Raw genomic sequence first — 144179 nt, 5'->3', positions numbered from 1 at the left:
ACATTTGTATACTTGTCTGTTTGAACTAATGTCTTCCCCAATATCACGTGAGAAAATTGAAAGAGGACAAACATAGTGGAACATCAAACCACACCAGCTGAACTTTCTAAGCCCATGTTAGCAGCACAGTTGCAAAATGATCACCAGGGCTTCAGTTTAGATGATTTCAGGAGAAAAACATCTGACCAAAAACTCTTATATCCCTTGTGCTATCCTATGACCCCACCCTTACATTGACGTGTTCTCCCTACCATGACAAAGGTGGATAAAGGTGAAGAGGATTTCATGTAATCCATGGACACCAGTGAAGATCACAAATCATTGAAGAAAAAAGGTTCAGCGCACTGTCTAGTGGGTCTAGATGACCCCACTCCCAATGTTAAAGTGCCTAGGATAGCACAAGGGTTACATGCACATTACGCTATCATTGGCCTCATTATGGAAAACAGCAGAATCGTCTGATCTGCCTCCAATCATCTTTTGAATAACTACAAAAGCATTCCCAGTGTTTTTTTTTTTTACTAAGATTATCCTGTTTTTAGTCTAAATTCAAAAATCTGTCTCGGACAAAGTTTCTGCAGAGCAGCAGGAGTTTATTGGAAGCGACCCTGCCTCCCCTTCCCATTCCTGTCACTGAAAGCTCTCTTACTTGCTCTCCTTCTAGCTTACCGCCCCTCAAACCCCCGACCAAACCTAACCTAACCTAACCTAACCTAACCTAACCTAACCTAACCTAACCGGTGCAACAAAAACGGGGAGCAAACACCATTGGAGCTATCCAGACATGAGCCTTTTTCAAGTTTCAAGACTTCAATTTGGCTTATTTTGTCTTTTTTTTGGCAAATGCTTTTATCTCTTCCTGTCCTTTCTAACAGGTTACTCTTTCTATTTCTATTCTACATGTAAAAGGTTTGTGAAACCTTGAACGAATGCACCTCTCTGTTTTGAAGTATTGTATTATGTTTGTTTATATGACAATTGTGTTTACGTTCGTGGGTGAATTTGTCCATCAGTCCTCCGGGAAATATGTACATATAAATACATAGTTAAATGCATTTGCCTAGAAAGCGCATGTGCAGTTTAAGTTTATTGGTTCAATTTCTGGTCAAATGAACTCACTTCACTTCATAAAAGGCACAAAAACACAACATGTAGAGCCGCACTGACTTCTTTTTAGAAAATGAACCTCAAATTTAACAAATTTCCACTTGGAATAAGCCAAGCATATAGCCTAAAAGTGAGATACTTAAATAGGTAAAGTGTTTCTTGTGAAGTCATCCTTTCAACTGTAATCAGTACATACTAGTTTTTGACTGGTTTCACCTGTAATTTCACTAAAAGTTGTCTGTTTTTTTCTGTGTGCCTATGTGGGTTACCCAAATTCCAGGTAGGAACAAGTAAACCCTCCACTGAAAGATGGGATCTGACCCAGCTGTGAACTGTACCCGATAATCCCACCCACCTCTCCAGCCTGTCAGGAGGGATTTTGCCGATTCAAAAAACTGGATTAGGAGACATGTTCCACTTGAGATCATGTTCGTACAGAGCTCAAATCTGCTCACATGATAAAAAAAAGGAAAACAAAAATAAGTCTCCAGCATGAAAAAAAACCTACTTTCTCCATTAGAAGAATCCTTAAAGCAGAAACCGTCATAATAGTGCACAAAAACAAGAGCTTGGACCAGCACGTTGCTGCCCTACGCCAGCATAGGCAAGCACGTAGCATCCATAGATAATCTATGGAAGCTTCGTATCACTTTCAGATCAACTCATCTAAACAAAAAAATATTTGGCCGATAAAATCAACACAACAGGCTGCAGGTAGATGTCAACATTGAAGCATCCGATGGGGGATTTAGGTTCAGTGCTGTGAGGAAAAACAGGTCTGTGCTGCATAACCACGCATATGTTTTTGAGAATGGCTTTAAAAACAAAAAAAAAAGGAGCAGTGAGATGTTCAGAATTGTGTGTTTATTAATAATATCCCAACAAATAACATGAAAGGTAAGCAGCTTTTTATTGATGTGGAACCAAAACACCCCAGAATAGAGATGCATCATTTTGAAACAAACAATCTTTGAAGCTCAGCTTTCAAAAGCAAAGATAACCTGTTGGCACAACATGTGAAAAGATGGAGAAATCATTTTTAAGTTAAACTCATATAGAAATCTCAGCAGGAAACCAAATTTTTACTTACTGTTCAAAACATTAAAAATAAATAAATGATCGGGGCCAAATTTGATTGAGTAACCACTATACAGGTTGCTGGTTACGTAGTTGGAAAAAAAAGTAAAATTACAGTCTGGTACTGGTATGTTTCAGTTTTTTATTTTATTTTTCTGAGTCTAAGATTAGATTTAGTATCCATGAAACTGCACAGAAAGGAATTATTTTTCTAAAACATCACTGATTTTTTGACAAATTAGAGCCAAAATCTCCCTAACATGGAGGTGTGATCTGTTAAACGGCAGCTTTATTTCTGCCTAACAGGGCATGTTCCAAAGACTTTCATGTGTTTGTCCCCTGAATGTGCTCAGGGTTAAAAAGCTCCAGTGTTGACGCTCTTTGAATAACCGTAACCCTTCAACCGTTTGAGTGATTAAGGTTAAATCACTTTCTGAGAGTTGCAATTATACAAAGAACGCATGTTTTTTCCTTTCACTGGTAACATCTCCAACATCTTAAGGTCTCCCCACTAACGTAAGTCCTCCAAAAGCTTTGCTATAAGCACTGTTAAGCCTTGGTCACATGACCCTTAGGGGTGCTAAAGGTTTTTGGGTTTTCCAGGCCCGTGGGGGGTCCAGGCCCATGGGAGAAGGGGCGGCATCTTAAGGAGAGTGCAGGTGTGTCTTGGAGTGTCCTTAAGGCTCGTAGGGCCACCTCAAGGGCCATCATGAAAATGGAACGTACCATTCTTGTGCAAGTGGCCTGTGTATCGTGAAGTATTTGTAAGGATAATGTAAGGTACACGTACTTATACCATGGTCTGGGTGAATACTCGATTCTGATTGGCTGCTGGTTGTGCATTAAAAAGTGATATACCACAGGATAACTGCACCGTGAAAAAAGAAGATCCGGTCACCTAGCTTAGATGTTTTGTATCACTGCACAGGGGTTTTTTAAAACAACCTTTTGCTTCATCATTTGGACAAAAACAAGTGGTAAGATGTGAACTTTCTCTCTGAATGATGCTTTATTCAACCCATCAGAAAGATCAGCATAAATATATCACTTTATATCGTCGAATCTTGACTGCAGCGGTGGTGCGGCACGATGTGGACTATTTTTTACGTCGTGCGGCGCGACACATAACAAATAGTTTGCTTTTTGTTAGAAAAGCAATCAAAATTGGAAAAAAACAAAAATTAAGGACTAAAAACTGGTTAATTTTTATTTCTTTTGTAAGTGGCCATGGTATAAGCGGGTTAATGGCCATCGAAGTATGCATTATCACTTTTTAACGCTTCGCGTCGGACGGTTCAGGCTTCCACGGCGTGGAAAAAAAAAAAAAAAAAAAAAAAAAGTGATAATGCATACTTCGTCGGCCATAAACCCTTACTTATAAGGTACAGTTGAAGCTGTCATATGGTACATTCGTAAGTGCCCGTAGGATGTCATCACAAACGAAGCTCTGAATGTCTACTTTGCTATTTTTTTTTTTTTTTTTTTTTTTTTAACTTGTCCTGTCCAACAGCTAGGCAAACAGATGAGAGCTGAGGGCCTCTTGTGTTGGACATATTTTATTCTAACAAGAGGGGTTATTCATCTTCAGACAAACCAAAGGTATGTCTGAATAAACCCCTTTTGTAATTGAGGCCAAACTTTATTAATTTCAATCATGTTTGAAAATCTTTGGTGTTGGACCGGACGGAAAAGGAAAGAGGGGAACAAGAGAGAGGGACGTTAGAGAGAGGGGGGGGTAGGAGGGTGATAATAGGAGGGGAAGGGGGGTAAGACCATGAAGCAGCATAGAGCAGGCAGGTTTACTGGTTGTTTATCGTTACGGTACGGTTCAAATGTAGTACAAAAAGGGCGGGGCCTGTTCACACACACTCAAATATTATCAACACACCTGCTAGCCGCAGAAATGTCCACATGTCAACATGCACACAAAACAGATAGTGTTCACGAACGCATACTTATGCCTTTAAACCAACTAGTGTGAAATCTTTCATTCATTCAATCATGCAAACTATTAGTGCAAAGGTGAGCTAACACCTGTGCTCAGGTGAGTGTTTATGTTCTTCTAAAATGGATGGTGGAATGTGAAAAGAAGGAGGAGGAGCGCCCAGCCACCCCCACACCCATACCCCCGCCGCAGCAGCAGCGGCAGCCGGAATTCCCCCAGCGCCACACGGGAACAGGCAGGGAACAACCGCCCCCCGGGCGACCAAGACCGCCACCCAGGCCAGGGCCAGCAGGACCGCCGCGAGGCCCCCAGAGCCAGAGAGCAGGGAGGCGCAGAGGGAAAGAGAGCGCCGCCCCAGCCCAGCCAGGAAAGCAGCCCCCCGCCGCGCCGGAAGAGCCCAACGCAGGGCCCCACCGGAGAGGGACGCCCACAGCCCCAGACGAGCACCCCACCACCACCCAGGAGTTCCGGGCATCCCCCCGCCCCGACCCCAGGTACGAGCCAGGACCCCCCAAGGGAGACCCGCTCCGCACTCCAGGCAGCCACCCACCCGGCCCACGGTTGGTCCAGGTAGGAGCAAGGCAGGGGCCCGCCGCCCCCGCCCAGGAGGGGGGAACCCCGGGGAAAAAAGGGCGGCCCATAAGGGATGTTATAAATATGGCCCGACCAGGCTCGGCCATGTTGGAAGTTTGGCGGGGCCCAGCGCCCAGGGGCAAGGACCAGGACCCACCCCCCAGGGACACGAACACCCCCGGCTCAGGTGTAATATGAACCCCCCCACCGTGCGGAGAGAGCACCGCCGGGCCCAGGGAGCCGGCACCCAAGGGACACGGCCGCCATCGCCAAGGGGCCCGCACCCCCCACCAGGGACGGGGTAGGGGACAGATGGACCCAGGTCCCACCTTCCTTGTAAAATGTGTGTGCGTGTATGGGTGTTTGAGAGGGTGTTTGTGTGCATGTGTGTGTGTTTATGTTTGAATGTATATATTGAAGGGGGAGGGGTGTGTGTACTAAGGGGGGTGCAGTTAAAATTGGCGAGTAGGGCACTAAGGGGACATCTCCTGATTACTCACAGTGATGTCCCCTCACCCTCCACACCAAGGGGCCCTAAATGTCTAAGGTGCGGTTAAAATTGGCGGGTAGGGTGCCAGGAGGACATCTGCTGCTTGCTGGCAGTGATGTCCAAGCACCCCCCCTACCAAGGACCCTACGTGTCTAAGGTGCAAATAAAACCGAAAGAGGGGGGGCCCACTCCATACGGCAACCATAGGAGGGGGGCCACTCCCAAGTAGCCCCCCCCCAAGGCGCATCGCAGGCTAAACCCCCCACCCCCTCACCCTAATATGAGGTTATATAAGGAAGGGGGTAAGTTGGGGACAGCTGGTAGACTGTCCCCCGGTGGTCAAACAGCCGTCCCCCAGCCCACCCCCAGCAAAGGGGCCAGGGCCACCCAGCCCAGGGGCCCACCCCCGGAGGCGCCGACACCCCAGGCCCGGCACCACCCACCCCACACAGAGAGAGAGGAGCCAGAAAGCGTCGCCCCCCCCCGGAGCAAGCCCAGGCCCCCACCCCCAGACGCCGGCCCTAGAAGAGCTCTGGTCAGGCCTCGACGGGACCGAGGAGGCCAACCGGCTGAGGCAACCACTGATTGCCTCAGCGGAGACCCCGACCCGCTAGCCCCCCCGACCCGTACTAATAATGGGCCCCCCCCTCCCCCCCAGAACGCCCCCCCCACAGGACAGGGCCGACAAGCCCCCCACCCCACCCCACCCCAGACCCCGCAGCCGAAGCGGGTGACACCCAGAGCGACCGGGGGCCCCGAGAGGGTTGTCCCGTCCCGTCCCAGAGCCAGGGAAGGGCCGATCCCAGCCCCAGGTGCAGATGGGCAGCCCATCCGGCGCCGCTGGGCCCCCCCCACCCGAGCAGGGCCCCCCGCCAACCCCCCCCAGCACAGGCAAAGGGACCACCCCCCCAAGCCAAGCCAGACCACCACCCCACCCCCCCACCACGCACCCCCACACCCAAGCCCAGAGGACCACGCAGCGCCCCAGCCCGCCCCACCCAGGCACCGGACCCGACCCCCCGACCAACGGAGCCCCCCACCGCCCCCGCCAGGCACCGGAAGCCCCGACCCCCACCCCAAACCACGGCAGAAGGGCAAGGAGCAGCGACGACCAAGCCCTCCACCCCCTAAGTCATGGAGTCAACCACAGGAGACCAGAGAGACTGAATTCTTTCAAAGTTACTTGAGCTTTGGGCTGACATTTTTTCCAAGCTGATATGATCAAACAGCAGATTTCTGTGTTGACTTATGTTTATATTTTTCTTGTTTTTCCAATTTATTAAAATAGTTTTTTTGGCAATACAAAGAGTTATGAAAATGATAGATGCTAATCCTTCTTCTATATCGATGGCACTCATGTCACCAAGCACACAAAGTGACGGTGAGGCAGTGATTGAAACCTTAAGCCAGACTGATAAATCGGCACATACCTGCTGCCAGACTTTGCTATATTCTGAAGCTACTTTCACACTACCTTTGCAACGCGCTTTCGAGCAACCACTTTCAATAAAAGTAAATATGCATATTTGCATGTTTTGTGCTTCCACATTCAAAACTCTTGCGTTGACACGTCGCTACGCAAGTTTTTTTCTGGGCTCTACTTACAAAACATGTGGTCATTGCACGTGTTGAAGTCAAACCAGGTCAACTTTGACCAGTCAGGGACTCGGATTTGGAAGTGACGCATGGATGTCGTCCGTTTCAATTCACGAAAGTGCCGACCGTTTGAGCATTGGTTTTGAAGGAGAAATGAATAATTGCTGTTTGTGCCCGACCGGAACCTATGACACAGAGTCTGTCAGGACAGAGCAACCTGGAGCCAGATTCCAGAGATTTGCACCGCTTCAGCATTTCCCACCATGCCTCTTCCAACTGTTGGTGGCGGACATGCGGTGGTATCGGGTGGTGACTGGTGTGAACGCCATTTTGAAAGTGTGTCACATGCCTGGGGTAAATGAAGTTTGACAGTCAGGCTACACAGGAAGGATCACGCACTTATCGTGTAAAAACCTTTAACAGGCTCCTTCTGCAATGCGCAAGATTTGGTGAGGTAGAAAAAAAAAAAAAATCTGTAAGATGCACTCGAATCTCCCCCAGTTTAGGTTTACTTACCCCTGCGTGTTGTATAAATGCTCGCTGCGACATGTCGCTCACTACACGCCTGTGGTCAGACTTGTAGAATTTCTTGAGGATATTCTCCTAAAATCTGACCAAAAGTGACTTGTTTAGCTTTTATGAGTTTACCCTCATTTCACCAGAAATGAGTTTCTCAAACGGTCTGTAACCTTGACATTTCGTGCGGGCTATTTGCACACCCTATACCAATTTTTCTGCCCATTTCCACCCACAAGGATTGTTGAGACCAAGGCCTTGTATGTGCGTTTAACATTATACAAATAAATACGTTTATTTACTTTTGTGCTTTACGACTTTTTGTGTTTTATTTTTTGGCAATTCATTTATCCATGTGCCTTTTATGTGAGTCTTTTAACTGATAGTAAACTTAGTATACATCACATTTTTCTCGTTTTACCTTCTTGCTTTCTATTGATAGAATGCAGCGAATTCAAGCAGCACGCATGTAGAAGTTGAGGCGAGGGGAAGGTGTTTGCTGGCGGACTCCCTCCAGCGTGATTGATTCAGACGCTCACAACGCCCAGTTGGGCTGTCATTGTATGGTGACAAATAAAGGATTATGTTGTCTCATAGTAACATCCGTCACCCCACCCCGTGTGCTGTCATCTTTGTTCGTCCAACTTCAAAGCACAAAGGCGACACATTACCATTTTTAATCAGAGGCGAGGCTGGACGCTGAGCAGGCACCCTGCAACGCCGTTCGCTTTAATGTCTGGGCGCTCCTTTTTTTCTCTCTCTCTGTGATCTTATTCAAAAGTCTTGTTTCGCACATGCAGTCGCGGCTTGCACATTCAGGCCAACACCAGAACCATTCCTCGAGTTAACAGTGTGACCTGGTGGTGGAAAATTAACAAGATCCATCTGCAATCAGACTTCAATTACCATTTGAGAGTTTACCCTCATTTCACCAGACAAAGGTCCGTAGGTCTTTTTTTACCCCTGAGCCCAGAAAACGAGGGCCACCAGAAGGGCCTGATGCCTTTGTCCCCTGCCTTGTGTACTGGCCTCGCTTGGAACGTGCAGATGGATAATTAGGGGTTCTCTCCAGGAGTGGGGACAAAGATGATGCTAATTCAATTCAAGAAGGGGTCTTCCGCCAATTACACACAGCGTTGCTCTCTGTGCTGCGTGAGCAATTGCCCAGCTATGTGGTTAAGGTGAAAGGGAGCAGCAGTAATATTTGGAATTAGATGAGATAAGCTCTGTCATTCAGCCCTTGCAGGAATAAATTAGCCAATAAAGTATCTCTAGCTCACTCTAGTTTGGGAATGATCCTCAAAGGGAGCAAGAGATGAAAATACAGTATAGGGTCATCCAAAAAGTTATGTTTATTATGATTTTTTTTAAAGCAAAGTAATGTTTTAAGCAGCTGACTTTTGAACCTTGTCTTGAAACGTTCCGATTAACCCTTTAACATTGGACATGTCACTGGTGAAACCTAAAACACATTGTAGACGATGAATGGGTTTTTTTACACATATATCTGTGTATTGTCTTTACTTTTGTTTTTAACATTTGATTATGATTTTTTATGAAAAGCACTTTGAGTAGTACGAGTTGGAAAAGTGCTATACAAATAAATTGATTTGATTTGAAACATGTCAAACTTTGGATGTGGGGGCCAGCAGGCACTGCATGCTTTAATTGAGGCGTCTCATCTGATTGGTCAGTTTATAACTTGAGTAACTTGCATTGCAGAAACAATATCATGAAAATGAGGATTAGAAAGAATGTGTTAAAAAAGTTAGGGGTTGCAAGCCAGTAACTTCTGTGCCGGTCCCAAGCCCGGATAAATAGAGAGGGTTGCGTCAGGAAGGGCATCCGGCGTAAAAATTGCCAAAATAACCATGCGAATCATCCACAACACTTTAGACATACCGGATCGGTCGAGGCCCGGGTTAACAACGACCGCCACCGATGCTGTTAACCTACAGGGTGTCGGTGGAAATTTGACTACTGTTGGTCGAAGAAAGAGGGGAGGCAGAAGGGTCCGTTGCCAGAGAGAGAAGGGAAAAGGCAGGAACATAGGTTTGAGAATAGGGACTCTTAACGTTGGCACAATGACAGGGAAAGGCAGAGAGCTTGCAGACATGATGGAGAGAAGGAAGGTAGATGTACTGTGTGTGCAGGAGACAAGGTGGAAGGGCAGCAAGGCACGTAGTATTGGAGGAGGATACAAACTTTTCTATCATGGTGTTGATAGGAAGAGAAACGGGGTAGGAGTGATTCTGAAGGGGGAGTTTGTAAACAGTGTTCTAGAGGTGAAAAGAGTCTCAGACAGGATGATGAGCCTAAAGTTAGAAATTGAAGGGGTGATGGTGAATGTAGTCAGTGGGTATGCGCCACAGGTTGGCTGTGAGTTAGAAGTGAAGGAGAGATTCTGGAATGAGTTGGATGAGGTCATAGAGAGTTTTCCCAGAGGAGAGAGAGTTGTTATTGGAGCAGACTTTAATGGGCATGTTGGTGAGGGCAACAGAGGTGATGAGGAGGTGATGGGCAGGTTTGGTGTGAAGGAAAGGAATCTGGAGGGACAGATGGTGGTGGACTTTGCGAAGAGGATGGAAATGGCTGTAGTCAACACTTACTTCCAGAAGAGAGAGGAACATAGAGTGACATACAGAAGTGGAGGTAGGAGTACTCAGGTGGACTACATCCTATGTAGACGAGGTCATTTGAGAGAGGTTAATGACTGCAAAGTGGTGGTAGGAGAGAGTGTAGCCAGACAGCACCGCATGGTGGTGTGTAAGATGACTCTGGAGGTCAGGAAGAAGAAGATAGGGAAAACAGAAAAGAAGACCAAGTGGTGGAAGCTACAGAATGAAGAAACTTGTGAGGAATTTAGGCAGAAGTTGTGGCAGGTCCTGGGTGGTCAGGATGAACTTCCAGATGACTGGGAAACTACAGCAGAAACTATCAGGGAAACAGGTAGGAAGGTGTTAGGTGTGTCATCTGGAAAGAGGAAAGACGGTAAAGAGACTTGGTGGTGGAATGAGGAAGTACAGGAATGCGTCCAGAGGAAGAGGTTGGCTAAAAGGAAGTGGGATGTAGAAAGGACTGAGGAAGGTAGACAGGAGTACAAGGAAGCGCAGCGTAGAGTGAAGAGAGAGGTGGCAAAGGCCAAACAGAAAGCTTACGATGAGCTTTATGACAGGTTAGACACAAAGGAAGGAGAGAAGGACTTGTACAGGCTAGCCAGACAGAGAGACAGAGATGGGAAGGACGTGCAACAGATAAGGGTGATTAAGGACAGAGATGGAAAGGTGCTAACAACCCAAGAGAGTGTACAGAAAAGATGGAAGGAGTATTTTGAGGAGCTGATGAACGAGGAAAATGACAGGGAAAGAAGGGAGGAAGATGTGGTTGTTGTGGAGCAGGAAGTAGCAGAGATTGGAAAGGATGAGGTTAGGAAGGCTCTGAAAAGGATGAAGAGCGGAAAGGCCGTTGGTCCTGATGACGTACCTGTGGAGGTATGGAAGTGCTTAGGAGAGACAGCAGTGGAATTTCTAACAAGGTTGTTCAATAGGATTTTAGAGAGTGAGAAGATGCCCGAGGAATGGAGGAGAAGCGTTCTGGTCCCAATCTTTAAAAACAAGGGTGACATGCAGAACTGCAGCAACTATAGAGGAATAAAGTTGATGAGCCACACAATGAAGCTGTGGGAAAGAGTAGTGGAAGCCAGGCTTAGGAAGAAGGTGGAGATTTGTGAGCAGCAGTATGGTTTCATGCCCCGTAAGAGCACCACTGATGCCATTTTTGCTTTGAGAATGTTGATGGAAAAGTACAGAGAAGGTCAGAAGGAGCTGCATTGTGTGTTCGTAGATTTAGAGAAGGCGTATGACAGGGTGCCGAGGGAGGAGCTGTGGTACTGTATGAGGTCGTCTGGAGTGGCAGAGAAGTATGTCAGAGTAGTTCAGGACATGTATGAGAGAAGTATGACGGTGGTGAGATGTGCTGTAGGTCAGACAGAGGAGTTCAAGGTGGAGGTGGGACTACACCAAGGATCAGCTTTGAGTCCTTTTTTGTTTGCTATGCTGATGGACAGGCTGACAGACGAGGTAAGACAGGAATCTCCCTGGACAATGATGTTTGCGGATGACATTGTAATTTGCAGTGAGAGTAGAGAGCAGGTGGAGGAACAGCTAGAGAGGTGGAGGTTTGCTCTGGAAAGAAGAGGTATGAAGGTCAGTCGTAGTAAGACAGAATACATGTGTCTGAACGAGAGGGATCAAGGTAGAAGCGTTAGGTTACAGGGGACTGAGGTGAAGAAGGTGCAGGAGTTTAAGTACTTGGGGTCAACAGTTCAGTGTGATGGGGATTGTGGAAAAGAGGTGAAGAGGCGAGTGCAGGCAGGTTGGAGCGGTTGGAGGAAAGTGTCAGGAGTGTTGTGTGACAGAAGAGTGCCAGCAAGACTCAAAGGAAAGGTGTACAAGACAGTGGTAAGACCAGCTCTGCTCTATGGGTTAGAGACGGTAGCAGTGAGACAGAGACAAGAGGCTGAGATGGAGGTAGCGGAGATGAAGATGTTGAGGTTCTCCTTAGGAGTGACCAGGTTAGACAGGATAAGGAACGAGTACATCAGAGGGACGGCTCACGTTGCCTGTGTTAGCGACAAAGTCAGAGAAGCCAGACTGAGATGGTTTGGACATGTTCAGAGGAGGGATAGTGGATATATTGGTAGAAGGATGTTGGAGATGGAGCTGCCTGGCAGGAGGGCAAGAGGACGGCCAAAGAGGAGATATATGGATGTCTTAACAGAGGACATGAAGTTTGCTAACGTTAGGGTAGAAGATGTTCATGATAGAGTGAGGTGGAAAAGGATGATTCGCTGTGGCGACCCCTGATGGGAAAAGCCGAAAGAGAAAGAAGAAGAGTGTTAAAAAAGTTAGCAGTGCAAAACATTTTGGAGTTTTGTCTTCTTGGTACCACTCAGTCCAGGTCTCATATACAGTCAATGTCCAGAACCAAAGGTTGCATGCAAGTGTGCAATGGGAGGATGGAGGAGAGTGGGTCTTGACTCTTTAGAGCTTGCATCAGGTCTAAATATTGATTTGTTATTGAGGCTTGTTGAACATCTAAGAACATCTTGTTGCGTTTCTTTATTCCCCTCTACTCTGCAGAGAAGCCAAACGCGGGGTGCCAAAGATGTCTTTGTTGCACCGCAGACGGGTCAGATCAAAAACTTTGACATTGATCAGATTTGTTAATGTGCTGAAATGTTCTTTTCTTCGTCTTTGCTCAAATTCAGCCAGATACCCAAATGTGTAGTCGGTTGGTTGTTGTTTAATGTATTTCCTGATTTTGTTTTTAGTGTGCTTAGTTTTGAAACTTCTAATCAGGCTGTCTTCAAAAATCCACAGCTTGCAGAAAGTTCTGAAGCTGTGGTTAAAGGGCTTTACTTCTGTATCTTTAAGCTGAATGTGAACATCCGAGCTGCCCTGAAGTAAAGGAATTGTGCCTTTAGAGAAAAGGAAATCATAACTTTGAGAGCAGAACTTTAACTTTGATGAACAAGCTTCAAGGAAATAGCCAGAGGTGAAAACTGACCTCCAACAGGTCGGTGATCTGCCGAGTTTGAACGTTTCATCTAAAAATAATTTTGCCTGTAATTCTTTTTAAACTAAGGAAATTCAGAATCTCAAGATAAAATAAAACTCAGTGTGAAACAAGTTAGAGGAAAAATGCTATAAATTAAAAACTGTCAAAGAAAAATCTGTGCTGAAGAGAAAGGTCTGAATTCCTTTGAAAAAATGTCCAGCATCAAAGGACCCCTGAGGTGTTCAGACGAGGGGTTCTCCAGACATGGAGTGGCTGCCTCCAAAGCCTCATCATCTACTGTTTTTCCAGTTTGTGTTTGCCCTGACAGCAAGAGTTTGCAGCGAGAAGTTCAGTACGATCTTGGTCAGCACGTAGAGAATAATGGGTGTGAAGTTCATCGTCTGAGGTGGATTCAGAGCCAGTGAAAGTGTGTATAGGATGTGAGGAATGTGATCGTGTTTCCAAATCCTCATCAAGATCATGATAGCATGTGTGTGTGTGTGTGTGTGTGTGTGTGTGTGTGTGTATGCATGAATGTATGTATGTTGTTCACCTTTTGGCACATACGGTCAGGGGTCGTTACAGCAAACGACCCCTGCGCACAGAACAGATAGTGGAATTTACTTGGTTGCTAAAATGTGACAATACTGAACTTTGAGGAATGAGGGACTCAGATTTGGTGGTGAAATGTGGATATCGTCCTTTTCAAAGGACAGAAGTACAGACCGTTGTAAACAGGATCAGGAAGGAAAAATTAAAAATATCACTTTTTTTGCGCTACAGGAATCATACGACACCAAGACTTTTATAAATCGGAATAAAGCAAAATTTGTGGGATTTGCACCGCTTCAACATGTGACATCAAGCCTCAACGTACTGTAGGTGGCGGACATGCGCTAGTAAGACAGTAAAAACAACAAAAGAAGAAGCTCCCTCTCTACCACTACCTGCTAGTCCGGTGTGTGTGATCACCACCGGCTGAATGTGCGTTCACGCGGCCAGTGTGTCGGTACCCTGAGACTGTTGCAGAAAGACAGAGGAATGGGCGGAGCTTGGTGGAAAATGTGGAGATGTGATTAAGATAATTTTTAACAGTGAGCCCATAGGAGAAAATATGAATGAACATCATCACTCTACCGGCTCACCAAGCGGTCCACGACCTTGATATTTTGTGTGGCCAACTGTGTGTAAAGGTTTACCCATTTTGTGCCCGTATCCCCCTGTGAGGGGGGCAGTGGTAACTAGGGCCATCCTTGCCAAACCAGAACATGGCAAGGATTCATCAGCAGCTGCATCAAACAGTCTTAATGTGCGCGATCATCACTGAGGCTCAGTGATCACAAACAGAAAAGGCTGAATAACAGAACACAATGTGGCTGCCGCTGTCTCTTGTTCTGATGCGACGAGGCAGACAATGTGCCGTGCAGTTTAACTTAAATGACTCGCACTCATTGACAGTACCGAAGCACATTTGCCCTATCACCCACCGCACATGACTCGCTTTAGGAAGAAGAGGGGGGGGGGGGGGGGGGGGGGGGGGGGGTTGCAGGATGAGAGGAAGCTGTCACAGCGAGAGACAATGTGATCTGTACTAAAATTAGATCAGATTTCTGGAGGGAGGATGAACCGGAGCGAGCAAAGTGAGGAGAAGGTTGTCTCACCCCAACCGCAACTGGTAAGATGACTTTGAAAAAGTGACTATGATGTTCTCTAAAATGAAAGAGACACAAATCCAGGAGGGAGCAAATGGCTGCTGATGGCAACGATGGGAAAGAAAGACAGACAGGCGAGGGGAAGGGAAGAAAGCAAACTCCAGTCATGGTTACACTTTGATGTGTCAGCCTGGAACACATTGTGCTTCCATCATTTATCACTTTTAGGGAGCCAGCGACGGCATTTATCAACGGGGGAAGGGATGCTCATTTGGCCAAAAAAGGGAGAGAATAACATGAAATATGAACCCAAAAATATCTAAGGTGCTTTCAAGTCCAAATATCCTTCAGTAGTGCTTTATCTTCACACAACAACCTGCATTTATGGCACTGAAAGGAAAAGGCCCAGTTGAGGCTTCAAAGCGCTGCAGGTCTGCGAGTTTAATTCCAGATCAAGCCTAATAAAGGTTATCAGTATGACCACTAGTGAAACAAAGGCGAGCGAAGGCATGAAAGCGGCGTTAGCATGTTTCACATCACACCCTCTTTCTACTTTTTCTCCTCTTTCCATCTTCAATGGTAGACGTTTTTTGTTTTGTTTTTTTTTTGCTGTGTTTTAAGTTTTGCATCAAAGTGACTGGAAACAATACGTGACCTGCCCGACTCCGACTCTCTCCTTGCTCTGCCGCAGTCATCGTTTGGAATCATAGCAGGTTGGTGGTGCTTGTTTGATAGCTTGATAGTCATTTGCTTTGATCCACGACGCCTTTGTCTCTGTTTGGGTCTGAAACAACAAGAGATTAAAACCCTAGACCGAGGGTGCAAGCGCAGTGAAGGAACAAATGCTGTCTTTGTTGTTGCCATTTCAAGTTTCGTTCTTTTCCACCACAAATCTTGCAAAAAAATCTATTGCCTCAGAGTCACTTGCTGTGCTCTCACAGTCCTCATGAAAGAAACAGAGAAAGCACTCTTCGAGCAATGTTTTGAGCCTGGGCAGTAATGATTTTGAGCTGTTGCACAAGCCAAAAAAAAAAAAAAAAATGGCCTAGTGTACTTCCTGACACACAGACAAAATAAGTTCCTGTGGTACAGTGATGCTATTCAGATTATGATAGCATGAACACACGGATGCACCACGTGAGCATGACGGACCGAAGAGAGGCCATGGAAAGGATCACATCAAAAACCCTTTAAAATGTATTTTTCTTTTTTCAGAAACAGTCTTCCAGCAGGGGTTTGGACTGAAGATAAAAGCTTTGATGAAATGAAAGCAGCTCGTCACTCATTATATCTTAGTGGGAATCTTCAATCCCCGTTCAGCACAGTTATGGGGTTGGATACCACAGTGGGTGGACCAATGATTCAAGGTGAAGGTCAAACCTTATTACAGTCTAAAAAAAAAAGAAACTACAGCCAGTACATTTGAAATAGGCTCAGGTTTGAATCCGGGCTGAGTCTTTCTTTGGTGTGGAGTTAACATTTTCTGCCCGTGAATGTGTGTGGATTTTTTCAGGACGGTCAGGCTTCCTCCTAAAGTCCAAAAGCATGTTTCATCAGTGAATCTAAATTGTGGTTTCGATGTGAATGTGTGTGGTTCTGCGGTGAACAGGCGTACAGTCCAGGGCGTACCCTACCTTTTCCCTAAAATAGTTCAAATGGGCTCCAGTAACCCTGTGGTCCTGCACAGCACATATAGAGGAATCACAAGAGTTAACTGCTGCCGTTGTTTTGATCAGTCATCCTCCACAATAATCCATCCATTTTCCAAACTTACCGTACCGTTCCTTTTTGGGTCACCGGGATGCTGGAGCCTATCCCAGCTACTGTTGGGTTCACCCTGGATGTTTCATTCATCCAGCGCAGGGCAACTCAAAGACAAATAAGAAAACAAACTCATATTTACACCTACTGACAATTTAGAGTCGTTGATTGACCTACAATTCATATATGTTGACTGTCGTAGCAAGCTGGAGAACATCCACAAGGAGAATAAACAAAAACCTCACAGAGAAATCCCTGAAAGAATCTTCTAAGGTAAGAATGCTAACCATAACCATAACCCCTGTTGTAACAGTAAAATATGTGTAACAAAAGACACTTTCAGCTCTCATGGTTGCTCAGCTGTTGGATAGGACAAGTTAAAAATAAATAAATAAATAGAAAGAATGCTAACCACTACACGGATGTGCAGAACATAGGCCTAATCCCATTAATATTCAAGTCAAAACTTTATTTAAAACAAACAAGCAGACAAAAACAATTAATCAACATTGATTCAATCTTTAATTTAAAAAATGCTCAAATCATCAAGTTCATGACTTGATTTTATTTTATTGAAAATGTGCTTTTCAAAAAAGGGCTTGTTCTTTTTTTCAGCAAAATAATTTTGTTATGACATTTTCACCTTTTGCTCAGTTTAATTGCTTTCTGTGTGAAACAGGTTTTTCATGTCCAAACAAAACTGATCTTGAATACACAAAAGAAAAAGGTAAATTGATTTAAAAAATAAATTAAATTTTGTAATTAGTTTTGACCTCATAATGTGAATCAAATGTTAAACAATTCTTAGCAAATTAAATCAATTCAATTTGTGTGGTTTCACAGCAGATTATTAAATATTATTGTTTGTTGGTTGCAGTTTTCGGTTTCTGCTCTCTATTGTTTTTTCCATGGGATGCCATTTCATCTGGCTGCATCTCCAGTAAAGAGTCTCTCAACTGCCTGACGGTGTTCTTGGTTTATTGTCCACGATTTGATGTTCTTCATGCAGCAATTCTACGGCTGGAAGGGAATTACAGTTTAGTAATTGCCCATTTTAATGTACAAATAATGGTAAATGGCGTATACTTATATAGCACTTTTCTACCTACTTCGACGGCCCAAAGCGCTTTACAGTCACAGTCACATTCGCACATTCACAAACTGGTGGCGGCTCCGCTGACGAACACTGGCTCCAACCTTCCACCAGAGCCAAGGTGGGGTTCAGTGTCTTGCCCAAGGACACTTTGACACATGGGCGGGCAAGGCGGGAATCGAACCCGCAATATTCCGATCGACCCTGCCACTGCACTCCGGCCGCCCCTAATAATGTCTGTATTGGATACATGATTTACAAGATGATGCATGATTGGATACATGATAGTCTTAGATAGACTAAGTCCACTTAACTGTTTTTTTTTTTACCTTCTACCCTGACTGAATCAACCTGGATGAATGAGAATCTACAGACATGCAGCAACAAAAATACTTCTGTTTATGTGTTACTGAGTATTTCAGACTTGCAAACTGTTTCATCAGCAACCCCTCGCTGGTAAACTGATGACTGTTGAGTTAGCTAACCTGCCAATGGAGCCATGAAGCTTAATTAGCCCACTATTCAAGTCAGGTTCTTCCAGGAAGTTTTGGATGAAAGGTTCCACAGTTAAAAATCTAAACAGGAAACAATTTACTTAGGAAATGAAATTATTTCTAACTGGTAAATTAATCTGTCAATGGGTAATATAGAGAAAATACAATGGTTATTGTCTCTTCATTCTGTCTGGACAATGTTTCACCAGTCTTGTTTTTTTTTTTTTGGAACATGGCCTTATTCCAGCAAAGATTACCAAACCTTTCCCTTATTTTCTTCTTTAAAATACATCTTTTCAGGGTAAAATTGGATCATTGACGTGCATAGTCATTGAACTTGAAGTCATCAACAAATTTTGCTCAGGAATGGTAGGAATCTGCTCAGGAATCTGCACATAAATGATGGATCTGTTTAGCCTTGTTTCCACTCAGTGGTTTGGTACAGTCTGCTCTGGTATTTTGAGCGTTTCCATTATAAAATGGACCTATTAAGTCGGACTGAATCATCCAGTTTTTGGGCACCCGTCGGTTGTAGGTCCATGGAAAATGGGACAGACCGGTTAGGGCATAGGTAACACAATGAAACCCGTTGAATACCCGAAGATCGTTACCATAAAAGAAAGTGCTAAACCACTGCCAATGTTCCTCTTGATGCCTTGACCATCTCAAACCGGACTGGACCGGACGGTACCCTTCAGTGGAAACGAGGCTTATGTGTCTTCAGCATGATTGTAATGGGGCTAAAAGTGATCACAAGTACATACAGTGGCCTAAATAGATGTATGTATAGAAAAACAAAGGGGCTCCAATGCTGCACTCCGGGGTATCCCTACATAGACACAATAAAAAGATGAGTTTCTGTTTTATTTACAAATAAATTTTTGGGAAATATTTTCTTCTTCCGACTATGACAGTGTGTTACTAGAGGTATAGTAGTCTAAGGCACATGGGTCAAACTCAAGGCCCGGGGGCCAAATGTGCCCCGCCATGTCATTTTATGTGGCCCGCGCGAGCATGCAAGTTTTTAATTTCTTAAAATAAAAGTTTTCTTTTATTTATTTGTAGTTTTTGGGTGGCAAGTGGCTCAAGCGGTAGAGCAGGTCGTACACAGGGTTGGCAGTTCGATCCCCGCTCTGCCAAGCCGGCAGCCGTCTCCTGAGCGCGGCTCGTCTGCAGCTCACCGCTCCCCAAGGGGATGGGTCAAATGCGGAGAACAATTTCCCCATTGTGGGATAAATAAAGTATAAATTATTATTATTAGTTGCTGTAATTATTCAATGTTTGCAGATCTTATGTGAGTATGCAGACAAAATGTTACACGTGTAATACATGCCCTGTCTAGCTCAGTTTTACATTGTTTTTCTTTATTCATTTGGACAATTTCATCCTTCATTAATGGAGTTATGTGGGTTTTAATAAGCGGACAAAATTTTAAAGGATTTATGCTAGGGTAACAAGTAAACATGTTTTCTATGCAACTGTAATTGTCACTTTAACCCTTGTGCTATCCTATGGGGTCAAGATGACCATTGATGTGTTCTCCCTACCATGACAAAGGTGGTTAAAGGTGAAGAGGATTTCATGTAATCCATGGACACCAGTAAACATCACAAACCATTGAAGAAAAAAGGGTCAGCGCACTGTCTAGTGGGTCTAGATGACCCCACTCCCAATGTTAAAGTGCTTAGGATAGCACAAGGGTCAAAACGTTATATAGTAATGAGTTATTTAACATTAATGAGTAGTTACATTTATTTTTCATTGCATTTTGTTACATGTATAAGTTAGATTTGGCCCTTTGAGGACAGCCACTATGCTGATGTGGCCCGCGGTGAAAATGAGTTTGACACCCCTGGTCTAAGGGAACAGAGAGCACGATGAGTCCTTGCATGTGTCAGCAATTCCAAACGTCACATGTAGACGTTCAAATGAACGTTTTGCGGGATTTTGCTAATTTTCTTTCGCAAGCATGCATAGTGGTGTGCAAAAGTGACTACAATTGACTACGGCGGGGAAGCCGAATGAGGATGTTCCATCATCCGAAGGGGAAGGGACCCAAATATTTACGTTGTGAAGATAAGGCTGGATCGAAAGACAGGTGGAGGGAAGTAGGCAGGAAGGTCAGAGCTTTTATTAAGCAGAAGACACATCTGATAAGGATGCGACTCCACATTAACTCCACAGCAATGTGAGGCTGGTCCTGGACAGTCATCCACCCTCCCTCATTTCCTCCCACCATCGCCCCCTCCAAACCCTCACGTCTCCTCCCATCCCTCTGTTGTTTCGTTTTATCTCTTTGAAAAATAATGAAAGAAAGCACAAGCAACTGTGGCTCTATTGATGTTCGAATACACAACCAGCAGATTCAAAAACACATTCTGGGATCAAAGTGAAGAAAGGGGAGGGGTGAGGGCTGGGGGAGGAGGAGGAGGAGGCGTGGGAGGGGTGGGGGGGGGGGTGGGGTTCTACTTTCCAGTGAAATTATAAGTGCAGAGGAGTCTGGGGTGCAGAGCTCATTTGCTAAGACTGTGAGGCAAATAGTCGTTAAAGAATGGCCCATAAGTAGGCATTAAATGGAAATGCCTGCGATTTCTGGGGATTAGCATAAGAACCTTTTCTTGCCCGGCCAGCTAATAATATTCATTTAAAATAAATACACGAGAATAGGAATCTGTTTGAAAAGCACGGCGACTGCACATATTTACTGAGGGGGGGGGGGGGGGGTTGAAATGAAAGAAAGGAGATTCACGGAGCGCTCGCAGGGATGTGGACTTGGGAGCCCTTGCTTCTTTGAAGTCCTGGAGTCGGGAAAATTAGAGTCTTTACAGAGAAATTAAAGGTGGAGAGAGGCTTTATGCATCGCAGGGACCCATGCTGAAGATTTGAAGCTCAACAGCTGCTTTAAAAGAAATGAATTTCTTAATCTTTTGTCATAATGGTGGCACCGCGCAGATGGAAGCGTTTGATCTTTTTACCTGTAGCAGCGCCGAATTTCTGTCGAACCAAGTTTGTCCGTCCGATTCGGCGTGATTCACCACTAACAAGAGATGCCGAAGCATCGTTTGGTGAGCCTTAAATCTGGGAGTTAAAAAAGCAACTTCCTGCCAGTCCAAACACATCAGGTCTCTGTTGCTCATGGGTCCTTTGATGCACATAAATTCGCAGGCTGAGCCAATTAAAATGACCCCCTTCCCCCCAGAAAACAAAACAAACACTGACTTTTTCGGAGTCTTGTTTATACGCGGTGTCAGCAAATGCATGGATGTCTGTCCGGCGTGCGGCAGCCTCTAATGATACCGGCCCATCACGATCGCCCAGCCAGACGCTGACAGCTGAACGCCAAAGTGGAGAAACTCCAGCCGCTTCCACGGCTGCTGCAGAGTTCAAAGGCAGCCGTCTTTTTCTAAGTATAACAAGAAAAGAAAGAAGCCATCACAGAGCGAGAGACCAAAGACGACCTCCGGGGTTACACGGCAAACCAAGCTCCTCTCCACCCACAGGCCCCGCGGCCCTCACCTCCCGGTGTGAAGGTAATGTCCGAAAGGTGTGTGGCTAGACTGTTTTGAGCTTCGGACGAGGTCAACGGAGCAGGTAAAGACTCTGCTATCAGTGTTATATTAGCCAACTTTCTTAAAGTCAAGACTTTGAAGTGACACCAAAGTCTGTTGCAAGTAGCTCTCATCTCACGTCCCTTTTTTCTAAAGCGCTGCAGTGTCGACATTTCAAGCATCATTCACCGTTTAATGTTGGGCCTTTGATTTTTTTTTTTAAGACACTAATTTTAACATCTTCAAGGGAGAAGTGAAGTCTCTGCATTTGGGTTCTTTTGTCTGCTGTCTCCTGCCCTTTCTCTCTCTGTATGATGTGAAAAGATTGTAAAAGAAAACTTGTTAAAAGACGCGTCTCCATCAAAAGTAATGCAGAATGTGCTTTCTGGTGACATTTTTGCTTTTTGGCCATTTTAACATGATGCCTGTCATCTAAGGGCTCCTGTGTTTTTTTTTTTTTTTTTTTTGGTTTGCTCCTCAAAAAGAAGTATTTTCAAAGCGTGCAAACAGAAAAGACTGCATTTCAAGAGGAAAACAAACTTAGACTGGAAACCTTTGATATGCTATCAGACAAAGTTGAACAGCAGCTAATGCAGACAAAGGCTGTAAGGGTTCAAATGTGCTGCGGAAATTGGAATGTTGACAAATCTGCTGCATCCGGTCAAAAAACCTGCTTTAAAAATCAGAAAACTGATTTTGTTAGAAGTATTACTGCAAAAAAAACAAATCTTAAAAAGACACTTGTTTCAACAAAAAATGTCATATTTTCCTTCTTGTAACAAAAACGATATTATTAAAAGAGTTTTTTAATAGCAAAATAATCTTAGTAAGAACCCATGGTGGCATAAACTTTAGAATTACTCTATAGAACTAAAAGTATTCGCTCACCCATCAGAATGATCAGAATCAGGTGTCCTAATCACGTGGCCTGGCCACAGGGGCATAAAATCAACCACTGAGGCATGCAGACTGTTTTCACAAACATTTCTGAAAGAATGGGTCGCTCTCAGGAGCTCAGTGAATTCCAGTTGTGGAACTGTCATAGGACGCCACCTGTGCAACAAGTCCAGTGGTGAAGTTTCCTCGCTCGACTGTCAGCTCTATCATAACAAAATGGAAGAGTTTGTGTCATGGTTTGAGTTCGTTGTGTCTTATTTTTCGTTTCAGTTCTTGTTCTGTCTTGTTTGCTTATGTTTCCTGTTTTATTTTGAAAGGTTTCCTGTCTTGTCATGTTTCTTGAGTTTTACTTCCTTTGGTCCCCATCTGCCCTAAGTCTTGTCTCTGCCTTCCTCCTGTGCTGGTCCATTAACTTCTGGTCGTGTGTTTTACGTCATTCCTGTCTAGCGTCCTCGTTTCATGTCCCTCGCCACGCCACAGTGAGTTTTTGTTTTGTTTTTGTCATCCTGCTCTGCAGAGCCTTTTGTTTGTCGGACATTAAACCCTCTAGTCCTGAACCCGTTGGCCTCCCGTCTCTGCGTCTGGGTCCTACCGGCTCTCGAGCCTCCCCCGCACATGACAGTTTGGGACCAACAGCAATTCAGCCACCTAGGGGTTGGCAACATGAACTGAAGGGGAGGGGTCAGCGGATGCTGAGGCGAATTGTGCAAAGAGGTCCCAGACTTTCTGCACAGTCAGTTGCTACAGAGCTCCAAACTTCCTGTGACCTTTAGATTATCCCAAGCACAGCACCCAAAGAGCTTCATGGAATGGGTTTCCATGGCACATCATCAAGTGCCATGCATAACGGTGGATGCAGTGTAGAGGCCTTCTCTGGAGTGATGAATCATGCTTTTCCATTTGGCAATCTGATGGACGAGTCTGGGTTTGGAGGTTGCCAAGAAAACGGTACATTTTTGAAATGCATTGTGCCGAGTGGGAAATTTGGTGGAGGAGAAATAATGGACATAGACCACTATTCCCCTTAGTTCCAGTGAAGGGAAATCTGAATGCTTCAGGATACCACAATTTATCATAGTCATTTATTTATCATTTCTCATAATTTTTTATCATCATTTTGGAGAATTCCATGCTCCCAGCCTTGTGGGAACAGTTTGGTGCGAACCCCTTCCTCTTCCAACATGACTGTTCACAAAGCAAGCTCCATAAAGACATAAAGAAGCTCCATAAAGACATGGAGGACAGAGTCTGGTGTGAATGAACTTGGCTGACCTGCACAGAGTCCTGACCTGAACCCGACAGAACACCTTTGGGATGAATTAGAGTGGAGACTGAGAGCCAGGCCAACATCAGCGTGTGACCTCACTAAGGCGCCTTTGGAGGAATGGTCAAAAATTCCAAAAAGACACTAATCAACCTTGTGGACAAAAATAAATGTGGATAGTAATGGACATTTTTACAAATGCATATAGTGGCGTGTTAAATACTCTTTTTTTTTGTTTTTTGTTTTTTACTTTTTTCCACCACTTCTGGGTTTGAAACAGTCTACGGGGGACATTGTTTACATGTATGATCAGCTGTAGTCACGTAGTAACAACAAAACACTGAAGCGACTGGAGACCACTGTTGTCTATTATACTATGGTCCAGGTGAAAACTCAACTCTGATTGGCTGCAGGGTGTCCATTAATTAATGATAATGGGCAGCTATGACAGAAGTTCTGGTCAAACGATAGAAACATGGAAAATTTCTTGAGAAAAACGATTTAAACATGAAAAAATTGCTGTCTCATTGTTGCTCGGTTATTCTGTTCACATCCCATAATGCCTGGTGGCCGTTTTTGGTCCAAGTCCTTTTTGCCAGCAAAGTTAGAATCAAAACCGTCTATTTGGGCAGGAAATCGGCCATTTTGGGAACACTGGTGAAGAAAAAGTAGACATAAAGTATAATTGAAGGTAGATTCCCAGTAAATTCACAGTTTCAGGCCGTTCTAAACACTGTGATATAACAGATAATAGAAAACCAAAGCAGCACAGATTTTTTTTTCCAAGCGCAGAGCCTGCACCCCCTTTGAATTGCCGCCCTGAGCAGCTTCCCGTACTACCCTTACCTAAAAACACCAAACTAGAACGCACAATCCTCACCAAATCGTTGTGAATTAGGAGCAGACAAAACAAATACAGTTTAAAAAAAAATTTAATTGTGATGTAGAAAACAAAACGCTGGACAGGCCACAAGCTTCCTGCTCCAAACTGTCAGCAACGGGAAGAGGAATGGGGGCGGGGTTGCTCTGCGCTTACGGTCCCGCCCAGTTCAGAGGTGAATTTCTAATAAACTCCTGCCACTCTGCAGAAACTATGTCCTAGAAAATGACACAGTTTCTTTGATTTTGGCCACAAATGGCAAAATGGTTATAAAAAGACCACTAGGAACGCTTTGACAGTAGATCAAAAGATGATCGGAGTGGAACTTTAAGAAAGTTACGGCTGGAAATGACCCTCATCTTTAAAGAGCAAATATCTAATGCTTTGTGTGTGTCAGGTGTGGCGCGGTAACGTCAGTGCCGATGTCTTCCCAGACTCCCCCTCTCTGCTCCTTTTTCCGCCAAGGCCACTCGCTTGTATCTCTGTATGGAGTCATCAAACAAAAGTGAGCTTCACATCACATCAGATAAAGAAGGCATGCCTGGGCACTTCTATCAGCCTCCAAAAGACGCCCGTTTCAAGTCCTCACAAGAAGAGCTGCCTCTCACTGAAGTTCAAATGGATCGCTCTTGGGCACAAGCTTTAGAGTAAAAAGGGAGTGCCCCCCCCCCCGTACCAAACTCACATATCCTACCAGCGAGCTGTGTGAAGGAAAGGAATTTTAAAAGCTGATGGGCAAAGAAGCTGATTCTCTATTTTCTGTCTTTCAAGTAGCCCCCCTCCCATCTCCTTTTTATCACCCTGCTGCCCCCCCCCCCTCCATCCCCTTGAGCCACTATTGCAGTGTCAACAAAACAGAGTCTGGGAATGTGTCCGAATGATGAAAATCAGCTCTGCTAAATGAGATCCACATATAAAAAGAGCAGCGCAACGGCTCAGATCGCACTGTCATTAGGAGCCTCATCCTCGCTGAAGCCCAGCTAATCACCCGGTTATGGGTGCCTTGTTATCCAGAGGATTCTCCAGCTGAATGCTCTTTTGCCATGAGGACCCGCCATTGAATAAAGACAATTAAAGTACAAAGGGCTCGATTACAACTCCACCACTTTGATGAGGGCGCAGTAATTCCACCAATACCAGTCCTTATGAGCTCCTCGGGGTTAAACATTTGGGGGAAACAGCGTTAAGCTGTATCAAATTAAGTCAGAAGGGGACGTTCATTTAATAAGTTGGAACTCCAGATCTCACACTAAATATCCTCTCCCATGAGCCTCTGCCTGCCGTGCCCCTCCTCCTCCCCTACAGTGGGGCCTAATTTTCCTGTTTTCTCCGAGAAGATTTCACGGTTCAGAAGATCAAAAGCTTGCATAAGCTCCGTGTTTGTTTACATCAGCCTACACGCTGGCAAATAAAGCGATGCTGAATATCCTCCTGGTTCACTTTCCTGGCTCGCACTTGCGCGCTGTCACTCATGACCTTCTCGCTCCGTTCGCAAGCACTCTGATTCATTTAGTGTTTTTTTTTCCCCCAAAGTGGGAGGTTTGATCAGCAAACTGAATGTCTCACCTTTTTTCAAAGCGATTCCAACCCAGGCTAAACCTGGATCTTTTGAAAACTTCCTCTCGGATTCCAGCACCGCCCCAAAAAAGGCCATTTTTGACATTTAAAAAGAAAAAAAAACAGAACCGTGACGACTGTCAAATCAACACATAAATAAATCATCTCTTCGCCTTTTTAAGTGTCCCGTTTTGACAAATGATTGGCCGTCCTCATGAAAAGCGTGATTTACTCGACACTAAACTGTTTTGAATGAACGCGTCTCTTTGATGTTCCACTTTAGACGCTGCCTTTCTAATTTTGCTTCTGAAAACAGTCATTTTTCCCAGTGATTTAAATCAGAGAGCATCCTGGAAACCTCGACAGATAATGCAGCAGCGTCACCTACGTCCCTAACATGCAGTGATATCAACACCGCGCAAAATGTTCAACAGGAAAATCTGCCAAATGAAGTTGTACTTTAAGTGTAAAAAGGTAACTGACATTTGTTTGCCTGGTTTATTTTAATCAATTAAAAAAGAGGCGAAAGTGTATCGAATTATACTGAAAAACTGTCCTCCAAAAGCATAACAGTCTCATCATGAGCTTCATGCAGAGGCGGACTTACCACTAGGCAAAGGTGGGCGCGTGCCTGGGGCCCCCAACATTTTGGATTCTCCGAGCTGGACACATTACATGAACATGAAAATAATTTCCACACCCGTTTTCTTTCCAAGTTCTTCAATAGACGGTAAGGATTTTTATTTAAATGATTAATACAACCATTGCAGAAGGCCCCATTATTTTATATACCTGGGGCCCCAAACGGCCTCATTGAATGTTTTTGGATGAAAACCAAATAGCAGACGTCGGTGCATTGATAAAGATTTTAGCCATCACTTTTGCAGCCTCAATTTGACTGCTAAACTAGAAGATTTGAGATCAATGGAGGTGATCCATCAACAACAGGTTTCATCTTTGACCAGCAGGACTGCAAATTTATCTGACTGATGACTTTTGGCTTCTAATAATGCCTTTCCTCTCTCCTCACCCAAATCTTTGTCCTCTTTGGGACAGCGCTGGCCAGATTTTCCAATTCTTCTTACACAAAAATTATGTTTTTCTTTTTAATGGGACATGTGGACAGAAAAAGATTCATGTTTCCACTCGCGCCTGCAGTCTTCCACAAAAGGTTTTGCATCCCTCTTAATGTGTCCAACAATCGGCTGTTTGGGTGGGGCCACGCCCACCAGACTGGGCCAGATGTCAAACACCTGTTTGATAATGAGAAAATTCCCAACCTAAGTAAAATGTCTGGTAAGGTCACATAAAGGTGGCATTGTCTCGAAGTTAAATAATGGCATTGTCACAAGAACAGGCAGACGGCTGGTTCCAAATCCAGCAGGTTTAGTAGCTAAGCTAAAAGTCCACAATGCATGGGAGCATCAGAGAGGAAACTAAAGTAGTCAGGATCCAGACGAGATTCAGGGCAGGCAAACGGAGTCATAGACAAAACAGTCAGGAAACAGAAGATCAGGGGCCTCATTTATAAATGTTGCATACGCACAAAAGAAGGCGTACGCCACTCTCTACGCAATAATTGAGATTTATAAAAAGCAAACTTGACGGGAAAATGTGCGGTCCTTCATGCAAGCTCTGACCCAGGCGTACGCACAAAAACGGGTGAAATGAAAAACGGCGACACCGTCGGCAGATGGAAGAAACACGTGAAAGTGAAAATGACAATACTGCCTCTCAGAAATAACATGAAGACTTCACAAAGCAAGTCTTACAATTAACAGCTACACCAACACCCGTTTGATCGATCAGCAATGAAACAAACAAAAAAAAATCTAACGAAAATTACAACAGAAATTCAAATAAACACATATTTGCAAAATGAAAAGTTAAATATGTTCTGCAATATTGGCATGTTGTGCAATTCATCCTCATAAATAATATAGTTAACAGAACAAAATAATGTACAGAACTGATATTCTCGTTAATGTGTCCGTCTGGCGGAGCAGATATAGGTGCGGGCGTGCGGACGGACGGACAGACGTACTAATTGTCCACTGGGCAAAGTTTTTTTCATAGTAAAACATTTCTTCATAAGCTACGGAATTATGGTATTCATGCATATGCCTTTAGTTTGTTTTATTTTTGATAAAACAATGTATGGCGTATTTCTCAACCATTCACAAAGCAACAAGAAATTACATTTGCGCTTATCAATTTCCCATTTCCACGTGGATTATTACCGACATCTGTAGCTTGTCAGATGTAATTAAATGGAGGGAAATAAAATGCCCCATCACAATGCGTAATGACACACAATGGCTGATCTTGCGCTCTTAGAAGATATGGCAAATGGAAGAATTTGGAGTGAACGCATCTTTAGACAGCAAGTGGCTTATGAGCCGGTTCCGACTTCTTCGAGCCGTCCTGTTGGACCTCTGCGGGCTTTTGGGCCCGGCGTTACAGAGGAGCACTCGGAGGAACCACGCGTGTCACCATGTGCATCTGGCGCTCCGGTGCCCCCCCGTGGCAGACACACTCTGGCGATGGAGCGCTAGACGTTTTTGATGCCTCGACTTTGATGTCCGACCATGTCTTTTTTATTTCGGCCACGCTCCGAGGTTGTGAGGCTACAGCATTAACGGCGTCTGTTTGCCGCTCACGTGCCTTTTTGGCATTAGTAATGCCCACACTGTGCCCTCCAAACAACATTTTTCTCCTCTTTTCCACCTCGTCAACGATAACTTCTACTTCACATAGACGCGTGGCGTGCCTCTCTGCGAATACAACTATCTTCAAATTACTTAAAAGGTTGATTTTCAAAAAAGAGAGCTGACCATGCCCCCGAAGAAACCCCAGGAATATGAAGACCTCAAGAAGACTCTTGACATTATTCAAGAAACGCTGAAAAGTTTTATGGAACAAGTGTCGGCTAAGCTAACCCCACTTTGGGATATGATGGAAGAGTTCCGAAGATTTCGGACTCAAAACGAGCAGCGAGAAAACCAGGTCGAGATTCTGGACGATGTGGAACAGCAAGTAAGGATGAATAATGTCATTCTCACTGGAGTACCAATCAAGCCTCGAGCTAGCACTGCTAATGCTAGCGCTAGCGTAGCTAGCAGTGCCAATACGGAGATGGGTGCAGTGTCTTTGGAACAGCAAATACATTCATTTCTCACATCTAAAGGGATTTCCCTGGATCTCAATACCATCGAGACCTGCCACCTGCTCCCCAGGAGAAAGGAGACGGATAAACCAGCGATCCTCATCAGGTTTGTGAATCACAAACACAAGCTAGCTTTGATGACCCAAAGGAAACACCTGAAAGGTTCGGCTGCTTAACTGAACGACCATCTGACCAGAAGGAATGCTGAAATCTCAAAACATGCAAGGCCTCTCAGGAAGCGTAAGCAGATTGAGAACACTTGGGTTAAAGGCTGCAGGATTTATGTCAAACCGCTCGGTCCAGAGGACCGGTCAAAGGTTGTGGTTGTGAACACCATGAAAGACTTTGAAAAGTGTTTGATCACGGTCGTCTGAAACAACATGGAGTAATAAACCGAAGAGCCAAATAATTTCAAGAAATATGACACGTGGATTCATCACTTTACGTAACCTGAATAACAGCAGAGTTCTGACCTGCAGACAACTTAACCTCAACTTTCACCGTCGCTGATATCAGCTGAAGAAGGATATGGACCTGAATCTAATGTCTGCAGACATAACATGGAAGAGAACTATAAACTCTGTTTTGAACCCAGGAGATCAGCTGTTATCAGTAAAAGAAGAAATACCAACCTTGGACAATCGACAGTTATGGACCCTTTTTATTTTTCCCCTACAGCATTACTTTATTATAAAAAAAATAAAAAAATAAAAATAAAAATATTAAAAAAGTAAAACAAATGATTAATCACTTATTGAAAATTGTTAAATTGATTGACTTTTAATGATATTACTTCACTTTCTCCAAAACTTGATAAATTGATTCAAAAATCTTTCCTAATGTAGCATAATTTTGCACATGTTTTTAACTTTTGATACTTGATGAAATTTTTGCTATGAAAATTCCTGAAACAGTGTTGTGTCTATTTTACTTATGTAGTATTATGTTTTATTCATATGAATGGCTTTTATAAGTAACATAATCTGCATATTGTTCAGATGACTGATATGCATTTGCCATGTTGATTTCTAAAATAGTTATTTTTGACGTAATACTTAAGTAATTCATCTTTGTCATGTGCTTTATCGATATCTTATGATTTTTAATTCTGTCTGATAAAAACTGGGAACCGGATATTGATAAATCATGTAATAAAATGGTTACAGTATAATCGGGGTGGGATTATATAAGTTCGCTTCCTCCCACTCCCTTTCAAGCAATATTTATTAATATGTCTAATTATCCTAAGTTTGATTAGTTACTGTATGAATGTATAACTGATTTTTATATTGCTGTTGTGTATTATTTCTACTTAATTGCTTGAAATAAACCATTTCAAATCAAATTCAAATCAAATCAAAACATTGAGTGAAGTTAGGTTTTTTTAAATTCCTCTCTGCGTTTGCCATGATTTTGCAATCAATGAATGTTAGCTTGTGGGCGTTTCACGGACTATTTATGGGCAACTATGGGCGTGTCATGAAGCCGCAAAAGCTGCGCTACATTTAGAATTGGTTGTGATTTATTAAGGGAAAGATGCGTAGGATGTGCGTGCGCACGGTTTTATAATTCCGAATATTTCTGTGTGTACGCACGTCCTATGTTTCATCCGTACGCCACTTCTGATGCAAATCCTACGCAAAGTTTTATAAATGAGGCCCCAGGTCTGGATATAATGCTCGGTAAAGCAGCCAGAGTGGCGCAGACAATACTTTGCACTGAGTGAGGCTCAATGATTGGTTTGTGTTTTTGCTTTTATGTTTCTCGTTTGTCGCTCAATCCACATTGTTTTTATTGTCCTCTGCTGACAAAATGTCTTAAATTAAACACAATTTTGTTTGTGATTTCACTTTTTGCTCAGAAACAGAGTATTTTCTGCACATTTATTAAGAAATGTAAATGTTTTCTCGTCTGTGGTTTGTTTTGATTGTTTAATATGTTTCATCTCTCAATTTTGATGTTTCTGCGACTGATCAATAATCCTTATGGGCCTAAATGTAAAGGAACACAGAAGAAAATACCTCTGTATTTGACTTTATATAAAGCTGCATAGATTTGAAAAGTATGTCTGACATTTTAAGATGAGGAAGTAATTGTTTGGAAATGACAATAAGCTTTTTATCTTCAGATATTTCAGTTTCCTTTGTTCTTTTTACTTCCAAATATCAAGTTTTCTTTTCACCTTAACTTTTTTTTCCAGTCCACCTTCCTTTCAGTCACCTTACATCAGCTCTCAGTGAAGCATAAGAGCAATCTGTCCATAAACAGCTGTTAGTTTTCTGGTTCTTCCTGCATTTAGTGAACATAGACTGAGGCCTTATGGCTGAAGATCAGCTGTTTACCGCGGTTCTTTTGACTCATTACAACATCAATCCTAAAGGAAGAGGAACAATACTCCAAACGCTGATGATTAATGGCTCAACTGAGAAAAAAACATTCAAAAGTATATAAAAATCCCCAAATGATTCTGAACAAAATCCACATTTAAATAATGTTGACTGGAAGCTACACATAACAAAATGTGCTCGACAGTTTGCTCTTTCAAAAACTTTTTTAGAGATAAATAATAAGATAAATGATATAAATTCATATTGTATGAACTGAAATTCCATCTTTAACAAACTGTTTTTTTAGAATAAGTGCAGCTTTTTTTAGTGTTTAGTTTCCAAAAGCATTTCCTGTTTTGTTGTTTATTGGCTTTTGGCAAAGGGATCCGCCTAATTCTCCTTCTCCAAAGGGGGGGGTATCTCTGTTAATAAAGTCTTTGTTTTGTTTGGAACATGACAAAAATCCGCCAAATAATTTCCGTCCAATAAAAATGAGATGTACTGACACAATTCTGGTCATTAAAATTATGAGTTGTCGGTCCCTCACAGTCTGTTATGTAACATTTTAATTGTTTTCGTGTTTAAGAATTATTGCAGTGCGACACATTGACTAATAAAGATCTATAGCATTGCCACTAAGGAATTTTTTCATGAGGACAGCTAAGTTCCTCAATGCTCAATAATCTTTCCAGACTCATGAAAAAGACAGTAAATCACAGCCTTTTCTTCTTTTTCCACCAAGTAAAACCTTAAATAATTCATTTAAAGGGTGGAGTTTGGTGTGAAATGATGGCTTAAAAGCCACTACACTGCAAACTTTGATACTTAGATCTAATCAGATTTAAAAACAGAGATTCCAAACCTTGTTTTTAGACACATAATATATTTCACGGTTTTCAAACTACAAACTACAATTAACTCAACTCAACTCAACTCAATTTTATTTATATAGCACTTTCATACAACAGTAGTTGAGACAAAGTGCTGAACACAACAGTAAAAAACATTAAAAAACAATTAAGTTCATAACTGAAAATACAAACAATTTGCTTAGAACTAACCAGTGAATCCTTATCATTGGGCTGTATGACATTCTGTCAGGTTTTGAATAAGCTGGACCCAAAAGCAGACGGGGATTAGGTTGAATGTTGTGCAAATTATCGAACGTAGAAATGTGGACGGCTGATCCAGTGAAGAGGCAACCGGCTGGTGGGCAGTGGGGTTCTTCCTGGGGGAGGTTGAGGGCAACAGCAGAGAACGGTGTATATAGTTATTTTCCTCAGTTCTTTTCTAAACCGGAAGTAAGACGCCTCGATCTCTGATTCACCGGTTTTCACTCTGTATGGGCGCCGCCCATTTCATGGCAGCGTGTCTGCGTTTCACCCATGAAAACAAGCAACATCCGAACTTTTGCAAAGATGGATGTGCATATTGTCCATAAAAAAACAAAAGAAAACAAAATCACTTCTAGCTCCACAGAGGAGGTGGGTGTGTGTGTGTGTTAGCCTGGGGGCGGTGCTGGCTGCTCTGACTCTTCTTGGAAGGGGCTGTTCTCACTTTCACATGCACAAATGTGAAAACCCGCCCGTTTTAGTGGATTGGGAGGGGCGGGTGCCCAGAGTGCACATTTTTAGAGGAATACTCAGAAATGCCTGAAAGAATATCAAATACCACTTTGAGGTTACTTATAGTGAGGAATGAACATTATAATACACTTAAAAGCACGCACAAAAAAGATTTTGCATGGTCCAGGCCCTTTAAAGTTGTGCAAATGAGAATGGAAGCCACTGTACCATCTTTGCCTGATGGGTAAGAGAGAAATGAGGAAGAGGGAGACAGAGCACCTGCCCCTTCTTCTAATGAAGGCTTTGAAATGAGGAGGCCAGTGCCAGCTGAGGGGCTCAAGGCGAGAGGAACAGTGTAATCCAAAGAGCCTGAGCCTGAGCAAGAGAGAACCACAGCTCAGGACTCGAAACCAGGAGAATGTTTCCTGTTCATCTGCAAACATGTTTGTTTCATTAAACTGTTCCATGTACAGTCTGTCTGCTCCCCATAAAAAGATGGAGACTCCACCAAAGAAAGTTCTCTTCGTATCAAAACAGATCATGTATTTTGTGTAGCCATCGGGAGAATACGTGCTTCCAATAAAAAGCTAAACCAGAGCCTGCAGAAGAGTCGAGTCAGATGATGATTGCCGCTCACTGTAGGAAACAAACAGTCCGGCTCTGAATTTAATTCCACAAACAACAACCAGATGCCTGTCTTTCTTTCTTTCTTCTCCCGGCATCCTCTTCCATCACCCTCGTTTCCATGAGAAACACACAAATACCAAGATCCAGAAACACATGTGGTTAGTCATAAAACTGGAAATGCAAGCCCCCCCATCTACCCCGCCACCCCGCTCCCTTCTGTCTTTTCTGCCCCCAGCCTCGACCTCCTCACCCAAGAAGCAAAGCCACAAGAACGGAGGGAGGAGAAGAGCTTAGGAAGAGGGAAAACAGCAAACAGGAAGAACAAAGGCCGTCAGTGGGGATCGCAGCGTTGGGAAACTGATTGTAATTGCTTCTGAGTGGAAAAAGCCAGAAGAGGGACAAGCTGGCGACAGCGAACAGAAGAAAAAGAGACGTTTTCTCGCCTTGTTAGATTTTCATGAGCTTTTTAAAACACATTTCCTGCAAATCGCCATTTTGCGCCCGCAACTTTCTACCCTCTAAGTTCCCATCATCAGCGGCGTTTAGCTTAATGGCGTGTCTTCTGGGGTAGTTATCTTCTTGGGTGTTGGATGAAAATGGCTTGCAGCTGGATTATGTGGGGCTCCATTTCTAACAGGTGCTCTGCTCTGTGGGTAAAAAGCAAACAACGGCAGCTAAGCCCCGAGCTTTGCCAGCAGAGCGAGTGCGATGGGAAACGGTCTGGCTCCAAGGCTCCCATCCCAGGTGCTTCTTTGAGCCAAAGTCGCCCAGAAAGGGCAGTGTAAACAGTGACAACTGACTGACAAGCAAACTCTACAAGGTCAATAAATGCAACCAAAACATCATCATTTAAGAAATCTTCTCCTCTTCTTCTTCCTCAAGGCTCCTGGTCTGCAGGAGTCACATGATGGCGTCACATGACGACGGCAAGTTTTATCCCTGCGGTTCCAGGGAAGCATCCAAAGCCGGAGTGGCCTCACCACATTTCCCACAGCTGTCTGGGGAATGGACTGCAGACCTGAATGTGTGTGTGCAAGGCGCAGCTCTGAAGCGCCGTGCTTGTCTTTGGATAAAAGCACGGTAAAAATTCCCCACGTTTCTAAAAACAAGCTCAGTTCAATGCTGTCTGTGACTGCCACACCCAAGCGAGGCAGCGTGTACGGACAGCAGCGCCCGGACGCCGCTGCAGCCTCTTTGTCAGAGACGGGGGAACATAAACGGCCTTCTCAAAAGGCTGGTTCCGTTGTGTTTTTTTTCCCTCTGCTATTCATCAGCACAGTTTTCAGTGGTGCAGACTGAAAGGAAGACTGAGTTAGAGTGTGGAGGCCTCGCTGCTGGAGCCATTTCATCCTGCAGCTACTGTCAGAAAAGCAGCTGGACACTTTTCCACAACTGAAGAATGGGCAAGTCCATGATTTGGCTGACTTTTACTTCGCAAATGTTTATCAGGAAATCTTAAAAAGAAAAAAATAGGGAAAGTTTCAGTTTCTGCATATACAAAACTCCACATCTCATATACTCAATATTGAATATCTCAATATTCAATATTATCTCAATATTGGCCACAAGCTCCATTCTGATGCATCCACTTTTAGATAAATAGATTCACGTACGTCTTTGTTTTCCTTGTCTGAGCTGGAATATTGCTGCTATTTTTGTTGTGATCTTAGGTTGTGGTTTTGAGGACATGAGCTGCTTAAGTCCACACAGACACTGGTCCAATCAAACAAATCTGCTCTCTTCATCTTTCTTTCTCACACAATGGAATGTTTTTATAATTTATGTAAATGAATCAAACTGGCCTAATGCCATTTACATTTGCACATCCGTCTTAGTTATGTAAGACAATTGTTGCCAATAACCTGTGGTTGCATGACAGAGGAAGGTAAATAGACAAATGGAGATGGGTATTTGTTGTGAAGGCTGTAAAAGGTAGAAGCTGTTTGCTGATATTAAAAACAGTTGTGTTATATGTTGATAGTGCCTTAAATGTATATCTTTTATACCCCCACCCCCTTTTAGGATCATCCTACAGGTTCATAACTGGACTAATAAACCATAATAAACCAATGCAACGCCTTTGTCACATACATCCGTGTGGGTTTTGACCAGAACAGGTGTTACAGGTTTCTGTGGGGGGTCCTAGAGAGGAGGGGCCCCATCTTAAAAGGAGCGCAGGTGTGTCTTTCAGTTTCCTTGAGGCTCGCGTGTTCGCCTCAAAGGAACGTCATGAAAATGGAACGTACCAATGTTGTGAAGAATTTTTTAGGGCTAATGTAAGTTGCACGCACATATGACATGCAGACGATGCTGTTGTACGGTGTCTTTACACCACACTCTAAGGGACTAGTGAGGAACAAGTACTGACCTCTTACTGGCTGCATGTGAATGCTGCACGCACAGGTAGTGTGGGTGATACGTCGGTGCCCAAAAGACGCCTCTAGGATGCTCACGCAAACTTCGCTCTAATTGAGTTTTTTCCTCATTTCTAACTGCAGCCACAGAGCACCCAGATGGCGTGCAATTACCACTTGAACTTGATTGAAGGGGGGGGGGCGCCGTACTCGCCATCCTACTTGACGTCCCGTCTCAGTTCCAGAGGTGGTCCTGGACCCACCCTGGTCCGAGTCACCGGTTCCAGTCTCCTGTTCCGACCCAGCGGTCCCTGCTCCCAGGAGGGTGCCTGACGCACCTCGACCCGTCCTTTCTCCCAGGACGGTTCAGACAGGGGGGTGCCAGACAGGGGGGTGACGGACACACCCCATCCCGTCCCTGCTCCAAGGAGGGTCCCGGACGCACCTTGTTCCGCGCCACCTGCCCCAGACTCTGAGGTTGACCTACCAGCCATTTGCTGGCCAGACCCGCCTCACCGGACGGCGCGACCTCCCGGCCATGGGTTTGGTTTGTAGTTTTTTTAGTTATTAAAGCCTGTTCTCCTGGAACCTTCTGCCTCCTCCTCCTCTCTGCGCCTGGGTGCTTCCCTCATTCGCCCTCGTGACAGTATCTACCCATAGCGGCAGTTATGACTAAGGCAAACAACGCTCTTTACGTACCGTAATTCTTCAACTTTTACGCAAATAATGTGAATCAGCTGAGTCTGACAAGGAGGAAAGTGGCTCTTCATATCAGCTTCGCACAGGTATGCCACTCATTACTAAGGTGAAATGTTGCACAACTAAGCAAAGCTGCTTTTCTGTGCTTCAGAAGCTGCTGGAGTTCCATTGAGTAGACAGAGTAAGTTATGGTCGTTGAAAGAAGGTCAACACAGGAGCTGAGGTTCTGTGTTAAAGGATTAAACACAAATGTTTATTTTCCATCCTGTAAGTTAAAAAAAAAATGTCGACTTAGGTTGACTTTATGATCTTGTTTTTCTAAAAGTTTTCTAATTTCATCTGTGGCTTCACATTATGTAAAATCAAAAGGACATTTTTTATTTGTTTTCTATACCTGGGGGTTAAATTAGAAATGAGTCTCCTCCTTTGTCCCTCATTTCATGACAGACTTTAAAACTCATTCTGACCCCAACTGTACACATTCACATTAGCATATCAGGCGAGCCACTATGCGATGCGGACCAGCGCGCTAACACGTGTCGAAGCGGTCGTATCTTCACAAATTAGCATCCTTTCCTTGTGCACAATGGCCCAAAGATAGGAGGGAGTCAGGCATTCATTCCACAGTGCACCACACTGTATTTTTAGAATATTCAGGATTGTCCGAGAAAAGGCAAAATTCAAAAGAACACCACACACCCTCTGGGCCGAGGCCACAGGCGAAGCCTTTCGAGGAACTGCATTCCAAGCTGGTCGCCCAGGAATGTGCGCAGCTATCCGTGCCACGGCGACCTGCGTTATCAGATCATCGCACCGATCCAAACTTTTAAACAATGGTGGTCCGAGCCATGGCCAGATCCGACCGCGCTCAGACCACACTGCATACTTGTACCCCTGTTCCTCCTTTGTGATCTGAGAAAGTCACCGACCTGTGGTGTTTACTGACGAACGAACACTGCTAAATGGAGCTGTGGTTCACCAATCTGTAAACATGGCCATCGCCAGCCAAACTGTTCCCCTTGTTGACGGTGGTTTGGGCCCACAGTTGTGCACAGCCCAAAGAACACAGCCTTCTCTTGGGGGTGGTTTGAAACCCAACAGGGGGGTAGTTACACAAAATAGACAATGCTTATCCACAGCTGACACTCAGTTGGCAGAAGTTGAGAGAAAGGGGAGAAGACGGATGGATGCACCCAAAATAAATGAACAAATGTCCGGAAAGAATGCTTTTAAATCAGAGCTTAGAGAGCCAGAAAGCTGCTTCGCGTTCTTCTGACTGTGATTTCTGGAGGTGTAAACCATCTATTTGTGAAACGAACAATGTCATCGCCCGTTTCTTAAGTTGTCTCCTTCCTAACCGAGATGCTAAAAGTGTTTCTGCTCCCAAAGAAAGCAGCCGATCCAAAGTAATTCTAACTATCTCCTGAAACCCGTCGACAGTAGATCTTGGATCCTGTTGGAATGGAACACTCGACAGCTACAACTTATCATTAAGCTGGTCTCTGCCATTGTATTCTTTTCTCATATAACCCAGTATGAATCAACAGCCCAGATGCAGAATTTTCTGGGATTTGTGGGGCCGCATTTTCTCAGAAATTAAAGTTCATCCCAGATACCAACTCCATCTCCAAGTTGTTTATATTCATGGATTACGGCAAAGATGCAAGTTTTTATAGCAAAAAAAAAAAAATTTAATCAGCAGTGAAAAAGAAACTCCTTTCTGTTTTTTTAGCTCACACCACCAACTTGTACAAATCTGTTTTTGTTTTTTTTAAGTAGAGAAAAAGAAAAAAGTGCACGTCCATCTCTTCTGCTCGTCAAGATTATGCAAATTCCAGATATTCCTTCTTTTGAAGAAAGAATTGGAAGGAAGAAGAAAGACGCCCAGATTAGCTATCGGGGATCACTTTGAGCTTTTTCAGGAGATCTTTGTAACCCTTGTGCTATCCTAGGTACTTTAACATTGGGAGTTGGGTCATCTAGACCCACTAGACAGTGCGTTGAACCTTTTTTCTTCAATGATTTGTGATCTTCACTAGTGTCCATGGATTACTTTCCACCTTTGTCATGGTAAGAATAACACCTCAATGTAAGCGTGAGGTCATCTAAGATAGCACAAGGGTTAATCAAGACAACATCAAGTATGGAGGAATTTTCATTTTATCTCTTTGTTGAGTTTTGTTTTCATTTATCTTATCAATGATCATTTTATTATAATAATGATAATTTAATTGATTCCTAAATAGATGATTTAACTACTTACTTACCTTCAAGAAGTGGGAGTTCATCAAGTCCAGGGTCTACTTTATTTCCCTTTTTCTGCTGAGCTACAGAACTTTCCATGCAGAAGAACCATATTAACCAAAACATCTCAGCCATACCAGCTAAAGTTAAACATAACGAAAGAAAACTGTGCAAAAAGGTGGGTGATCTGACACAGACAAGACAGAAGGAAACTGAGGGTTTTAGACTGAGAGACTCAGCTGTGGTTAATTAACAGATCCAACCTTGTGTGACTGGGTCTGAGGAAAAACACTAACAAACAAAAAAGGACCATGAAGCCAAGAAAGGCTCAACTAAACTATTAGGAAACTAAACTTAAGCTTTAAGTTTAATTTGAAATACATTTTAATAAAAAATCCAGCTTTGGACGCAGTTAAAATGCGTGACGGCAGCACAGCAATGTGCCGTCATCTCGTCTCCCACATCTGAGCTGATGTGATCTGGACGGGCCAAATCATGGAGCTTGTGCAAAACGCATGCACTCCAGGGCCGTTGTGACATCACAGCGGCTCATAAACTCAAACCAAGCGTCTTCACCACCGTTTGATTGACAGCAATTTAAAAGGAAAAATACTCAGGATTTTTTCTTACATTTGTTCTATTTCATAAGAGAAATGCCACATGTGCATGACAAACACTCAAAAGACAACAATTGCTATTGGAGGGGGACTTTAAAGATCCACTTCAATCATCTTAATCGATTGTAAAATTATTTTTTTAAATAAAATTAAGATTATGCCGTTTTTAGCCCAAATAAAAAAGTCTTTCTAAGTCATAGTTTCTGTAGCAGCAGGAGTTCGTCAGAAATTCACCTCTGAGTTGGCAGGGAGTAAGTAAGTCTACGCTCATTTCCCATCATTCCTTTGTGACGACTCTCTCCCGCTAGCTTAGCTCCTCACAACCCCAACCTAACATAAGCAACAGAGACGGTGAGCAATATTGGAGCAAATCAGTTGTACGGTTCTCAGCCAGATTAAGATGAGATGAGGAAGAGGAAGTTGTGAATGGATCTACGTATTTGTCTGCAAGTGGAAGCATCAGACTGGAGCAGAGCAGGGAGTTTATGGTGTGTTGTTTGCAGCATATATGTTGCTGCTTCCGGCATTTTCAAATGGCATTTTTTTTGGCAGCTCCTGATTCAAATGAATAGAAAGAAATGCCAAGTAATGCAGTTTAAAGTTGACATTTCTTGATATATGTGCTTTATATTTGGAAAATGACACAAAAACATGTTACAAACTGCAAAAACATTTTATTGGAGTGGGTCTTTAAAGTTTTTACTTCTTTTTAAGTCTAAATCACCAAAAGTTATACCCCTACCTGTAATCAGATCCACTATACTGGTAACATAAAAGCAGAGCCGTGCAGTGACACTTTTTAACCCTTGTGCTATCCCAGATGACCCCACCCTTACATTGACGTGTTCTCCCTACCATGACAAAGGAGGATAAAGGTGGAAAGATTTCATGTAATCCATGGACACCAGTGAAGATCACAAGTCATTGATGAAAAAAGGTTCAGAGCACTGTCTAGTGGGTCTAGATGACCCAACTCCCAATGTTAAAGTGCCTAGGATGGCACAAGGGTTACAAGGGAAATGTTCACTTTTCCCCTCTGGAATGCATCAGAACCTTTTCTTTTTGTCCTGTTTTCACGCTCTATGAGCCCTCAGAGTTTAATTACATTCATTTTGGGGTTTTTAAAGCTGAGAGTTTAGGCTGTAAAGGCCTCCTGATCACCTCCCATCACACACCATTTGACCCACATCTGACCGTAACTCACCGTTTGGTCATTTAAGGAAATGAAAGCAAGCAATCTAGCAGCTTTTCCGAGTCTTCCTTTCTCCAGTGTTTATGCATTTACTCTGATGGCTGGTGGGATTGTCAGAGTAAAAAGGAGGGTTTATTTTTTTCTCCTTCTGTCGCTTTTTTTTCTTCCTTTTTTTTTCCTGTGCAATCTTTTGCCTTCAGAAACCATTAATGCCCATTCAACATCAACATCAAGGCTGGGCTTTGATGTCTGTTCTGGCAACAGACTCCTTTCTTTCTCTGCTGCCTGCTGCTCTCCCTCTCTGTCTCCTTCCCTCTGTCCCCCTTTATCCCTTCCACTTCCCCGCGCTCACGCTTTACGCTTACTGTACAATCAAATAATTAAACGGATTGTCCACAAAATGATTTTACCTGGCAATTAAATATGCAAAAGAGGGGGGGGGGGGCAGGAAGAGTAAGAAAAAGGCGATTAAAATGGGGGCCCTCTGCAAATCGACAAAGGCTCCTAAAGCACAATAGGCAGCTGTCCTGGCCCGCTATGAACATTGGTGTAGTCTGGAGGGGGACTGGTAAATCTCTCTCACTCAGCCATGTTTACAATGGACCCAAGCATGCAATGCCAATTACAAGAATCGCAAAAGAAAGAATGGATGAAGGCATCAGAGGGATGAGATGAAACACGTCCAGTGAAATAGAAGTTGCTTCACAGAAAAAATCCCACCGATCATGGAAAAAGAAAAGAAAAGAAAACTCCTTCTTTGCTCCAAATCCAAATGGAAACGGGTCAAGAAGCATTACATGGAAATCAAGTTCCTGTGAAAGCAGGAACTTCAAGACCGGCATGAAACCTGCACTGCAGCGCAACAAAGCACCTTTTGGGGCTGGAATGTCGATGAAAAGACTGCGGGGTGAGGTGATGGTGGTGGTGGTGGTCGGGGGGGGGTACGGGACAGTCAGTGTCCGTCTATCATCGCTTCAGTGGGGAAAAATGCAAGCAATTTACCTGGATAGGTTTCCCTTCAAAGCCGGAGCCCCAAGAGGCTGTAAAAATAGAGTTAGGGGAAGTCAGGGAGGGGTGGAAGGGTGGAAGGGGCGGGGGGCTACACCTGCCTCATTCCAGACAGCTCAACAGAAGGTATCTGCCTCGGCCTGATTAAAGCCACCTCATTGTCAGGTTAAGTCCGTGGAGGAGCTGATTCTGGGCTCTGTGGGGTTTGTAAAGCACTGACTATGAACAGGAATCTGCTCCCTCTCAGCTTTTTTTTTCTTCAAATACAAACTGTTAAGTCAAAAAGAAAATGTATTTTTCCCCCCCTTTTCACTAAAACCATCAAAGGAAACTTAAAAGTCTCGTTTGACTTTTTTATTATACCCACCTTTGCATTTTCAGGGAGTCCTCCATGGACGCTGCAGCATCCACTCCCCGCCGCTGAACCACTTTCTGCCGTTAAACGCTCTTCCCAACATAAAGCCGTGTAATTGCAGCAAGCCCGGCCAGGGCCTCTGACAGGGGAAGCAGGGGGGGTTCATTAATGTTTGTGTTGACTTTCAGAGAGCAACGCTGGTCCTCGCTGCGCTTTAATAACACCAATTAGCCCATGGCCTCATTTCCATGCCTAATGTCTCTCGTTTAAGTGCTGAATGGAGAAACCGCCCGTTTGGTCGCTGAGGGGCGCCCAGTGATTTCGGTTTACATTCAGATTCACGAACGCAAGTTTTCCCCTTTTTTTCTGCGGTTGCTGGTTTGCCACCCGCCTGTGACTCCTGCCTTTTTATTCTTATCATTTTAGATCAAACTGCCACCATAACACAACAGCCACAGTGACTTGTATTGAGATTGTTTGGCCCGTGGGCCAAATGCAGCCCACAGGCCTGCAGGCTCCTTTTCTACAGTCAATACTATGCGGCCCTCAGCACTTTCTGACTAAATGTTCAGTGTGGACCATTTCTTGAATGTGGTTAGCTAAACTGGGTTTTTAGCCGTTGTAAACCTGTGGGAACGGTCGTACGACCCTTCCGTGACCTTTACTAACTCATTTCTAAGATGTTCGCCGTCAATAAAACCAGTAAGGTTGACAGTGAGGGCCGCCACGTTCAGGAAAAGTGGAATTGGCAGGTTTTCTCAGTGAAAGGGGAAACAACTGTGTCTGCCTAATACTGTATGCCAAGAGACTGTGACTGTTTTCAATGGGTTCATGCTAACTACCACAAGAAAACTGCATGGAAACACTGATGGTATTTTTACACACCGTCTTTCTTTATAAATGAGCTTATTTTTCAATAACTAATACGATTTCTGATACGTGACCTGAAGGGACAGAAGACACGACTTTTTTCAGGTTTACCTTCACTTTGAGAGATTGGGGATTATTAATGTCTGTATATGACTCAGACAAATAGCATATGTTCATGTCAGCCATGGATATGAGGTCACCAAACCATGACCTTTTGACGAAGGGGAAAATGTCAGAGAACTGAGTCTGGCAGTGGTTAAACCCGCCCCATAAGGCTGGTTCAGAGGTCAAGGCTTCAGCCGTTACCCGTCTTATCTTTTGATTCTGGTTGTTTTGGGCGCCTTTTTATATCTCAAATATAAAACAATAAGGTGCATACGATGTTCCCACAGTCCAGGTACAGATTACATTTCAGTCCATGGACAGGCTGCATGTTTATTCCTGTTGTTATGGGGGTACACTTTACATGAAAGTGAGTGGGGGTTTATTTTTTCATGAACTTTTACAGCCTTTGATGATGCTGTGTCACACAGCCACTATAGGTCAGATGTGACCATTTGTGAAAAAGTAAGAAAAGTTGTGGTTTTCAACCCTTGTGCTATCCTAGGCACTTTAACATTGGGAGTTGGGTCATCTAGACCCACTACACAGTGCTCTGAACCTTTTTTCTTCAATGATTTGTGATCTTCACTGGTGTCCATGGATTACATGAAATCTTTCCACCTTTACCCACCTTAGTCATGGTAGGGAGAACACGTCAATGTAAGGGTGGGGTCATCTAAGATAGCACAAGGGTTAAATGAAATTTTTATAGATGTAAAAGAAGAGTCTTTCTACATCTTTAAGAGTCAGTTTATATAGAAAAACATGGGGGCCTGAGTGTGGGTTCCCCTGTGCCGGTCCCCAGCCAGGATAGAGTTCAGGCTTGTGTCGGGAAGGTGTGAAAATCTCTGCCAAACCACACGTGTGACTCAGTGAAACCTAATTCGCTGTGACGAACCCCTGAAGGGTTATACCGAAAGGTGAACAACAGCGAAGAAAAGAGAAAGTTACTGGAACCAGACGCAGTACATCAAGTCACCACAGGGGGTCTTTGTAATGAAGGTAGGTTATTCCCCCGTTTGTAAAATGAAAGAAGCGATACTTCCTGCCTGGCCCAACACTTTTAATGATACTGTCATTGAATTCACTGAACTGAAATCTGTAAATTTACTCCCTTTTTGACATTAGAAACGTTATGGTTAAGGCCTGTTAACGTGTGGTTATTAAATTCCAAATTCCAGAGCAGCCCCTTTAAAAATATGTTCCAACAAATATATCTAGGTTGTTGGTTCAATGTTTTTACTTTTGCAAAGGCAGGAATCTGTGATGTTCTGCCTAAACAAAGCTGACTGTTTATCTGCAAAACTGGCTTTAATTTGATCAACCTATGGGTCACATGACCTTTCACAGTCAGTAGTTGGTCAACATAAAAGTCCACAAACCCGATCTTTCATTTGAAAAATATAAAACTTTAATAAAGGCTACATCTCTCAATAATTACAATAATTATAGGTCCATGTAAATCTTTAAATGAAACTCTGTATATAATGTATAATTTACAGCTTACATAGAATAAACAAAAAAAAAGGGCAATGGTGTAAAAACAAGACATGATTACAGGACATTATTAAAAGCATAAAAATATCTTTTCAACATAAAACCCTTCTGAAAACCAAGGGATATATATTAAAACCCTGAAACAGGGTAGCACATGGTATGGCATCCATGTAGGCACAGGTGCTGTACTCAAAAACCCAGCAGTTGCGTGTTTTTTGTGTTTACGGTGTGCATCATACTTCAGAATGCATCATTAAAAAGTCTGCACAAACTCTGCTAGAAACGGTCTTAATGCAACAACATTCAAACTATTCTGGAGCCATAGTTCTTCACTGTTCACGTTTTTGCTTGTCCCCCCTCCCCATCGAAGTCGTGTCCTCCCCCGAACTTGATTTGCGTTCCTTCTTTTGGTGTGTGGGCTGTAAACACTGCCGTCGTTAGGTCTCGCCCGTATATGTAACTTGCCCCGCCCCCTTCTGTCCCCACGCGCTGCCTGCTGTACAAACCAAGGCACGGCGAGAAAAGATTGAGCTCCGTTTGCCGTAGAGCAGAGGGGGAGAAGGGGAGCGCTGGCGGACGCCGCAAACGTAAAACTATCAGCAGCATAGAAGACCGGGACTGCACCCCACCAGGAAGTACAACCCGCACAAGGTATGGGGGGGGGGGGGGGGGGGGGGGTCAGACGGGGCAACAAGGCGATGGGAGTTAAGTCAGTGTGACAACATCTGTGGAGCAAACATGAAACAGCATCGCGACAGGTTTCTCCCAACATTCACAGCAGCTTGCCCATTGGCTGGAAAAACAGGAAGGGGGCGGGATCACAGGTTTGACTTGGAAAAGAGGGGGAAGGTGTTTTTGTGTCAATAAATACTTTTTAAAAAAAACTCAAGATAATACATGTATATATACATATATGTATGTATATGCACACGTATGGACGACACTGCTGCAGCAGGTTGGCGTCCGCAGCACCTGCCAGTCCATCACACTTCAACGCAGCATGGGTCACCCCCCCCACGCCCTTCAGTGGTTATTATCAGGAGGCCGGGTCTCCCCCCCCGCTTGCCTCCGATCGTCCTTAAAATCAGCGTAGGTTCTTAAGGCTGCTTGGTGGAGAGTCAGGGAGGGGCGGCGCCTCCTCTGAGTTGGGCATACTTCATTGGCTCGTCTTCCTTCAATCGCTCCTCTTGTGCTGGATATATTAACTCTGTTTAGCTTAATATTACAGGAAAAAAAATAAAGAGAGTTGTTTTTCTTAGAGTCTGTCGCTCGTTTTTTTCAGGGAAGCTTTAGCTTTAGGTGGGGGGCAGGGAGGGGCTCCGGCTGCCTTCAGTCCATCCTCTCCACCTTGCCCAGGACCTTGCCCTCGTACATGGGCAGCACGGCGGCGTCCTCCCACACCTCCTCGAACACTGCTCCGCACTCAAACTCGTCACTGGCCTTCTTAAAGTAGTACCTGCAGGACAAACGCAGAGAGGCTCCAGATTAGAAGGTGATTTTCGGGAGTTTGTACTTAAAGACTTGGATCGTCTTTTGAGCCATTTTCAACGTCTTTTGATTATGATTATGCTGTTTTTGAACAGCTCTGAAACGCATTTTTTCATCTGCTCCTTTTAAGGATTTGAATAAAGGAACACTCAAAAATGCATCTTTGAGCTTCATTTTCTTTATACATGTCCTTCACCTTCAGAAAAATGACACAAGTACATGTGAAAAACACCATTTTTAAAAACACACATGCAGGACTGTGCCTCCATTTTCATAATCCTCAAAAAACCGTTCCCAGACTCCAAACTTATCTGCACTTGTTTAGTTCAAATCAAGCAAAGATGCTCAGTGGGAGCAGATAGAATAAGTTTTTTTTTAAAACAGCTTAGTCATCAACTTTATCACCACCTCTGCACACTTCAAAGTTAGAGCTGGACTCCACAGAGCGCCGCTGTGCAAACAGAGCTCAACCATTGGTGGAAACTCCCGCTCATCCGCTGGTCCACTTCTTCCACAACATGTTAAGACCGAAGGGTTAATTGAAGGCTGTCCTAAGTCACTCCTGCTTCCCTTTTCTGCTCAGTAACACCCACCTCCCCACTGTCTGGGTGTGCATAGCTTTTAATTGGGCTGGCTGTCAAGCGAAGGGCCTGTCAGAAGCACAGGTTGACATTTTAGGTGCCTGGAAGTCTGCCGGTGACTGCCAGGCCGCGCTCCGAACCGTGCTGGTCTCTCCGGCGTGGCGGCTGTCACTCGTGCTCTGATCGGCCTTCTGATCATCAGCGGCGAGCACAAAAGAGAGCAGCGACATTTTGGATGCAGGCCAAGCTGGAACAGGCAGGAGTGAGGAGGTGGCGGCTGCTCGGCTTCCATGAGGTCACAGATCACATCGCCAGTCCAATCCCCCCCTCCTCTCCCCCCACAAAGACAACTCCCAGGTTTTTTTTTTTTTTTGTCTTGGTGACTGAAGTCTCCCAGAGCGCCTAATGATTCTACTCTCTACTTTAAACCCAGCGAAAGATCAGCAGGAGGGGATTTAATGATAAGCTTTGTAATGGAAAACTGCCTCATACTGCCCATGTGTTCAAAATATAAAACGGAAGAAAACTAAGGGTGGGGGGGTCCGTGTTTTATGAGGTAAGCTTAGAATCATTCAAACTACACATGCAGAGGGGCGTAAACGTACACAACAGCCGAATGTCCCGCAGTGATTACAAAGTTTGTTTTATCGCAGCTGCTAAACGTGCGGCGGCGTTGATGCCGCGGCCGACCCGGAGTTTGTCCCAAACGACACGGTAACAAACAACCCAGACACTGTCATACGTCCTGCAGGAGGGAAGATTTAAAGCCCAGCGCTTCCATGTCTTTCATTTTTCTCCAACTTTTAGAGAAAAAAAACAAGCACAATCCTTCACAATCTCATTTTCTCCCCCAGAACAGACCCCCTCCCTCACAAACAGCTCGCTGCAGAGGCAGAAGAAGCTTTTCCTCTGGAACATGTTTTATGTGGCAGGATTTTTCTCTCTTTGCAACATCTGGCACCAATAACATCTGGCAGAGCAGCTGAGTACTGTTCTCCGCTGTACCGCTGCCATGTCCAAATTAACCAGCTCCACACATTCTGCTGCCATTGAAGCCAGACATCCATTCTCACTCGTCCACTGAAGGGCTTTGGGAAAGGCAGTCCATCTTCTCCTCCACCAGAAACAGACGATGGCTGATGTCGGTGTGACGGGCTGGTGGCGTTATTTTCTAAAGCGAAGCCTCCATCATCTGACACTGACGGGGAGCATTTTACTGCCATTAACAGGAGGCGCTGTTAGCAGCATTTGATTTCAGAGCCTGATGCAATACTGTGGGCGAGGAATGCAGGGGCCTCTGCAGTGATCTTTGTGCAACTAAATAAAAATGGCCCAAGCTTCAAAGCCGTTTTATCAAAGCTGCCTTTGCATGGAAATAAGCAGCAGATGTGAGGGAAAACACATAAAAACACCCAGATCTCTGCTCCTCTCTGAATGTTCCAATACAGCCAATGAGCATCAGGATCCGTCCTTCACACTCCCACTCATCACATCAATCCCAAACGCTCATTGATATGCCAGCAGGGCCATCCCAGCAGGCATGAGTAAACCTTTATGCAACCGCTTTCCTTTGTGGCTCGCGCCTTTTGCTGCACATTTACCTGTAGTTGCCTTTCTTGCTAAGCTGCTCCTTGAAGTGACCCAGGGTGAGGCAGTGGGTCTTCATCATGCTGCGGTAGGGAATCTCCTCGCCACAGAAGAAGTAGGTGACCACCAACTCTTTAGACCTGGAAGCACCGTGAAGCACATGTTGAATAGCAGAGTCAGGTAAAGGACATCCTGTTTCACACACAACTGGTAAAGTATGAAGAATCCAAGTTTAAGCAAAAAAAGCTCATACTCGTCTCCTTGAAGTGAAGGGTTGGGTTGAGATCCGCCTCCGTTGGGGAGGGCACCAGCTGGAAGGCTCCTGTCCCTCTGAAGGCTGCTGGCTGTTGATGAATGTCTGTTAAACCAACAGAGTAAGTGATGAATTAATACTCAGAATACATGCAGGTGAAAGTCGCTCGGTGTGTTTTGACTTACTTCTGCTTTGGCGGCTTGGAAACCCCTTCCAGTCTGCGACAGGCCTCCTCCAGCTGTGCCAGGGTGTTAGGTGGGGGTAACGGAGGCATGGCGGGATCCTGGATGAAGGGGTGACCCGGGTGATGGCCGCGGAAGTGAGCCCCGTTGCCGATGCCGCCTCCACCCCAGGAGGAGGTGGATCGGACAGGAGGAATCTTGGAGTCAAGCGGGTTGGACTTTTTGAGACTTTGAGTGCTGTTGGAGGTGAAAGGTGAGAGGAGGGGAGGTCAGAGAGCGGCGTAGTCTTGTCTACACCTGTACGGTGATGCTGCGGTACGTCACCTGTGTGGCTTGTGCTTGCCCTGCCTCTCACTTTCTAGGATCCACTGCCAGACATTCTGTGAGCGATCGGTGGAAACCAGGGGAAGGCATTGCGAGGACACGCCCTCTTCACAGGCCTTGAGCGGCCTCCTGGACAAAGTGCTGCAGCGACTGGAGGAGGAGAAGGTGTCGGTCAATTTGAGCACATAAAGACATCAGGTATAAAGACAGACGGGGAGGTGCTCACTTAGGTATGAAGTCGGAATAATTGGCGCCCCCTTGAGGGCAGAGGCACTGCACGCGCTGAGCCGCTTCGGTCTCGATCTGTTCCTTGGTCTTGGGCCCAGCGTGGTGGTGGTGGATATAGTGGTGGTGGATGTGCTTAGTGGGCTGCCTGCTCGTTGGCATCACGACCTTGGTGGTCCCATGATATGCCCCGAAGAAGGGCCCGTGCCCAGAGGACACCAGAGCACCTGTCTGGTCCGGAGAGCGCGAGCGCGGCGAATGCCGAATCACGCCAGGCGACTGGCAGCCCGGCGTCTTCAGCACCCGTGAAAGGTGTTCGTCCAGGATAGCCTGGGGGTCTTCCTCACAATGGCTGCCAGATGGGAGCAGAGGGTGGTGCAGGGAGGTGCCGACGCTGACGTCGCTGCTTTCCTTTTTTTCATCCTCCTGTGCAAAGACAAAGATGTTAAAATTAGTCCGCCGACGTCTCGTTTTCTGGAGTCAGACTAGGTAAACCTCTAGATACGTTGATACGCTCTTGTCTCACCGTTATTTTTCAATGTGTTTCATCTATGAGACTCACACTTTTGAGAGAACTAATCGTTTGTCTACAAACAAAAGTTTGACAGTTCCTCTTCAAGAAGAATGAAGCTTGAAAGAGCCTCAAGCAGACATGTAGAGCAGACACTAGCTTCAGAAAAGCCAAGCTAAACAAGCCAAAACTGGAAAACACAAACAGCATTCGTGCTGACTGTAAGTGGACGCGTCTTTTACCTCCTGGATCTGCTGCAGCCTCTCCTCCAGCGAGCTCATGGTGTCCTGCTCTCGCCTCAGCTTCTCCAGTTTGGCGATGAGCTGGGCGGCGAAGGCAGAGGGCTCGACGGGGGTCATCTCCTTGGGCAGTCGGTGTGTCCTCTGCGCAAGACACACACAAAGGCGGACGCTTTCATTTGCTCTTTGATTGATGCAATATGGTGGATTAATCCGCTGCCCTTGCCCTCATCTCAAAAAGTCTGCCACGATTCCAAAAAAAAGGAGGCCTAATCCACACGCCCTCGCCCTCAAGCTAACCTAAACCTTCCCGGCTGGCCATCCCTCCCCAGATCTTCTCGTGCCCAGTGCCCTCGGCAGTGCCAAGCTTCTGGGCACGGGAAAGAAAAGGGGGTAGAAATGGCGGGGTAGCAGTTGGTCTAGCTCGGAGGGGAGGCCCCCTGCCTGCACCCTCTGTAGCCCGACCAAGCCATCAGCAAGGCAGCCTCTGAAGTCAGCTCACTTCAAAGGGCCGTTGTCAAACATCAAACGCACACTGGGGTGGGAGGGACACGCAGCTTTAAATCTCAGAATAAAAGCCAGATATCAACGGAGCGGAGTGGGTGAGGTGGGGAGAGGGGGCAGAAAAAAAAGAGAGAGAGAGAGGGTGACAAAATTAACAGCATGAGGAGAGGAAGAGGATTGATAAGTGCAGTGCGCTGAGTGGCAGGAAGACAGAAAGAAGGGAAAGAGGGAGGGAGAAGATAAAGGAGGCAAATACTGGGAAGATCTGAGGTGAAGAAGTAATTTACTTCCAGGCAGCATGCAGGGCAGCTCAAAGGTACTCTAGTCACATTATCCTTTTTTTAACAATATGCACTGGCTTCTCTTACTCCCTTTTTTTTTTACTTTTTTGTTATTTGGCACACTGGCTGTCTTGATTTTTCCTTTTTTTTTTTTTTTTTTGCCCCTCTCATCTCTTTGTAGACACGATAAAGGGAAGAAGAAGAAAGGCAAGCAGAGATGCTGGCAAAGGAGCGCCAGCCCTGCACGGGGCCCCCGCTGCCTGGGGCTGGTGCATCATGGGAGACAGAGCCATCTCCAAATCAGGAGGGAAACATTAAAAGAGTACAAGTGGGGAAAGGAAGAGAAAGATGTGGAGGGGGGGGGAGAGGGTAGAAGACAAAAACACAAAGACAGGGGGGAAAAAAAAACACAAAATCTGGGGGAACAAACAGCAATGCCAAACACGTCCACAAACACACAATCCCACTAAAACACATACCTGTGTTTGAATATGAAAAAAAACAGAGGAGCTTTGTGTTTATTTTCTTGCCTTTTAGCCCTATGTCACTCTATTCTGACCCAGATACTTTAATGTGCTTGCAGCAGCAGGGTCAAAACAACCCTGGATTCATGACAAATTTTTATTTCAGTCTCTATCCATCGTTGACGTCTTTATCTGAAGCATTAGCGCAGCTGCAAAGCTTCTGCTGTGCCGCTTATAGCAGTCAAAGCCTCCGTCTGAAGCTTTGTTAGCAGAATCGCGATGAAGGAGGAAAGTTTTACATCCCCATTTCTTCGACACTTTCTTGCAGAAGCGGGTCACGTTCATGTTGCCGGGAGAGCGCGAGGAGGCGGGCTTACCGGAAAATGCGGCAGCGTCACCTGGCCGTTGATCTTGACGCTGCGATGCATCTCTCGCTGGAGCTGCTTCTTGGTGCCCAGCTTGTAGGGAGGGATTCCATCTCTGTGGAGGACAAAGACATCAATGAGTGTTTGAGGTCTGGAAAGTTAGTGACACAGCTCATCGGGGAGGTCACAGCTCTTCCATAATGACTGAAGACGGGCCCAGAAATGATGAAACCACCACAGAATATTGGCCCGCTGCACACATTCCTGCTAAATTAGAAGGCCAGCAAGGCGGCAACGAAAACAACAACAAAACATAACAAGACAATGGCTACACTTAACTCACTCCACAGATAGCATTACATCAGCCCGTCAACTTTGACATGATTTGCTTAACACCCTGAAAGTCTAAACAGTAAGTGGTGCTCATGACCTTCTGCAGCCAACACTGAGGAACACAGAAAGTCTCAGGACAATTGAGCATTTATTCTGGGAATCTCGTTCTCTGCTGCTCCTTTCGTCTGATGGCTCCGCCGGTCAGCTGCTACTAAGCTTGGCCAATTACCGTGGCCGTTTTCGGGCTGTTCAGATGTGCCTGACCTAGCCCAAACGCTACTTTTTCTGCTGCCTCTTTGAAATCTCACACTCATGCACATATGCACCCGCTGCCATCTTCGTTTGGCAAGCGCTCTGCAGTGAGCCTCTGATCTCAGCAACATCAAAAGGCTGGTTTGTAAGATAAGGTAATGTTTGAAGTTGGTGCAGCAGCATTCCCCAGCGTCCAACTAAATCCATAAATAAGATATAAGCAAAAAGAGAGAAAAAAAATCCCCACTTCTTACCCCTCCCAAAATCCTTCTCTTCTTGTTCTTTATCTAGGAAATGAGGTTCAAATTTGCTCTCGTCTTTTAACCACTATAAAAAAGGCCACACTAATCAAATTGTTCCTTGGAAAAAAGCTGGGAATTTGGTTTTGTTGGAAGTGATTCAAGAGCACGTTTCGGAAACATGACTCTTTAGCAATTAGCACTTCTCAGCAGAGCGGTTCCAGGACAGCTCGATAAACAACGGAAGAAATGACGGTGCCACCTGTGTTGCAGAAAGATTCCTCTATGAGGAGCAACGACCAGCTCCAGCTGAGCTCCTGAGAGAACAAACCATCTTCCCCAAAGGCGCAGGAAGAAACACAGGAAACCCTTCAAAAGTAAAACTCAACGGCCCGGAAGAACTTATGTGCCGACAAGAGCCCCAAAGTTAGCAGCAAACAAAACTTTCCCCTTAACCAACAGTGTTTCTCTCAGTGTGAACTGTCCCCACCCTGGCAGACAACTGGGCTCTTTGTCCAGGTTTGGGGAAGAAAAACAGCCGTAGACTCTTTCATGGTTTCATGGGCCTTTACTTTATGGCGATGTCCTATTCAGTAGTGCAAGTCATTTTCAAAGCAGCCAGCCACCCTCTTATCCCGCTAAGCTCCCCTCACCTAACAATAGGCTGAAAGCGATTCAGTTAAGCCCTTTATACTCCATGCACTTTATTTTCTCACTCCCTTGCACTTGGTGCCTCAACACTCCTACAAATGCTCCTGGAAAGTGGAAGAGAAAAACGTTTCCCTCTTTCCCTGCTTTCATTTTCTGGGGTTGGGTTGACCCAATCGGGCCGGGGGAAGTTCCTTTAGTCTTGTCCGAAGGTCTAGAAATGAGTAAACCCTGTTAAAGCCTCGCAGACACATGATCTCAGCACGCCGCAGAGGCCAGTGGCAGGAAACCGACCCACCATGTGAGTAAGCCTCCTTTCATTTGCTGCCAACATTTTTCAATGAGTTTGTCTTGAGGCCCGAACGGCCATTTCCCTCCCTCGCTCCTCCACTTCTTCAAAGGGAAAAAGCGATTAGATAATATGAAAAAAACAAGTCTGTTGTGGCAGAAGGGTGGGTGGGATGGATACATATCAACTTTGAGCAAAGGGAGACAACACCCCCACCCACATCAAGACATTCTTAGTGTTTTTTCCAGCCTGTAATGCATCAGAATAAACTTCAAAAAGGTCTTCAGACGTAATGACTTTCCCACAGTTATCTCCTGGGGGCGTACAGCAACAGCTACACATTAACAGAATTACCTGTAGTCGGTCATAGAGGATAATTAAAATACATTACACGCCATTATTCCTCAGTAGTGCATTCCCTTGGCTCCAAGAAAAGCAGATCATGTTGAACTACAAGACCAAATATTTTCCTTCACACCAACAAGACTTTTTTCCTGGAAAGGTGTTGACTGGAACCTGGTCCAGCCTCGTTTAGATGTGATGGAAACAATAAAAGTTCTCAGAACTTTGTCCAGAAATGAGCCGTGCTGCTTCATCACAGCCAGCTGGAGCTCCAGGAGGAGGGACAGAAAACAAGAACTTACACACTACTGTCCGTCATCGACATGGAGTCGTCTGTCGTGGCATCGCTGGAGATCTCGCTGTCGTTGGCACTGGTGGCGGGGGCAAAAATGTAGCCAGAGTTGACAAAGTAGGGGCTGGCGGGGTCTCCCCGGCGATGCGACCTGAAAAGGGGCAGCCAGGACATTTGTTTTGAGGATCTGTGTCGAGAGGTGGCAGTTTGGGGTACATGTCCTTTATTCAAAAGCAAAGGTAGCATCTTTACGATGGATTTGTGAATGTTCTCCTCTTAAAGTCCCATTCTTATCTTTTGGTCTATTCTCAATTATGAATATGCTGTTATAAGCCAAAGTAAAAAAAAAAGACTTGTGTCATTTTTAGGTAGAGTGGTTCATTAAAAATTCACCTCTGGGTTGTGGGCGGGGCCATAGGCACAGAGCAATCCCGCCCCCCTTCCCCTCCCTCTTGCAGACCAGAGCATAACAGTGAGCTCCTGGCCTCCTGAGTGTTTTTAAATAAGCTCTTTTTCAAATGGAATTTTTTCATCTGCTCCTGATTCACAATGAGATGAATAAAGAAATACAAAGAAATACACTTTTGAGCTTAATTTTCTTTATAATGATTTTCGAAATCAGATAAATGTGTTAAATTAAAAACACCACAAAAAACCCAACAGCTTTCTGGATCTTTAAGGAGTTGAAGGAATGGGACAGTGATGTTGAACATGTGGGCGTATTGTTTTTTCTTGATCCTGTCCTCTTTCTCATGCCCCCCCCCCCCCCCCCCCCCCGTCAGGTTTCAGGTTGGTTATACTATTTTCGCCAGTTCTCTCCCCTCCATCTCCTCTCCGCTATCAGATGGTCTAGGGCCCCTCCCTTGCCAACTCTCCCCTACTTTCCTTTCTAAAGTCTCTCTGTCTTTTCTACTCTCTCCTGCTGTGTTGCATTCCTGTTCCAGTAGTGAGGGGGAGGACAAGGAAGGGAGGGAAGGAGAAGACGGGGGAACTTGAGCTTTAGAGAAGGAATGAGAAGGAGAGAGGGGAAAGGGGGAAGGTGGGCCTCTTTCTTTATGAGAATGCCTTCTGCCGGGAGTGCTGAGGAGAACCCCAGCATGACTAAAGCTGTAGGCCCCAAGCACAAATCTGACCTTTGGAAGGTCCACGCAAAGAGTCAGGTATTTAGCACAGCTGGGCTCTCTGCACTCCCCCCCCCCCCCCACTCCCCCTTTCTTTCATGATCTCCCCCCCTCCTTCCTGTTTTTCTCCCTCCAAACCACGCTTGGTCTCTTGTTAGACACATTTTTTCTTTCAAACGGAGGAGATAGAAGCGTTGGACGCAAAACAAAGAGAGGGAAAAACTCCGCCGCAAAAGCCGGATCGGCAGCGCCGAGCCGAGAATGTCTTTTTGTTGTCCTGCCTTTCTACCCGCTTTGTAGTCGACGATTGGAGGTCCCTCAAACAGATGAAGGAAAACAGAATGTATGCAGTGGCAAAATTAGTTCCACATGTTTGAGATGGAAATTGGTTGACCCAGAGAGACGGTGAGAGGCAGGGGGAAAACGTGGGTGACGGAAGGGAGAAAAGAAGGGGCTCCATCCCTCCCCACTATTCTTTCAGGGAAAACACACACACACACACAAAATAAAAATGCAGAGGACCACACTTGCAAGGCAGGATATGCCCACATGTCAACAATCCTTGTGCTTATTGGCTTCTAGCTTCACATGGTCCCTTCCAAGAAAAGAAACAACAATAACTGTGCTGTGATGTTATCTGACATCTGCTCTCATGAAGGAGAAAATCCTCAGGGGAATGCTTAAACTGACTTATTAAACCTAATCACTTTGGTGCACAAGTTTTTTTTTTTTTAAATCAGAAATCTCTAAAAATGTTTAGATAACATGACAGAAAAGGAATGAATCACCAATATCTCCTGCTTTTCTTAACAAAGCGAACTCTGGAGACACGATCAACTCTCTGAGGAATAACCGAGTCCAGATGTGTGCACAAAGTTGTTTGGTAAAAAAGTAAGCTGAAGCTACTTTGATGGAGGCTTATGCGGGGGGAAAAAAAATCCTGTTTTCACAATGTTACTGGCTTAAAAAGACTTTCAGCTGTTGGATGGTGTGTGGGACGACTTCTTAAGATAAAAGCTTTCCACAAATCGTCACCGCTTTCATCTCTGACCAAGAAAACAATGTCTCCTCCAGGAGTCTACTTATTTTAACTCTACATTTCCCTGGATTAAGGAAGATTTTGCAACAGTGAGCAATAACTATATGGCTTAGTGGGTGCAATAAGGACAGGGGGGGGGGGGGAGGCAGAAGTTTACAATAGCAGCACACTCCTTGATGTGGCATGAGGTTTGGTGTCTGAGTTCATTCCTGAACCGGAGGAAGGGTTTCAAAGCACAGGAAACTTGAGCAAGCCAGCAGAGGGCTGCCTGCAAGACACCATTTACTTAAAAGGAAGGCTCAGATGCATTCATGTTTTGCACCCTCCCCGCCTCTCCACCCCCTGACTAACTACAAGGCAGGAGGGCACAAACACACATGCATGTTCCTCTCTGAGCTTTGATCATGCGCTTTTACCTCTCTCCAAGGCATATTTGAAATAACTGCCACATATTTAGAGCGGGATAATGAAGGAGCGTTCCCATACCTGCATTTGTTCTCCAGGACTTCAACAGCTGTCCGGATGGCGGCGGTGGCCCTCAGGTTCTTTGCGGACAGTCCAACCACAGAGCCCAATGTCTTTGCCTTCAGGTCGTTACAACTCCACTCCTCTTCTTCAATGAGAGGAGGAAGGTATCCACACATGAGCTTGAGGCTGCCCAGCCCGCTGTTGTTCATGTATGCGGCGTTCTCGCAGCCGCTGCGCGCATAGTCGAGGTATATGTCAGAGGTCAGAAACATCTGGTACGCGTTCTCCTCCATGTAGGACTGAATCTCCGTCTGCGCCTGGTCGAACATGGCCGAGTCTATTTGTTGCTTCTTGATACTATCCCTTATGAAGGTCTTGGTTGCAGGCTTCAGCTGCTTTGCGACGATGCCGTTGTTGTCGATGTACCGCTTGAAGATAACTTTGGCAACTCGCAGCGTTTTGGTATCCTTAAGGTCCATTTGCCTGAAGCCGTTGCAGGCGAACCAGAAGTCCAAAGTGTCAACGCAGTTCTCCCGCTCCAAGAAGGTCTTGAAGAGGTGAGCACCGTCTTGGTCGCCTAGGAGGAAATGCAGAGACTTTGCCCATCGGACTAGAGGCGAGTCCGGGGATGCACTGCCCTCCGGCTCCCCGAGTCCATCCTCGTTCCTCCGCGGTGTGGAGCCCGGAGGAGCGGCAGCTTCCTTAACCTTGCTTTGGGCTCTCATTTTGGTAGGTCTGCTGGGGTTGCAGCATGACGCCTCTCCCTCCTCCCCTGGCACCGGAGGACGAGGAGCATCTTCTCGGAAGCTAGTGCTGATGTGCTCCGTAAGCGCCCTGCTCATGGCTCCAGCTCTGCTCGCCGTGTGTGAGTGCCTTTCTGCCTCCACTGAGCTCCAGCCTGTTTCTCCTCACTCTCTAAAAGCAGCGGGGGACCTTCTCAGCTCCTCTTCACTCTGAAACACAAAGTATTGATCTAATCAAAGCCAGATCCTGCTGAACTTCAAAGAAAGACATCAAGTAAACAGCCCTTTCAGAACAGCCTCACCGGGTTCACACAGAAAGGAAGTATGAAAGGCTTCTATCGTTTCATTTATCTATTTATAACTTAAGCGAGAGATCAACCACAGCCTGCATTCTTCACGTGCATTGATCTGCCACATCAAAGTAACATTTTACTGGACTAATCTTCTCACTCATAACCAAAAACGCGTCCTCACAGCTGTGGCTTACACATGTTCTCCTAACGAGTCCATGTCACGGGCTTCAGCTCCAATTAAACCCGCTTCTGTCCGCAGCGCAGCCGCGCCTGCCTGCCTGCCTGCCTGCATCTCTCCGCGTCTGCATCAGCTCCTGCGCCCGCATGACCTCCCCTAAACGCAAATAGCCCTGCGGGGAACGCCGCCGTTCATCCCTAAATGAAGATAATAGCTGTAACATTGAAAGACAAACAAACGTGGCGATTTCAACCACAAACTGAAAAAAAGTCCAAAAAGACGCAGAAGCAGAGATGAAAACGTACCATCGCGGGCATATCCTTCCAAGCAGAATAAAATCCGATTCAAAAAGTTTCGCCTAATTCCAATGGTTTCCAATATATATATAAAGAGAGAGACTACACACTAAGCCGGGGACAGGCGAGCGCAACTGAACGCGCGCGGCGGACTACTTTAAGTCCGCGCCGCTCCACATGTGATGTGTGCTCCTTCTGCTGAACGGCGGCGCCGCGTTTTGGTGCGCTGTCCCATTCAACAACTGACCTCAGAGGAGGCAGGCTCTCCGCCTATGTAGATCACTGGGGGTGTCAAAATCTGGAGGAGGTTAAAAAGAAAAGGAGGTGGGGGGAGAGAACGGGAGGGAGGGGGCTCTAACTGAAGAATACATCACGTTTTTTTTTTTTAATGTTCCCAGCCAGAAGAAAAAGACGCACAAATATTCGGGTTTTTCATACAAACAAACATATAAGCTTCTTATCTATTTCAGTGTATTTCTCGCCCACAAAAAACAGAAACACATCCCGCATTTCTAAACTTGAAAGCCCCGCAGTAGCACATCAAAGCGGCCGAGAGGGGGGGCCTGTGGAACAGCTTTCCGACAACTTACCATCCGCGCGGCTGCTCGAGTCGTCTCTCTAATTAGAAAACGCCAAAGTGAAGAAGAAGTCCCAGAAACGGCCGCGGCGCTGCTCCCTGCCCCCGTCCGCGCTTTGGACAGGTTTAACGTGAATCAAAAGGGAAATCTTTTCTTCTTCCTCCTCCCCGGCTTTTCTCCACAGGTAGTGTTTCAAGAAGTCATGGCAGGCGGCAGAAGCCCTCGCGGCTGTTTCTTCACCAGCCGGGCTAAAGGTTCAACTGTGGACTTCAAAGGAAGGAACCGCCGGCCTGGTCCCGGAAGATACATAAAAACGCAGCGCTGCGTCTCCTTCCAAGCGAAGAGATGAAGCAGAAATAAAAATGGCTGGGATTTAAAGTCAACTGTGCAAAAGCATTTAATTCATATTAATCGATATTCCCGCGTGCTCTTTTATGAGCGCGGGTGTCTCTGTGCACGCTTATGCAAGTTTGATCAACTTTAAAGACCGGGAAGGGTTTTTAGTGGCTTGTCAGGACCTTATCAAACACAAGCAATCTGGAGCCAACTCCCCGAGGCTTTGGAGCGTCAAAGAGAGCGATCCGCCGAAGCAACTGTATTATTCTCACTGACGGTTGCTACAAAAAACTTTCAAAAGAATAAAAAAAGAAAATACTGACCTTCTATTCACACCTCACTTTGCATTTTTCTTGCATTTATAATCTGCTTAATTAGTATAAAATACATTGTTTCAATGTAGTATATATATATATTTATATATATACTAAAAGGCAGTATACTTCAAGTTACTTTTAATTTGTAAACTTGAAATGTTCCATTTAGTTGTAATATGAATTGTCTACCTTTGAAGTGAAGCAGTATACTTACAATACTTAAAGTTTACTTTTGTACAACTTTAAAATCTGTATATTGTAAACTTAGAATGATCCAATTTAGTCTTAAGAAGTATACTCCGCAAAGGGAGTGGCTGGCGGGACATTTTGCTGGAAGTATAAGATTACTACAAGTATATTTAGTCTATTAAAAATGAGGCAGTACACTTACTTTTTAAATTCAGTTTACATATTGTAAACTTAAAATGATCCAATTTAGTCTGAAGAAGTACCAGTTAGTGTATTTTCTACACTACATGTAAAGGGCATATAGTATACTTGCAATCAAGTATACATAAAAATAAAATAAACTTTAAGTGCAAGTGCACTTTTGCTAAGAGTACCCTTAGCAAAAATGAATCGAATGAAGTGTTCTACAATTATACGTAGTCTATACTAAGTGAGGCAGTATCCAAGAAGTTTACTTTTTAAATACATTACCAATAAACATAAATGGTCCATAGTACTGTATACTTGTTGTACTTATACTCAAGTGCACTACTTTTAGGTGTACCCTTAGCAAAAGGTAGTCTACTTAAGTTTAACACAACTATACTTGTAGGATGTAGTGAAAGTGAGGCAGTGTACTTGAAGTTAGCTTTTTCCATTCTATCTAGATTGTTAACCTAAAATGATCCAATTCAGTCTGAAGAAGTTTTCAGTTAGAATACTTCCTACACATATTCCTACACTAGATGTACACAGTCCATACCTGCTATACATATACTCAAGTTTACTTAATAAAACAAACTTCAGGTGTAGCACTTTTTGCTAAGGATACATTGATCAAAAGTGGTTTATATAAGTGTACTATAAGTAGTCTATACTAAAAGTTAGGCAGTATACTTAAAGTTTACTTTTAATATATTATCTACATATTGTTAACTTAAAATGTTCAGTCAGTCTGCAGAAGTATTTAGTTAGTATATTTCCTACACCAAATGTACAGTCTATAATATACCGGTACTTGCTTGACTTACACTTTGTTGGCTGCAAATACTGTAAAAATCGGTGGAATAAAACTTGCAGGAAAGTATCTTTTACGTTCATAAGTATTGCTTTAACAATACTTTTAAACTATAAGCCTTTTTTTCTATAATCCTGTGGACTGAAACTGTCAAATAGTTTACATAATAGTCACAGAATTTTAGCCACAAAGATGTCCATGTAGCACATTCGCCAGCTCCACATTAGGGGAAAATGGCACAGCATGACATTTTGACTGAAATTGGACACAGAGGAAAGGCAAGAGCTGTTCTCCACTCTTTTAATTCACATGACTTTCCTAATGTCATTGTGACAGAATCTTAAAGAGCGGGTTAGACAGTGATCCAATCCCATGGTACTTCAAAGGCTATATTGTCCCTTTGATGTTGAAAATCAACTTTAAAAGGGAATATAATTATATAAGTCAGAGGATTCGAATTCACAAAACTCTCATGATGGCGCAGGGCAAGACAGCTAATGAAATCCAGCTTCTTTGATTAATTCATGTCAAGTTGAACATGAAAAAATAAGCATAAATGCATAACTAGAACCATGTAGATTCAAAATGGCATCTTGAGTAAAGTCTGTTTAATTTAAAAATTTTGGGAACAAACTCCTTCAGATGAGCAACTGTTGATTTAAAACAATCACTGGAAGCCCTCAGACACCCCGAACATACATTTTCTACATTAAAAAGACTTATAAGGTATAAAAATCCCATCTGGTTTGGAATATTTTTGGTTGCATTCCTTAATATTCAAAAGTAGACATTCCTGCTTAACTTTTGATGGTGTCCCGCCAGCCACTCCCTTTGTACTTACAGAAATATTTGCTGCAAGGTGTCATTAGCAAAGTGCATAACAACGTCTGTTTCCACGTGTCTGTTGTTTTGTCTGGCTATGTATGTGCATGAGAGTTTAACAGGTCATTCATGGCCACATCTTAGGGCTCCGACAAGCAAATATCGCTGCTGCAAAAAAAAGAAAATCAAGCTCCAAAGCCTCCAGCTGTCTCAGAGATCTGAAAATGGGTCAGTGGTTGATATTCACCACTGATCAGAGACGCCCAATTAAAGTCATTACATTTCCCTACCATAGTTTTATCTGTATCTGTAAAGGCAAAATTGAGATACAGACGGGTTTCAAAATGTAATATTTGCAGGATAATCCTAAATGAAGCATATTTCACATTCGAGGGTAAAATGTTATCCTAACACAGATTAAGGCAGTATATGTCAGGGAATGAGGGTCTCGGTCAGAATTTGTTTTTGTTTTTTTTGCTGACAGGCTTCATCTCCTTTTATGACATTTGGAGATCAGGCTGTTTAAGTAGTGCAAGTTTTTTTTAGTCTTCTTTTTCCTCCAAACCCTAACTTCTGTGGTCACCAGTGCAGCCATAGGTTTCATCCTTTCATTTTGAACATTTAATCAGACGCTAAAGCCTTCAGACCACACCTGTTGACCCTTGAATCTGCATGCTCTTGTTCTGCAGTGACAAAAGAGCCAGGGTGGCTGTAAAGCAGCCATAAGAGCCTCTCTTTTTAATGTTGACCCCAACCTGACCCCTTTGTTGGGGTCCTAACCATTTCACAGGAAGATCCAAATGCTTTGAAAGCACAATACAAGACCCAAGTGCTGCCACCGACGTGCTATGAAGACCCAATAAAACGAGGTGAGCTAGAGGCTAATTGAGAGCTCGTGGTTTGGAAGAAACTAAAGGCATCTGGCGTTTCAGCGAAGATTGGAAACAAAGCTCGTCTTTAATTAGAGCCTGCTCTTAGAGACCAGTGAAAGTATTCACTCCAATTGTGTTTGCATAGGTGTCACAGAGAAACCCGGAAATAGAGGATCTAAAATATGACAGTGGAATGAAAAGAGATTAGAAAACGAGTCCAGCTTCATTTTGCCCTGTTTGTTTTTATTGCACCAAAAAAATGCGGCAGCCTTTGATGGTGCACCATTAGTTGCATCAGTTCTTTTTTTTTTTTTTTTTTAAGGATCTTTGGATTTGCATCACATCCCCAGCTCACAAGCCTGCATTCTTCCAACGCGGACAATAAATTCTCTCATTTTAGCGCTCCTTCCTCCTCACAAATCCTACACAGAAAAACAGAGGAAAGGGTGGATAATTGCAAATAACCCAAAATTTGGGAGTTCAAAGGCTGTGGTGCGTTTGAGTGATAATTTTGGCTGAAGCATCACCATAAACACTAATAAAATTAAGTGCGTCGGAGGGAGGAGTTGGCGTGGCCAGGCGTCCCTTTGAACAGACCCTGTGATCAGTTCCCCCTCTCAATTAGCGTATTGTCCACTTCTCCTTTCAGCTGGGAGGGAGGGGGCAGGCTCCCCCCTGGCTTCCCTTTGAAGTGATTATCCCTTTATCTCAAGCCTGAGCGAGGAATATCTTGGGGGACAATGGCAAATTAAAGCCCATATGGAGGGAAGCGTGAATGTCTGTTTTTGTGCTCAGAAAGAAAGGTTAAAAAAAATAAAATAAAGAAGCAACGGAAAAGAGAAAAGAGGCAAAAAAAAAAGTAACACTATGTTTGCATGAGAGGCAGATGTCAACACTAGCAAAAAAAAAAAAAAAAAAGTCCCGTAAGCCGGGTGCCGGAGCTGAAACTTGTAGCCAGAGCGACTTTGGAGAAGCTTAGGGAGGAAAAGAAAAGAGAGGAGGTGTATCTGCCATGACAGATGGAGAAAGAGGAATGGAGAGATAGAAGGATGAGCGCGGAGTAGAGAGAGAAGTGCATTTGTCAGCAGAATCAGATGGTGGTCAGGCAGACAGGCTTGAAGAAGATACAATTAAAGTGTGGAGTAAAGACGGGCTTTGAAGTTGGACATGGTGCATAACACCCTTAAAGTTTGAGAAGCCAGGCATTCATCTGCTTGTTATGGCTTGTTAGGAGCATTCCTTCCCAAACGCCCCATTTAGGAAAAAACAAACTTTAATTTCCGCTTTAGGAAAGAACAATCTTAATGAACAAGCAGAGAAATAAGTCAGGTAAAGTTGTTATGAAAGTGAAAATCAACCGGAGTGGTCATCTTTTGAAGCAATGGATAAGGGATTCGCTTCATAAGCTGTAGGTGTGAGCACAGAGGATGAACAATTACTTTCTCCTCCCGCTCTCCCTTCTTTTTTTCTTTTTTCAATCCTGTTTTTCGGTGGCTTAAAACTTTAATAATGTATAGAAACAATGCCAGGTCTAATCCGTTTTGGCCAAACGTAGACTTTATCTGATTTGAGTGAATATTTGCCGGACCAGTGCACACAGAAACGGTTGGTCGTCTAGTTCCATTCCAGCGTGGAAAACGCATGCACTCATTTGCACATCGTTTTTTAGGCCTCACCTGTTATTCAGACACGAACAAGTCTTTTTTTTCCACTTTGAGTTCAAAACCTATCATTTGGGACTCTTGCGATGTCAACTTAAAGACCCACTCTATTGTGTTTTTAACATATTCTTGTCGCATTTTTTTTTTTAAAGATGGAGGAAAAATATTAAGGAAATTAAGCTCTAAATTGCATTTCTGAATATTTCTTTATTTACATTGTGAATCAGGAGCAGATGAAAAAAAGCCATTTAAAAAAGAGTTTATTTAGATCATATGCTGGGCTCCCTGCTCTGCTCCATGCTGACATATCTACTTGTAGACATCTTTGTTTTGTCATGGTGCCTGTCAGACTCCTCCCCCTCCAGCTCTGCCTGCTCTGCTCCCTGATTGCCACCAGCTGACGCCACTCACCTCATCGGCCATACTGCTTAAAAGGAGACCTTACTCATCAGTTCAACGCCAGTTCGTTACCCCTTATGGTGACTATGCCTGGTCTTAAGTTTTTTGCTCTGCAAACTCTTGTCTTGTTCCAAGCCTCAAACTAATTATTGCCTATTGTCTCAGGATTACCAGCACCTCACGAGTGACATCAGCGCTCTCTTCCCTCCTGCTGCTCAGAGACATCCTGAGGATCCCACGGCTCTCCTTAACCGCACTAAGCCCTCCAGCCACGCCACCAGCCGTAGTCAAGTCCGGACCTCACCCAGCTACTACTCCTACCATCTTCCTAGCAGGAATAATAAACCTTTTCTCGCCAAATCCCTCACCTGTCTTCCTTCTGGGTTACAGCATCTGGGTCCTCACGCTAGAGCGTCATGACATGTTTTCCTCATCTGACCGGGAATCTGGCTCAAAACTGTGCAGCTGGATAGCTCCCATATTGCTTGTCATTTTTGTTGCACAGGTAATGTTAAGTTGGGGGTTTGAGGGGCTGTAAGCTAGTGGGAGAGAATTCAGACAGAGCTCTCAGAAACGGGGATGGGAAGGGGGGCAGGGTTGCCCCTGCCAACATTCCTGACCCCAACTCGGAGGGGAATTTCCACTCTGCAGAAACTACGTTCTTGAAAACGACACGTTTTTTTTTTTTAGTTTGGCTACAAGTGGCATAAGTGAGGGTTAATGGCCGAAGTGTGCGGTTACTACTTTTTAACGCACGCACGCCGTCCGACGCGAAGCGGACGGTTGCTTCCGCGAAGTGCGTTAAAAAATAGTAACCGCACACTTCGAAGGCCATTAACCCGCTTATACCATGGTCATTTACAAAAAAAATTTTTTTTTTCAGTTTTAGTACTTTATTCTTGTTTTTTTTTCGATTTGGATCACTTTTCTCATAAACAGCGTACTATATGTTACGTGATGCGGCGCATCATATATATAACATATAGTCCGCGTCGTGCAGTACCACCGCTGCAGTCAAGATTCGGCGATATATGTTGATCTTCCCGATGGGTTGAATAAAGCATCAATTCAGAGGGAAAGTTAATCGCTTACCGCTTGTTTTTGCCCAGATGATGAAGCAAAAGGTTGTTTTACAGAAGCCGGCGCAGTGATACAAATCATTTAAGCTAGCCGACCGGAACTTCTTTTTTCACCGTGCGGTTATCAGGTTTTAACGCATACCCAGCAGCCATTCAGAATCGAGTATTCACCCGGACCATGGTATAATTAGAATTAAAAGATCAATGGGAACGCTTTGAAAACAGCTCCAAATACTCTATTAAATTCAGTTTATTTACATGGCCTAATCTCACAACACAGTTGTCTCATTGGGTTTCACACTGATAATTATAGGAAAACATAAAATCTGTCAAAGTACAATAGCTGATTGCTAAAATAAACTAAACAGACTGAGCTAAACAAGGCATCCCTGCCCTTAGACCCTCCTTCTTGGAGTGGGACTTCAAACAGGGAGACAGGACTGTTACCGCTGCACTGATTGACTCATCAACCAGTGTTTCATGTAGATTTTACAAAAGCGATTTTGTCAGGCACAATGTGTCTTGTGTTCTGCTCCCTGCTCAGCTCCGAACATTTGCCTGCAGAGCTAAATAGGCACAGTTTCTCTAGAACTTGAAATCTCCAGATTGCAGCGCAATGCTGACATTGCCAGAAACAAACATTTGATTTGTCTGTTCTGTAAATGAAAATATTCCTGCCAATCAGTTAGGACACACAGAATTGAGCTGCACTCTCAAAGGGATCCTGAAATTCTGCAAGTTTGTCCACCTCTCTCAGCTATGTGTGCACTGACTTATGACCGGATGCAGCTGCATGAATAACAGCAAGAAGAGGACAGTTGAGGCTGAAAAAGTCAAATACATCAGCAGTGGTTTATTATGATGGTCACAAATGCAACCGCCAACGCAGGATAAGGAGGCATTGTCAGAATCTTTAAGAATTCATGCCGCCGCCCGATTTTTAGAAAATCGTTAGCCTGGTCACGAATGTAGACAGCGTTAGTTAGCCAGCCGTCGGTCAGGCGGGGATAATGCCGTTACCAAATCACGGCGACTGGATTGGATGATGTTTGAATGTGTCCGGACAGTGGCCGTCAGTATCAAGTGCCAGTGGCCGCCCTGAAGCCCAGGGTAAATAAAAAGCGGGCCATCCTACACCGCTGGTCATTGCAACTCCGAGCACAGATTATAATCTTGTCATTTTACAAATGTACACATTTTTAGACAACATACCTCCCAAGAAACCCAGCAAGGGTAAAGCCCCAGCCCTCAAGAAAACAAAAGTCCAAGCGGGAGTCTTCATCGGATGAAGAGCATCAGTGCAGCATCAATGCCGTCTCCCCATTTATATGCAGGACCCACGGTGGTTAGGGCAGCAGGTTATGGTTATTAACCTAAACGTTTTTAAACTATACGAACATTTCTCTACAATGTCTGCTATAAGGAAATTAAATGAATGGAGAGCTTGAATTTGTATTCAAACACAGTGAGATGAAATGTTAGCAGGAAACAAATATACTTTCATTCAAAGAAAGCACTGCTAATTTGACCTGAATATGTGGAGAAACCTGCAGAAACATCACATAAACCTGTGCGTGATTTTAACAGCAGAAGCCCCGTCATGCGGTTACCACAGCTGCTCTAATGAAGGCTGTAAACAAAAACCAATAAGAGAAAACCAGTTTTAGGAAAACAGAGTCATCCCTGACTGAAGTGTCTACACCTCCTCACACTTTTACACATTTTCCAGTAACTTTGGACTTGCCCCGTGGCCTGTTTTTCTCCCAAAACACATTTTTTTCTGTTAAATCAAAGATTTAGTGGCAATCTGAATCATAGCTAGAATTCTGAAGAGATTCTCACCAACCTATGGTGTGAGCTGTGTGACGAGCCCCCATTACATTGTTGATTAGCTGCAGAACCATAAACCCCTCTTCATTTACATAACACATCCCGTTGCCACCAGATTAGCACAAAGCAGCAGGTTAGAAACGGTATTTCAAACGGTGCGTTGCATCAGCGCATAGCTCCGCTGTCTTTGAAGTGTGAGCTGCAGATCCGGTTTGTGTTTTGATGGTCCTTTGAGCTGTACTTCCTCTGACAAAGTAAACGTGTACTAATTACTTGTTAATAATATCAATTACACCGTGGTAAATATATCAAGTGATTGTGATAAATATGTGTGACCATTCATTTGAACCCTGACGGCCACTTTTAACCAGCATCAAGTGATTATTGGGATGTGTTTGACTTGAGAGCAGTTGGGCTTTTAGAGCTGAATAGAAAAGATGAGAGCAGCTAGACTGGTGCTCAGTCCACACACAATAAAGCCAACGAACGGCCTCTGGTGACTAAATGATGCCGCGGACAAAGGTAAGGCAACACGACCAAAAAGGATGCAACAATGGCTCTTTGAGTCATAGTCACATTTCAACATCCTGCTGGTTGAAACGGGCTCAACTGAGAAGCAAGTGATCTAAGCCTGTTCACACACGGCGGCAGTCATGCCGACAAAACCAAACAATGCAGTGTGTGCTCAGCATGAATGAGATATTCAGTCACCTGTGGAACGGCTCGCGTTCTCATCATCCAGCCAGTTTGCATTCACTTCCAGCTCTGCAGGTCTCAAGCTGTTTCTGCTGTTTGTTTTGCAAAGAATATCAAAGTAAAAGGAGTAAAAGTGAGTTCAAATAGCAAAGGGAGAAAGTTTTAATGTGAAAGAACAACATTCCAAAAACATATGGACAATATGCAAATGCAGAATGGTTGGATCGTTTCAGTTAACCATTAGTAGTCCAGGCCCAGCTTGAGTTTTTTCTCTTTTATAATTTGCTCTGTTAATTTATCTTTAGAACAGACTCAACTGGGGGGGGGGGGAGTGCAAGTGGGGGCAAAGGTTTTGCTATGGGGGGGGGGGGGGGGGGGGGGCACCATGCATTAAGCACAGAGAGAAAAAAAGAGGAATAATTAGGAATTGTTTTACTCCCTATAAGAAAGTAAATTGACTGTAAAGTCACTTTTTCCCCTGAACAACAGAATCAAACCCATCCAACAACAGAATGTTGGTTGACTAAAGCAGTGGTAAATAAATAAAAAAAGGGTAACAAATGTTCCACAATGGGATCGTCAAAGAAGCAGACTCTGCCAACTTCCTCCATAAACAGATAATAAAAGCACAGCTTCAATCTCTTTTTGCTCAAACAGCCATCTCTGAGTCATGCCTTAACATTTTGACTCAGCGAATACTGACACAATTTTATGACAGCATTTCGTTTTTATTTTTCACCTAAGGGTGCGTTTTCCTCATTTCAAGACCTCTTAGGGACCAGATGCAGTTTTTATTATTTCCTAATGAGAAGCTTTACGTTGAAAGATGCTGCACTTTCTTTCTCACAATTGTATCTTGAATGAGGGCGACTATAAATTCATTTCCAAACTAATAAATGTTGAACAGCTGCAGCGTTTACTGAGAGGGTTTTAATAGAAACAGAAGAAAATGGGCAGCAGGTCACTGGGTGCATTTAACCCAATGACCAAATCTGCAATCAGATTTCTTGATCCAAATGTGATGGGAGCCAAAAATCTGGAAGTAAACCAAGTAATCCCTCAGTGAAAACTTTTCTTTTGCCAGAAGACAGTAAAAAAAAAAAGCTCCTTATTTTAATTTCAAGATTCTACTTTTATCCTAGTCCTTTAATTTTAAATTTTGTCTTCTAGATTCTATGACTTTTAAACTATAAATCAGGTACGTTTTTTTAAAATTCATCTTTGTAGTTAAAAGTTAAGTTGTTTTTTTTTTGCTCAGAATTTTTTAAATAAATGTTTTGATGACCATTTCTTATGTTATTGTGACTAATTATATTTCGAAGTAAAAACCCTCTTACTCCACACAATCCATGGCGACTTTACCCATCGTCTGGGGCAAACTTGCATGACAGCGGCTCCTACATGTGACTGCAGTAGTATACACGCAGCAGTCCTGACAGTTAACGTACGCTTCAAGAACCCAACAACGACAACGCAGGGCGCATTTTGAAAAGACGTTAAGTAATAATTATTCAGACTTTGATGGTTTGAGTGTGAGTCACAACCTCTGAAAACTGGAACTCACCCTCAAGTCTCCAGAAGTATCTCATATTTAATCACAAAGTGAAGATAAAGAGCAAAACCACCCAAGAGCCTTATTTATATCACTCCATGTTTTTAGTCAAAAACCGCCATGGCTCATGAGTGTCAACAAACTGTTGGGAGAAAAACTTGTAATTTTCATTTTGTGAAAAATGGCACCATTTATACTTCAAGGTCATGATATTCCTCCTAAATTAAGAGCTCAAGCCACCCACTGTGAAAAAAGGAAGTCGCGAAAGAAGCTGGGGAGAGTAAGTGTGCAGAACCTGAGCTCTGGCCAACTGCATAATGTTCACTTAATCCTGAGAGAGCTCCCAAAGCTATCGCTAAAACTAAGATGAAAGTGTTTTGACCCTCATTGTGGGATGTTTTCCAGTGTCACGCAGCCACTCAGCAGGTGTTCAGAGGGAGGGTTACTTTCAAAACATATTGCACAGCAGATAGGCAAAGAGGAAAATCATCAAAGCTTTTGCTGCTATGCACCTCTCTGACAACCGTCTGTAGAGAGGAAAAAGATGGAGAAAGGCAGCAAAACTGGAGGAGAGAAACGCAAAAGCAAAGAAGAGAAGAGGCGAGGAAAAGGTCAAAGAACAGCGTGGAATCTATAGAAAGAGGTAAATAATAGAACGTGTCGGTTTTTCCTTGTTATGCACCATTTCGTGTCATGAGACTGCAGCATAAGCATGGCTTTTATTTCTTATGTTTAAAATAATATTTTGAAATCTGTTTGAAAAAAATATTTTAAACTGTTTTGGTTTAAAGTGAACAAATTAGACTGTGTAGTTTTGATAATTTTAGAACAGGATTTCAACCCTAGTCTCAGTCTTACTGTAGCGACTTCAAAAACCAAAGAGTCACAAATTCAAAGTTTGAACTTTTTAGTAGTGAAAAAAGAAGGTAATTAAGTTCAGTTATGATATCGGGATTAAGAAAAAAGCAAAAAATCAAGAAAAAAGCACAAAAGCGGTCAGACAAAAGAGACGGCAACCCCCCCCCCCCCCCCCCCCCCCCCCTCCATCTTACACGGGGAATAACCACAGGTGAGTTTAAATCACTTAATGTCTCACAAACATGTGACCCACCAGCTGAATGCCTAATACTATAATCAGAACACAAACAAAAACAATATTCATTCACCCTAATAACAGCCACAGTTAATTCATGGCACCTACATTTACTGTGGTCAAATGTGTGAAAGGCGCAGCACTTGCGTCACTCAAAGCACTGAGACCTGTGGTGCTCATTGCGTCGATGAAGGACATGTGGGTAGATCGCGGACCATCAAGAATAAATAACCAATATATATGCTGTAAATATATATTCCAAAAGAATCTGACGGTGATACACTGATGACTCGTCCGGTCATCTGGACCAGGCGAGGGAATGTGAGTGTTGCTGCGAAGCAGCGGTGAACGCTCCCAAACAGCAGAATAGAGAAGCAGAGCTGATGTGCTTGGCTGCACTTGCCTCACTGATGCAGAAGTAGTTTAGCTAATTTCATGCTTGTGCATTCTGTGTTGGCTTGTGTCCATTTTTGGCGATTTTAGGGTACAACAATACTTAGTCTAAACCAGGAACAATACTGCAGCGCCTGTCTTGGGGGCGGGGCTGATTCAGAAGGCAGGCCAGGCCGGGCCTGATGCCATGGCTGAACCTAGACCCTCGTTTCAAGGTGGATCACAGTCTGCTCATTTGGTCAACACCAAAGTTCAGCCGAGCTCGTACACCGGCTGTAACAAAGCCACATTGTAAACAAACTGTAGTGTGGGCAAAAAGGTCAGAGTGAAACCCCTATCACCCACATGTAAACACACCCACCGTTTTCAATGTTTTTAAATAAAATGTGAAACTTTCGCAACTTCTTTTTACCAACTTCAGGTTATCGCACCAGGTCTGGTCTAAAATTACAGGTATATCAGCTCCTGAGAAGTAACCAGAGTCCTGCAGGAGAAAAACAGAAACAGCTGGAGAACAAAGGTCATCAGAGTTCAGCAGCACCACCTTGGAGCTATAAGAAGGAGGAGAGAACGCCGGCAGTGAGAGCTGCTCGAATGTGTCAACAAAGCAGTGTGAAGGCAGCAAAAGTGAAAGAATACGCAGGGAGGGAAGAATAGGAGAAGGTAGGAACACAGTCCATCACACTCAGCACCCTTTCTTCCCTCCTCTTGTCTCAGGATAAAGTCCAGGGCCATAAAATGGAAGTGCCAACAAACAGCCCCCCCTCCAACTTGCTTGGGGAGTTTGTTTTAAAGCAGAAATTAGGCTGATGGCGCAATTGGTGATTAACCCTGCGGCGAACATGAAAGGAGAGCAAAAAGACAGCTGCTAATTTTCCCCTTTGATCTTTGGCTGCCGCTTGTGTTTCATAAAAGCGTTGATTTATTAGGGAGCCTGACAACACGGCGAATTACGGAGGGCGTGGGGGTGAGAAACGCATCTGACCTCTGGAATTCACAGAGTCTGGATTGAATTATCTCCTGTTTTTGCATTCAGTCTATGTTGTTCTTTATTCTTCTGTTTTCCACATCTCTCTGTCAGCTTCTTTTTGTTTTTACTTTGTTCTGTTTTTCTGTCTTTGTGTATTTACGGTTCCTAATATTTACCACTTCCATTGATTTCCTGACTCCTCTGTCGTCCACTCTCTTCATTCACTCACACCCTGCTGATTTTTCAAAAGTTTCGGTCTCACCAAGAGCGGGTAGCTTGTAGAAAGCGAGCAGTGGGAGCCTTAAAGCAGCTGTGATGGTATGAACAATCACAATAATCAAGGTATACATAGGTGGACAGGACTGTGAGAGGACGGTATATCTTTTAGTGTACTGGGCATTTCGTCAAACCTTTATTTTGATAAGAAATGGCGGTTTTGAAGCAAAGTGCTGGTCAAGCTGAGGCTGTAGAAGAAGACATGTTCTCTTAGCTCTACCTGTTACCTTTCAGCAATTCCCACTGATCAAAGAGAGACAACAACAGCGCTAGGCCTACACAATATACTGCAAATTTATCGTTATCGCGACATTAAGCTGTGGAATATGCATACCGCAAAAGACGGCGAAAATCGCAATAAATGGTTACCTTAAATGTGCTAAAACAATCTCATGGCAGCTTGAAATATTGAACAAATGAAATAAATCCCTTTATGCATTTAACCAATCGGAAGGACCCGTTTACGTTGTTGATCAATCAGATGAGCCCTTTTATGTTAGATGTTTGACTACTACGTCGACGAGGGTCATTTGGAGTATAATTTTTAAACTGTTGCAGTGAAATGGAAATTATGTTTTTGGTTGTTTTGCTATTTGTTTATATACCGCAAATTATATCGTTATCGCAGTATTAATCACCAATATCGCATATCGCGAGTTTTCCTCATATCGTTTAGCCCTAAACAGCGCTCATCTCTGCCTTCGTTCTGGTGTGTGGCTGTGGAAGAGCGGGCCGCTTAGGGAAAGTCAAGCGTGGTGGGGAAAAGCAAAATCAAGGGGTAAACCTTTTCTGAGGACAAAATCTTACTTTTGAGACAAATATAAGAAACAGCAAATATGCATGACGATGTTCATCTGTCGGCCTCACTGTTTCTCTCTTCTCTAAATCCTGATCCTAAATGAAGGCTCACCATAATCTATAACGTTAGATTCATCCCGGTACTCATTCAATTCAACTCAGTTTCATTTATATAGCCCAATATTACAACACAGTTCATTCAACGGGCTTCACTAAATGTGCAAAACACAAAATCAGTTATAAAATACAATAGCTGATTGCTAAACTAAACTAAACAGACTAAACTGGGAATCCCCCCTCTTTCTCGGTAAGGAAAAATCCCTAAAAAAAGGATTGCAGGGAAAAAACAGAAGAAACCTCAGACTGATGACCGAACTCCTTTGTCTGTCTGGTTATTATTGTCTCAGACTGAAAAAAATCTGTGGGTCCGGACCCAGTCTGCTTAATTTGGTCCTGATCGAGTCCTGAACCTTGCGTTTGGTCTGTATTCAGACTGTTGTCAAGCAGACTTTCCTGTTCTGGACTTAAGCTTTTAAACAAAACCACATGACTAAAGATCTCTTCAGTTATTGGCCAGGAATTACGAGGGCGGGGCAAAGTAACCAGAGAAAATAATGGAATTCATGAGCGTTGCAATCCTTGTTGGGATAGTTCACTTATTCAAACTTTGTATTTCACTGACCACTTTTGAATGTCTGTATCAACATCGGGTACAGCACTTTTGCTTTGTTCGGTGGAGGCATACTGCAAGGCGGTTACTGAGGAGTTACTATGGCGATGTGGGAAGAACCTCTTTGGGTCTGATGTGTTACAGCCTTGTTGGAAGTTGTCACTGTGTTTCCTATTTCTGACCCAAAAAGTGGAATTTCCTGTGATTTTCTGATGTTTGCTGATTCCTGAATGACTTAAAAGTCCTGCTCTCTGAAAACCAAACAGTTATTATTTTGTCCCTACATAGACCAGAGGAAGGGGCGGGGCCAGCAATTCACCTAACCTCTTTTCTATCAATAGAACTTTGATAGAAACAAAAGCACAGCATTGTGTCTTATTGATGTGGTGTAATAACGAAATACTTTCCGTCAGTAGAAATCAACCTTCATCCATTATTGCTCTTTCCTACCTTTTCCATCATGAAAAAGTGGACATGTAGTAAATGTTCTGTCTTCCACACATTCATCGACCCTCCATTACTCTGTTCACGCCTGATCATCAGCTCTCGTGTCCTTTGGATGTAAATTTCCTTCATGAACTCCCATTGAGCTCCTCCATTCTGGGGTAGAAACACCCAAAATAATGCATTTACAACACATTCATGTTTTATCTTGCGTCTTTCTTGCTTGTAATTATTTGTTTGCCTTGCTTCTTTCTCATATTTCTCTGAAGAACGGTTTGAAATGTTGCTGACAGCCCTGTCAAACTGCTGTGGAACCATTTTGGACACGTCCTGAATTCAGGCGGCAGAAAACCAAGGAAACTTTCAACCAACGCAAAAACTCTGAAAGCAACTCCAAACATATAGTTTTGTAATCCCCTTCATGTCTGCTTTCAAGGTATTATCAGGAAAAAACATGTTATAACAAGTTATAGGAGAAATGTAAAATAAACACTGAAAAGAAGTGAGAAGGCTGAGAAACTCCATCACCAACGAGCGCAGATCACGACCACAGAACAGACACAGTGGATGAGAAGAACACGTACAGCCTCCACAACAGCAGTGTCTATGCACTCTGGAAAACAGAATCTACGTCTGTTTGTGGCAAACAAACTGTACCTCATGAGACAGTTCCTGGTTTTAAAACATCTTCTCACACTTGAGTGCACCAACAGGAACACAAACCCAAAATGAACAAAGTCATTCTTGAAGCTTCAATCAACAGAAACAAACCAAAACATTCCAGGCACAGCTTATATCTCCTGTTTTTAGCTCCACCCTTTAGGTCTCATTCAGAATTTGAGCAAGTCGTTAGCAGAGCGATTACAGCGACAGATACATCCATTAAGAAAATGTGTGTGCGTGTGTGTGTCCACACCCGGCTGATCACAATGTGAGCATGTGTGTGTATCAATCACAGCAGTGTTGGTGGCGACGAGGCGCTGTTTGTCTTTCTCATAAAAGAAAAAGAGATCAAAAGGGCTGGTCTACCAGCTGGACCTTCAATCACACTGGGACAGCGTGACTTTAGAGCCCTGGGCAGCTGGAGATCTGGGGACTGAAGGCCAGTGTGTGTATGTGTGGGTGTGTGTGTGTATGTGAGCTTTGAGCCCCTTTTAATCGGAGCCCTGCGCGTTTTCCATCCCAGAATTCCAAGCTCATCCCGTACCTAAAGGGATAATTCCTGTTTACTACAACTTGGTTTATTTTTTGCAAACGGCTGCTTGCTATTAATTCAGGTTAATTTTGAAACTCCCGGAGCAACTGGTGGGTGTGGTGACTGGAGGCTTTAAACGGTTTAACACCAAAATACGAGGAAAAATATATAACAAAAATGTGTCCTGTTGGTAAAAAAAGAAGAAAAAAAAAAGAAAATACATAAATAATCCTTATTTGTCTCCCAATTTTTCAGCATCTTTGTATGCCAACAAATATAAAAAGTAATTTAAACAAAATTGGTAAAAACAATTTGAATATGTCTACATGTTTTTGTTAAAAACCAAAACCAAAAACAAAATCTTCAGTTGATCAATCGATAAAAACCTAGTTGAAAGTAAATAAGCAAAGGAAACGTCTTTGTATTTTTGTTGGCAAACTCGAGTTCACTCATCATGTGTCATCTGGGCCTCCACAAAGCAAAGAGGTATACTTACTAAATTCAGGGTTAATGTGGTGATGAATTCAAAATTTAAGGCATATTCTGGAAAAAAATAGAAGAAGAAACAACTTAATGCCTGAAAAGAATACTGCATTTAGAGATGGATGAAATGACACGCACCGATCTGAGAGTCAACACTGGTTGCATGTTATCGAGCGCGCAGGAATGCCTGAGTTCAGCAGCATACTGGAGGTGAAAGTTCAGAAACTTTGCACATTCTTGCTGAGACATTCCACAGACAAAACTGATCATGTTTCCTTTCAGAGCCTAGTTTGAGCTGAAAAGTCATAAAACATAATTGTACCAGCTTTTATACACAATACAAATCATTACTAGCTCTCACAAATGTCCACGGTTTGTGTGTTTCCTTACAGCATTCCTGGGATTTTGGAAATGTTTCTGGAGCATAATATAAATCAGGTGCATTTGAAAAAAAACAACAAAAAACCAATTCATTTTGAACAGAAAGAAGAAAGCAGCCAGAAATGAGACAAAACAAAATTCTTTTATTCTAAATTCTGCTTAATGGTTGTTAAGCTGCAAACATCCAGACGCCCTTTACCTGAATTAATATAAAAAGCATTTTGTCAAGCATGATTTCATTACTTAAAGCGAAAGCAAGTCGTAGAAACTTGTGTCTCTATGTAGAAAATATTTTCCTGGTGTAATGAATAAGATGTGGTTAACCAGATCTTTTTAGAGAGAGTTCATTTTCTCTTGCCACACCCAACACTCATGAGTGCCAGACCAGTTGAATCAAGCAATGACTTAAAGAGAAACTCGGAAAGAGTCAACCATGATTAAAGATAAAAGAAATACAATGTCATGTTGCAAACTGAAGCAAACGTAAGTCACTGAGGTGTGTCAGTCTGTTGAGATGTACTGGGATATTCCTGCACTGCAAATACAATCCCTTAAAAATGAGTTTAAAAGTTCTACACAATTGGTAGATTCATTCATTCATTTTCTATTCCGCTTTTCCCTTTCGGGGTCGCGGGGCTGCCGGAGCCTATCCCGGCCACTTGTGGGTGAAGGCGGAATGCCCTGGACAGTTCGCCAGTCTGTCACAGTGTAGAATGTCCACAATCACAACCCCATTCACTCTCACACTCACACCTAGGGACAATTTAGAGTTGCCAATTAACCTATGAAGCATGTTTTGGGATGGTGGGAGGAAGCCAGAGATCCTGGAGAGAACATTTTGTGTGGAGAAGATGCAAAGTCCACATAGAAAGGTCCCCCATTGATGTTGTGTTTCATGTCCCCCAGCTGGGACTTGAACCAGGGGCCTTCTTGCTGTGAGGAAAGAGTGCTAACCACTGTGCCACCGTGCAGGCCCAATTGGTAGATTTGCTTTAAAAAACATCTGTCAATGGGGCAAGAAAAATTATTTTAACAAGAATTCTTATTTTAGGCAAAAAATTATATTCTCTAAGATACGTTTTTTCAAATGAGGATAAATTTGCCATTGTACTTTCTTTATGGATTATTTTTTATGGAAGACAGATAATTAGGAATTTTTTTCTTGATTTTTTTTTTCTTTTTACCTTCTTAAGATTCAGTTTTTACAGTGTGCAATGTCAGGACTCCAGAGAGCCACAGTGACATTTCTATGAATGGTGAAAATAGTAGATAAGCTTCCTAAAAGAGACCAATCCACCAAAATCACTCCAAGAAAACAACAGCAACTCATCCAATAAGAAATAAAGAAAGCAGAATATCAAGTGAAGGAGTGCAGATCCTATTTTCCTCAGTTACAGTTCACAAAAAAAGTAGACTGAACGCAGATACCTGGACAGAGACCAAAACAGTGTAAACATGTGAACCATGGTGGTGGTAGTGTGATGATCTGGGGCTGTTCTGGACCTAAATTGCGCCATATTTGAAGGAACAACATTTATTGGCCTTAAAAATAAAAAAATAGCAGGGAAAGATACAAACTGAGCTTTGTAAAGTGTGTAGATTTCGATGTGATGATTATGGTGTGTTATTTTCTATGAATGAAGGAAACGGTAGATATCCGTCCTAGAGGGGAAAAAACTGACCAAAATCATTCCAAGAGTACAACAGCAAAGGGAGGAATTAAGGAAAAATCCAACAAAAAATGTTGGAATTTTCCTTAATTCCTCCCGAACTCATCCAAAAACCCACAAAAGAAAGCTGCAAAACAAGAAAAGAAGTAAAGACCTCATTTCATTAAGTTACTATTCACGATTTAACAACATGAACAAGACGACACACATGAACGTTTGACTACATCTGCATCCTGTTACACCCGGACAGAGACCACCACAGTGTTGTAACAACATTAAAACATGGCCCTGGTAGTATGATAATTGGAGGATTCTGTGCAGCTTGATGGCCAAAATAATGCCATATTTGAAGAAACCACACATTTATTGACCTCAAAATTCAAAACACAACAAAAAAAACTGTCAGGTTGTGCTGAGGAAAAAAAATCCAAGATGAGCTGAAAAAGTTTGTAGATTTAAATTGGACTATTAGAGTGTAATACAGTTGTTCTTGCTGGAAAACTCTATAATGCAGATTTTTCTTAATCTTGAGGACACTCCATTGAACTCTATCCTCTGCCTACTCCTAACTGACACCAACCAACTTCACGTCTTCCTTTAAAACCCTTTAATGAAGATGAAGTAAGACAAATAAGAGGAAATCAATGTACAGTACCCCTCCCCCAGAGGGCAGATCCCAGACTGCTAAATACCTGAGGAGAGGCATGGAAGAACAAAACAAAGACAAGTCCAGAAAACAGTGAAGGTTCCTGCAGCCAAACAGATGTGAGGGGTTTCAGAGAACCCCTCCTCAGGAACAGGCATGAAGAGGAAAAGTCCCAATGACTCTCCCCAGGGACAGGAACCATGAAGGGGGAGGAGCCCTGGTGACCTTCTTCCAGACCAGGAGACATAGCCAGGCCTGCTCCCCTTCATGGTTCCTGTCACAAGTTGTTACATTATGGAACTTTAATGTCAATTGATTGGTCAAATAGTTGAAAAAGTCATTTGGTAAATAGCGTTTTTCACACACACATTCACAAACATAATGTTATTGATAATGGCCCCGACCTATAATCACCATTAGCAAATTGGGGTTCAGTGTCTCTCCTAAAGACACTTTGACACATGGATGGTCAAGGTGGTAACACAACCTTTGATTCTTCAGCCACATTCTTCAACCGCAAGAGGCTATCTTTGAATGTCAGAACCACTTTGACTTTTATTTCAGCTTTACCCGTCAATGCAGCATTCATGATTTTCTTATTGGGTTGTTGGCAGCAACATGATGTAATTGATAATTCTGCAATTAGCACCGTTTGAAAATGTCTTCAAACCTAATTTGACAAACCTTTACTGAAAAAAGAGAGCTGACCAACGAAGACAGCAATAAAGTATCTGAAGACTTGACTGAGAAGTCATGAAGAATGAGCCAAAGCCCCTACTGGAGATAACTGAAAAGATCAGGAGACCTCCTGGCCAAAACGAACAACGAGACAACAGGATATACTGGAGAAACGCGTGGACGACCTGGAACAACATTTCAGCGTGAACTATGTGATCATTACTGGATTTCAGATCAAACCCCGGTCAAAGGCTAACGCAGCTAAAGCTAAGTGAGCTAATGCCAACAATGCTTCTGATCCCTGTGTCCAGGACAGCATCTCTGTGGAGCGACGGGCCGAGGCTTTTCTAAAGGGATTGAAATAACATTGAAACCTCTTTTGATTAAAGCATTTTCAAATCCATGTTATCATCATCATCAAGGCTCTTGCGGGGGGGATGATGCCCCTTCCTGGTGCGTAGAGCCGACGTAAAAAACAAGGGTTTTCCATTTTTCCCGGTCAGCTCCCAGTGATGTTTCAATGCCGCCAGAGTGTTTTCTGAGAGACTGTAGATGATGCTGCCAGTGCCTTTCTGCGGGTGATCTCTGGTTTTAGGTCACCGTTGGCCGTCACGATAGATTCCAGGTATGCAAAGCTCTTTACAGGCTCGATGAGATCATTAGATCCAAGTCACCTTTAGACAAAAATCCAGAGTGAGAGTCAATCTGTCAGCCTGATTTCTACTTCATCAACAGAATGACTCTCACCCTGGATTTGAGAGTCAAGATCTCCATCTCTGGTTTTTGAGCCACTGATCATATCTGCAGACATGACACTGTGGCAAAAATGAATACATCTCTTTTTCCTGCCATATTAAAAAAGCTTGTATTGTACAGGCATCTGTCATCTTTTCCATGAAACCAGTTACTAGATTGTGGGGGTGCAATTACTTTTTTTAAGTGTTAGGATAGGTTTGAAAGGATTTTTTCCAAATTATCTTGGATACATGGGGGCCATCTTTAGTGATCTGACTCAAAACTGAAACGTTTGCTTCCTTGCTGGAAGGCTTCAGACGCAAAAATATGTATGTTCCTTCTTCCTTCTTCCTTTTTCTTTTTTCCTCAAATATTTTCCCCTCAAACAGAAACACAATCATGCAAACAAACAGACACAAGACAAACATCGTGATGGAGTCTGAAATAGAAATAGAGTCCAGACTCTAAAGCAGAGAAATGACAAACGAAACGGGCTGCTGGCAGGCCGGCGGTGACAGAGGTCGACGAGTTGCTTCGGCTGCAATGAGAGGGTGAAACTTCAGTTGGATTTGTGCGTAATGATATCATCAAGTGAATTACTGGTCTTCAAACAGCGAGTGGGAAAACAGGTTGAAGCACAAGGTTTCGAAAGCACAGATCAAAGGAGGAGGCGTGTTACACGAGGAGCGAATTACAGTGCGGGGAAGAGATAACCGGTGTGACAACTGCAATCTTGCCAAAAATCTTTCTTATTAACTGCTTCAAAGATTAAAGAAAAGTTGACACAACATTTACCGGTAAATGTGCCCCATTGAGTGTTTGCATAAGATGCTCTTTTGTTAACCCGTGTGTGCTTTAGGGAGGAGGAGGAGGACTGAGGGATTATTCTATGTCCTCTCTGGATTCAGAGCATTTTTGAAGGCAGCTAAGCCACATCTTTCAAGGCTGTCGTTGGAAAGTGTCTGGTCAGTAAAAACACAAAAGCAGAGTGGTGTGAAGCTGCTGGCTGAAGGCTTCTGACTCTGCAGCACAGACAGCAAAAATGCAGAGACGCTGCTCAAAAATGGTTTTAGACGTTCTGCAAGCAGCCTAAAAAAAAACTCTTTGAAATCTGAATGATATTTCAGTCAAGAGGCAAGAGCCTGCGGTTGTGTGGGTGAAATCCGGATTCCATCCAATGTTCAAAGCCTTGAAACACACAATGTTAAAGCTTTCCTTTTCACAATTTACAATGCATAAACACCATGGTTTACAGAGGCCCTGGGTGATTATCTGCACAGAGGTCTGCTCTTTCTTCAGGCTGCCCTCCCACAAAGCAGTTCTTGAAACTGCACCCCCAGATCCTCACACTGATTTCAGATTGACCAGAGGGCTCCAGCCCTAAAGAGAAGCTCCCATCTGCTTAAAGCCCCACTATGATCATCTTTTGATCTATTTCCAAAGCGTTTCCAAGGGTCTTTAACTTAAGATTGGGCCGTTTTTAGTCCAAAAAAAATCTGCCTTATTCTATGACTTAGTTTCTGCAGAGCGGCTTCTGAAAATCCCCCTGAGTTGTGGGCGGGACCATTGGCAAGGAGCAACCCCGGCCCCACTTCCCCCTCCCCGTCACTGAGAGCTTTTTGTGTTTACGTGGTCTCCCGCTAGCTTACAGCTCACCCGGCGTATTTTCAACGACACAAATACGACACATAAATGTCTGCTCTTTATTTACAAAGATTTGTGTAAATAAATAGTCAGATATCCAATTTTGAGCTTTATTTTCTTTTCAACAATAACATGTTAAAAACACCAAAACACTCTTTTTCATCAAAGTGGGTTTTTAAAAATATCGACAAATTGCTAAATCTAGCCTGCCCTTGATTGTCTAAATCTATATGTGCACATTAAGTCATGCAAATCAGAAGAATAAACTCCCGCGTTAGTCCAGGTTATGAATGTACGGCTTCTTCAGCTCTGATAACTGATGAGCAAATGCACCAATTTTTCATTTTTCAAAAGTGCAGAAAAACCTGAGCAGAGCTGCTTCTCTACAAGGGCCTCAGTGATCCACCATAAAAAAAGACTGACTTCCTACGTTTGCATTTGATTCAGAGGCTTTTCAGCAACAGGAGAACAGCAAACGGAGGAGACGGGACGAGCTCCTGGGCCTTCAGAAGTCTCGTCAGAAGCCTTTCCTTTCTGCGCTTTGTCCCGCCGATATTCATCTTGCAAGGCTGAAAAGTGAAGACGGCACAAACTTTGGGCTTAAAAGGAACTTTTCAACTTCAAAGAGAAACCTCGCAACAGGATCGAGCATTTGAAACATGAAAAAAAGAAAAAAGGAGAAGAGGAAGCGACACTGTAGGAATGGAAGGGACTTCCAAACTAAGAGGAAAGTTAGAGAATCAGATAATGGGAAGAAGATGAAAAGGGCTTTGTCTTCGCAGTGAAATGAGGCAGCAGACACATATGGAGTGGGCTGATTGAGGCACAATCATCTCAACATATCCCAATAAAGGCAGACTTAATCGCTCCGTGTTCCTTCTCCATACGTGTGAATAGAATGAGGATGGAAGCAATAAAGGTAACAGATTTCAGCACCTTTGTTTCACCTTGTTAGACAAAACTCTGTAAAATCTCACCGTGCTGTGAAAAACATGTTTTAAAAGTTTGAACACCATTTCCTTTATCTGAAAGATCACATCTGGGTTTTTTTTAATTTGCACGGCAAAAAAACCCTGAAACATCTTTCTACCTCCGCTCGGCTTGTCTCTCAAAAGAAAGCTGACTTCATCACGGCACCTCAAGAGTTTGACGAAAATGAAAGCTAAGCTCTGGAATCTGCTTTTTGTTTCTGCGCTCAATGGCAAAATGAATAAATGATACTCCTCCCTTTAATCGACGCGCCCCGCGATAAGAAAGAGACTTTGAGACACTTTGAGGGCATCTAACGATCAGAAGCATCAGCAGGTGCTGTTCGCTTCTGCTGATGGACAGGCAGATCAAAAAGCAAAGCCCCTTAAACGCTTACACCCACTTTAGAATCATTTGGCTTTTCCTTTCTTTGACTCTCAAAACAGAAAGAAGGAAGTAACCGTTTCATCTTATCTCCCTTCTCCAATTTCAACGTGTTTTTTTGTTTTTTTGTTTTAACCAATGATGAAGCGCTCCGTATTGAGGACTTGGAAGGTGCCGTGTCTCTCGATAGAAGTGACATTTTATCTATATATAGTGTTAGAGAGAGCTTCAATTTAACTTTGTCTGACGCAGAGCATGCCTGGCGTTGATGTGGCTGACAGCTGCTGGTTGAAAGACACGGAGGAAGTACAGACGATTCAAATGAAGCTTTGCCATGACGAGCAGCGGCTTGATGTATGCTAATCAATCGATGGAACAGAGGCGGCGCTTTTTTGGTGGGCTGAGAAATAGGAAGCAGAGTGTGACTGAGAGAAAGTTGTCAGACAGCGCTCACCAAGATATCAAAAAGTCACAAAGTTTGTGTCACCGCACAAGAGCCCAAATCGCATGTGGTATATGCTACAAAAGCTTTGACTTGAAAAGTATCACATCTGATATAAAAGGAGAGAAATTGGGGCAATTCTCTGTATGTCGAGGCAGCAAGCTAGATATTTCTTTTTTTTTTTTTTTGACAAGGGAGGGGCTAATCTTTGTTTCTATGACACCTCCAGTGATTTCTCTGCTCAGGTCTCTGTGAGCCTTTTCAGTCCTTCAAAGGACACAGGGCTGCAGGATGCCGGATTTCCATAACAAAAGACACCGAATGATGCCAGAGAGTCAAGGTATAACACCGGATCAAACCAGCGTGTCTGATGGAATCTGTCAAACCTTAACATATAGCCAAACGCAGATGGACAAACTCTATGCTTTAGATAGACTAATTAGGGGCTGACAGCCACCTCGGTGGACCAGCGGAGGAAAGTAATTGTGAATTCGATTTAGAATTAAGCTCTAAAATTGGCTCCATTCCTCCAGAAGAAGGGTTGGATTGGGGTTATTCAACTATTAAATGGTTCCATTGCCCCTTCAGAGAATGGGTCAAAGGGAAAGAACAAATTTTGCATGATCAGATGTATGACAACTGATATCTCTGTACCTTTTACATATCCGTTTCACCCACAGAAACCGGTTTTGGTAAAACCTAAACGCTTGATTTTTTTTTTTTTTTTTTACTTTGAACCATCAAACGGGGAAACTATAATCTAAAAGTTTATGAACTAATCAAGCTAATTCCAATGTTTTGCTCAATCCGCTTCATATTTGGACCAAAGAAAGGCAACGATAAAGCCTTTAGTTACAACGACCCTTACAGGTGGGCGGAAACAGGCTGTCTGCGAGTCAAAAATATGCAAATCTGTACGGGGCATGGAGGTGGCCTGCAAGAAGTATCAAGGTTGTAGACCGCTAAGGGAGCCAGTGCGGTCAAACTGTTCATGCACATTTTTACTATGGGCACGCCACAGGCAACAGGTTAAAGGGAACACTTATACAACATGCAAGGTTGTGTAGGGGTTAAGTACTCAAGGGTGCCCAAAGTAGGGCCCGAGGGCCAAATTTGGCCCACCAAAGGTTGTCTTTTGGCCCACCAAGTCATGCCTGTTTGAGTGTGTTTAGTTAAAACCCCTTAACCTGTCCCATTCATTCATGAAGCGACAACGGCAGTAGCAAACGGATAAGAGGCATTTTGAACAAATGTGGGAGGAGGATTATTTTTCTCCTGAAATCTCTTCTCAGGCTGTTTGTCCTTTTCGTCAGCAGTCCGTGGCTGTACTTAAAGAGTACAATATACACCGCCACTACGAGACTAAACACAGAGTTTTATCCAAACACAAAGGTGAGGCACAAAAAACAAATTCTAGGGGGTTCCAATCTAAACTTCTGTCACAGCAAGCCACTCCATGATGCCCTCGGCAGCACAGGACAGCGCCACATTGGCGAGACTAATTAATTGTCGAGAGTGGGAGATCGAGAGAGATTCAAAGAAAAATTTTACTAACTTTTTAGTCTCACTAATGTGTGTTACCTTGAAAAGTACCAAATACAAATAAATAACCTAAACTAAATTCTTTATTCTCTGCTTTTTTTTCATGACATGCAAAAAATAATGGTATTTGGCGCACGGACTGGGATCACATTTAGATTTTGGCCTTTTGAACGAAAAGCATTGGTCACCCCAGTCTGATGCCATTGCTTTATTTTATAGTCTAGTCATGCTCTGTAACGTGTGCTGCTGACCTCTTGGCCAGGACATCCTCGTAAAAGAGATCAATGTTTTCTTTTTTACCTGGTTAATTGAAGGTTAATAATAAAACAATACCAAAAATAATAATAAATGTTAGCAATGTTCACGTGAGAAATGCGTGGTCCTTGCACGCAACCTGACGACTAAAAATCAGGAAATTATACAGAGTGTAGTTCGTGCATCCTACACACCTTGTGTGTAACTCCCAGAGTGTGGCGTAAGGGCATTGTACGACAGCATCACTTGTGCAACTTACATTAACCTCACAAGCACTTTACGACACATTTACCACACACACAACCTCTCTGCGAACCTCCACAGGCGCCAGCAAAACAAAAACCAGCAGCACCGATACAAGTCAGCAGGGATGCATGTGCCGAAGGCTCAAAGAGTGAAAGAAACACTTTTACCAATGGAAGAGAAACGTGGAACTGCCAAAGTCTTTCATCTGAAAGACGATTACACGCAAAGAGAGACAATGACCACCATCGTTCTGTGGAGATGTGGAGTCTTTGTTTCCAGAAGTTTCTGTCAGAGGGTCAAATCAGCTCAGAGTCTGACGTAGCAGACTAACAAGGGCCGTGCTTTCAGAGTGACTCCCCGCTCCCTTTTCTCATTTACAGAGGAAGCGTGCCGTGTCAGCGTCGTCCTCCGTGAGAACAAGGGCGCTCACAGTCAGGAGGACAATGGACAGTAGAGCGTGAGGTGCCGGTAGACTCATTGTGACTCATGATGTCCTGGACATCAGAAGCCCGGCTGCCAGGCATCACGCGAAGGTCAGCGGGTCAAGAGTGCGGGCGACCGGGAAAGTGGTAAACAGAGGCACAGGGACAGACGGCCTGTTTGAGACGGCGATGAAAGGACTACATTCTCCAGATAAGCAAAGTATGTACAGTCATGCACATTGACCCCAAGAATGAATCCAGACCAGAAGGACAAAACAGCGGCCTCTCTGCGCTGCAGCGATGCTTTTGATAAACCTTCTCTGCAGAAGCTGCATCTGCAGAAACTGTACTTCACCTTCTTCTGTTCTCATGCTGCAAAAGAGCGAAGAACAATAACCTCTGTAATCCACCGCATGCCAGGGTTTTACACAAAGAAGATTCAGGCCCCCTAGTGGCACAGCAGCTGCACGTGTGTCTTTTTAGTACAATTTTAGCAAAATTAAGCTTAAATTCTGGCTTTGTGAAGAAAAAGCATATATAAGAGGTGCTGGTGAATTACAAACAAATTTAGCTTCAGAACTGGGTTGCCTTAACGTGAAAAATACAGGAAAGAGTCGCCTGTCACATTACATTTTGAAGCTGACAAATGATTCCTCTTTTTATTATGAAACTTCCTTCTTGCAGCTATTTAAAAGTAAAGAAGACTAATTAGTGAAATCAATGTTATGCCAAAGCCCAAATTCCTTGTATATGCACTGTACTTGACGAGTAAAGCTGATTCTGATTCTGATTCTAAGGGAATTGAGTGAAATACAATCCAAAAATCAACAAAAAATTGGAACAATGTGCCATCAAAATTTGTCCAAGTGTCGTTTCTGGGCTCGTTCTTGAGTGGTAAAGGATGCAAAACTGTTTAAAAGTTTTTATTCACTGCAAAATTGGCCCTCATGGAAATTTGTATCTGCATATTTTCTTTAAATAAACCCCAAAAAGTGCAAATGGGGTAAGAAAAAGGTCTTACCAACAGTCTAAAAATATCTTTTGAACTAAGATTATTTGCTGTTGAAAAAAAATTCTTGGTTAAGAATATTTTTTTTGCAAGACTAGAACAAATTTTCTTGAAACAAAGATCTCTTTACTCTCTTAATGAAAGACTTATGAAAGACCTGTGAAAAGTATAAAAAACTGGCTGCCTTACTTAAGTACACTCTAAAGTTTGGACTTCCTGTAAAAAATAATGTGTTAAATCTAAACCACAGCTGTTCAAAGGACTGAACCTTTTATTCCAGAGTTCCAGCATTTATCTTCTTGCACATGGAGAGATGAAAATATAAGATTGCAAGTATAAATTAAATAAAATGGCACCAAAATGATAACTTTGGTCTCCAAACAAGATATGCAACACATGAGAAGCTAAAAGCTTCTGAACTCGGATCATCCCACGGATGAAAAGATTAATCATTTAGATTTCCTAATTATCGCAGTGTGTACTAAGTCGTTTTTTTTCTTTGCATTTTAGACTTTTCGCTTCCAGGTGCCAGGACTTTGGGGCAAACTTCCCGCATTTCTATCGTGTTGCCTCGGTAATTAGAAACAGAACCTTCTTTCATAAAACGTTCATGATACTCTGACTGGAAGGAAAGTGTGACTGATGAGCTTTAGCTCAGCTCTGAGATGTGCAGGAGGGTTAAACTGCACATGGCCAGAACTAAAAAGTAAATAAATTACAAACAAGATCAGCCCGTTGCCATCTTCTTTTCAAATACAACCTGTTTATGCTCCAAACAGATTCCTGCAATTGTCTGGTTTTGTTCAGCTAATGCTTCAGCTAAAACCTTGTCCTGATTAGACATTAATTAGGGTCTAATCCACCAATGAAGAACTACAATGTAGAGATCCTCATAGCGCCCTCAGCTTTCATCATTTGTGCTTCAGTGATTTCTTGTGCTTAATGTAACATGTTAACTTTTCACAGCGGAGTGCACGCTGCTGAAAGGGCTGAAAAGCATGCACTAAAGAATGTCACATATCACACATATCACATGTCATGTTCCAATATCACATATTTGATGAAGATTTTCATCCTACATTCAGGTGACGTAGCTTCTTTACTACTAGCTACTTGATGAGTGGTAAAATGTTTTCAAGAAGAAAGACATTAAATTGACCCTGCGACAGACTGGCGACCAGTCCAGGGTGTCCACTGCCTTTCTTTGCACGAGAAGCTCCGGCAGCCCCGTGACCCCGAAAGGGATAAAATGGAATAAAAAATGAATGAATAAAAAAAAAGACATTAAATCCAGATGCCCATGACTCAACTTCAAAACATGCTTTAAATGTGTTCTACTTTAATATCCTGGAAATGTAAGCTAAAGGGAGGAAATGAATGGAGGAGTTCATTCTAAAATCCTCAAAAGTCTGGATCCATTTTGATATTAAAAAAAAAGGAATTGCACTGTAGCTTATCAACTACAGAAGAGCTGCTTTATTACAAAATTAACGGACGGTGACACCTGATATTTGGCACACACCCGGTTCTAATGCCTAAGCATGCAGCTGCGTGTGAATTCAGGATGTTTGCTTTGAATTTTTTCTCATTTGGGACGCCCCTGTAGGTCACAAACCATTCCTGAGTTTCAAACTCAAAAACCAGGCAGTTTGTTGGAGTGTGAGCAGCGGAAGCGCCGGGGTCTCTTCCAGGTTTTCCCTTTCACAGCGGTAATCCTGCTGTGATTTTTACAAAAATCTCTCCAAACAGGGTCCAGATGATGATAGGAGGCTGAAGCAAACCCAGAACACAAAGCTAATCACAGATGTGGGCACTTAGAGCTGTCCTCTTGGACAGCAGAAACCCTGAATTTCAGCACCTCAGACTCAATGTAAAGGTGAGAAGTGACTTGTTGCTGCTGGGTGGTCTCTGTGAAAAGATAAGGGCAAGCAGGAATTAGGCCAGTTCTCTTTGCTCTATAGCACAAGTTTGGTTCTGTTCTTCTGTTCCTGGTGTGGAATGTCTGCGGTGAAGTAACAGCCCGTTCCCTTCTAACTTTAGCACCAATTACAGAGGCCTGTCTTGATGACAGCGAAGTAGGTGCAGAAGCTACGTAAACCTCCTCCTCAGCTCTATTTCTGCTCCCATCAGTGGTGCAAAGCCTCTGCTTTTGTGGTGCTTTTAGTCAAACCGGACGTTAAGGATGTGATGCTATGTACACACCAGGCATGTGATGCACGTTCAAGAATGCGTTGAGTGGGGCTTCTTGAACATTTGGCGTTCATGCTGGACAATTGCTACCCGATACATAGCGCATGTACAGTTGGTAGACGAGGTGCGAAATTGTTAAAGCAGAGCAAATTTTACAAATCTTGCTTCGGGCTTTTTCTGTCACAGTCCTGTTTTTATATAAAAAAAGACTTGATGTCGTGTAATTTCACCCGGGCTCAAACCGCAGTCCTTGATTTCTCCTCCATGAACAATTTTCAAAAAGTATTTTATAGTATTTCATACGTCTCTGTCTTAAGCTACGCTCAAACCGGCCTCAGCGGTGCGTGGTCAAGCAACAACTCCAATTTAAAATTCTATATGAACACATCCTTGTGCTCTTTTGTAGGGTCCAAATAACCCCACAAAACAACGTTAACGTGCCTCCAAGGCACATTAACGTTGTTTGGTTGGTACTTCCGTTGTGATTCGAAAAAGAACCGATACGTCACTACACTAAATCCGTGTTTCGTCAAAGTTAAACCAGTTTCACTTTCAACGGCCGCGCGGCTTGCACATTGAACCCGAAAACAGACGTAAGTAGTTTTGAACGCAGAAGCCAGAAACGTGTGCTTATCCCTAGTGCTATCTTATGTGGTCCGGATGACCCCCCCAGTGAAAATCACAGATCATTGAAGAAAATAGGTGCAGCGCACTGTCTTGTGGGGTCCAAATGACCCCACAAAACAACGTTAACGTGCCTCCAAGGCACGTTAACGTTGTTTTGTGGGGTTATTTGGACCCCACAAAAGAGCACAAGGATGTGTTCATATAGACTTTTCATTGGGAGTTGTTGCTTGACCACGCACCGCTGACGCCGGTGTGAGCGTAGCTTAAGACAGAGACGTATGAAATACTATAAAATACTTTTTGTCTCATCTTTCTTGCTGAATACTGCAATAACTTGAATTCAAGAAAAGAAAGAAAAAACTTTCTCCATCTCTTTTCATGCAGTTATTGGAGCAACAGCATCCATTGAGCCTTTGATGTTGCAAGCTGAAAAGGAGGACGAAAGAGAGAGGACGGTTCTGCGCTGTGCTCTCTCTGACCCCTTTCTCGCTGGCAAAGCATCTGATATCATTCAGTAAAAGACGAAGTCAGGTTCCCCGCTCAAGTCGTTGGTCAAAGCTTTTTCCTCCTCATCCAGGTTTCTCTCTTTGCTTATTCCTCTCTCTTTCATCCTGTTTGCTTCATTTCCATGGATGGGGTTTTGTGAAGGCAACTTACACGCTTTTCAAACATAAACAGGTGCCCACCCCCACCCCCACCACTGCAAGTCTTCTCTCTGCCAGATCACTACACGTCAGCACATCCTTTAGAAAACCTTGAACCAACAATAACGTGAAGCATTTTCCCAGCTGACAGAAAAGGGCCCGTTCTGCAGCTCGTGTGTAATTAAACTCCTTCTAGCTTTGCTAAATGTTTTCCTCAGTAAGGGAGGGGGGCTGTTTCAGGGGCCCCTGCTTTGTCTTTATCAGTGTTTTCTCTATCAGTTTTCTGACAGAGAAAGAGAGATAGAGAAGTTTCCAGAAAACACTGTTTTAGCAGTCAGTATTACTCATAATGAGGATTACTGCCACCTAAACAGGAATAAAAAAACGCTGCTATTATGTGGGACCAGTTCACAGCCCTCAGACTATTTCATGATAAACCCCATTGTCCACATCTCCCCACAAAACATCTTATTTTTCCTGACTCACACTTCTTCATATTATTTCTCTTTTTTCTCCCGTAAACCAAACCGCATGGTTCTTCTGTCTTGGTTTACTGGAAAGTCTGTTTTCACACTGCAGCCAGACTCACCAAGGTTCGCTTTCAAGAAACCTGGCAGATGCTTTCCCAGTTATACACTGAATATACTGAAATGAAAACTAAACATTGGAGAAAAATGCCTAATATAGAACAATTAAAAAGAAAATTAAATGGAAAAAAGTTAAGAATGATTAAGTGTTAATCATAAAAAGATTTCATAATCTAAGGAGCAACAACGTGTTTGCTGAAAGAAAATAATACAAGCTCATGATGTCATTTCAGAATTGCCATAGAAGCCCTTTTTTTTTTTACTTTTATGTAGCCCAGTGTTTTTCAACCAGTGTGCCGCGGCACACTAGTGTGCCGTGGGAGATGGTCAAATGTACCATGGGAAATTGCTCTCATTAACTGATCTAAAAAGATTTACCATCTCCAGGATATCAGCTCTTTGTTCATCCAAACAGGCCCTGATAAAACACTGAGTACTTAGGAATATGAAAGGTCATAAAATACTTTTTTATTTGTGTTTATTTGATTCTATTAAAGACATTTTGATAACAATGACGGTACCGCGATGTGGCTGCAGCTATAACTGTTTTCTGCAAAGTCCCGCCCCTTAACTGTCTCCGTCAATCATTCTTGGAGTCTTAATCACACGTCATCAGTCTGACCAATCAGAAGTGGTTAAAGTCTTCACTTCCTTGTTCAGATTCTGCTCATAAAGTCTCTCAGTTCTAACAAAAATACCAGCTAAAGCTCGTCTTTAGCGGTGTAGCTTTCCACAGAATCCGGTGTCAGACTGTGGAACAAGTGAACAAAGCAATGAAGCTCAGAGACGCGAGTCTGTCTGCGTTCGGCGGCTGTTTGCACTACATCACCCATAATGCATTGGATTAAAATGATAAAAGTGAGTCATTGGGTAGTGATAAGCTAGCGGCAGAGAGTGTAAACATAGAGATGATGGGAAATGAGCTGTTAAGGCTGTGGCTGTAATATTGTTTTTTTGTACTTTTGGAGTTGATTTTCTTTTGCTTTCTGCTGCAGTGGGAGGTTCTGTGTTTCTTTTTTCGCCTCCTATATTTGTTTGCCGATTGGATCCCAAATTATCTGGAGCACCTGATTGGCCGAGGACGTCCAGACGTGACAGGGTTTAAATACTGTCGCATCATCTGTTGGAATCGTCCCCCAGCTGGCAGCAGCAGAGCTTTACTTCGTTTGTTGTTAGAGGCTTTAGTCCTTGGATTTTGGTGGGGTTTTTTTTGTAGTTTTGAGTTTTTCTGTAAATAAATGTCCAGCTTACTTTCAGCCTGGGTTTGTTTGTAAGAGTTTTTGAGTTATTGTGGTTTTAATTTTTTCCTTTTGCTTTTATGTTACATCCAAGTCCCTAGATAGGGGGGAAACATGAATAAAGGCCCACTTCCACTCCAACAGTCTCGCCCACAATTCAGATGGGAATTTCTGATGAACAAGTGAACTGCCGCTCTACAGATACTTTGTCTTAGAAAACAACACAGACTTTTTTGATTTTGCCCCAAAAACTGAATTTTCATAATTAAGAGCCACTGGAAACCCTTTTGAAAATAGATCAAAAGCTGATCAGAGTGGAACTTTCTTGTGGTCCCTGAGATGTTTCTTAATCAAACACAACACATGCGGTTGACATTATTTGCATCCCAGTGGGGTTTTTTCTCTCTTTTTTCACACAGAAACTTTCTTGAAAACAAGATTGTGCAGTCAGTCAAAGTTGCTGTGTTTGCTCTAACATATGGGAGCCGGAAGCAGTTGAAAACCAACATCCATCTTCATCTCCGTCCATCTCCTTGACAGAGAGGCATCAAATCTCAATTTCTGTAAAGCCTAGTAGTCTGCTCACCGTCTCTGCCCTTCGACCCCGCCGCCGCTGCTGCTTATACTGAAGGCAGGGGCAAAATATGAAAGAGACAATCAAAAAACAAAGTATCAAAGCTATCATTGGAGCCTGCAGACTGCAAAGTGTTATCAAGAAGTCAGCTCATGCTGGTTGTCTGTTCCTCTGTCCTTCCCAAAGGCAAAGTTACGCTTTCAAGCCCCTGTGCTTCACCACAGCACACAAATAAGAAGAAAAAATAGAACGCTGCCATCAACAACTTGAATATGACATGAGGTGAATCTAAAAGGAAAAACGTTTTTCTTCATTAAGGTTGCTTTACTACATTCAGTCCTCCACTAATTTTACATAAACATTATCCTAAACCGAATAATTCTAATTGTTGACTATAGCTTGATCACAGGGCAGCAGGCCTCCTCCAAACACCGAAGACAGTGGTGCTGTTGTGACAATAGAGAGGAGGTGTGAGGGTGTGCAGAATCCCCACAAGCCTCAAACATCCCAGTGTGAGTGAAGATGAAAGAACCCCACCAAGTTAAATCACTTTATCAGCCCAAACAGCCTCTCTTATTGTGGGAAGCCTCTCAGACGTTGGGTGCTGAGATGTCACGCCACTAATTGAGAGCCACAATAGGGGCCTTGTTTGGACTGCTCCCTCGGCTGTGTACCGCTACTGTAATCACCACAATAATTTGGCTCCCCCAAACATCAAATGATGGTACGGAAGCTGCAGGAATTTGCATTGCAGCCTTTGATCTGGCAGATCCAGACAAAGCGTTCCCCTCACTCTGCAAATGGTGTGAAGGCTACAACGTTCTGCCCTCAGCCGTTTGCCTGTCGCTGCAGCTTATGTCTCAACCACCTCCATTGTCAAAACTGTTTTGGCTACAAAAGCAACAGAGCGATTAAAATCCTGCAGAAAAGACAAATAGATCCCAGGCTTGACCTTGGAGCTTATTTAGGTTTCACACAAAAACGGAGACAGGCACTGTTTTGGTGACCTAACAGCAGGTGTCTTGGTGGTGATGCAAGATTTAGAGTCATCAAACTGGCTCCATCCACACTGGTGAAGAAAACGTCCAAACGCCTTGACATTTATGATTTTATACATATTTATGGTATACTGCTTTTGTTTTTTGTCTTTTGCTTTTATCAATGTCTTTTATTCTTATGATTCTTAATGCACCTTGACATGTCCACCTTGGACATGATTGTGGAAAAAATATTTAAAAAAAAACTTTTTTTTTCATTTTCTAGGAGAAAAAGCTGTCAAAACCTGCCTGGAACACTATTATAATTTATTCAAGTCCTAAACCTCATAACTGGGTGGACCATAATTGCAAATCTCACATAATTCATTGGGTGTTTTTCATTTTTAAAGGGAAATGTCAGTCCAGTCCTCTTTACAGAATCGTTTTGAGACACTTCAGGAGTTTTCATTATTATTTTTATCTTTTTTTGCACAAATTGCTTTTTCAGCTCACGAAACTCAATTAAATTTAAATCCAACATTTTTTTTAGTTTGAGCCCTGTTTTTATGTGTACCTGTTTCTATTTGTTTTGAAATAATGTTTTTTGCAATGTTCCTTTGAGCTCAAGGTCATGAATTGATGCTCTGAAATACTCCTTTCCAGTCTTCAGGTGGAGGACAGACGCTTTGGTTCTGCATGGTGTCTGAAGTTGCAAATCATCTCTGCGTCATCACAGCACCACCACCATGTTTGACTCTTGGACTCCTCTAAAAATGGTTTCCTTTCTCTTATCAGATGATTGAATACTTTTCTAAAAGGTTTTGTGGTTTTATTGGGGACAAACGTTATTGCAACTTTCCATGTAAACACTGGCAGTATAAGACAAGGCATTTGATGATCACTCCAACATAAATAAGTCAAATTTTAAACTAGTGATACACATACTTACAATTTCACTTAATCTTTTTTTCTAGAGTAGAGAAGAAACATTATTTTAATGACTCTGTTAGAGGTAAAAAATTATATTACTTTATTTTATGTTCAACTTTAAAATAATAATCAATTTTTTTAACCCTATACAAAAGCGTTTTTGACTTTTTGATTGTCATGAAAAGTTTCGTCAAATCAGCCCAACAGGTAGAATTTTTTCCGTTTCTTCTACAGGAATTTACACTCATTGGCCACTCTATAAGCCACACCTGTCTAACTGCTTATAAGTACACATTTCCTAAACAGCCCATCAAAGGGCAGCAACTAAATGCATTTAGGCATGTAAACATGATCCAGACGATCTGCTGCAGTTCAAACTGAGGATCAGAACGAAGAAGAAAGGTGACTGAAGTGACTTTTCAACGTTGAATGGTTGTTGGTGCTGGTCTGAGTAATTCAGAAACTGATGATCTTTTGGGGTTTTCACCCACAACCATCTCTAGGGTTTACAGAGAATGGTGCAAAAAAAGAGAAAAGATCCAGTGTTGTTGAAAATGCCTCGTTGATGCCAAAGGTCAGAGGAGAATGGCCAGACAGCTGATAGAAAGCACAACACATCCAACCTGGAGGCAGAAGACCACAGCTGTCAGCTAAGAACAGGAAACCGACATTACAATACACACAGGCTCACCAAAACTGGACAATAGAAGATCGGAAAAATGTTTTCTGGTCTGATGAGTCTCCATTTCCGCTGTGACATTGGGATGGTAGGGTTAGAATGCATGGATCCATTCTGGCTTGTATCAGCGCTTCAGCTTGGTGGTGGTGGTGGTGTAATGGTGTGGGAGTGATTTTCTTGGCACACTTTGGGCCCTTTAGTACCAACTGAGCATGGCTACAACAACACAGCCTACCTGAGTATGGTTGCTGACCATGTCCATCCCTTTATGACCACAATGTACCATCTTCTGATGGCTACATCCAGCAGGATAAGGCACTTTAAATAAAGTCATATATGTCATAAAGCTGGAATCATCCCAGACTGATATCTTGAACATGACAGTGAGTTCACTGGACTTAAATGTCACAGATCTTAACCCAACAGGGAACCTTTGGGATGTGGTGGAACAGGAGATCATCATGGATGTGCAGCTGACAAATCAGCAGCAACTGTATGATGCTAACATGTCATTATGGACCAAACCCTCTGAGAAATGTTTCCAGTACCTTGGTGAATCTATGCCACCAAGGATTAAGACAGTTCTAAAGTCAAAATGGTCCAACCCATTACTAGAACCAATACCTAATCAGTCGGCCAGTGAGTGTACATGTTGTTCCCTTTTTCGGCTTTTCCCATCAGGGGTCGCCACAGCGAACGAGTCGCATGGTAAACTTGGCAATGTTTTACGCCGGATGCCCTTCCTGACGCAACCCTCTCAAAGCAACCGGGCTTGGGACCGGCACAGAGGTAGAGAAGGGAACAGGGAGCAGCCCGGAGTCGAACCCTGGTTTCACGGACGGAAGGCGCTGCAAACCAGCACGAGCTAAACCGGCTCCCCAGTGAGTGTACATCTCCTTTTCAAATTAAACAAGAATCATTGTTTATACTGTGAGCAAATTCTAATCCACCTGACGTATGCATGCTCTTACCATTTTACCAGCACGCTGCATGAAACAGACAAAAGATGCTAGAAAAAATATTAAAATGAACTAATCTATGCAAATAAAATGTAAGAGCGGCTCATCTGCATTCCTGGTCTGCATCCCAACCAGCTAATTCCACCTGACAGTGATTTCCCAGCAGTGACCTCTTCTATGAGATCCATGCGCTCCTTCAGCCACGAGCTCTGCCGTTTAATCAACAATCATTAACCTTGGCTTTGTATGAGCGGGGAAGCTGAGAGATAATGAAGACATCACTGCATCTCTATTTATTTAGTTTGTTCTCAGTTTGCTTGCTAATCACTGACAGACTGTGTGCATGTTCGGTTACAATGGAATGAAGACGTTTTAACATGAGAACATTTCCTCCGATGATCTTCTATACTTGTGACGCTGAAACAAGGGAACGTTGATGTGTTTGAGCACGAGGATTTTAGTTCTCATGTAAACTGACTCCAGTGCACTTCAAGCCAATCATGCACCCAACTCCAATTTAAAAAGAAATGTGGTACACACATGATTGTTGTTCGAGTTATAAACTGGCCAATCAGAGGCCTCAATAGAAGAGAAGTAGACTGTTGTGCTTGCTGCCCCCCCCCACATCCAATGTTCATAATGTTTGATTGACAGATTTCATGTAGCCACTTTCAAGTGGAAGGAATGTGGACTTCCAACAAGCTCACTCCTTATTTGCGAGAGCGGTTGCCATAGAAACAATGACTTAGACTGACTCAGACCAATCACTGCTTTCTGATATTGTCTGGCTCCAATTTGGCAGTGTCCGTGATACAAAAACATAAAAAATAAAGGCGATTGTAATGATTTCCTTTTGGCGGAGGACGATGTAAGCCATTTTCTATGGGTGGCATTATACACAATGATACACAGTCAGTGGTAGATATGAGCTTTTCTCTTATGAAAACAGGTTTGAACAACAGACTAGGGTCTATTTTAGGTATCAAATCTGACTTTTAACATTGGTGTCAACAGGAAATCGGTACTTTTTTGCAACTTGCCTCCAGTGGCCTTTTGTCCAAATACATTTTTTACTTCCTGGTTGGTTTTTAAATCCTGGAAAGGAAAGTGAAGCACCAGACACTTTTATCCAGGTTAAAGCAAGTACAGAGGTGGAACACACAGACTTTTAACACTAACCTCACTTTTGGGTTTCAAATTTGTAAACACTTTCGCTGGCTTCCACCCTTATTACCTACAAGCTCAAATTTTTTGTCCTGTATTCTTGTTTTTCCTCTTATATTGATCTGACAGCATCGTTTTCAATCTGCTCTCAGATAGACTTTTAGAAAATCTTAAGCTCAATGATTCAAGTGTCAGTCATCCTCCCTGTGGAAAGCAGGCGAGTTTGAAGGCAAAAATAGCGCAGGAGGAGGACACCCCTACTGTACCCCCACATCTGGCCCTTTGGCCCTTGAAGGAACATGTCTACATCAAACAGCAAATTATCTATTCAAATGCCTGGAAACAGTCTTTGGACAATGACACATCAATCAAACATTGGCTGAACCGGGGGTGGTTGTTTATATAAATGCTGTCCATCTGGGGGAAGAGATCTCAGTACATCTCTCTTTGGACAAAAAAAAAAGAGTGAAGTTCATAGAAAAACTTAAAATTCAGCTCTTTTCTCTTCTTCTTTTTCTTTCTTCAGTCCCAGCGTGAATGTGTCAGTGAGCTCGTGGTATGAACCAAGATGAAAAGTAAAGGCCATCTCTTTGAAATCCTCCTCAAGTCAGAATTACCATTTCATTTCAACTCCAGCCAGGAAACTGAGAGCGGGGCCACTGCTAACTGCTTTGGGCACATCGTTATTTATTGTGTGTAAACTTTGGAGGAACATTGTTGCCTGGGAAAATGTGTTGTGTGGGTGGTGGAAGTGAACAGTTGGAGCAGCCACAAAGGGAAAGATCAGGCCTATTTTCTCTGTAGGGGGAACACATAAAAGTGAAAATAATGCCCATTATTACAGAAAAACAACAGCAGCCTGGGTTTCTCATAATTTTCCAACAGCTAAGATGTTACCTTTGAAGCTCAACAGCCAGCCAGTTGACCCTTCTTAGGTGACTTCATTATCATCTTCTCTGTTCTTCTAATTAGTGAGCTTCTATGTTAAGTGGGCTATTATCTAAGCTGGATCTAACTACTTTTTTCCATGGTGGTCACGTTAAGTCTGTTGTTCAGTTTCATTAACCTCCACACTGGAGGTGTTACACCAATTACAAAATAGATCTAATGACACACTTACATATTTTAAAATGCTTCAAACCAAAGGTCGACAGTAATTAGATGTGTGAAAGTCAGATTTGGCGACTTAAGGCCCATACACACCGGGACGAATATTCGCCAGGCGTTATTCGCCAGCATTTTTCGCCACGTTTTTTGTGTTCACACCCAGGCGATTTTCGCTGACGATGAGCCGAGCGAACATGCAATTTCATTCCCTGACACTAGATGGCGCTTAATATAAACAGAAATACTCCTGTACACAAGGTGGCGCTGCGCAACTTTACGCTTCTTAAAGTCGCTTTTCACTCAGAAGAAGAGAGCAAGTATTTACGCGCTTGTCAGAATAATACAAAGAAAACATGAATATTTCAAGCACCAGTAGCTCCAACTGGTGCTTGGTTCGGGGATATTTTAGAATGTGTCATGTGCGGGGGGTGGCTCGAGAGCCGGTAGGACCCAGACGCAGAGGCGGGAGGCAAACAGTTCCAAGGCCAGGGGGTTTAATAAACAACAAACAAAAGGCGCTGCAGAGCAGGATGACAAAACAAAAACTCACTGTGGCGTGGCATGAAACATGGCATGAACGGACGAAGACACATGAAGACGCTAAACACACGACCAGAAGTTAATGGACCAGCACAGGAGGAAGGCAGAGACAAGACTTATATACAGACAGGGCAGACAAGACACAGGTGAACACGATCAGGGCAGATGGGGACCAAAGGAAGTAAAACTCAAGAAACATGACAAGACAGGAAACCTTTCAAAATAAAACAGGAAACAGAACCAAACAAGACAGAACAAGAACTAAAGCAAAAGCCAAGACAAAACAAACTCAAACCATGACAGAATGTCCGTCATTATTTCTTCGCGGCTGTGTAGACGCTACTTGGCGTCTATCTTCTTCGCTGGTATGTGTGCTCAGCAAGGCAGTTTTGTGTTTGAGCGCCCCCAAGTTGTGTTTTACTGTAACTTCAGAAGCTCCAGACATGTGTGCAAAAGCGCCATTCTCATTGGTTGAATAGATTTCGACGCGACGCGTCGAAAAAAACAAACAAACCCGAGGCGTTTTTTTTTTGACGCTTTGACGCGTGGCGTTTTTTCGCGTCGTTGTGCACACTCTCATTGGTGCCCTTTGTCTAGTCACGAGGCGTTAAACTTCGCCGACGAAATTCGTCCCGGTGTGAACGGGCCTTAAGTCATTGTTGGTGGTTGACTGTATGACAACTGGACTGAGTGACCCCTCCCAGACTGTGTTCCAAACAGTACCCACTGGCTCCAAAAAGATAAAATCCCATAGACTTCAATTGAGAAATAAACATCTATTACTTTTTTTTTTTTTTACTTGTTTTTTTTTCGTTTTGCAAGTTATAAACTGGCCCATCAGATGTCTCAATAAAAGTGTTTGGTCTCATTTTGACCGTTGGTAACTACTGATTGATTGATTTTTGTGAGTCTGCTTTCAAGCGTTGGTGGTGGTGAGTGGTGTCCAACAAGCATACTCTGGATTAGTGAGAGTGGTTACCATAGAAAAGTTGACCCAGAACTATTCAAAGGGGGTTAGGGTTAGTGTTGGGTTTGGGTTGGGGGGTTAGGGAAGGGAGAAGGGTTAGGGGAGGGTCAAGGCTAAGGTTACACCAATCATTGCTTACTGATATCTCCAGTGGTGGTGCATAGCAAAAAATTACTGACTGAATCAACTTCATCACACTCCGTCTCACTCACTCGGGTAGAGTGTATTTACCGTCGATCATCAAAGGGGTTTGATTACAAAAATGCTTGTATTTCACTGCAGAAAATAGGTTGGACAGTTTATCAAAGCCACAAGCTGAAGAGAGAACTGTGACTTACAAACACGACTTAACCAAGTATACATTCAGACCAGGACTGTGAAGTCCAGACCAGAGCTGGATTGCATTCTCACAAACATGACTGTTATAGACCTGTGATGCTTGGAAAGTCTGCTTTGTTTAACAGGTGTGAAAGCTCACCTGAACTCTGGCGCAGATCAAACAAGACAAACCCAAGTCTACCAGACGTGTGTTTGAGTTGGTTGGTAACTGGTGCAAGCAGCCGGTTACAGGAACTTGTCAAATAATCTGCTCACAGCTTCACGTAATGAAAACATTTGACCAAATGGACAAACAGTGCATCGAGGAGGGGCGGGTGCATAGAATACATGATAGATGGCTGTGAACACTCGTCTGATGTGATTCTGATCCAACTAGGAGCAGAAAACATCAATACTTATTTTATTCTTTTTCAATTTATAAACCAGGTTTTTTCGTTGTTTGTTATCTACTCATTGTCACACACAGGCACTCACACAGTCATGCCGCAATTATGGAGCAGCTACGTCACCTTAACCTACCTCACTGACAGCAGCTAAGAGATCCCTTTCACTTTGCCATGTGACCCGAGGAATCCAAACCACCAACCCTGATCCACAGCGGCTCCAAGTGAATCTTGGTGTGGTTTGTGACAGTACAAATCCATCAGACTATCCTACGGAGCAAGACAAGACAGCAAACAGTTGAAGTTGAAGTTAAAACTTGTAAAAAAAAATTTTTTTTTCGTTAAAGAAATAAATAATAACAACTACAAAAAATTCAAGTAAAGTTTAAAGTTGCTTCATGGTCAAACATGCAGTTTATTTGGATGTACTGGTTAAAAAAACATTTTTTTTATCGATAAGTTACAGGTTTACATGTTTTTTCTGTTTTTTCCTCAAATGCTCCACAACTGAAATGAATTGCACTTTATTTTATTAAATTGACAATAAAGCTTCTGGTTTTGATCTTAACGATAAATAAATGTAAATAAATATGACTTATATTAAGGAGGAATTACTGCTTTGCTCAAATGGTCTAAATGAATTATTTAAAAAAGACTTTTAGATATTAAAACATTCCAGCAGCCGAGATACTCCACAACTAACTGGAAACCCCTCCATCAACACAAACTTTGGTTTTTGTTTATTAAAATTACTTAAAATTGTTTGAATATTTTCTATCTGGACCAGGACTGACAAGTTTCCTAAATGTATTCCTAAAATGATGCTGTGTGACATTTGTATGATTTGACAAAGGTTTTACAAACTAAATAAAACCAAGCGTAAATGTACAACATCCTGTGTATAATTGTGAAACTTTTCTCATAAAGAGACAATTAGACAATAAAATTGAGAAAAATTGGAAAATGAGTGACTTTGAGGGTAAATTTCAGCTGAGACATGTCAGCAGCAACATGTGAAAGTAGGATTTGACTTTCATGTGTAATCAGAAAAATGAAGAATCTTCTCTGAAACATGTTGGTTTCTTGTGTTGGCGCAGACTGTGTGGGGAGGGCGTGGACAGAGCGTAATTGATTCATGAACAGCAGGGAAACAGCTGAAGTTTGTTGACTGCGTTCTTGTTTCATAAAAGAGTACATCTAATCTTAAACACATGGCAGAGCCGGGGAGTTCATGCGTGACAGCGCGCCGCTTATGGAAAAATACTTGCTTTATCTTTTTTCTTCACTCCCACAAATGTATATCTGCTCTGCTGCATTTCAGGTGCTGCTGCTTTCAGATTTTCCGGGAGAATTCAGAGAAACCCGTCGCCCTCAAACCCGTCCGCTTAGAAAGCTGAGCTGGTGTTGAATATATATTCTCATTTTGAGGTCTTGTTCAACCCAAAACACGTTGCCTGATGTTTGGGTTTATTTTTTCTTGGCTGCAGAGCTTTTACATTTACACGCTGACAGCAGGGGGTCAAGTTGGAGGTGGGTGTTCTCATTTGCTCATGGGTCTGTCTGTGTTGGCAGAACGTTTACCTCGTGTGTTCCTGTTCCGCGAGCCGCCGATGGTCCAAGCTGTGAAGGGAGCAAGGAAGTGAGGAAATAAACACGAAGAAGAAGAAGAAAGATGGGAACAAAAGGGAATCAGTTGCAGCAGATTGTCTTACAGGAAGTACACGCTCTGATACTTTAGCCACTGACCTCTCATGCAGAGCGGGTTGGTGGTGGTGGTGGGGGGTGGGGTCCGGGCGACGAGGCCTCCGCGGGCCCCATCTGTGGCGCAAATCTGGATGTGGCCGTGTGCAACAGCTGGGCCCACGCCAGCGCCCAACGCCCCTTTGAGGCGGTCAGACCGGCCGGTCGGAGCCCGCCTTTGATCCCGCGCCAACTATTCATCTCTGAAGGAAGAGGAAGAGCAGAAAAAGATAAACAGAAAAAGAGAACGTTGGGGGGGTCCAACTTCTGCTGCCAATTATTGGAAAAAACATCAAGGTCTGCTCTGACTGTGAAAAGAGAGAGCAGAGAAAAGTGAGAAGAGGAGATAGCTGTTTGAAGGCGGGCTCAGTGTTGGTCGCTGGATGGTGGCGAGCCGAGGCCGACCCGCACCATGTGATTACAGGTGAACACAGATATTTGTCTGGCTGCTGACGCTCACTTTCTGTCTGCCCTCTGGTTTCTTTGTTGCAGTTGTTTTTATGGTTTTGTTCCGTTTTTCACCTGCATGCAGTTTTCGCCTCCCCCTTTGATTCCCCTTTCTCCTTGTTTTTGTCCTTATCTCTGCTTTTTTCTGCTTTTCATACCAACCGAATGCTGCTGAACCAGTTCATGAGGGGGAAAAAAGGTCATCGCTCTGTCTGTGGAGATACGCCTGTCAACAACAAATCCTTTTGTCCTGTACACCAAACACACACACCTACTCAGAGGTGTATCTAAACAATGTGTCATTTTACAGACACACACTATGAAATATTTCAAAATAAAAGCTGCTTTTCACTCTGTTGAAAAGCTGTTTTTGGTGTTTTTAATATCTTCTTGTGGCATTTAACTGATGATAGAGAACATATATAAAGAAATTTAGGATTGAACTTTCATTTCTGAGTATTTCTTGATTCAAATCGTTGTGATAAACACGTACAAACTACAATCAATAGCCCACCAGCTTTCTGCTCAGATCCATTCTGGTGCATCCACTTGTAGACGACTGTATCCATGCACGTCCTGTTCTGAGCTGGAATTTGGATAAGACTGCATGCTGCATCTGATATTGCTCTCTTTTTTTGTTGCCCCTGTAATATTAGATATGGGCAACACGGTGGTACAGTGGTTACCTCACAACAAGAAGACCCCGGTTCAAGTCCCAGCTTGGGGAACCTGAAACAGAATCACCAATGGGGGACCTGTCTGCGTGGAGTTTGGATGCTCTCTCCGTGCATGCGTGGGTTTTCTCCCACCGTCCAGTAACATGCTTCATAGATCAATTGGTTACTCTAAATTGTCCCTAGGTCTGACTGCAAGTCTGCATGGGTGTGTGATTGTTGCCCTGCGACAGACTGGTGACCTGTCCAGGGTGGCCGGGATAGGCTTCGGCAGCCGCATGACCCCGAAAGGGAGAAAACGGGTTTTAAAGAATGGATGGAGGGATGTTAGGTCGGGGGTGTGAGGGGCTATATGCTAGCAGGAAAGCGTGTAAACCAAATGGTGAGGTCGGACTTACTTCGTGAAGACCTAGATTTTTTTATTTCGGCCAAAAAATAGTAATATGAGATAAGCATAATTTATGACCACTGGGAACGCTTTAAAAATAGAATAAACATGACTGGGATGGGACTTTAAAAATATCTATCACTTTTTTTTTTTTTTTTTTTTAACTTGTCCTGTCCAACAGCTAGGCAAACAGATGAGAGCTGAGGGCCTCTTGTGTTGGACATATTTTATTTTAACAAGAGGGGTTATTCATCTTCAGACAAACCAAAGGTATGTCTGAATAAACCCCTTTTGTAATTGAGGCCAAAATTTATTAATTTCAATCATGTTTGAAAATCTTTGGTGTTGGACCGGACGGAAAAGGAAAGAGGGGAAGAAGAGAGAGGGACGTTAGAGAGAGGGGGGGGGTAGGAGGGTGATAATAGGAGGGGAAGGGGGGTAAGACCATGAAGCAGCATAGAGCAGACAGGTTTACTGGTTGTTTATCGTTACGGTACGGTTCAAATGTAGTACAAAAAGGGCGGGGCCTGTTCACACACACTCAAATATTATCAACACACCTGCTAGCCGCAAAAATGTCCACATGTCAACATGCACACAAAACAGATAGTGTTCACGAACGCATACCTATGCCTTTAAACCAACTAGTGTGAAATCTTTCATTCATTCAATCATGCAAACTATTAGTGCAAAGGTGAGCTAACACCTGTGCTCAGGTGAGTGTTTATGTTCTTCTAAAATGGATGGTGGAATGTGAAAAGAAGGAGGAGGAGCGCCCAGCCACCCCCACACCCATACCCCCGCCGCAGCAGCAGCGGCAGCCGGAATTCCCCCAACGCCACACGGGAACAGGCAGGGAACAACCGCCCCCCGGGCGACCAAGACCGCCACCCAGGCCAGGGCCAGCCGGACCGCCGCGAGGCCCCCAGAGCCAGAGAGCAGGGAGGCGCAGAGGGAAAGAGAGCGCCGCCCCAGCCCAGCCAGGAAAGCAGCCCCCCGCCGCGCCGGAAGAGCCCAACGCAGGGCCCCACCGGAGAGGGACGCCCACAGCCCCAGACGAGCACCCCACCACCACCCAGGAGTTCCGGGCATCCCCCCGCCCCGACCCCAGGTACGAGCCAGGACCCCCCAAGGGAGACCCGCTCCGCACTCCAGGCAGCCACCCACCCGGCCCACGGGTATCTATCACTTCTAACAGAAGAAGCTGACTGAGGCTTGTAGCATCTGAGACTCCAAGCAGGACATCCTGCAGAACCCTAATTTATCCCAAATGGACAAAGTAGGAGCTTTATCAAATGCCAGGAAAGGTTGGAGCAGAACACAGTTTTATCTTTTCACCCCAGAAATGTCGGTGGCGACAGCTACGAAACACATACTCTTTGAACTACCATAACTTTTTGACCATAATATGAACTTATAATTTGAACTTATTTCCAACAGTTTGGACGGAATCAGCTGATTCACGTTATTTGCATAAATACTGTATCACTACTGTAAATTGTTGCACATCAGCACAAGGCTTCTCCACTTTAGAATCTGCTGGAAGTTTGTTAATTGCATAAACAGTGGAAGGGTTACAGTAGTCGAAAGACTAAAGCTTTCAACTAGCTAAAACTTTGGGGTTAAAGGGTTAAAGAATCAATGAATTTACAGTTCATTCAGTCCTGTTTACTCCTTCAGGGAGGAAAAAACAACCTTAAAGAGTAACAGAGTGTATACTAAAGAGGCATGCAAGACAAATCGCCACCGCAAACATGACAGAGGATTAAAGTGTTGTCAGAGAGCGGTTTATGAAAATCAGAAAGTCACAGAGATGTAGCTGGGTCAGGCCAAAGCTGGAACTCTGCTCAGTTTATTCATGGTAAAAAATATGAGCTAATCTATTTCATTTTACAGATTTCAAATTACACTTTGAATTCCAGTTTAAGAGTAATCACGATGGCATCATTTACATGTGGATGCTGTATAAATGGATAATTATCTCTTTAAATTTTTCGTTTTCCAATCAAATCATGATTAATCATCCAGAGTTTGATATATTTATGTGTATATATATATACACATATACTTAATTATTTCTCTTCTTTTGTGTTTTTTCTTTTGATTTCCTACAATAAATCATTTCCAAAATTGTAATTATACATCTCTGATTTAATTCATCTGTTTTGTTAGATCAAGCCATTTCTTTAAACATAAAGCTGCCTAATCAAAATGTACAACCAGCTCTGGTAGGAAACTCCTTTCAGAGAAAACTTTTTACACTTTTCCATCTGAGAGAAAAAACAGTCTTGACTTTTTACTTCAGCAGCATCTCTTTCAGCTGTAGATTGCAAAAACAAGAAAGGGTTGGACGTCTAAACCTGATGAAGACACCGTCTGCAAAAAAGCCAAAGCTCAAAGGCTCCCAGACAATGTTCAAAACTTCATCCACAAATGCTACATCCACACCAAGTGTCGCCAACTGCTAGGGGGTATATAAACTGTCTGCATGCTGTCTGAGAAACACTGTGCTGCAACCATGGCCTCACCCATCAGCTTCTTCTTCTTCACCCTTCTTATGCTCTTCTTCTATGATTATTGCAGAAAGTGCAATGTTTTGTCTTCTTCATATTCTTCTCAGTATCAATCGCAATTTGTCAAGACGCAGGTCTCGGAATCGCTGTGGTGTCATCAACACCGTAATGAGATTGCCAGTGCCATATCCCCATTTGGACGGGCTGGCAGCATGGGTGCAGGGGGTTGGGCACGGGGGCAGGAGGATGGCCAGAGGGTGGCAGTCTGAAATCGGCTGATCATCAGACGATTGTGGGGACCTTGGAGACCCTCCTGTCAGTCAATTATTGCACTGCTGCCTTCTTGCCTCCCGCATGTCACTGGACTGCCACAGCACGACTTCCAAATGTGACTGATGTTTAAAAAAATTGTCCAGCTGCCACACAGAGTGGAAAAATGCCGGCACCCGATTTCAAATGCCACAGCGCGGACACCCGCCGAATTTGTTGCAAAACTTACATTTAGGTCGACCTGCTGTGGCATTTTGGGACATGTGAGCTAAGTCTAGGACGATGAACCAAACCTACCATGAAGGAATAAATCGGAATATCGTGATGTGAATCAAGTTCTTGTTTGCTATAAGGAAGTTCAACAACACTTCAGAGCATCAGAGCAGAAATATGATTTACAGCAGACGATTTATGTTTGAATATCCGTCGATGGTTTTCTGTCCATAAATTTTGTTTTTCTGGGTGACCAACAAACGGTCCTTGTTTGAAAACACCTAACCTGTCACACAGCAACCTGCTACAATGTAGCATCTTCTTTCATAGGTGTTCAATATGACGTCTCAGACACCGCCCATTTGCATCACTCCTCTCCTCTCAAACTCCTCCTTCGTCCTTGTGGGCAAAGAAACCGAGCAGACAATAACAGTGCATGCATTGATCAACAAGGACAAGTTTCTATTGCTTTCCCCCCTCGCGCTTTTCCCTCCGCCTGTCTCTGTGATTTTTCTTTCATGGCTGTTTTTCCAGACCCTCTCCCGAGACCTGCTAAGTTGGCAAAAAAAAAAAAAACAACAACAACACAAACTGCACTTAAAACGCCCCACAGCCCTTTAAACAATTGTCATTTGTTCTTTCTGTGAATCTTAGCGAGAGTTGCTATAGACACCGACCCTTTAAATCTCTCCTTTGTGTGTCCAACTGTTCTTTCTTTTAAGACGTTTTCTGGAGAGCAGAAAATGGACAAAGATGCAGAAAACCACTTTCAATTATGCGTAAAAGAAAAATCTAATTTGCCGTGAGATTGCGAGATGAGTGAAGGACAGTGACTGTCTGCTTGCAGACGCTCTGACCAACGTTGATGCTTTTTTAAATCCAGAAAGTCTCAGACGACACCGACCAGAGTTGTCTTGGATGCTGAGTTTGTGTTTAATTGCTCTGCTTTTCCAGTAAAAAGCCTTGTTGTGTTTATAGCATGTCTGAATCTGTCAAAGCGGCGTATTTGTCTGTTGTTTCGGTGGATGACTGCCTGCCTCGTTTGATTGCCACTACCTGCACCCAGCCATGGGCGTTTAATTCAACGAGCAGGCAGGGGCATTATCGCGGTACCATCACTAATCCCCATGGAATGAAACACTGACACTTTGATGTCTGCCAAAGAACACTGCTTAAGTATTTGGAGGCGAGACCGTGCATCACGTAGAAACCATAATTAACTATCTATAGCTGGACTGGAGCCAGACCAAGCAGAGAAAAGAGGAAGATATTGGTGGTATAGAGCCAAAGGCAGAATGGTAAAGCTTGAAAGGATTCGCTGGAAATCTGTGTGTGCATGGCCGTCCATTGAAAGTGCTTTTCTGTAACACACACACACACACAAACTGCATGGAGCTCCAGAACACAAGAAAAGTGAGAAGTCTGGCTCCTTGACACTAACCATCTGAAGAAAGTCTCCCAAACTGGAGTTCTCCGAACACCTACACACGTTTAGGTGAGGAAAACTATTCCAAGGTGCCAGTGTTCATTACAACACGTGAACGCTCCTGTTTGGGGCGCATGCTAGAGCACGCAGGCTATAACACCTCATGTAAGAGGATAAAAACACCAAGACTTTCATCACAGCCAGCAAGAGAGGATGTCAAAGATTTTTTTTTTTCACCCAGGAAGATGAAAGCAAAGGGATATTCTCTTATTTTGGCTGATCTCTCGCTTTTCACTCTTTTTAAAATCCTTGGAGAATCATTCAGTGATGAAAATAGGGGGGGATTGGGGGTGGGGGGTGGGGGGGGTTGAAGTTATTTACATCCCATGTGGTGTTTGTGGCCTGTCACTTCTCATTTTCTCCCAGGCCTGTCCAACTGGTAAGCTTCTGTCAACACTCTGAAAAGCTTGTATTTGCTGAGGTAATTACAAAGTGACAGCCTCCAATCCTCTGACACACACACACACACACACCCACACACACACACACACAACAAAAAAAGAAAAGAAAGAAAAAAAATCAACAAATATGGCCGCTTTGGCCTCTCAGGTTCTCTTCTCTTGTTTCACGGTTGCACACTTGGCCTTCTGAACACAAAACTCAATGATTAATGTTCCTGCAGTGTCTCTAAAAGAATGAGCTCACTAATTTGGATGCATCTTTGAGAGGTATCTGTGTTTCCAACTTCACATCTGTGGGACGCAAAAGCACAGATAAACCCACACACAGACACCTTCCACCTCCGACATCCACTTAAAGGTATTTGTAAGAACATTTTTGATCTTTTCTTCCTTTCTTCTTCAAGGACATGCATTGCCTGTACACATAATCCATGACAGACATAATGTGATTTGGTTGTATCTCTAAATGGCAGGGAATAGCAGCTGACAGGAATTAATAAGTTGCCATGGCAGGAAATGAGTCTGAGGAGGAGGGGTCAGGAGGCGGCGGTGCTAGTGTAACCTGGCAGCTTAACACACAGATCATCGAATTATCTTTTGAGGAACATCGTCATGGTCATGCGAACATCGAGCTCAACCTGCCCTATCTGCGGATGCACACAATGCTGCTCTGTCAAGCTCACTTTGGATCACTTCTCCAAAAAATAATAACGGCTCCAAACTGGAGACCTGAGGAGACCCTTCATAGTGTCATGTCGATTTTCTGAATTTTGCTTTTAATGAGCTCTAACGAATGGTTCAGTTTGTCATTCAAGGCATTAATGATCAGAAGCCTAAGCGTCGACTCTGCTGGCGGTAATGCTTTTTCATTTACGACCACATGCTGCTATGTCTTATCTGTTAAAGAGACAAAACTTGATTTGTCCTTCCTCAATAAGTGTTATTTTTCTATTTACAGTCAAACAGCTGTAAAAGGCCACCCCTTCTCCCCGTGAATGAATGTGTATCATAAACTTTGTTTGCTCCATTTTCAAAAGCTTTCAAAGTTCAAACAAAAATTGCACAAAATCCACCCAAACTGCAAACATTCTGAGGCTACACTGTAATACGCCTGCTGGGATTTCCTTCAGAACCTTTATTAAAGTGGAAATAAAGTTAAAAACTATCAGTTTAGGCAGACAGGTGTCAACTCCAGGAAACGGGGGCTCATGTCCAGCTTGTTTTCCAGCTGGCCCTAACCTTTAGCTGTCTGAAACCACAGGGACGGGCCTCTGACTGGGGGAGGTTGGGTTTAGCGGCAGAAACCTATGTCTTTCTCTAAAGCACAACTTGACCAAAAAATTGTGACAGCAGCAGATGATAAACTGAAGATGATTGTCAGATAAAAACCAGTGACATGAAACAAAACAGGAACCAAGAAAATAGAACTGAGATAAAAAACAAAACAAAAAACAAAGCTAAAGGGCACAGTTGTCATTATTAAGGGAAACAGTTGCAGAATAGAAAGGGATTTTTGAAAAAAAGGAAGGCTTTGAGTTTGACACCCCTCTATCCCTTTAGCATAGACATTAAACCTTAGTCACATATGGGGGTTGACACGAACACGTGACCTGTATGTTTGTGTTGTCCAGGCCGGTAGGGGGCCGTAGAAAGGTGTCGTGCAGTTCCTTTAAGGTCTTTTACGAACACCTCATGGGGCGTCATTAAAAATTGAACCTGCGATTGTCATGTATGTGGTAAGTGTTTTGTGAAGTATGAATTCATAAGGCTAATGAAAGTGTTCCCACTAATAATGATAAATAATAATAATGGGTTAGATTCATCTACGCTTTTCCAGACGCTAAAGGTGCTTACAATTAGTCTATTATTCATTCATTCATTCATTCATACTTGGTGATGACAGAGGTGCGGCTGCCAGTTCACGCAAACGGTCCCTATGACCATCACCGGAACATTCATACGCATTCCCACTCCAGTGGAGCCATATTGGTGGCAAGGAGGGTGAAGTGTCTTGTCCTCTGCGCAAATACTGCAAGCACAGTGTGTGCACATGGTACGTTCAAGGCCGCATACCATTTTGAGCTCTTAAGTGTATTATAATGTTCATTCCTTAAGAAAAGAAACCCCAAAGCAGTATTTTTGATCCAGGAAGAGTCTGCGCTGCCACCCCCACCCCAAGCGAACACACACTAGCGGTGGAGCTAGCGGTGATCAGCTGAACGCTTTCCATTTATGTGCGCAATATGCACATCCGTCGTTGCAAAAGTTCGGCTGTTTTTAGTTTTCGTGGGCGAAACACGCTGCTGAGGCCATAGTACATGCAGTAGTGCCTGGTAGCGACAGTCCAGTGTAAACACCTCGTGCTAAAAGTGCGTTCAAGAACCAAAAGGGAGTTCTTGCATGTACCATTTCAGGAGTTGGACATTGGTTTGCTATTTCATCCAAACAACATATTTAACACAGTTGTGTGCTGACTCCATAAAGCAGCTCATTGTGCGACACTTATCCACAGCTGAACAAACTCCAGTTCTTGTCAGGTGTCTATCCCATTTACATGGAAAACTTTCTGATAATATCTCATGGAAGGATCCTTCGCTCTTATGTAGACTTTTTGTTCAAGCCATAATGCTTTTAGCAGTTTCTCTTCAGATTTCCCCTCTCAGACCATAGAAAAGCTTATCAAACCAGCAAGTCCCTGAAAACAGCTTTCTGGATCACCGGCTCTTCTACATGCTTTCAGGAAGCCTCGGTTATTATGTGCTGAATAAACACACAGCCAATGGAAAACCCCTCCACCTGGTTTGCCTTCCTACTGCTGTTCCCCAGGATGTCAGTCATGCTGCTTTCTGTTCCAAGAACAGGAATTGGAAATTCCTCTCAATGGACCTCATGAGCCTTTGTTCTTGGATCTGGAAACAGTCTTTGGCCGTACGTCTTCACTTAATCATCGGCATGCAAATTCAAGCTGACCCCATCCGGACTGAAGATACCCACAATCCTAACTGACCCTGAAGGAAAAAACAAAGAAATAAAAACAAATCGGATGCTTGAGTGATGCCCCAAAATACAAGCAAAGGGTTTTTAAGCTCAGACTGCATTCATGTCCAATAGGAATATCTGTATCTGTGGTCTTTGGAGGAGCTGCTTTTATGTGCATTTCAGCGTTAAAAAAAACTGTGAGGCACGTAAAGCACTGAACACCTCAGCATGACTCTTGTTTTGTCGGGCAACCTGAATGAAAAAGGCCACCTACACCAACAGAATGACCCTAGTATGACTTTAAGAGGTACTTCCTAAATTTTCCGCCACACCACAGAGATGAGCTGTGGTTGGAAAATTGACAAGCACCAAAAAGTCAGAGAGCCCACAGACGGGAGGGTGCACACTTAAACTTCTGCCAGTCCAATAGAGCGGCATCTGGAAATGTTCTCCAGAGCCAGTCCTGTCTGACCACCACAGTCTTGTTTGTTTGGCTTGTGTGATTGTTGTTCTGTGCTTCAGTGAAGCCGAGCAAACTTTTCTGTGGTCAGCTGGAAGACGCAGGGCCTCTTATGGTTTGGACGTATGACTGTTAAACATCCTGGGGGAGGTGGTGGTGGTGGTGTGGGGGGGTGATTCTCTAAAACTGTTGCACCAATTATCGCTTCTTATGTGTCAGCTTGCCACAAAATCACAACACATCTGCTGTCATCAGTGTCCTATTTAACAGGCAAAAGAGGTAAAGAGAACAGTTCTGAAAGACAGACAGTGTTTTGTCTATTGTAAGATCGCGTAGGCTAATGTAATAGCGTGGAAGTGCAAGTGGGCGCAGGCTGGCGGGATCTAGGAGAAACAAATAGAAAATTCTTCATATGAAAGCAAAGCAAATAAAGGGGAAAATGTATCAGCATTTCCCACCCATTCCAGTAGCTCTACTAGACTAAGGCTACGTTCACACTGCAGGGCTTAATGCTCAATTCGGATTTTTTGAAAAAATCGGATTTGTTTGCTAGACCGTTCACATTTCCAAGTAAATCCGAACTTTTGTGATCTCCAGTGTGACCGTGACACGACCCAAACGAGACCCGCATGCGCAGAAGCCAGAAGAATACTCAACGGTGAACGACGTCACTTGTTGTTTGAGGAGCAAACGTTAACATGGATGTCAACAACAGTGTTGTCAAAAGCGGAGCTCTTTTTGTAATATTAAATTTATTTTCACGAAGGAGCAGCACAATTACAATCTTCTCATTTTAAGAAGGCAATGGAGTCGGGATCGTCTGTACCCACTGTAGTGGAAGAGGAATGTGTATGTGTTGGGCCCGCGCGCCCGCGTGTTTGTGTGTGCAAGCGCGTGCCGCGATAGAGAATGGGGGGGGGGGGGCAGTGTGTGCGCGCATTCATGTTGTGTGTTACGGAGGAAGGATGACGGTAATAGAAGAAGGTTTCCCCCATAATAAATGCTATGGACTCTTTATCAACCCGTTCTGGAGAATCTAAGGATCAGAACAGAGAGGAGGAGGAGGGGGATCGCCTGGGTCCCCCGTGCTTCTCTGAGCACGTCGGAAAGGGGAGAAAGAAAAAAAAGTTAGCGCGGGAAAGGTTCAACACCACGCTCTGCCATTTAGCTGGAAATTTTTTCAAAAACCGCCCAGCCCTGGAGTTTGGCCTGAATAGAGCGATTACCCCAACTATTAATCCAATCGGGGATCTCGCTTCCCTTCCAATGACTGGTCTCAGCAGCATCGTCCACCATGGTTGTTGTTTACGTTCTCGTTCCCGCCTACTTCAACGCAAAATGATGACGTTTGTTGCGTGTCGATGACGTACGATTCGGAATCAAGTCGCCTGGCCGGTCAGACTGCGGTCGCAATTGAAAAGAACGGCTACAATTCGGAATCAGGACGGCAAACCCACGGGGCCTGGGTCGCAATTGAAAAGATCGGATCTGTGTCATTCAGACTGTCATGAAAAGATCGGAATTGGGCCGCTTAGGGGCAAAAAATTCGGAATTGGGTCGTTTCAGCCTGCAGTGTGAACGTAGCCTATCTGTGAAAGCCACCTTGGTGCATCCTTATTGTTACAGATTTGACATCGCTTTCATAACAATGGAAGCAAATAAAGTGAAATCTGCCTCAGTTACATGCTAAGTTGTTGTGTCCACCTACACACCATTTTCAATTGGGCCTTGACTTTGCACCAATAGCTAATTAGCCCACCTGTCTTCTCAGCCAATTACAAACATTACACAATCTATTCATGTATGGTTGTTTCTCTACTTTCTAGACAGGTGTCAAACTCCAGACCTTATGGGCCAGTGTCCTACATATCTTTCCACTAACCCGCCTTGAAGATCCAAGTACACCTGATGGAAATAATCAGCAGAAGATAAGGCAGGATTTCCTAAAAATTAGAAGGATGCCGGCCCTTGAGGCCAATATCTAACATCCCAGATAGTTTGCTGGCCCTCCTTCACCCTGTTCTCCACCTGTCATGGTCTGGCTTCTAACCACCATCAGGGGGTTCATTCATCTATGGTCCAAGTTCATTTTCTTTTCATTCATGTGTTTCGCCGACGGAAGCAAGTATTCTTTTTTCTTTGTTAACCTTTTTAATCAATTTCAGTGCCCCCTGCTGGCCACTCAATAAAACTGCACGTTTTACACCTAAAGCAAACTAAAAGCACCAACTTTAAAAGTCCAGATGCATCAGTCTAGACAGACTACGCTTACATGGACCTGTCTCTTATCTTAAACAATACAAATGTAGATGTGCTAGCGGCATTTATCACACAGGTGCACTGATTTCTCTGTATTTCGGTGCCCATCTTTTACGTTCCTCCCACCCTCCACCGCCTGCATGCGCATGGCTCTGGGCTGTGACCTTGAACACACATCTATACGTGTGCACTTTCACTGGCCTCAGTCGTTTCTGCTGTTTCTTCCTTCCTTTGTGTAGTCTCCATTGTTGTTTCCAGTGCTTTGAAACTTAAAAATACCCTTCCCTGACTGCGTTCTGTACATTTTGTTGCCATGGTGATTGCCATGTAGAGTGTTCAAAGGAAACATGTGTGTATCTGTGAGTGTGCCTTCGTGCATGTGTGTTTGTGTGCCACTAGCTGTGCTATCAGTCAAGGACAGAGTCCAAAGCTGCTTTTTCAAGCAAACAACAAAAACAAGGGGGGGGGGGGGCACCCACAATCCTCTCCTTGGTTGCTTTTCATATTTCTAATTTCTCATCTTTTTTTTTTTCCATCTTCCTTTTCCTCCACTGGCACGTTCCCGTCAGTCTTTGAGCCCATCCCCTCTCTGCATCAGCCTTCAAACCCTGGTTGGTACACTCCTGTTCTACATGGCAACAGCTCGGAGAGCTGGGAGGGTGAAGGCAGACGAATGACAGCGTACTCCTCAGAAGGTGAGAGTTTCGACAAGAACAGGCAGAGTTCATCTGGCCTTTCCTTTGCCTTCAAAACATGAAAACTTGCTGCAACATATGGATTCTGCAGTTTCAAAGTTTCGAAGGCGCCTCACATCTAACTGGCTTAATGTGTTTATTGCTTTTACAACCCACATGTGCATTACACAGATTTCTGCTCAAAAGACCCAAACTGGATGATGAATTGCCGTTTCACTACATGTCGTCTTTTGTGACATCGAGTGCTGCTTTGTGATGTTTTCTGTGCAGATGTAATCATCCACATGTGTTCCTCTCTTTACGTGTTTGTGTATGTGTAAAAGCCATGTGAGGCTTGATTCCCACTGATCGAGAAAGAAATATGCTCTTTCTAATCCAGGGGTGGTCCTCTCACACCACCCTGGAGAGGAGCGAAGAGGCCTGCCGGGTGTGTTAACTGACTGAGTCAGCTCGCAGAAAAAGAAGATCTCAGCAGCCTATTAGACACAGGCAGGGATTACCACAACCACAGGATAATATTGATTGATAGGTTTCTTTCCTGTTGCAGTCCGTCAGAGGATAATATAAACCTTGAGGGAAGTTTTTTTTTTTTTAACCCGTGATAATGTGCTGATTCAGACACATATGAATAGAAAACAGTTGTGTTACCTTTCTTATAAACAGAAATGATTTCAATGACTTGTACAAATGGTGACACAATTTTAAACACAAATGAAGAACTGTCAAAGATTAAGGTGTGTTTAGGACACATTATAGTGAACTATGCATTGTGGTCATGCAATAGCCAGTTATCTTTCAAAATAACATGAAGCATTTATGAAAAAAACAAATAAAGATTGTCTTGTTAGACGAGAAAATATTACCTTTATTAGATTTGCACACATTTAAATCAAATATTTTAAATACATACATGCATACATACACACATACATACATATGTACTACATGCATACATACGTACATACATAGACACATACATGCATATGTACATACATACATGCATACGTACATGCATGCATGCAATATTCAGAAATACAAATGTTTCACTTCTTTGAAATCCTTGTCGGAAAGATGATAATTGGATGCGTCTTTGTCTTCGAAGTATGTATTGGACATTTGTCTTGAAATCTGATGCGTAAATTATAAAAGCTGCTGGATTTTTCGGATTATAAATTGCTCTGGAGTATAAATCAAAAGGTTCATGATGAAAAATAAAATCTTATACATTTGACACTTTTGGGGAGAAATACGGAAGGGCAAACGGAATAGATGACAATAATATTTTAAACTTGATATTCAGTTTATGCTACATTCATATTTGTGTAACATCATATTTAGCTTGCAGACCAGAATCCTTTCATTGTGAAGAAACTAATAAAATCGGGGGGGCTTAGCTATGTGGCTGCAATTGCAGGTGTCTGCACAGTTGAGATGTTTCTGTCCCAGTTTGCCAGCTTGGTCTTTGATATTTGACTTGGGGAAACTGCAGTCAGCAATACCTGCAACCAGTTTAGGTCCTCACTTGTTTTCCCAATGCCTATTTAAGACTTGCAGCCCTATTGGTTTATAGCAGTTTTGATTCTTCATCGCTCCTCTCCACATTCCTAATCTCTTCAAACACACGCGTTATAGTGAAATTAGATTCCAGAGTTTGGAGGATTTAGAGGATTTTCCTCCTACTCTCATCTCCTGCTCCTAGATAGGAGGGGGAGCCTCAGCCGGAGCAGCACCAGCCCATTTTCAGAAGTGCTGACTCCAAAGCGGGCCTTCATTCATGGAATGCAGAATGCATCTCCGAAGGAAAGAGGCGAAGACGACAAGAAATAGGTGAAGATAAACATAGAAATTAGAGTAGAAACTTAAAGATAAACAAATAGATGGGAAAAATTAGCAATTTTCTCTGTAAATAACAATATATTGAAAAAGATGTGAGAAGTGACACATTGTGACAAAGCAGTGGGATCAACCCACAGACATTCCCAGACCACACTAATCCACAGCAGATGATGCCTGACACACATGTGCGCCCCATGAGGACAGTGGCTCTGCGGCCACGCAGCCATGATCATCATTTCATGCGCACTGATTTACTGCAGATTTTCTGCATCTGGGTCTTATCAGCAATAACTGAAAGCTCATCGAAGACGCTGAAATTTAAATTCGATAAATAATGAAAACCATATTGTGAGCCAAGCGGCAGCTGTGTTCGTTCTGGTTGGTGAAAGCGAGGAGTGATGGTCAAACTGTAACTCAATCAAACAGCTCTGAACAAAATATGGCGTCCTCTGTCTATACAGTATATCTACTTGTCTGTGCTGCAGAAGTTGTGCAGCTTCGGGTACCTGATGGGTTAAAGTGTTGACCTGTTACAAAGCAGTGAGTAGTAGTAAAGTCATGTTCACCTTAAATGTTGAAATGTGACTTAAGAAGAAAAAAAAAGGAGAGATTGATGATGTGATTAAATGGTCTTTCACTGCAGGATCAACCTTAAAACAATAAGGTTGTGTCTGAATTCCCTCATTACTCCCCTGTTACTGCCCTTCATAGGGCAGTTGCCACTTTGATGGGGTTTTGTTGAGGATGGAGGTCATGTATAAGAAAAACTGAGCTCAAAATTCCATTTCTGAATATTTCTTTGTTCAAATTGTGGTGAATCAAGATCAGACAAAAAAAATGCACCAAGAGTCCTGCCTACAACTCAGAGAGGAATTTCTAATGAACTGCTGCAACTCTGCAGAAACTATGTTCCAGGATTTTGGCTAAACGCTGCATGATAATAATCAAAGGATGATCGGAATGGGACTTTAACCCTTTTACACCGAAGCTTTAGCTCCAGTGTTTAGATTCTTTCCATTACTGTAACTTTTGAACAGTTAATGCAATTAACCCAATTTCCAACAAATTAAGAAGCAGAGAAAAGCAGCCTTGCACCGATGTGCAACACGTTTTAGCAGTGAAGTGCTCACACACTCTGCGTAAACCAGCTGGTTATGCCGCGGAGGAAAGAGGCTGATTCATGTTGACCAAGTTAACATTAAAGGATTTACCGCACGCCAAAGAGCCTGTGTTATTCATGTGTTGCCGGCGACACCTCTGGTGTGAAACGGTTGCACACTGAAAGTTTTGACTTGAAGAATGAAACCAAAGATCTGCTCACAATCTAATGTTTATGTAGATTTGGCAAGCTGGATGCAATCTTTGAGGGAGACACGGCAGGGAGGAAAATGATTGACATGGTCTACAGCCAATCAGGACTCAGAATGTAATGAGCTGTGAGAAAAAAGGCATGCAACATTGCCCTGAAAAATAACCAGCAAAACACTGTGTTTGCAAAAGGTGAACTGCGATACAGGGAGGGGAAATAATTTGGGGTACATTTATTTATGTCAAAGGTTTCACCGTCAGAACACAGGGGATTGATTCATAAACAGATCCTGTAAATTGGTCAAATCTATTAGGTTTTTATCCCGGCAAAAACACAACATCTGTTGTTAGTAGTAGTAAGTATGTGTCTGAACTGCATCAAAATCCAGGGCACTGGATAATAACACACTAAATATTTTTTTAGGGAGTTATGTAGTCTTTTGACCTTTCGGCATATCTCTTCAGGGGTCGCCACAGCAAAACGGCTTTCAATGAGTCACACAGGTGGTTTTGCAGAATTTTAATTCGGATGCCTTTACTGACACAACCCTGTATTTTATCCAGGCTAGGGACTGGCACAGGGAGACCCAGATTTGGGCCCCCTCCTGGCTACATTGTTAGGCATGCACCAGTCCTGCACGCAGCCAACTGAACCATCCAGCCGCTATTTAAGAGTTAAAGAGGGAATTTGGATTTAGCCTATGAAATAGAAACAGTGATATTCCTTCACACATCTATAAAAATACAAAGATTTTAAAAACAAGGACAGTTTGTAATGAGTCCTGGGGGAACTCTGTGTTTGAATGAATGGAAAAAAGAGGACAGGATGAACATTCACCAGCGTTTCTCACTGTTGACAGCAGCTCACGGAGTTCGCTCGCAGAGCCAAAAGTCCTCCTCTCCTGCTACTCCTTGTCATCCATAAGCATCCTTGACTCTCCTCTTCAAACAGCCGTGGCCCCAGCAGGAGGCCCGGGCACTGCCAGCTGAGCCCCCTCCCTGACAGCTCTGTCCCATGGCTGGCCGCTCTGACACACCGCTTTGTGCTCTGAAAGAGACAGGAAGAACACATCAGCCCCCGGAGGTAAGCATGGGAGCATTTCATCGTACAGGAGCACAGGTGACAACAGTGGTCGCAGACGGGAAGATTTATTCTATTATTCAGGGCCCGGCGAGGGCGTCAGATCTCCCCGATGATTGCTACAGAGAGCCGCGTTAGAGGTGACATCAAACACACCAGGGCTCAGTGACAGCTGCCGACGACGCCACAGTCAAAGTAATTCCCAGGTGCCCTGGCAAAGGTCCCCACTCTGGAGGCTCCAGCGGGACCATGAAAGGTGAGTCAGCAACACAGGTCAAAGCTTTGATCCAATCAGAGGCTGTACAGCGAGGGCTTTTATGAGGAACAGGTACAAATAAATGGTTGGCTTTAAAAGGAGGCAAAAAGAAAGCCGGCAGCAGCAGAAGTGGCTCCGTGATTATTCAATATGCAGCTGGATGCTTATGTACTGAAACACAAGGTGGAAAAAAGAAAAGGACCCGTGATAACCATAATTATTAAAGTGCATTTTCTATGAGGCCCCTCCTGATTAGAGAGTCAATCGCTGGTTATGTATTCACGCAAGCTGCGAAAAGGCACAGAGAGGGTGACCCTCAAGCTTGACCTCGCAAGCTTTGAACTTCTCTCCTCAGTCCCCCCCCCCCCCCCCCCTCCTGTCTCTCTTTCTTTTCTCCCCTCCTGGCCGATCTCCATCCCCGGGAATGAATGCTTTGATTCGGGCCATCCAGCTGCATAAGTAAACCACATTACATTTTAGGAATGTAAACAGCAGAAACTACTTTTGTGAAAAATTCATTGGATGCTCCCGGCTGGACCGCATAATTATTTAAAGAGCATATGTAAATACCTCTTATGATTATGGAAGAATGCAAGTAATTTCCCTTTCAATGTCCCAACCAGTCATTTGGTCTAGATATAGGAGTTCACAAAGACAAAAATGAGGAATTATAGAAGCTCTGAGCAGTGTGGCGTTGATCCACCATAATCTGCCCAGGAACTCCAAGAAACCCTTGGACGGTAAACATGAGCCAGAAGATATTCCTGTAGTGAAATACCAGTTCCAGGTTTTGCGCTGGTAGATTTTAGTTCTATATTTACACCCATTCATGCTTGACCAGATTTCCAATTATATAGAGACATATTCTTCGGGTATTTGTCTTTTCAAGGTGATGCCAACTTAAGTGGAAGCCTGGATGAAATGGTTTGTAACGAATTATCAACATATGGCGTGAAGGGGTTAGTCCATGGGTTTTAAAATTGTCATCTGAACTTTTATTTGGTGTTCCACAGGGTTCAGCACTTGAACCAATTCTGTTTTTTATTGACATGTTTTTAAGCAATCAGATAACATAATAAACACTTTAATTGTTCTTAATTCGGTTCAAAACTATTCCATTCGATCCATTCCCCCTTTTTCCTAACCCGCTTAATCCTATCAAGGTCTCAGGGTTGCTGGAACCTATCCAAACTACTGTTGGGGGGTACACTCTGTGCTGGTTGCCAGTTTGACACAGTGCCACATAACCACTCACAACCACATTCCCACCAAAGGGGCAGTTAACCAATTAACCTGTGTGGCATGTTTTGTTGGAGTGTAGGGGGAAAATCGGAGAGCCCGGCAAAAAGCCCACGCATATACAGGGAGAACATGCAAAATTCCAACACCATTTATAATAATAATAATAATAATAATGGATTGGATTTATCTGCGCTTTTCCAGACGCTCAAAGCGCTCACAATGTCTCCATTATTCATTCACTCTTCATTCATACTTGTACTTATTTAACTGAATTACAACTGAATTACAACCAATGTTTTCTCAAGACAAAGTAAGAAATGTCAAACTAAGAAAAATGTGTTGGGACTGTTGAACTCTACCTAATTTCAAACATTACAGATCTTGAAACCTAATCTCTTTTTGTCTGGGAATCTTGTGAGGCAAATAATTTTCCAAAGCTGTATTGTTGCCTCAATGTTATCGCTGAGTGGCCTTAAATTTTTAACAATTGCATACTTGAAAGTAAATTCAAACTGGATTAATTAAACAAATCAATACAAATGTTGAATTCCCGCTAATTGTTCTGTGTGAAAAATCTAGGGGTGATATTTTCCCAATACTTTATATTTATTCTATAAAACAAACAGGTATCTAAAGAGCCCTTTCCTACCGGAACAATGTTGCAAAAGAGTTTCATTCAAAAGAATGTATAAGATATTCCACAATTGATTAAAACTCATATATTCTTCTGAACCCGCTTTATCCCTTAGGATAAAGCGTCTGTCGCCGGACCACAAACTCTCAAATGCACACCTAGGGGCAACACAAATATTTATATGATGCTGCAAAAGTACTAATTCATTTTAGAATTGAGTAGTCAAATGTTAACTCATTCACAATGAATGCTTGTGACATTCAGAAAACAAAATTCCTCACCCCCTGCAAAGCCCACAATGGCCTTCCCAATCACCATTTCATATTCCTGTTCTTTCCTCTTCTGGTGTCCAGAATCTGTAGAGTTGTATGCAGATCATTTGGGAGTTTAGGACCAAAATGCAGGAGGCTGGGCTTGGTAGCACAAACCTCTACATATAATATCAAAACTTAAATCATGGCGGAACACAAACTGACACTGAAGAACTGAAAACCATAGATTTTAAATATACGGTACTCAGGGTAATTCACACCAATCAAGACAGCTGTTGATAGTTGCAACCGAAACCTGGTGTGACTGAAAAAGGTAAAAGAGCAAAAAAAACATGACCAAAAATAGAACGCGACCAAAAATTGAACTAAGGTTCTCAATCGTCATAACATTTTTAAACTATTTATCTTTTGAGCCATAGTTGCAAGATAGTGCTTTGTCTTTAGATCTGTTCCAAAATTCCATCTTTTCAACAAAGCTTTTATTGACTTGATATAATTTAGTCGCGTAATTTTGGCCTTAAGGAGGCGGTTTAGCTCGTGCTGGTTTGCGGTGCCTTCCATCCAAGAAACCAGGGTTCAAATCCAGGCTGCTCCCTATTCCCTTCTCTGCTTCTGTGCCAGTCCCAAGCCCAGATAAATTGAGAGGGTTGCATCAGGAAGGGCATCCGGCTTAAAGCTTTGCCAAGTTAACCATGCGACTTGTCCTCAAAGGAGAGGTTGTTTCACTGTGGTGACCCCTGATGGGGCAAGCCGAAAGAGAAAAAATTTTGGCCTTATGGTCTATTACTTGTCACCTGAAACATCTGCAGACTTGCTCTCTTTAAGAAGAAGATCTCAAGAATTTCACCACAAAAAAGAAGTCTTTCCCCCTTTCCAACAACAGGCTTTAAGAAAAAGAAACATAAGATTAGTCTCTTGCGTCATTATCTTGTCCTCTTCGACACGTCGGATGAAACTAAGAAACTTTTCAGACTCTGGGTTATACATCTTATGATCAAATGCAGCAACGCTGACACAGAACATCTCCTCAGTGGAGACACAACTTCCCCAAAGGTATGTTGTGAGTAAATGCTGTATGCGAATAACTGATCTATTTCCTGTCAGACATCAGTGCATTTTCACAAGAGATTCCTGACAAGACGCAAAAACTAACTCAAACATAAAATTGTGTTATTGAGAAGGTGATTGAGGGGAGATAATTAATGGCGATCATGCAGCAAGACAATGAAGCTGTAAAGACCAGCCTGCTGTCCCCCAAGGGGAAGACTGGGACTTCAATTAACTGACGGGCGGATGTAATAGAATTTCCATCGTGGGCCTTAATGGGCGGGTGAGATGCAGAGCTACAGTGCTTTGAAAACCAGTGTGGTTTCCCCATCAAACGTGTCCTCTAGCTCCTTTGATCTACAGGGTGGTATGTGTCCTTGAAGATATGTGTCTACTTCCTCAAAGAACCTCATTTTCCTGAGCTGACGCTCTGCACTGTGTCGCTTCAGACAACAGAAATGGCACATCCACACGGTGTGACAATGCTGAATGCACCAAAAACGTTTGCACTCTGATGTGGCATGCAGTTCATAAACGCAAGTGATGTGACCATTTAAGGGCATGCGGCGGCTGTGGGTGTGTATCTTTGGGTGAGTCAACCCAGTTTCATCTTTGCTTTCGTGAAGCAAGGAAATGAAGTCAAAGCTGTCATCTCTGCTGTGACTCTCAATCTTTGGCTAATGTTTTGAGAATTGTTGGTTTAATTTAATGAACTTGTGTTAGAGTGTGGTAAGAACTCATTTGTAAAGGTCTGTCCTTCAAAATTGTTTTCATTTTACACCATGTTTCTCACAGTTTGTCTGAATATTTCATAATTTTTAGTGGCCCAATTCAATTAAATTTAGATTTATGTAACCCAATATTCCAACACAGTTGCCTCAAGGGGCTTCACACCAATAGTTGTACAAAATTGTCCAGCTGCTATAAAATCTATACCACTGAATCTGAGTGGTTTATGTATGTTACACATCCACACAGTGGATTCAGTTTTTTTACACAAATAGCTCAATTTTTTGCGCGACATAAGGGTGGACAGCGTCAGCAGGCCAAAAATAGTTGCTAATGTTCAAGCCAAACATTAGATTGGGAAAAAGGTTGACTCAGGTTAGTTTGAACATGGGGGATAGTCTGTTTTCCAAGAGAATCCCTCTCAGAACAAAAAATTGCCAGTGAGAGCCAATGGTTAAACTCAATGTGAAGACTGGTTTCAGATAAACTGTAAAACCACATTACTAGCCTTATTACCAGCCTTCACAGCCAGGTTAACAGAAAATAAGTTTCTGAGTGCATAGATGTAGAGGCAGAAAGTCTGGATTCAACTAGATTTGTTTGATGGTTCAGGATGGTGGTAGTGGTGTAATGGTGTGGGAAATATCTACTTGACTCATATGGGAGCACCAGCTGTGCTCGATTTACACCACAGACGTCCTCTGTGACTTTCAATTCCTTTATGAAGAGGGTCAACGGTCTTAAAACTGGTTGAGCGTGGGTTGGGTCCAAATAAAAACTCTATAAATTAAACATTCTCAAACATCAAACTACCACTGGGCTTCCCACCTGAAGCCATCTCCTCCCTTTTTTTTTGGAAAGTTGACTGCAACCAATGGATCTTTCAAATATTTAGTTCACTATATTGTGTGTTTATAGGGCTGTCCAAATCTGCTATTGCAAAATACTGGGGCTTAGACATTTCCCAGAAGTCTCTGTGAAAAAACCAGTGTGCATTGGTGCTCACTAGATTGGTGAATGTAGACCACAATGCATTGCGTTTGAAAAATGTTTTCATGTGAACAAAATGTAGTTTTATATCTTTTTTAATAAGTTTTAATCTTCAGAACACGGTGGATTCATAAATAGGTGTCATAAAATATTCATATTTATTAGGTTTTTACCTTTAAATCTGTGACGTCATTTTTGCCAGTAAGAATAACAAACAAAAAAAGGAGTGAGCGTAGTATTCAAATTGCTTTTAAAATCCAGGGCACTATATAGCCCAACACTATATAGTTTTTTTACGGAGTAGGGAAGGAATTTGGACACAGCCCGTGATTGGTCTGAGTCAACATTTCTATGGCAACCAATCAGGAGGGAGCCTGTTGGAAGTCAGCCGTCCGGACACATTTACACATTATCCAAGTAGAGCTGCTGCAGGTCAGCGATCCAGCTGCCACCGCCCTGTGGCCGCCCGGCTGTCGCACGATTTCGTAATGGCGACATCCCCGCCTTACTGACTGCCGCTGTCTATTAATGACCACGCTAACGATTTTCCCAAAAAATAAATAAAAAATCAGGTGGTGGCACAAAATCTTGAAGGTGGTGGTTGTATTCGTGACCGCAGCGTATGCCATTACTTGCAGGGTGTGTCAAGAAGGTGGCTGGTGAGTGCATATTAGAATAACTATTGTTTCCTTGGCAGCAGTTACAGCTAAACTACAACAGGAAAGTAGGATTAAAAACAAAGGTGGCAACATCCTTTCTGAACATCTGCACAGTGAAAACAGCCAAAATGCCTCAGCTGAATATTAACTATCACTTAATTAGATCCAAACAAAACAAACCTCCACCTAGCAAATGTTTTGCCAGAACAAACATCACGTCAGGCTGAATGGATGAAGTGAAACAACCGGGATTAGGGAAGAAACATGTTTGTTTCTGCAGGATTCAAGAGCAAGAACTTTGCAGCTCGAGCACTGGTGTGGCTGAACACTACCAGATGAGCGTGATTCCAAGTATTTTATAAACCTATGGTCTGATGGGATTTTGATGCTCAACCATCCCCAGTGTTTACAAAGAAGATTAAAACCACAAGTCTGGAGGAGAAACAGACACTGAGATGTTGTGGTCTTAATACTGCCTCTCTGCAGACTCAACCTGTGAAGCATATGGGCTAAGGCAGAAACCAGCCTGGTGGCATATGAAGAACAAGAGTACGATGGCATAATTTGTATAAAGAGATCACATTTAGATATTAGGACTGGAGAACAAAATCCGTTTAACCGTTTTTGATCTTCGATGCAAGTGTGAGGGGAATGAGGGCACTCCAAGAGGTGAACAGTGAAATGCCCCCAAACATCACTTTTATTTCCAGTATTTGACAAACGTTGCTTTGTGTTGATCTCTGAACATGGGGTCAGTTGTGTTGACATGTATTCCTTGTGTTGTTTTGGAGGGGAATTTGAAAGCTATCTCTTCCTCATAGGTGAAATCCTCCTCGAGTCACTTCTATGACTAAATCTCTGTTGACATTCAGGGGAATAGTTGAGATGAATATACATAGAACTGTTTAAGATAAGATCTGTTTAAGCACACGAATGACTGTTGGGCTTTGTGTGTGCAGTCAAAGAAATGTGGCTTGTACCAAGACACAGGAAGAGGAGGAAGTTTCTGCTCCAATGGAAAATATTTAATTTATTTGATTAAATGCTTTTTATTATTTGAGATAGCAAAACTTTTTAAAACTTTTTAAACATTTTTTTGAGTTAAAGGAACAGGTATAAATTTAATTTAGTTTCCAACTTTGTTCAGAGCAGTGGTTTAGCCAGATCATTTATTAACCAATTGATTAAAGTCTGGTTTTGTTTTTGTTTTTGTTTTTTTGTCTTGGTTAATGTCTCAAGTCTGTATTTGCTTTTCAAACCTGGAAAGAAAAGTGAACAAATCAGAGCTGTTTTTTTACCGCCCTCAGTTTGCTGCTTAATGTTAATGGCACAGTTGAGAGCTTTAGGTGCTGACTGGTACTGAGGCTACTCGACGGAAAAAAGTTAAAGAATTATTGTTGTGAATTTGCTTTAATAGTTTTATTTGGATTGAAAATTTTTGGTAGCCTTGTTATTAATGCTGGTACTGTGCTTACTTTATGGTGTCTGATGGGTTGGAAGCAAAACATTTGAAAAATGTATCATATTTTTTTTGTTAAAATATTTACTAATTTGGTTTATGTAAAAAAATATAACCACTTCCTTTTTGCCAACTTCTGGTTTCGACTTTCCTTTTAAATTACGGGGTTTACCGCACACCTTGTAGTCACTAATAACCAAACGTTTTGGCTGGTTTGTTATAAGTCTAGTTTCATGTCTTGAACTTTTCTTCAGTTTGTTGAGCTTCATAGCATGCCTGAGACATGGAGGGATTTTTCTCTCCTTTCACTGTGAGGGTAAATTTGACTGAAGTCTTTTTGCTTTGCATTCATGTTTTTGAGGTGAAACCACCTATTCTCCAACAGACAAGTTAGAGGACTGTATCTCCAAACTAAAACTTTAAGATCCTTCCACCAGTTCAGCACGTATGAAAACTGTTTTTAAGTGCATGCTTTTCAAATACTGTTCAAATCAATTTGAAATGTTTTATAAAACACAGTCTTGTTTTACATCAACTTAAATCTTTGTCACATTTACCAGTAGTGGGGTTGACCAGTACAGGTGCTGCAGGTTTCTGGGTTGCCCAGGCCGGGGGGGTGGTAGAAAGGAGTGCAGGTAGTTCCCTTATGCCTCAAACAGCCACTTCAAGGGACGTCGTGAAAAAGGAGGTATGATTGTTGTGTGTGGTGAAGTATTTGTAAAGATAAAGTAAGCTACACGCACTTACGGTGTACATATGAAGCTGTTGAATGCTGCCCTTACGCTGCACTCTGAGTTTAAGTGAGGTGTGCATGCAAATGCTGCATGCACAGGATGTGCAGGTGATGTGCAAGTGACCAATAAAGTACGCTTTGATCACCAGCACCTCTTGCGCAGATATTGGAAAAAAGGAAGAAAAAAAACATCCACAGGACATGCCTGCCTCTGCTGTACTTCACCCTTACTTACTCCAGCGTGTTGCATAAGTGTTCACTACGCCCTCAGCATGTCCGTAGGAAGAAATGTGCATGAACATTTTTGCTCCACTGGCTCACTAAGCGGTCGAAGACCTTCCTATTTACCTGCGTGCCCCTTACAAGTTTGTCCATTTTTCAAGTCTAATGCCATTTGCTGACTTTGTCTGAGGCCTCTCCCTTGAGGACTGTTCTGCATCTAAACCTAACAGCTTTCATAAACACTGTGAAAAGTCCATTTCAAGATGAACAAACCATCTAATGCTCCTATTGAATAAATAAGCCTGTATTTATTGTGTCTGTGTAAATAGTACATTAAATATATCCACTGTCATTCCTGCAAAGGCAGTTTTGTTTTCTTCCATTTTTTTATAAATAAATACATGGCTTACACATTTAAAAAAGGAAAAGAATAAAACAAAGTGTGAAATTTTAATTGCAAGTGGAAAAAATTGTGTAGTGAAAAAATTGGACAGAAAAACAGCTAAAAACCAAAACAGGCATGCGGCAAATCAAATCGTCAGCTCCGTGTTTTGCTGTTTGTCGTCTATAGCTCTGACGGCCGGCATGGCTGAAGTTCTAATTCAGCTGCTAGGACCCTCCCCTTCATGGCGTCGGCCACAGTACTCTCTGGGTGATTTTCCTGTCAGGTCCTGACACAGCAAACATGAATGCTTCATGTTGCAGATCTGCCTCTCTGTGAAATGATGTTCGGGTTACTTTCCTCCCAGCGAAAGCCTTCAGCTGTCCCCAGCCGCAGCAGATCTGTACACTGTTTCTACTTCACCTCCTACACCTGGAGCAGAGCCAGGGCAAACCTGGAACGAAGCACTTCTACCACGAGAAAGGAACCAAAAGCTAGACCCTCAGTTTCAATGGAAAAAGATTGAAATAAGTGGAGTATTGATCCACCAACAACGTCACCCCACAATATTTTTATATCTCGTCCAGATAAAGAAGAACAGAGATTATTCTAGAAACAGGTTCATGTGTTCTACATTTCCTTTAAAAAACTGGGGAACAGCTTTGTACTCTCACTAATAAAACAGGCCAATTTTTATCGCTTCTGAAACAGGTAAGAAAATTTCTTTCTACAAGTTATCATTTTCTCAGACTGCCTCTTTGAAATCACAGTGGCGTATTTACCACCAGCACGATGGTGTTTTGGTGAGGGCCGCTGCTCAAACTCCACAGACAGCGTCATAGAGAACTTGTCCTGAGGCCACGATACTTCTGCGGTTTTCAGGCACATTTGAACACATGCAAATGCAAGTTTAGGCTTTGACATATCCTGCAAGCGTGATGCAAGTGTGCGATAAAGAGAAACGTTCAGTTCCCTCGTGCTTACGGAGATGCCTTCAGAATCCGAAAAGCATGAATCTCACAGGCAGATGTGTTTTCTATGTTTTTTAAACTGCTGGACATAAAATGATTTTTTTCTGAATTTATTCAGACCTCTTTGGTAAACAGTGCATTTGTGTGAAACACTGTTCATCCCCTGACAAAAGAGATTCGCAGAATGCAGCTGACTGTGTGATAGGTGATGCATTCAAAGAAAAATGTAACATTTTGTATCCTCTTACTACCAGTAAGTGAAGCTACAGTTCACTCACGCTTCTGCGCCTTTTCCCTCACCTGCGGCTATGACTGGAATTAGTCTGCTTCTGCAGTGTGGCTGGGTTCATTCTCCATGACTGCACGAGAGGTTTGGAAATTCAAAGAGACTCAGGATACACCTGCTGCTCCTCCACATGTGATGTGGACCTCGCTCTCAACGTTGGCATTAATAAGGTGACTTTCTTCACAGGTTTACCAGGAAAGCAGCTGGAAAAAAGCCTTTCGCTTCACCCAGGAGTCCATGGAGGAATTACAGATCCCAGTTGTTCTGGAAGTGGCTCAGAGTGTCTGAGGTGTGAAAAAAATCAGTTTTGTACTTTTCAAGAGCTTACTAACAATTATCTGTTTCATACAGACTGTGATTTGTTTTTAAAGTCCTGTGACAGCTTACATCCCAGAAAGATTATAAAGCATCATTCAAATGAGGAAAAACACCTCTGAATGGTCCACTTGTTAACATTTCAATCAGATTTTTTTTTTCACATAGGAACTCTTATCTGAAGTGACCTTAAGAGTTCATAACTAAAAACCGAGTTGAAGTCATACAACACATTCTAACCTAAACTCCGGATATTTGTGCCACAACATCGCAAGGTTGTAGACTGCTCGGCAAGTCTGTAGGGCAGAAATGATCATGAGCATTCTTTTCTACAGTGAAACTGCAAGTGAAAAACAGGGAACAAATAGACAACATAAGCAAAGGGAAATTAGGTGAGATACAGGGGCGTTGTAGTATGGATTTGTTAGTGCTGTTCACAGAAAAGCTTGCACTCCTCGTGGTGCACTCTAACTGTTAGATCTTAAGAATTTAGACAGTAAAAGCGCAGTTTCTCCGGACATCCTTTGGGCGTCCTACAGGTACTTAAGTGTCACCTGGTGTGTACAGCATTCCCGCGCAATCAACAAGGTGTCAGTCCTTGCACCTTATTAAAGACTAGTGAGACGTAAAAGCACTGTGCAACAGCATCACTTGCATGTCATACGAGCGTGCAACTTAGCCTTACCGATACTTTACGACACACTTACCACACGCACTTAAATCAAAAATTGTATTTCTGTGAAGTCCCTTAAAGTGGTCATACGAGCCTCAAGGGACCTGTAAGACACATCTGCTCTTCCCTTAAGATGCGGTCGCTCTTCTCTACGACCCTCCGTGGGCCCAGACAGCCCAGAAATCTGCAGCGTTAACCACAGAACGACTGCATGTGACTAAGGGAAAAAGAAGTTACAGCAGAGATTAGCCTTGAGCACTTTTTTATTGTTGGGACAGAAGCAGTTTTGGGTGTAGAGTTGGAGAGCTCAGTCTACCATCATGGATCATGGAGCTAAAGACTTTAGCCGAATCTGAATTCTTCCCCTACCCCTGTGGCTTCACCCTACCCTTTGATTTAGCCGTCTGACGTCCATGATGCGTCTGATGGTCCATGCCGGCTGACCGTCGATGATACGAGGTGGTGGCGGTTGGGAAGGAGAAGGCTGGAGAGGTCTCGTAACGTGTGGTTTGAGCTGAGAGACGTGAAAGACTGGATGAACACGCATAGTACGAGGAAGGCGCAGTCGGACCGCCACAGGGTTGATGACCCTCTCCACCTCGAAAGGCCCGATGTACTTGGGAGACAGCTTCCTCGACTCCGTCCGCAGCTTGATGTTAGCTGTAGATAGGAGAACCAACTGACCTGGTGTGTAGGTAGGTGCAGGTAACCTATGCCGGTCGGCCAGTCTCTTGTTAGCTGCGGACGAGCGAAGGAGAGCAGCGCGTGCCTCCCTCCAGATGCGCCTGCAGCGGCGGTAGAGGTGTTGAACCGACGGGCCCGTCGCCTCCTTCTCCTGCTCCGGAAACAATGGAGGTTGGTAGCCCAGGGAACTCTCAAAGGGGGACATACCTGAAGCAGATGATGTCATAGAGTTGTGGGCATACTCAACCCACGGCAGCAGGGTGCTCCAAGAGGTCTGGTTACGGGAACAGACGCATCGGAGAGCCACCTCAAGGTCCTGATTGGTCCTCTCGGCCTGCCCGTTGGACTGTGGATGGAACCCCGAAGAGAGACTGACCGTGGGGCCAAAGGCTGCACAGAAAGTCTTCCATAATTGTGAAATGAACTGAGGGCCGCGGTCAGAGACGATATCCACCGGAATGCCGTGCAGCCGTAACACGTGTTCAATGACGAGTTTGGCGGTCTCAACGGCCGAAGGCAGCTTCCTCAGGGGCACGAAGTGGGCTGCCTTGGAAAACCGGTCCACGATCGTCATGATTGCAGTCTTCCCAGAAGAGGATGGCAGACCGGTAACAAAGTCCAGGGCGATGTGGGACCACGGGCGGCTCGGGACAGGTAAGGGGTGTAACAGACCTGCTGGTGGTCGATTGCTGACCTTGTTCTGGGCGCAGATCGTGCAGGCCGAAACAAACTCTCGGGCGTCCTTCGCCAAGCTGGGCCACCAGAAACAGCGACGCAGGAAGGAGACAGTTCTGTGTACACCGGGGTGGCAAGTGAGGCGAGTAGCGTGAGCCCATTGAAGGGCCTGACTCCTTACGGCCCTGGGTACATAGAGTCTGTTAGGTGGCCCACCACCAGGGTCAGGTTCCCGGGTCTGGGCAGCTTTGATATCCCTCTCCAGCTGCCAAGAGAGGGAACCCAGAACACAGGAGGCAGGTATCACAGTCTTAGGTTGCTGCCTCTCAACCACCGGTTCCTGTTGCCGAGAAAGAGCGTCCGGTTTGACGTTCTTGGAGCCAGGGCGGTAAGACACCACAAAATCAAAACGAGCAAAAAACAGTGACCACCGTGCCTGTCTAGAGTTAAGCCGTTTTGCGGTCCGGATATAAGACAAGTTCTTATGATCAGTCCAGACTACAAAAGGCTGACCCGCCCCCTCCAACCAGTGCCTCCACTCCTCCAACGCCAACTTGATGGCCAGAAGCTCCTTGTCACCCACGTCATAGTTCGTCTCCGCCGGATTAAGCCGGCGGGAGAAGAAGGCGCAAGGATGGAGCTTGCTGTCCGCACCCTTACGCTGGGACAACACAGCTCCAACCCCAGTGTCCGAAGCGTCAACCTCCACAACAAACTGGGCGGAGGGATCAGGTTGGACAAGGACCGGCGCCGTGGTGAAAAGGCATTTAAGGTCCCGAAAAGCGCCCTCAGCGGCCTCCGTCCAAAGAAAAGGAGAGGAGGTGGAGGTCAGACCCGTAAGGGGGGCTGCGACTGAGCTGTAATTCCGGATGAAACGGCGTAGATAGTTGGCAAACCCCAAAAACCGTTGGAGCTGTTTGCGAGTGGCCGGGATGGGCCAATCCACCACCGCACTGATCTTAGCCGGATCAGGTCGCACCTCCCCACCTGTGATTACAAAACCCAGAAACGATACACTAGAGGAGTGGAAATCACATTTCTCGGCCTTCACAAACAGTTTATTCTCCAGGAGCCGTTGGAGAACCAGACGAACATGCCGCCTATGTTCGCTGGGGGTCCTGGAGAAGATGAGAATATCATCCAGGTACACAAACACGAAATGATGGATGTAATCTCGTAACACATCATTAATCATGCCCTGGAAAACAGCTGGAGCGTTGGACAAACCAAACGGCATCACCAGATACTCATAGTGTCAAAGATGTGTGTTGAAAGCGGTCTTCCACTCGTCACCCTCCCTCATACGCACCAAGTGGTACGCATTCCTTAAGTCCAATTTAGTGAAGACCCGGGCCTCCTGCAAAGACTCAAATGCAGTGTTCATGAGAGGAAGAGGATAACGGTTCTTAATAGTGATGGCGTTTAGCCCACGAAAATCAATGCATGGCCGTAAAGAACCGTCCTTCTTCCCTACAAAGAAAAACCCCGCTCCCACAGGGGACGAAGAGGGTCTGATAAGGCCCGCCCGAAGAGAGTCAGTCACATACTGCTCCATGGCCTCCCTCTCAGGCTTAGACAGACTGTAAAGATGAGTCCTGGGGAGTGTAGCACCGGGCTGCAACTCTATGGAGCAGTCATAAGGCCTGTGAGGAGGTAATGAGAGAGCCCGGGATTTCGAAAACACCTCTCCCAGATCGTGGTATTCAGAGGGAACCTTGGAGAGGTCGGGTGAGGACGGCTGTCCTACTGGGTCAGCGGAATCAGCCCCTGGATGCCGAGCTGAGCGTAAACAGACCTTGTGACAGTGATTACTCCAACTGTTTATACAGTTGTTAGGCCAGTCAATGACTGGATTATGGGCCAGGAGCCAAGGAAACCCCAGAACCACCGGATTATGTGGTGAGTCAAACAGAAAAAAACGAGTATGCTCGTGATGGTTCCCAGACAGTATGAGGTTGACTGGCTCAGTAATCTGGTCAATAGTGGCGACAGCCTCTCCATTAAGGGAGATAACCTGCCAAGAACGGGGGAGTAACTCGGTCTTTAGTCCGACCCGTTTGGCTAGCTCGGCATCCATGAGGTTCTGTTCAGCCCCTGAGTCCAATAAAGCCTGAACAGGAAACCCCCCACCCCTAGACATGACATGACCCTCCAGAAAACAGGAGGTGGATTTTGAACAGGTGGGCGCATGCCCTCCGTTCGTCAGTGTGCCCACTCTTGATGACGAACGGAGACATTTGGGCAGTGCTTACAGAAATGTCCCCGCTGACCACAGTAAAGACACTCACCCGCCGCTAACCGTCGTCTGCGCTCAGAGGGGGATAAACGACCACGACCCAGCTGCATGGGTTCCTCCAACGGAACTACAGGAGAGTCTGTGGAAGCAACCGAAGAAGGATGAGAAGAGGGCGGGTCGTAGTCGTCAGTACGTCCCCGGGAAAAGGAAACGTTCGACCGGCGCCCCCTTCGGTGATCCTGCAGTCGATTGTCGATCCTGATGACTAGAGCGATGAGAGGCTCCAGAGACGGCGGCAACTCCAATGGAGCTAGGTGATCTTTCAGCACCTCGGACAGCCCCTCCAGGAAAGCGTCTACGAGCGCGGCGGGATTCCATCCGCTCTCTGCAGCGAGAGTCCGGAATTCGATAGCGTAGTCTGCCACCCGACGATTTCCCTGCGTCAACCGCATCAGCGCCCGGGCTGCCTCTCGACCGGGTTTCGTGTGCTGAAAAACTTGGGTGAAGGCGTCGAGAAAAACAGAAAGAGAGGCGCAGGTTGCTCCCCCACGTTGCCACTCCGCGGTGGCCCACGCTCCGGCTCTGCCGGTGAGGTGAGAAATAATAAACGCCACCTTGGCACGATCCGTGGGGAAACTGGCAGCCTGCAGCTCGAAATGGAGTTCACACTGTATGACAAACGCCCGGCAGTCCCCAGAGTCACCAGAAAACCTCTCCGGTCGGGCCAGCTGAACCGCTGGGGCGGGAGACGTCTGGACCGGAACCATCGGTGCGGATGCGGCAGAGGAGGGATGGAGCGGATGAGGTGTCAGCGGCTGCTGAACCTGTCTTGCCAGGGTGTCGATGCGATCGCAGATCGCAGTCAGCTGTTTCTCCTGGCGATCGGCCATCTCCAGCATACCTCGGCGGAGGCAGTTCAGCTGTTCCTCCTGGTGGCGGATGACCCACTCCTGGCTGCTGGCGTTTGCTCGAGAAGCTTCTGCGTCTGCTGCGTCCATGATGACCGGATCGTAATGTCAGGGAACGAAGATGTGGACACAAGATGCAGGACGACAGAAGTTGAGAAACACAAGGATTTTAATCCTGAGGAAAGCTCTGAGACTCGTAAACTAGTAACAGTCATAAGAGAACGATCCGGTGATAAGTGAGGAGGAACACAAGGTATATATACACACAACAGTGATTGACAACAGGTGAGTAAAACAGGTGCTGGCGATGAAGACGTCAAGTCCACAGAAGCACAACAGAACACCGAACCGGAACCAAACAAAATAAAAGCCCCAACCCGGAAGTGAAGGTGAACCTAACCGCCCTGGACCCCGGTACCCGACAGTTACAGAGCAACACAACTATAGATAGCAACAAAAATGTAATGCCCAATACACCAAAAACCAACAATGAACCTAATCTAGCAGCTAAGAGAAAGAAAGACACAACAAACTAAGGCTACATTTTCAGGAAAGAAACTGAGGCACATTTTTACATCTATCTTCTAAAAGCACTTACTCCCTTTTGGGGTGCCAGGGTGAGTGAATCCTATCCCAGCCACTGTTCGGCAAAGACAGGGTACAACATGGGCAGCTGGACAGTTATCACAAAGCCACACCAAGTCATTCTAGAGTCTTTTCACACCCAGTTCATTTCGCCAATTGACATATGATGCCTACTTTTGGACCGTGAGAGGAAGCTGGAGAAAACCGGTGCATAGAAGGAACATGCAAACTTTTAGCCAGGACCTTTTCGCTGTGAGGCATGTGTGCTTACCACAACGCTATTGTGTACTGGTCTGTCAAATTGGTTTGCACTGGGGACTCTTGTGTTAGCACACCAGTCCAGCTAGATCAGCACTAGTGTGCTACTTCTGGTTTGGTTGCATCATTAATTCAGCTCGACCACTAAAACTAAAGAAATTAAGAGTAAATATTATTATAGTTTTTTTTTTCCTGTTTTGTTCCCATAGTCTGCTCTTTGATTTGAGATCATCAACCCCTAAAACGACCACAGGAGGCAGGTCACAAAAAAGGACCAAACATCCATGACTTTCACGTGAAAAGTAAGGTTTTTTCTGCTAAAATGTACGTTTCCAGAGTTGTTTTAAAAACAATTTCGTGTTATATATTTGTTTTCTATTAGGTAATAAATCAAAAATCAGCTATTTTGATTTATTAGAGCTCAGATTAGAGCACTATCGGGGTGCATGTTTTTATGTGGCACGTGGATAGTTCTCTTATTTCATTCTGTCATTCCAAAAATTGGCCGTGTTCGGAATGATGCTGAGGTGAGCCACAATGATGTCACAGCAATCAGAAATGGATTTAGTTAGGAGTCCTGTTATTTCAAGGACGGGAACATTTACAGTACCAACCAGGTTTAGTCTGATAAATTTCCTTCTTAATACTTTACTATATTTGAGATTAAGAAGATGAAAAAAAGTACTTTCAATTGACAAATAAATATGGAGTTCATACAGGTGTAGGTAGGGGAACAGTTCTCGTAGTCCCACACCAGCATGTTCTGAAGTTAGTGTACATTCTTTTGGGAGATCTTGTAATGCACACACATGTAGCTCTAAAAGATTATTTACAGCAGATAGAAAGGCTTGCCTTGCTCTCAGACTATTAGTTAATGCCACATTTGCAAATCCTCAGGACCAAAAGGAGAACTGGGTGGGGCAAACCAAGAGATGTGAAAAGATGGAGAGAAAAAAAAGAGGAAAACAGGAAGATGAAGACATAACATGAGAAACTGGAAAAACATAAAAAACAAAAAGATTGTGTTTAGCAACACTAAAAACACAGGAGATTCTTTATTCTTGTGAAATGCTGTGGATGTATTTGTAGTTCACAAGTGATGGAACTAATGCCTGGATGGGGATTAGGATCTTTTCATCATAAAGCCCCATCTGGTGCTCTATCAAGACCACGTCTGTCCAGACCCCTCGCGCTTTAAAGTGCCGGCTTGGGTTACACATCAATCCCGTGCTTCTGCAGCTGTGCCTGGGAAAATAAAACGGTCCAATTGCGCTCGTATTTGCAGACCACATGCTAACCTGCAAAGAAAGTTCCAACAGAAACATGGTCAAATATATAAAAAAAATGGTTTCTCTGCTTGAAGACCCGCCCATTTTAACTTTAAAACAGACAACCGAAATTAAAACCAGTTGGCAGCAGTTAGATTTGAGGAACAGAGCATGGCTGAAGCCTTTCTTGCCTGGAAAAAACCACTGGTCTGCTGTCTGGCAGATGTTTTAGCCCAGTTGATGGATGCTCTCTCTGTTGCATTCCCTTAAAGAGCCACTCCAATGGTGTTTTTGGCATCTTCTTGTGGCATTTTTCTTAGGATGGAGGACATGTAAACAAAAATCCATGTAAAAAAAAAAAGCTCCAAATTGCATTTCTGAGTATGACTTTGTTCAAAATGTGATGAATCGCAAACAGGCAAAAAGAAATGCTGTTTGAAAAAGCCGGTAACGATGGCGCAGCTGCTGCATTCGGCAGGCCACAACGTCGCTGCTGCGCTCCATTCTAGTTCATCCAGTTGCAGAAAAATAGATCCCTGTACTGTAAGTCTTCATTTTTCTCGTTCGAGAAAACTGAACTGGCTCAAAACTGTACGGCTCGGGGTGTGAGGGGCCGTAAGCTAGCAGAAGAGAGGGACAAAGGGATCATGGGAAATGAAGGCAGAATCACTCCGCCCCAACAGTCCCGCTCCCAATTTAGAGGCGAATTTTCAACAGTTTTTTTCTTCTTTTATAAAAGACCACTGGAAATAGATCAAAAGATGATCAGATTGGAACTTTAAGCAGATCGTTCCTCTATTATTTACTCAGTTATGCATAAATCCTGTATAGTCCAAGGATCTAATTTTTTACCTTTTTAAGGCCTAAACATTAAGCTCTAATGTGTGTTTTGGGAATCTGGGAGCTGCAGTCATTAAATATTCAGAAAGTTACAACATTTTAAAAGCCTTTAGAAAGTTCAACAGTAGCTTAGAGCAGCAAAAAGTAAGAAAATCATTAAAAACTCAGCCGCAGCTTCGTTCCACACAACAACGATATTTCACTTCTCCTCCAAACCCCTCCATTTTTTTCCCTTTTACCATTTCTTTAGAGGGCGTAAGACCAAAGTGATAGTTCATTTTTCTCCTGCAGCTGTACAATTACCTTTCAGGAGAGACATATGCCTCATGGCCACAAGTGATATTAGAAGTAACAGATTCCCGTGAAGGACGGGATTCACTTTCTACCTCTGTTAGACCTTTAATTCTGCCGTCTAAATTGGCTGGGTGGACACTTCTTCATCTTCAGACCGTGCCAATCATACACTTAGACTCATGCCTGGAAGAAAAGACCCATCACCATTATCTCATGATCTGCATGTGCCTGCTCTCTCCTGAGCTAATCTGATATGAACAAAGAGGGTAATATTACAGCTTGGTGGAGATAAACGCAACTCAATTTCTCTGGAATTAAAACAGGAGCTTGATTCTTTTTGAAAACAGAGGCGGTAATAAGAAATCTAATTTGATTTATTCGGCATTGAAGATCCTTTGACCAGTCCAGCTAAAAAAGCATCTTTTCAGGGCTTTAAAAATAATAAACAATGGAGAAAAAGGGGGGAAAAAGATGGGGAAGGGGGGGGGGGGCATTGGTGTGACTTCAGTGAAATACGTGCTGCTAACAAATTGGAGGGCCTCAGCTGTTTCCCAGCACTTCCGCCTGCAGGTACGTTTGTCTGCCCGTTCGTCTGGTGTTTCATTGTGATGCTTCTCTCAATGCCGGAGTCTTAAATCTGGACAGCCCGAATGATAACGCTGCTGGCGAGGGTAGCTGACAGAGGAGGAGCAAATAAAAGTGACTTAAATCAACCCCCCTCCATCCACCCCCCAACATGTCAGCCAGTCTGGACAGCCTGAGACAGATCAAACCTGTTTGTAATGCCGCTCTCCCTTTTCATGTCTGTGTGTTTACAACCTGACCACGCCGGCACTGCAGCTCCATCTGTGCTCGACGTCTGTCTCCATTAAATGAAATTTGGGAAGGTAGGGAGGGAAAGCGTTCTTTGTCCGGAGCTGACAGCTCCTCGCCGAGGGTTGTCATTTTTTCCTGCGGAGCGCAGACAAATGATGGGCAATTAATTTGAGAAAACCACATCCTCATCTTCACAGAGTTCTAATGGACACGTTAAGGCTGGGAATCGACTGAGCATGAAGTGTTTGCTGTCTGACTGTCATCACATTTTTTTAGCTCAGTCTGGGGAGGGGGGGGGGGGGGGTGCAGGCTAACCGGCAGGAATGACATTTTCGTCGTGGAAGGGGTGCCCATCTGCAGATCACAGCACCTGGATCTGGGGGGCTGGTGGGCTGGGGGAGGACGACCTTTGGGGTGCTACCCTGGAACCTCTCCAATAGAAACTGCACGACTGTAAATGGGCAACATCTGGATGGTTCAATCAGCCACAAAATGACATTTACTGACACGCGCGTCTCCAGGTATTGATTTGAGCTCATGAAACATCAGAGTGAACCTTCTACTTCCATCTCAGGATGTTTCAAATAGTGTCTTATCTAAAAAAATAGTAGCATTTGATTACAAGGGACAACAATGAACTGCAAGGAGCTTGTTTTGGGTTTCCCAGAGGCCTTTGTGACATTTTTGGCATTTTTTAGATGGTTTGTCCCAGAGCCAATTGTGGCATTTATTTTAGTCTTTACAAAACATTTAAAAAAAAAAAAAATACGTTTCTTAAACATTGTTCTGCACTTGCTATAAACATTCCTTAAAATCTGTCATATGAAGCCCCACTCAAAATTTTGCAAAATATCCGCAACTCCAAAATGGATTCAGAAGATGGATGGATGACGAAACATCTTGCTAAGCAGCAGTATGACATCAATATCTGCAACGTCCTAAACGTATTTGATGTGTGAATAAACAAATAGTAGAATAAAAGGTACTCTTTTACCCTTTTCATTTTGTAGAACATAGTTTCTGCAGAGTGGCAGGAGTTCATTGGAAATTTGCCTCCAAGTTGTGGCACGGAGTAACCCTGCCCCTTCTTGCCGTCACCCATAACGGAAAGCTCTCCGTTTGACTCTCTCCTGCTAGCTTACAGCCCCTAACAACCTAACAGGTGCAATAAAAATGGCGAACAATATTGGAACTATCCAGCCATACAGTGTTGAGCCAGATGACAGCTCAGGTGAGGAAAACAAAGACCTACATTGGATCTATTCCTCTACAAGTGGAGTGGAGCAGAGATCTTGTGGCCCACCCAGCGTATTTTCTACGTCACGAGTTGAATAAAGATATAATCAGAAACACAATTTTAAGCTTAATTTTGTTATGTCCTCTATTATTAGAATAATGTCACAAGAACATGTTAAAAACTCCAAAACCCACATTTTTTATTGAATATTTATTATTATTATTATTATTATTATTAATAGTATTGTTTGTTATTTAATTTTAAATTTTTTGTTTCTTACAAAATCAACTCATGGTTTTAAAAAGTATGTTTCTGCTGGGTGATGTTATGTTCAAGGCATGAATGTTACAATTTTGAAGAAGAATGCCTTTAAATTAGTAATTTTTTAATGTAGCCTCAAGGTTTCCATCAGAAACTGTTTTCATTATTTCTATCTAAGGTAAAATTTGACAGATTTCCTTGTGCTTTAGGCACCACCGATACTAATTCAAGCCACATAATAGTCCAATAACCAGATTGTCGCCTGAGTGCAGTCTAACATTTTGAAGATCAGACATAAAGAGCCTCCAACAGCCAAATGGTTTCAGTATCTCACATTCAACACAAGGGGAAACAAGTTTTCCTTCAAGACAGATTTTCTGTGATTAAAAAAGAGGCGAAAGGTCAGTCTGTCTTTGGTAAACGAATTTAAATTCCCACTTTGAACATGATCTCCCCTAATAGCAGATCCACACACACCACAAACAGCTTTACAGTAATCTCAGAAATACCTTCAAGCCATCGTTTCTGACTTTATTTTGAATTTCTATTTGGGTAGAAAACCATGAAATCATCACCGTGACCACAGTGCTTCATCAATGAGGCCCATTTCCCCAATTTTGACTTCACGATTGAATTAAAAACTCTATGGTTATAGATAAAAAAAAATCTTAGGTTTCACAAAACAACAGAACTCTGAAGCTGACCAGCTGCGCTAAATGTCTGACTGTGGAGTCGCCAATCCGACATGTATTAAGCTCAAGTGCAAATTTTAAAGCAACAATTGTGGCGATTTCCAACTAGGAGTTAAGAAAGGTAGGTTAGGCATGCTGACAACCTTCATTTAAATCTAAAGTTTGAAGAGTTAAACACAACCACAACTGGGGGTCAGCCTGTCAATGGGTACCCCACAGGGAATCCACGGGACTGAAGTTAAGGGAGGGAGTAGGCTGAGGGTTAGTGCTCAGTAACACCATAAGAGTGAGCGACGAATAAAACCTCTATATGACGGACACATCTGAGCATAAAAAGTAAAAACATGGGTTACTGGTGAGTTTCATTACAATGATAATCTTAAAACAGATGAATACGATTTAGCCCCCTATCGCATGGGTCTACAAACAATCCCAGCATCTCCTTTTGGTCAAGCAGCAACAAAACGAATGGAAAAATCCTCCCCGCAGTTTTGACATAAAAGGCCTGAATCAAACTGACACCAGGCGACTCATTTGCTCAGTTTCTCCACATTAGCCTCCTTCAGTTTCCTGCAGTGAAATAAAAACTTAAAAGCCATCAAATTGCATTCAGGTCAAAGACCGTGTCAGTTCTGCACCTTTTTTTTTTCAATAAAACTCACTGCTTTTTGCAGCAGCAGCGGATTCGTGAAAACCACCTGCAGGAGTAATTTACCGTTTAGCTACCGAAAACAAACCGAGAGCAAACATCAAGTGACAACATTCTTCTAATCATCATCATTCGTTTGGGAATATTTAACAATCGTGAGCAATAAATAACGCGTCAATACTTTGTACCAATGGGAAATCCAGCTGTATTACAAGATGGAGACCCCCTACCTGGCAGCTCCTTTTCTCCGACCCCCGCTGTTTGTGCATTGTCGAACCACGGCGGCCCGTTGACAACCTCCCCCGGATTGCCAATTTCCCGCTGGTGCTACAGGATTTCGCCTATCCTCTCACAGCATTGTGCAAGTGGAATAGGTGCGTCCTCCCCTGTTCACGCTGCAGTCGAAGCTCCACGATCTGATTGGACGGCGCTGAGTGAGACTTCATCAGCAGAACATCCCTGTCGTCATGACAACTTGCCAGTATCCCAACATGGGGTGTGTTTGCGGAGGGGTGGGGTTAGCGGGTCATGTTTCCCCGTCTTCTCCTTGACTGGCAAAAGACCACGACTCATTTGACGTCATCGTGAATTCGGCGTCCCGCTCTTGGACCTAGCGGGCTAAACTCGTCTCCCCAGTCGGCGAACTCTGAGAGTCTGTTGGCCGTTCTAAGCCACTTTGGGAGTTTACAGCCAGTTACTCCATCCAGACTTCTTAACCCAGTGTTTCTCACCACAGGATACCAAATCAGCTTAAACTGATGACCTGGATCATTTCTCCACCACGTCATTCAGAAACAAACACTTGCAGCTCATCGTTGACATTCTATCGCTAATTTCTAGTTTCTTTTTTGGAAAGTTCAATGAAAATGGTTCTGATTGTACCACAAAGTCCATTTTGTGAAAATCTTCATTAACAATTAGGGTCTCATTGGAAACACTATTGTAGTAGCTTCTTATTCTGCCAGTTCTACTTAGTGTTTTTTTTTTTTTTTTGCAGAAAGGGAACAATCTCACAGAAGGAGACTAGACCAAAGCAAAAAACTACAAAAGACACGGAGAAGGAAGAATGAAGAGAGTAAAGCAATAGCAATTATCCTGTTGTCAGAACTGCCAGCCGCAGCACAAACAGATGAATGTTTGGGGGATGAAACACCCGCTGTGCTGCTAGCTCACTAGCCCAAAACTAGCTGAGCCCAGACGCCTCGTTCCCATGGTCCTCTCAGTTACCTCCTGCAGAGATGGAGATGATGACCTTGGCCGCTGCTGGAGCTCTCCTCCCCTGCTAGGACTGAATGGCAGATCCAGAACGGAAGGCCCGGGTCTTTGAATGCTAATCCCCCCCTTTGCACACCACCCCACACCCTACCTGGCCTTCCAGTCAGAGGCGGCTTGGTGGTGTCCATTCAAAGCAGGTGATGAATAGGGCATAGCTGCAGGAAGCCAGGCACCCTGGGTAGCTGCCTCCAAGAGTCCAGTGAGGTTTTCACACATCTTTTGGTTAATTTCAGAAGTAAAAAGGAGACTTGCTTAGTCCTGACTGGACCGGGTTCTCCAAGAATGTTGTTGGATTTTGCAACCTTGAAAAGACATAAATGCAAATCAGAACATCTTATGTTTTTATTTTTACAATAATTGCTAGCATAAAAAAGGAGTTACATTGATAGCTTACAGCGGTTGTTGATAGATCTCTTAAAATGAAAGAGTTCTTGGTCTTTGGCCACTGCCCAGAATGAGTCAAAGAGGTATCATGTTAGTTCACATGGTTTTACTTGTTTATGCACCAAAAAAAAAATCTGATGATTGCTAAAAAAAATTATTTTTTAAAACTTTAATTGCACAAGAGAAAAAACAAATGAACTTTTTACTATGTCCATGACGAACCGAGAAGAACTAAGCACTAATATGAATCATTTTTCAGAGAGAATACGTTCAGATGCTGGGTAATGACCGTGTAGCGCTCGCCCTTAACGATTCGGTTTTCCTTCATTATGACATGAAATTCAAAATTGCTCCGAGATGCATCTTGGATATGGTGGAAAACAAAAGAAAAAGAAAAGAATGTTGGGGGGGGGGGGGGGGGGGAGTACATGCACTGGTGACAAAAAAGAAACACAAACCTCCTTATTGTCAACGTCAGCAGCATGTTCGGAAGAGAGTGCTGGATGCCAGACTCTTAAGGGGACCGAAGCTGAATTCAATGCCTCTTGTCAGGGGATGCTGATGTGATTATCGCCCCCTGCTAGGGCAGGGATAGTGAAGTTGTCTGACGCTGGCAAGGACGCCCAAAACAGCACTGCGGGATGCCCTTCTCTCTGTCCCTACTCCTGGAACATCGCTGTGGACACAACAGGGGGTATGAGGCATCCACTGTGCTCACCAATGGCAGCATGAGTGCATCCATGCATGTGT

The 144179-nt window shown here is 43.6% G+C and overlaps 1 protein-coding gene and 2 long non-coding RNA genes across 8 annotated transcripts; 1 reads left to right on the top strand and 2 right to left on the bottom strand.

Moving 5' to 3' along the window:
* Positions 1-44523: 44523 nt before the first annotated feature.
* On the bottom strand, positions 44524-101004 carry LOC101156143 (axin-2). Of its 6 annotated transcripts, none has more exons than XR_013658673.1 (11): positions 58179-58417; positions 56678-57612; positions 54042-54182; positions 51649-51751; positions 50026-50166; positions 49274-49698; positions 49048-49197; positions 48727-48960; positions 48542-48632; positions 48303-48428; positions 44524-46088 (listed from the first exon to the last, which is right to left on the bottom strand). XR_013658673.1 is itself a non-coding variant. In XM_020709766.3 (11 exons), exons 2-11 carry the CDS (start codon positions 57499-57501, stop codon positions 45962-45964), a joined length of 2376 nt encoding a protein of 791 aa, XP_020565425.1. In that variant the 5' UTR covers positions 57502-57612; positions 100884-101004; the 3' UTR covers positions 44524-45961. The 6 variants fall into 6 exon arrangements, 5 of the variants coding, with proteins under 5 accessions (XP_020565425.1, XP_011484172.1, XP_078810526.1 ...); XM_020709766.3 differs by lacking the exon at positions 58179-58417 and adding an exon at positions 100884-101004 and having other exon boundaries at positions 48542-48646; XM_011485870.4 differs by lacking the exon at positions 58179-58417 and adding an exon at positions 58760-59064 and having other exon boundaries at positions 48542-48646.
* LOC144994936 (uncharacterized) lies at positions 64285-64698 on the top strand. Its single transcript, XR_013658675.1, has 2 exons — positions 64285-64420; positions 64506-64698. It is a non-coding gene; the product is annotated as an uncharacterized LOC144994936 (long non-coding RNA).
* Positions 101005-102493: 1489 nt separating the features above from the next.
* On the bottom strand, positions 102494-142142 carry LOC144994935 (uncharacterized). Its single transcript, XR_013658674.1, has 3 exons — positions 142001-142142; positions 119255-119464; positions 102494-102690 (listed from the first exon to the last, which is right to left on the bottom strand). It is a non-coding gene; the product is annotated as an uncharacterized LOC144994935 (long non-coding RNA).
* Positions 142143-144179: the final 2037 nt, after the last annotated feature.

This window comes from Oryzias latipes, chromosome 1 (genome assembly GCF_053564925.1).
Source record: "Oryzias latipes strain Hd-rR chromosome 1, Olatipes_Hd-rR_3.1".
Taxonomy (NCBI): domain Eukaryota; kingdom Metazoa; phylum Chordata; class Actinopteri; order Beloniformes; family Adrianichthyidae; genus Oryzias; species Oryzias latipes.
Note: the sequence above shows the minus strand (reverse complement) of the source record. Positions and strands in the feature narration are given on the sequence as shown.

Coding starts and splice junctions, on each gene's coding strand:
- LOC101156143 (XM_020709766.3), bottom strand. CDS start 57,501: ATGAGCAGGGCGCTTACGGAGCACATCAGCACTAGCTTCCGAGAAGAT. Junction 49,699..50,025: donor GGCTGCAGCAGATCCAGGAG/GTAAAAGACGCG, acceptor GTCTTTGCACAG/GAGGATGAAAAAAAGGAAAG. Junction 46,089..48,302: donor AGCAAGAAAGGCAACTACAG/GTAAATGTGCAG, acceptor TTTGTCCTGCAG/GTACTACTTTAAGAAGGCCA.